The sequence below is a fragment of the Bombina bombina genome, chromosome 2, assembly GCF_027579735.1.
Source record: "Bombina bombina isolate aBomBom1 chromosome 2, aBomBom1.pri, whole genome shotgun sequence".
In the NCBI taxonomy this organism is placed as follows: Eukaryota; Metazoa; Chordata; class Amphibia; order Anura; family Bombinatoridae; genus Bombina; species Bombina bombina.
The window spans coordinates 764,932,813-765,076,991 of NC_069500.1; the positions used below are offsets into that span (position 1 = coordinate 764,932,813).

The window sequence follows — 144,179 nt, forward strand, 5'->3', positions numbered from 1 at the left end:
TTTTTCTTATCACCCCACTTCTTGGCTATGCGTTAAACTGATTTGTGGGTGTGGTGAGGGGTGTATTTATAGGCATTTTGAGGTTTGAGAAACTTTGCCCCTCCTGGTAGGAATGTATATCCCATACGTCACTAGCTCATGGACTCTTGCTAATATGAAAGAAATGAATTTATCAGGTAAGTTCTTACATAAATTATGTTTTTTTGGTGGTTGTAGATGTGTAATAGATTTTGGGGGTCAAAGTTAGTAAAAGTGTGTTTTTCTCAATTTTTTCATAATATTTTATATTTTTTTTATAGTAAATTATAAGATATGATGAAAATAATGGTATCTTTAGAAAGTCCATTTAATGGCGAGAAAACTGTATATAATATGTGTGGGTATAGTAAATGAGTAAGAGGAAAATGACAGCTAAATACAAACACTGCAGAAATGTAAAAATAGCCCTTGTCCTTAAGGGTAAGAAAATTGAAAAATGGTCTGGTCATTAAAGGGACAGTCAACACCAGAATTTTTGTTGTTTAAAAAGATAGATAATCCCTTTATTACCCATTCCCCAGTTTTGCAAAACCAACACTGTTATATTAATACACTTTTTACTTCTGTAACTAACTTGTATCTAAGCATCTTCTGACCGCCCCTAATCACATGACTTTTAGTTATTATCTATTGACTTGCATTTTAGCCAATTAGTGCAGTGTCTGCCATTAGCCACAGGTGTGATCACAATGCTATCTATATGGCCTACAAGAGCTAGCTCTCCCCTGCTGTGAAAAGTAAATAAAATAGAGGCGGCCTTCAAGGGCTTATAAATTATCATATGTGTCTTCCTAGGTTTGCTTTTAACTAGAATACCAAGAGAACAAAGCAAAATTGTTGATAAAAGTAAATTGGAAAGTTGTTTAAAATTACATGCCCTATTTGAAAAATGAAAGTTTTTTTTTTGGACTTGACTGTCCCTTTAAGGGGTTAAGACAGCTTTTTGTCATTTTTCTAAACCTCAGGCACCTCTATACCCTTTGTGTCTTCTTCTCTTTCCATAATTCCTCGGCTGAATGACTGAGGATTGTGGGTAATGGGAGGATACTTGAAGCTTTGCTGGGGTGTTCTTTGCCTCCATCTGGCGGCCAGGAGTTGAATTCCCACTAGTAATCAAATGGATTTGTGGACTCTCAATACCAGGAAAGAAAATAATTTATCAGGTAAGTATAAATTATGTTTTGTGCAGGGTTCATTACTTCCTGTCACAGCCCCACATGGGGGCTGTGCTCTCTACATGAAGGCAAAGTAGCAGCTTTTCCTTTAAAGTGGTTGCTAGGAGACACCTAATACCTTCCGTCCGTTTCTTGCACATTCTAAGTTGGGGACTTTTCCAGCAAAAATCATGTGACAGTAGAATGTACAGTAAGTAGAAGTATAAGCAGGAATTCCCAAGGCAGAAATTGCCACTTTTAGGAAACTCCATTTGAGACTTCTAATACCAAACCAGCAAAAATTAACCTTGTCACTAGGAAACACAACTAAAAAGTCTCCCATCTTTCACAGCAGCAGTTACAAAAGCCCAATAAACAATGTCTCATGATCCTATAAAGAAGTAGCAAACAACATCAAACTAACAAGACAGGACATACAAACAAAACTGATTAGAATTCAACCTCCCTACCAAGTCCTAAAGACAACAATTCTGCAATACCACCATAAAAGAATGCACCCCAAAAACTCCAACTTTAACAATTTACACCTCAGAATTTCCCTTAATAAAAATTGAGACAAGGTCTGAACACTCTCTATGAACACTTTTGGACAAATCTCAAAACAAAGCTTAAACATCCCTATATAGACAAACTTCAAGTCCCATATAGAAATATGTAATTGATCAACGTCTACACAGAAGAGTTTCAGAATTATACATACTTGCCTTCCAGGATAATATACACACCCCAAACCCAAACTACCCTAAGACACCCTGCTCAGATATCCTAAAAGCCCACAAAAAAACAAAACAAAAGGCCATTCTGTACAAAATAATCTTGATCTGGGAAACATATACCTCCAGCAATAGACCCACAACCACTTTAACAAAAAAAATCGTGAAAAGGAATGTCACTAATCTCTCATCCTTTTTTTAGACACTTCCAAATTTGCCTAACATAAAACAAGACATATCCCAAATTCTTAGCAATCTAAAATGTAAAGCTAACCATGACAACTGACCCTCGATCATAGGAGACACACCTTTTACTTTCTATAACCAAACCAGGCAAATAACTTTCAACATGCAAATTCTCTGTACCTAGCTGCCACAGAAATTTCAAGCAATTCTGCCCCAACTTGTCCACCTGAGAATTCAGCTTTCAAAACAGATGATACTGCAAATAAAGGGAATGTGTTCAATAATTATCTACACCAGAAATATTCCTTACCCTATAAAACACAGAGACCTCTTCTTCAGTCACCTAAAACAAACAGTACCACCGCTATAGGGAAGAACTCTAAAATGATTCTTAACCAGCTCTTCACTGAAGACTCTTAAGGTCCATAATAAAAAGAACCATTAATCCCTCAAAAATGCCAACCACACCCTCAAATCTTTTACTTTCTTGTTCAGCTAAATCAAGTAAGACATGTTCTACCCCAGCCATAGCCAAACAATTACACCTAAGGACAGTGTCAGCCTGCAGTCTCCAATGGAAAGCCTACACTCCATAGCCTCATAATCATCTAAAATATTTAAAAGGCTCACACAGAAACACACACTCCAACTTCTCATGAACTATAGGAACCCAAAAAATAGAAGACAATGCACAAAACTTTTTCCAAAGAGGCAAGGAAATATCTGATCCGGTCAGTTCCACAAATAAGAAATCTTGCAAATAATGGTCTATAGAGAAAAAAACTTTTCTTATAAAATTGGCACCCCATTTGTAGACAAAGGTCAACATAGTACCTACCTTCAAAATGGCATCCAAACAAAAAATGTGAGTTAGGATGTACTGGCGGCAGTAACATTAACCTTTGCAATTAATGCATGCTGAACTGCCTGTTGATTCAAAAAGACCTTATCAAAACTTACGTACCAAATTGAAATGAAATCCTCATTGCTATTGTTATTAACAGATTGCCAGTGATATAGATCTTCATTGACCATTCACAACATGCAGCAACTGTCTTTCCGGTTTTAGAATACCACGAAAAACAATGCTGCCACCCTAAAACACTTTTTTCTTTCATGTAATTAGCAAGAGTCCATGAGCTAGTGACGTATGGGATATACATTCCTACCAGGAGGGGCAAAGTTTCCCTAAACCTCAAAATGCCTATAAATACACCCCTCACCACACCCACAATTCAGTTTTACAAACTTTGCCTCCGATGGAGGTGGTGAAGTAAGTTTGTGCTAGATTCTACGTTGATATGCGCTCCGCAGCAAGTTGGAGCCCGGTTTTCCTCTCAGCGTGCAGTGAATGTCAGAGTGATGTGAGGAGAGTATTGCCTATTTAAATGCAGTGATCTCCTTCTACGGGGTCTATTTCATAGGTTCTCTGTTATCGGTCGTAGAGATTCATCTCTTACCTCCCTTTTCAGATCGACGATATACTCTTATATATACCATTACCTCTGCTGATTCTCGTTTCAGTACTGGTTTGGCTTTCTACAAACATGTAGATGAGTGTCCTGGGGTAAGTAAATCTTATTTTCTGTGACACTCTAAGCTATGGTTGGGCACTTTGTTTATAAAGTTCTAAATATATGTATTCAAACATTTATTTGCCTTGACTCAGAATGTTCAACTTTCCTTATTTTTCAGACAGTCAGTTTCATATTTGGGATAATGCATTTGATTTAATCATTTTTTCTTACCTTCAAAAAATTTGACTCTTTTTCCCTGTGGGCTGTTAGGCTCGCGGGGGCTGAAAATGCTTCATTTTATTGCGTCATTCTTGGCGCGGACTTTTTTGGCGCAAAAATTCTTTTCCGTTTCCGGCGTCATACGTGTCGCCGGAAGTTGCGTCATTTTTTGACGTTATTTTGCGCCAAAAATGTCGGCGTTCCGGATGTGGCGTCATTTTTGGCGCCAAAAGCATTTAGGCGCCAAATAATGTGGGCGTCTTATTTGGCGCTAAAAAATATGGGCGTCGCTTTTGTCTCCACATTATTTAAGTCTCATTTTTCATTGCTTCTGGTTGCTAGAAGCTTGTTCTTTGGCATTTTTTCCCATTCCTGAAACTGTCATTTAAGGAATTTGATCAATTTTGCTTTATATGTTGTTTTTTCTCTTACATATTGCAAGATGTCTCACGTTGCATCTGAGTCAGAAGATACTACAGGAAAATCGCTGTCTAGTGCTGGATCTACCAAAGCTAAGTGTATCTGCTGTAAACTTTTGGTAGCTATTCCTCCAGCTGTTGTTTGTATTGATTGTCATGACAAACTTGTTAATGCAGATAATATTTCCTTTAGTAAAGTACCATTGCCTGTTGCAGTTCCTTCAACATCTAAGGTGCAGAATGTTCCTGATAACATAAGAGATTTTGTTTCTGAATCCATAAAGAAGGCTATGTCTGTTATTTCTCCTTCTAGTAAACGTAAAAAATCTTTTAAAACTTCTCTCCCTACAGATGAATTTTTAAATGAACATCATCATTCTGATTCTGATGACTCTTCTGGTTCAGAGGATTCTGTCTCAGAGGTTGATGCTGATAAATCTTCATATTTATTTAAAATGGAATTTATTCGTTCTTTACTTAAAGAAGTTCTAATTGCTTTAGAAATAGAGGATTCTGGTCCTCTTGATACTAATTCTAAACGTTTGGATAAGGTATTTAAATCTCCTGTGGTTATTCCAGAAGTTTTTCCTGTTCCTAATGCTATTTCTGCAGTAATTTCCAAAGAATGGGATAAATTGGGTAATTCATTTACTCCTTCTAAACGTTTTAAGCAATTATATCCTGTGCCATCTGACAGATTAGAATTTTGGGACAAAATCCCTAAAGTTGATGGGGCTATTTCTACCCTTGCTAAACGTACTACTATTCCTACGTCAGATGGTACTTCGTTTAAGGATCCTTTAGATAGGAAAATTGAATCCTTTCTAAGAAAAGCTTATCTGTGTTCAGGTAATCTTCTTAGACCTGCTATATCTTTGGCTGATGTTGCTGCAGCTTCAACTTTTTGGTTGGAAACTTTAGCGCAACAAGTAACACATCATGATTCTCATGATATTATTATTCTTCTTCAGCATGCTAATAATTTTATCTGTGATGCCATCTTTGATATTATCAGAGTTGATGTCAGGTTTATGTCTCTAGCTATTTTAGCTAGAAGAGCTTTATGGCTTAAGACTTGGAATGCTGATATGGCTTCTAAATCAACTCTACTTTCCATTTCTTTCCAGGGTAACAAATTATTTGGTTCTCAGTTGGATTCTATTATTTCAACTGTTACTGGTGGGAAAGGAACTTTTTTACCACAGGATAAAAAATCTAAGGGTAAAAACAGGGCTAATAATCGTTTTCGTTCCTTTCGTTTCAACAAAGAACAAAAGTCTGATCCTTCATCCTCAGGAGCAGTTTCAGTTTGGAAACCATCTCCAATCTGGAATAAATCCAAGCCAGCCAGAAAGGCAAAGCCTGCTTCTAAGTCCACATGAAGATGCGGCCCTCATTCCAGCTCAGCTGGTAGGGGGCAGGTTACGTTTTTTCAAAGAAATTTGGATCAATTCTGTTCACAATCTTTGGATTCAGAACATTGTTTCAGAAGGGTACAGAATTGGTTTCAAGATGAGACCTCCTGCAAAGAGATTTTTTCTTTCCCGTGTCCCAGTAAATCCAGTAAAAGCTCAAGCATTTCTGAATTGTGTTTCAGATCTAGAGTTGACTGGAGTAATTATGCCAGTTCCAGTTCAGGAACAGGGGATGGGGTTTTATTCAAATCTCTTCATTGTACCAAAGAAGGAGAATTCCTTCAGACCAGTTCTGGATCTAAAAATATTGAATCGTTATGTAAGGATACCAACGTTCAAGATGGTAACTGTAAGGACTATCTTGCCTTTTGTTCAGCAAGGGAATTATATGTCCACAATAGATTTACAGGATGCATATCTGCATATTCCGATTCATCCAGATCATTATCGGTTCCTGAGATTCTCTTTTCTGGACAAGCATTACCAGTTTGTGGCTCTGCCGTTTGGCCTAGCTACAGCTCCAAGAATTTTTACAAAGGTTCTCGGTGCCCTTCTGTCTGTAATCAGAGAACAGGGTATTGTGGTATTTCCTTATTTGGACGATATCTTGGTACTTGCTCAGTCTTTACATTTAGCAGAATTTCATACGAATCGACTTGTGTTGTTTCTTCAAGATCATGGTTGGAGGATCAATTTACCAAAAAGTTCATTGATTCCTCAGACAAGGGTAACCTTTCTGGGTTTCCAGATAGATTCAGTGTCCATGACCCTGTCTTTAACAGACAAGAGACGTCTAAAACTGATTGCAGCTTGTCGAAACCTTCAGTCACAATCATTCCCTTCGGTAGCCTTTTGCATGGAAATTCTAGGTCTTATGACTGCTGCATCAGACGCAATCCCCTTTGCTCGTTTTCACATGCGACCTCTTCAGCTTTGTATGCTGAATCAATGGTGCAAGGATTACACAAAGATATCTCAATTAATATCTTTAAAACCGATTGTTCGACACTCTCTAACGTGGTGGACAGATCACCATCGTTTAGTTCAGGGGGCTTCTTTTGTTCTTCCGACCTGGACTGTAATTTCAACAGATGCAAGTCTGACAGGTTGGGGAGCTGTTTGGGGGTCTCTGACAGCACAAGGGGTTTGGGAATCTCAGGAGGTGAGATTACCAATCAATATTTTGGAACTCCGTGCAATTTTCAGAGCTCTTCAGTCATGGCCTCTTCTAAAGAGAGAATCGTTCATTTGTTTTCAGACAGACAATGTCACAACTGTGGCATACATCAATCATCAAGGAGGGACTCACAGTCCTCTGGCTATGAAAGAAGTATCTCAAATACTGGTATGGGCGGAATCCAGCTCCTGTCTAGTTTCTGCGGTTCATATCCCAGGTATAGACAATTGGGAAGCGGATTATCTCAGTCGCCAAACGTTGCATCCGGGCGAATGGTCTCTTCACCCAGAGGTATTTCTTCAGATCGTTCAAATGTGGGAACTTCCAGAAATAGATTTGATGGCGTCCCATCTAAACAAGAAACTTCCCAGGTATCTGTCCAGATCCCGGGATCCTCAGGCGGAGGCAGTGGATGCATTATCACTTCCTTGGAAGTATCATCCTGCCTATATCTTTCCGCCTCTAGTTCTTCTTCCAAGAGTAATCTCCAAGATTCTGAAGGAATGCTCGTTTGTTCTGCTGGTAGCTCCGGCATGGCCTCACAGGTTTTGGTATGCGGATCTTGTCCGGATGGCCTCTTGCCAACCGTGGACTCTTCCGTTAAGATCAGACCTTCTGTCACAAGGTCCTTTTTTCCATCAGGATCTGAAATCCTTAAATTTAAAGGTATGGAGATTGAACGCTTGATTCTTCGTCAAAGAGGTTTCTCTGACTCTGTGATTAATACTATGTTACAGGCTCGTAAATCTGTATCTAGAGAGATATATTATAGAGTCTGGAAGACTTATATTTCTTGGTGTATTTCTCATCATTTTTCTTGGCATTCTTTTAGAATTCCGAGAATTTTACAGTTTCTTCAGGATGGTTTAGATAAAGGTTTGTCCGCAAGTTCCTTGAAAGGACAAATCTCTGCTCTTTCTGTTCTTTTTCACAGAAAGATTGCTATTCTTCCTGATATTCATTGTTTTGTACAAGCTTTGGTTCGTATAAAACCTGTCATTAAGTCAATTTCTCCTCCTTGGAGTTTGAATTTGGTTCTGGGGGCTCTTCAAGCTCCTCCGTTTGAACCTATGCATTCATTGGACATTAAATTACTTTCTTGGAAAGTTTTGTTCCTTTTGGCCATCTCTTCTGCCAGAAGAGTTTCTGAATTATCTGCTCTTTCTTGTGAGTCTCCTTTTCTGATTTTTCCTCAGGATAAGGCGGTGTTGCGAACTTCTTTTGAATTTTTACCTAAAGTTGTGAATTCCAACAACATTAGTAGAGAAATTGTGGTTCCTTCATTATGTCCTAATCCTAAGAATTCTAAGGAGAAATCATTGCATTCTTTGGATGTTGTTAGAGCTTTGAAATATTATGTTGAAGCTACTAAGTCTTTCCGAAAGACTTCTAGTCTATTTGTTATCTTTTCCGGTTCTAGAAAAGGCCAGAAAGCTTCTGCCATTTCTTTGGCATCTTGGTTGAAATCTTTAATTCATCTTGCCTATGTTGAGTCGGGTAAAACTCCGCCTCAGAGGATTACAGCTCATTCTACCAGGTCAGTTTCTACTTCCTGGGCGTTTAGGAATGAAGCTTCGGTTGATCAGATTTGCAAAGCAGCAACTTGGTCCTCTTTGCATACTTTTACTAAATTCTACCATTTTGATGTATTTTCTTCTTCTGAAGCAGTTTTTGGTAGAAAAGTACTTCAGGCAGCGGTTTCAGTCTGAATCTTCTGCTTATGTTTTTCATTAAACTTTATTTTGGGTGTGGATTATTTTCAGCAGGAATTGGCTGTCTTTATTTTATCCCTCCCTCTCTAGTGACTCTTGTGTGGAAAGATCCACATCTTGGGTAATCATTATCCCATACGTCACTAGCTCATGGACTCTTGCTAATTACATGAAAGAAAACATAATTTATGTAAGAACTTACCTGATAAATTCATTTCTTTCATATTAGCAAGAGTCCATGAGGCCCGCCCTTTTTTTGTGGTGGTTATGATTTTTTGTATAAAGCACAATTATTCCAATTCCTTATTTTATATGCTTTCGCACTTTTTTATCACCCCACTTCTTGGCTATTCGTTAAACTGAATTGTGGGTGTGGTGAGGGGTGTATTTATAGGCATTTTGAGGTTTGGGAAACTTTGCCCCTCCTGGTAGGAATGTATATCCCATACGTCACTAGCTCATGGACTCTTGCTAATATGAAAGAAATGAATTTATCAGGTAAGTTCTTACATAAATTATGTTTTTTTGCATATGTAATCACCATAGTATATCATCCTATCCGTGGGACCATCTTTTCAACTCTCAACAGCATTCTCCCCCATGGCAACCGCTTTTTTCCCCTACATAACCACTTAGAATAGGCATAAGCTCCTTTGCACCCCAAAAACCTGTTTCCCAGTTGAAATGGCCTTCATTAAAGATAAAGCAAAACAAAAATATGTTTTTTTACATGTAAACAATAAACCTGAAGCTGTTGATCTACCGGCCATAGACCAAATGACATGGAGTGGGATCACTGACTTCAGCCACAACCCTATGTCTCTGTCATCCTCCTTTCCTACAACTTCTAGCTTCACTGGCAGCTTCTGATAAAACCCTGTCATAATACAACCAAGCTAGAACACACTGAGTGGCTGCTATATCATCTAGGCAGCAAAGAAGTGCTGTCCCTTGCCCATGGAACTTCTGCTTTAGTACACAAATCATAAATGCCTGAAACCACTTGTTTTTGGAAGCTTATGCTATAGCTTCTTGTGCTCCTCTTCCTCTTTATTTTCTTAATTCTTGTTTGAACACCTGGCAAATTTAAGCAAACCATGCCCAAAACTCATGAAGAGCTGACCTTGTAGGCCACCTACTATGTTATTGCGACACCCCTCCCCATCCATTTGATAGAAACTGCCCCCACCAGCTGCTCATCCCTCTGAGTCAATAGGTCATGACATGAGAGGCGTGGGATAAGTAGGAGGCCCCTGCCCCTATGGGCAAGGGGCGCCGCCGGTGAAATATCACAACTCATCGTTTTTTCTCTTAACCAGTGAGGCGGGAGAGAGTCTCAAGCAGATCCCACTTCTGTACCCAAGTGAGGACAGTGGCAGGTAGGGAGTTTGACTGGGCAGTACACCTGTCAAACCATAATAATGCAGGTGTCCTAAGACGAGCTCAGGAAGGAAAGAACGCTCTTGTGGAGCAGAAAGGCAAAAGCTTGCTTGATCTTGGTTTTCAGTATGAATACAGAGCGTGAAAGCAGGGCCTCATGCTCCTTGTGACTTTTTAAGTTTTAAGCAGGTGTCATAAAAGTTGCCACAGGGATGACTGGCTTCTGGTGGCCAAGTGTTCATAGCAATGTTGCTTTTTGATCCTTCAATGTCTGCTTTTCTTATCATTGTGAAGCAGAATTTACCAAGCATTGGATTGTTCATCCACTAATAGGGAACGTGATTTGGGGTTAGACCGTCTTGAGAAAAGTTAGTTTTGCCATACTGATGATGTGTTGTCGGGATAGTGATCCTGCTAAGTATAAGAGGTACCAAAGGTTCTGACATTTGGTGTATGTGCTTGGCTGAAGAGCCAATGGGGCAAAGCTACCATCTATGGGATTATGACTGAATGACTCAAAATTCCCCTAAATATTACAATACAGTGGTGCCTCGGGTAGCTGACCCCTCCCCAGGTGGGTAGAGTCGCTCACCTCAGGATGAAGGGGGCCGCCTCTCTCCCAGTACGCACCCCAAGTTAATGGGGAACCCAGTGCTAAATCATTCATAGACTACCTGATTCGATGTATCCAATTCTCCTCAAAAATAAACACTTTTTTTTTTTAAAACAATAATTCTTATTATTTTAAAGACATTGTACAAAGCCAACTTAAAGGGTTAAAAAATAGTGCTTTAAATGATACCTGTAGTCAGATATGTGGTTGTTTAGAACAGGATTAGAATAGTTACACAGATATAGTACAGGAGACAGTGATATGAGCACAATGTGTAAGACTCAACAAGTGACAAATAAAGAGTACAGTAGAACCGAAAAGCATTCAATAAAAAATAATAGTAGTGGTTGTGCGGCAACTGGGTCACTGTAGTAATGTACACTTCTTCCTTTTGAAGTTGGTAACCAAGTGGAAAGATATGTACTCTTGTGTCGTTAATGTCCAAGTAGGGGTAGACATACCAGCAACCAGTATAGTTGGATTTGTTACTGCTATACTTAAGAGTTACTATACATTATTAACAGTGCAATGAAACCAGGGTTAAGACTCAAGTGAGTTGAAACCCATAAGGGAACAGTGGGGAGAGAAAAGAAATGCGGAGGAGGGAGAGGAGAAGCAGAAGTTTGTCTGTTTTTGCAAACCACTACTATAATGTTGGTAACTGCGGAGACTTCCAGTGTAAGGCTATAAGGGATTTCATGCCGTTAAGGCCTATTCTCAAAAGTGTTGCTCTAATTTTACATCTAAGTTGTGTGCTCATTTAGGAAGGCAACTGTGGGAGTTAACATGAAATCCAGTCCTTAAAGAACTTGGAATGTGTGTTCGATATCTCGCCAAAAAAGGGCAAGTTTGCAACAGTGCCACAACATGTGTAGCATATTGCCGGTAATCTCGGAGTTCCAGCATGTTGCTGTATTACAGCCTCTACAGCATATTGCCGATGAAGCAGGGTAACTTTTTTAATCTCACTGGGGTCAGGTACCAACGTAGAAGGATCTTGTCGTTTAGTTCAATGATCTTAGATGATGTGGAGGACTTGCACTTGCCAAGCAGGATTTGTTAGTCTTCTCTTGGTTTCAATTTGCCTTGGTCGAGGTGATTGGCAATGGGTACCGAGTCTAACACTTCTTGGACATGATGGCCTTTCTTTTGTAGTTCGAACCCTCCCATGAATTCTATATTTGAGAAGACTGGGGTCGTGGTTGTGGATAGGGTCGAGTTTGATTTGAGTAGATAGTCCCAGGTATAAAAGATGTGTCTATAGAGGGGGGGGGGGGAATGAACAGAGTGGAGTTCGCTTAGTTTTAGGGAGCCAACCAAAGGGTCCCTGTGTAGGGAGCTTTAAGTAAATGAGAGTCCAAAGACACCCAGGCCTTGAAATCTCCTCTACAGAGCGAGTCTAGGAGTCACTGTAGGACTACAATGTGGTAGTAGAGGTGAATATTGGGAAGTCCTAAACCACCATTTAGTTGGGACATATAAATTGTGTTTTTATTTATTCTGGGTAGGTCCGGCCCCATATGAAGGTATCAATAGAGCAATGTAACTGCTGGAGATAAAGCCTAGGGAGAGCTATAGGCATTGCTTGGAGTATGTATAACATTTTGGGTAAGATGGTCATTTTAATTGACTGAATTCTACCCCACCATGATAAAGTCTTTCCAGGTTAGAATGTTGGATATGTTGAAGTAGTGGTTTATAGTTGAGAGAGAACAGATGTGAGAAGTGTGGAGACAACACCATTCCCAAGTATTTTAGGTGGGAAGATGGAAGCCTAAAGGGGCAGATGTGTTTAAATTTGAAAAGTCAACAGAGTTCATAGAGACATTGAGAATTTCTGATTTAATAAACACATTTTTTTTATGTATGAAAATGTATCTGAAGTGCAGGATGATATTTTTATTAGTTCGGTAATACTCTGTGCCAGTCAGTTAATTTTTTGACGTTGGAAAAACAGAGACAGGGGTTTTTCTGAGTTTCTTAAAAGAGTTCAAACTCGGCCAATATATCTGATCCCTCTGAATGTTTTTTTTTTTTTTTAAAGTACTGAGATATAGAAGAAAGGGATCTTAAAATATAAATCTTAAAAAAGGGATCTTAAAATATAAATCTTAAAAATGGTTAAACTCGCTTTAGAATTGGAGTTTAACCTCTTAAGGACACAGCTTCAGTTTGCTCAATTGTTTCATGACAGAATAATTCCGTCATTGGTCCATAAGGGGTTATTATGGTAAATGTATGTAATGTAATATGAATATATATATATACCATTATAGAAGAGGACTGCACTCACTGGATTTGGTATATAAAATAAAAAAAATTATTTTATATACCAAATCCAGTGAGTGCAGTCCTCTTCTATAATGGATTATTGATATACCTGACTTGGCACCCTGGTTGATGTCCCTATTGCATTGTGAGTGCAGACACACATGGAAGTTATATATATATATATATATATATATATATATATTGTATGAAGATGTTGTCAAATGTAAATTACGTTTTACTTGAAACCTAACACTGGTTATATTTCATCATATTGTTTCAACTTTGATTGTAAAGAGTATCTTTTTTTTTTCTTTTCGTGAATTTTATTTAATTTGTCATTATAGTTTATGTAGGGAAAAGAGCAAATACTGTATTCTGACTCACACTATACCTTTAATATGGGTAGATCTCCCAAAAACCCTTTACTCCCTATGGGTAAATACAACACACAATCTACAAAAGAAGGGAGCAGCGCTTATACAGCCATCAAAATACCCACTATAGGATATAAACAATAGGACTCCTAGACTCAGGTCTCTGAAAGTAGGATCCAATGGATACTATACAAAAAATGCCACTATTAATGCAAACATAGTACATAGTACAGAAAATAATTTATTGAAGAATAACCAGATAAATAATAAAATGCAATAAAAAGATACAACTATATCCGGATATGTAACAAACCTAAATATCACAATACGATAATCTGTTCTGGAACCAAGTGGTAAAAAACTAAAAATCTATAAAAAAAAAAACTCCTGAAGGAGGATTAATAAAATAAGATTGAAAAGTTGGATGATCCACATTCCGGTCTCAAATGTTAGTGCCCCAGAGGTAAGTCTTTCAGTGATCCAAATGTAATATAAGGCCTCTGGATGGCATTCAGTGCTGCCCAATATTTATATGGGGTGGTGAAAACTAAGGAGCGTTGTTATCTTTCCACCACTATTTTGTGCGGTGTGTAGATTCTACTGTGCCCTGTGCGTCAGCCTTTTCAACTGCGTGATCACACGGAAGTGTGTATACCCACTTAGAAGTGAGTCTTTAAACAGAAATACTTGCTGCAGCCTGGAGTTCCAGTCGCCGTTAGCCCAAATCCTTTTACTTTATGGATCCAGCCGTTACCGGCATCCACCAAGTTTGCCTGTCCAGCTGTGCTTTGAGATTCGAAAAATGCCAATCAGGGTACGCCTCTACGCGTGTGTCAGCTCAGAGAGCCTTTATCAAGAGTACCTGATTGGCTGTTAGGTCTCTTCTTATATATGGCGATTCTTTAACCCTTTTCTGGCATGTTCAATATGTGTAATCCATTGGGGTGTCCACTCTTTATTCTTATTCATAGGCGAAAATAGATTTACTTGGTCATTTCTTGCTTGCAGATTTATCCTCACATGGTTCCACATTGTTATTTCCATAACTTGTACATGCAAATTATTGTGCCTCCTTGGAGTCGAACCTCAGTGCTATCAAGTATCCCATGTTAAAAAAAATATATATATGTACCTCCTAACCTGCTCAGCCATTGTGCTGTGGGCATTATCAGTTGCATTTTTTTAGTCCTTTGTATGGTAGAAAATTATGTATTTTCAATCCATATAAATCAGGTGTGGGATAAAATATATAAGTGAAGCACTCTAGGGGATTAAACTCCTGAATCCTAGGTGTTACACTTCCTGAAAATCTTGTCTCTAACCACTTGGCCACCATTCCACTTCCTGATACACTTGGTCCCATGATTCTTTAAAATAATTAAAATCTATTTTCTAATTAACAGTTATCTTATAGCAATATACAGGTAATCCAAAAATGTATATATGGCAATTCTAGGAATTTTTTAAAGAGAGTATGTATATATTTATTGATGATCAAACTATAAAAAAAAATATATTGAATCAAATGTACTGTTACCCTCTAGAAATGTGTTTTGTATATTATTATAAGGGTACATCCTACTCTATCTATATACAGATTATATTCTGATCTGTCTCTCAAGTGTGGATACTTTGTACATCATTGTATGTGGTCTTTAGCTTGGGAAGAATATATGTTTATATACACATCCTTAATAATTTCTGCAATGCGTCTCCTTTCTATACATAGCACAACACATGTAGATCCAATTCTGCATTTAGGCCTGAAGGGGGGTACAGGGTGTCAAATTCGTATATAAATCTTGCTTCATTTAGCAGAAGGGTTTGTTCAAAATCCCCTTTTCAGCCATCTGATTTGACTTTCTTTATCCCCCAAAAAAGCATATCTTTAGTGTTTCTACCATGAACTTTTTAAAAATGTCTTTATAATACTGTCTCGGCTTTCACGTTTTCTATTTGCCAGATGTGTTGTCTCATCCGGTCCTTCAATTGTCTGCTCGTTTGGCCTAAATATTGCAGGTAACATGAACACTGTAATAAATATATGACAGTCTTGTCTACACACCTAATCATGTCTTTTATTGTAAAGTTTTTTTTTATTTTTTGACATTTTCACTGTTTTGGTCTTATGGCTAAATTGGCAAGCCTTGCAGTCTGTACATGGAAAAAAAAACATGAAGCTTTTCACCCTCCAGATTTCTTTGTTCTACTTGATTTGTTTTTCTTTTGAATTCACTGGGTGCTAAGATGTTTTTAAGATTCCTGGCTTTTTTGTAGATAAACTTGAGCTTATACGCTGTCCGTATTTATCATTGCGCAAGCAGTTCTGGTGAACTGCTTGTGCAATACCGCCCCCTTCAGATTCGCGACCAATCGGACGCTAGCAGGAGGTGTCAATCAACCCGATCGTATTAGATTGGGCGGATTAATGTCCGCGGCCTCAGAGGAGGTGTACAAGTTAAGAAGCAGCGGTCTTAAGACTGCTGCTTCTTAACTCCTATTTCCGGCGACCCTTTAGGGTATACAGCCCCATTCAGGCCATTATAAATCAGCCCCATAATGTTAGTGATTGCTTTGTGATCAGTGCTATAACCTTTGATGAATGGGACATCCCATTCATTCGTAGTGTAGTCAATTCCTCTCTTCCTCACATCACCCTTTTCTGTTTGTTTATATACAACTTCTCCCTATTCATGGATCATACTGTTTGAATTGTATTGTCTATTTTTAGTTAGCTAAAATTGCCATCACTGAATCCGATATGACAAAGTTTACTCAATGTGAGATTTATACTAAGTTTGATCATATTTTTAAATAAACTTTAGAGGAGTCTAAGAAACTAGTAATTCAAACTAAAACTGGTTTAACCAGAAAAATTCAGATAAACCTCGCAATAAGAGAAATAAGAACAGGAGATACCCCAATAGGAGACAGAACCAGTCCCAACAAGAGAATATAATAGGTTCCAGCAAGAAAGTAACTTTTACTGATTCTGAAAATGAGTATACTAATGAAGATAGATTTGCATCAAGTTTTGAGGGGGTCTATGGGGAGGAAGGTACATCAGAAGGGGAGGAACAACACAATAGTATAGGAACTAGCAGCACAGGGGGGGTAGTTCCCAAAAGGGCATTTGAAAGGGCCATCAGGAACAAGGGGCTAAACCTAAAACCAATGGATTAAATACCTATAAGGAAAATAAAGTTACTACAGGTCCAAATGCTAAAAAGTCCCATAACCAGAAAAATAATATGCCAATACCCAGGTTTTTCACGGGGCCCCCAAACAATTCCAGGGAGGGGGGTCAGGTAACCGGAGGACCAGACAACAAGGGGAATGTAGAGCATCCGAGATATATACTGAGGGGGAAAAATGCCAAAATAAAGAAGTACCAATGAATATGGCTATAAACATTTCGACACATAACTTGACAGATATGAAGTTTAGACTTTTAAATCTTGGTTTGGGATTTATCCCTTCCAGGAAATTTGACCTTTTTCAAACTATACTCGATGTAAACAAATTGATAAGGGATTTTACTCTTAGAAAATTATTTTCTGATAGTGCCCCACCTAACAATAAAGAGGTAGAATCTTCCAATATAGGGGCTGAAGCCAGCAGTCATTTAAGTTGAGGACACGTGTGCCCTAGTTACCCCTAGAGGAACTTCAAAGTGAAAATAGGCATCAAGAGTCCCCTCCGGGGTTTGAATATTAAACCTAGGTTTCAAGCTAAGTCCAATTTCTATCCTATTCAGGCCAGGGGAAAATCCTTGGAGGTATTTCACTAAAGGGTAGTTGAGGATCTTACAAACCTCTCTAAGTCAAAAGATTTGAGTCCCCATATTCTCACTATAAAAGGAACGAGAGGCTTTATTGAATCTCCAAAAGAACGAGGGGATTGTGATTAGACAATCTGACAAAGGTGGAAGCGTAGTAGTGATAAATAGAGTTGACTATATTAATGAGGCCTTGAGGCAGCTTGAAGATGTTGACACATATTTGGTTTTGCCTAGGAACCCTACGGAAATTTTCACCAGAGAATTGTCCCACCTATTGGACGAGGTTGTAGAGGGGGGATTGATGGATCACAATATGGCTCACCAGCTTTTGGTTAATGACCCAGTGACACCTATCTTCCACCACCTCCCAAAGATGCACAAGAGTCTGTCTGACATAAAGGGGAGGCCCATAGTAGCGTGTATTGGATCACTACTAGAACCGCTATCTAAGTGGGTTGACAATTATTTAAAACCCTTAGTCCAATTACTTTCTAGCTACATTAGGGATACCTCACATGCTTTGCAGTTAATGGAAACTGTGGTGTGGAAAGAGGGGTACAGTTGGTTAACAGTGGATGTGGTCTTGCTGTACTCCTCTATTCCACATGCTCGTGGTTTGACTGCTATAAGGCATTTTTTGGATGTAATTACAGACCTGTCAGAGGAGTGGAAGGTTTTGATTGTTAGAATTGCCCCCTCCTATGCCAAACTGTTTTTGGGTTGGTGGGAGCGGTCCCATGTCTATGGAGGTAGTGCCACCCCTTCTGGCCACATCGTTAGATATGTGATATTTATACACAATCTACTTATGATATGGTCCTCCAACTCACAGTCTGCCAGTGATTTTGTTGCCACACTTAATTGCAATAATGTGAGATTGCAATTTACTTTTGAATGGCAAAAAAACAAGATTATTTTTTTTGGACATTTCACTCTCAGGAGCTGTAAAAGGAGGTAAAATGATCTCTGCTCTCTACAGAAAACCCATCTCGGGCAATAGTCTTTTACATGCCCGTAGTTGCCAACTGAAACATGTCTTTAAGGGAATAGCAAAGAGTCAATTTTTGAGAGCTAAACGGAATTGTGCTATGGAGGGAACTTTTCAGATAGAGAGCAGAGATTTAAAATATAGAATGATGAAGAGAGGCTATCCTAAGAAGGTTGTTGACAAAGCCTTCTTTGAAAGTAAAGACACAAAAAGAGAAACCCTGTTGAATGGGAACTATGTGTTAAAGAAGCAATTAGAGTTCCCTAATCAACAAAAACCTAAGTTCATTACTTCATATTCTAGTCAATATGACCAAGTCTGTCAAGTGGTCAAGAGAAATTTGCTGATCTTGATGGGTGATAAAAGTTTGAGAAAGACTATAGAAAAAGGTTGCATGTTTGTTCCCAAAAGAAATGTTACACTTGGTAACATTCTTGCTCCAAGCATGCTAAGAACTGAAAAGAATACTGCCAGTTCTTGGATGCAATTTAATGGCTCATATAAATGTGGGAGGAGGATAAGCACATTGTGCAACCATATAAATGTAACAACCCCATTTAACTCCCATGTTACAGGAGAGGAGTTTCCAATCAAAGGCTGCATAAATTGTAAGAGTACTTTTGTAGTATACATAATTGAGTGCACCAAATGTCAAAAACAGTATACAGGCAGAACCACAAGGGATGTTGGTAAATGCATTATAGAACATTTGTCATATATTTCTAGTGAACTTTATTGAAATCCACCATAAGAATGTGAATACTTTTAGATGGCAAGCCAAAGAACAGGTTAAGAGACCACCAAGAGGTGGTGACAAGCTTCCTATACTCTGCAGACAGGAGACCTATTGGATCTTCAGAACTCAGAGTTAATTCCCGCAGGGCTTTAACTCTGAGTTTGACATAATAAACGTTTGGCAGAAGTGAGGCTTGCCATCACCCCTGTGCTCTTTTTGCTGGTTCAATCATGATCTATTAGTATAGGTACTACCTATGGATTTTAAGAACTTAAGGTGGTCTATGGTGATCGAGTGAAATTATCCTGCATATTAATTTAATGTATGTTTCGAGTATGCCCTAGGATTGTTTTCTTTTGATCATAAAAGTACTGCTTTGTAAGATAAGACAGACAGATTTTATAATCTTCATTACTGCTCTTTGCTCACCATGTATGTACATATGGATATGCAATTAGTCAATTTTTACTAATTACTAATATGTTAAGTGATAAATGACATCTAATTGAAGGATAATTGTTCATGTTCTGATTGCAACCTTCTATTAATACTATTACATACGTTAACATTCATAAACGCATATGCAAGTATGCACAATTTATATAAATACTATTAGTAAAAGAGCATATGCTGCTCTCTATAGTTATCTATTTGTTATGACGATGTTTCAAATTATGCCTAATAGTATTGTAAGATCTTTGTTGGTACTCACTACTTCTGTTCTTTTAAATAAGTAAAATACGCTTGTAATATTGAACATTATGAATATTAATTAACTGATAGTATTTGTTATGATACTAAATGAACATTAATACAATTATAATTAGAATATAAGTCCAACCCCTCTCTATGTATTTTATTATATTTTCTCTGAGTATGTATTATTTGTATATAGGGTTATGTTGTTGGTATCCTTGCTTTTAGCCAATCAGGAAGTAGAGTATCCTGTTTAAATAGGTGCTCTTCATAACAGGTGTTAGTCTATGATTTCGGTCAATACGACCGAAACCGGTCAGACTTTGTTCTGCCATGAACCTAACCTACATGTTTCCTGTGTGTTTTTAAAACTGGAATAAAGTGGAAGAATTTTTTGTTTAATCCGCTTAGTTTGGAACTTCTTTTTTCATATCCGGATATAGTGTATCTTTTTATTGCATTTTATTATATATCTGTTTATTCTTATCAATAAATTATTTTCTGTACTATATTTGTATTAATTGTGGCATTTTTTATATGGTATCTATTGGATCCTACTTTCAGAGATCTGAGTCTAGGAGTCCTGTTGTTTATATCATATAGTAGGTCCTTTGATTGCATTATAGTTCATGTACTCTTACTTCTGTCTGTATATCTGTGAGCGCTTAATAAAAAAAAAAATACGTCATGAGGAACTGCTGGTTCCTTCCCACATGAGAAGTCCTTCTCCTCGTCTAGAATGTCTCCAGTGCAAGCATGTGGAAGCTATCCTCCTCTGTTCCGTTACCATCATCTGATTTTGCCACCATGCCATCTTTTTGAGGTGACTCCCATTGCTTATCCCAGTCCCTGGATCCAGCTGTATGTGCCTTAGTAAAAACAACTCAAAAATTAATTTTCAAAAATCTGGAAAAGGAACACAAACAAAAGTGTATCTTGTGCTTGCCTCTGAATGGTTACTCCTAGAGGCATCCACTTGTATCAACTCACCACTCCTCCACATTTAGATTTACCAAGAGTAGGGGAGCCACAAATTAATTCTTAGTTGAAACCTATAACTAAACTGCCTCAACCTACCACTCTAGATGCCACCACCCCTAACTCCAATAAACTGTGAGAACTGAGACCACATTATAAAAAAATGAAACACCTTCTGCCCTGCAGACAAAACTCTTATCAGCCTCCCCACTAATCTACACATGGCCTTCCTGATCACTACCTCTATTTCATCTACCTTCAAGCACCTGAGACAAACTAGGAAAAAGCAGCTACAAATCATAATGTAGGCCTACTCAAACCTTGTTCCCTACTTGCCCCAGCTGGGTATACTGCACACTTCAGGCTCTACCGATCTGTAGGACTGCTCCTGCTCACCAACAGCCTCTGCAAAGGCCAGTGGGGCATCTAATTAACACCCAGACTCTTGACCCACTTCCGGCTCCCAGATGTATCAGTGTCACAAGTTCTAGCCAAAGACTTATCTCCCAATGTTCCCTGAGGGGGAACCACAACTGCTGTATGTTGCCCCAGCATTTTCTTTGCACCACCTGATCTCTTCTTTTTTCCCCTTAAAGCTTTACGTGCAGGAGGCCATGATATTCTGGTGGTATGGCTTATTAAGTAAACGCAGAGCTGGAGCCTTGATCCAGAACAAGAAGCTGGCCAACCACCTGGGTAGGGGCCCCAGAAGGTCCTCTGGCTCCCAAGACAGAAGAAGATGCTGTTAAAACTACTATCAAACTGAACAACTCCCTTACACTGTGCAACTAAATATCCTTGCTTGTGTCCCACACAACTAACCCCAAAATCTCTACATTCCAACTATATGTCCAAGCGCTTCCTATATTTTGTTCTCCATATCCCTAAACCTGAAAACATCATCAAAACTTTGTAAAAAAAACAATTTAATTTTAATTTAGACGTTTAATATGACTGCACTCACGTGTAAGCGTAACGTGACCATTGTGGTCGTCTTGTGCTATAAAAATAATAATCTTAATTTTTTTTCTTTATCATCAGGGGAAGCTAAAACAGATTCCTACAACCATTTAGATTCTCTGTTGCGGTCTTGTTTTTCAGTTCTTTTGTTTAATCAAAAAGAATCCAAACGTCCATAGAACACCCGGAAGTTCTACACTAACACTTATCACGAACCATGCGAGTTAAACATCCGGTGTAACATCTGCTTAGGAAACTCTTGAGCGTTTTCGTTACGATTTTAAACAATTAGTAGGATAAGAACTGCATGAAAATTTTCTTAAAGCGCACCTCAAACGCGTTTAAATAGCAAAGTGTAATTTCTAATATGCATTGCATGTATGACGTACACATTTAAAGAGCTCAACCCAGGGGAAGTGACGCGATCATGAAAATGCCCTATCACCTCTCAGTCTCTTGACGTCTCCCCTTCCACGTCTGTGCTCTGTGTGTCCTGGTCTGACGCTCAGCTTGCCCGGGTGGGAGGCTGAGGGACTGGCTGGTGATGGCTGCAGTGGCCGGTGCAGGAGGCGGGGGAACGGAACCGGTGGTTGGGGTCCGCGAGGGGGCTCGGGTGGCGGTGCTGTGTCTTCTCTGGTACTCGGTGAGTTCCGGTGGTAACGTGGTGAACAAGATTATCCTAAACGGCTTTCCTTACCCGGTCACGGTATCCCTATTCCACATACTAGCTATATGCTGCTTCCTGCCTCCGCTGCTCCGGGCATGGGGAGTACCGCACACTCAGCTCCCAGCGCGGTATTACCGCTGGTACATCATCCCACTGGCCTTCGGAAAGTACTTTGCATCTGTCTCAGCTCATTTCAGCATTTGGAAGGTGCCCGTGTCGTACGCACACACTGGTAAGACCCTGAGGGGCGGGGACCTGTTCTAGCGGGGTGTGTGAGATCAGGTGGGCTTAGCAGGTGCTGGATCATTATTTATATTTCAAGAAGTCAAGATGCAAGTGCGCAGGTAGTAATGAAATAGATGGGGATACGAGATATGTTGAATTTCGTTACTACTTGTTTGTTTTTAGTACTCATTGCCCCTTTAGCCGGGCCGCCTTAAACGGGACGCGAGATTTTAAATGTGTATTGTGACAGGTGAATAATCATTGGCGCTTATAAATTGAAAGCCTCATATACCCTAGTATATTTTGTATGTCTTAGAATAATATATTTGAGTAGAACACATGCCTATTTAATAGTTCTTTTACACCACAAAGAACTGAAGTCATGAAAGCGTTAACTTCACATGGCACAATAATTCAACTGAAGGCAGGAAGGGAGGTTTTCATGCTGCATGATTACTTGCAACATTGAATAAACGTTGTCTTAACAGTTGCTGCACTTAGAATAAAAACAAACAAACCTAAACTACTAAAATTGTCAGACTCCTAATAAAATATGCTAAAATAAGAAATTACCAATGTAAAGCAAACACCTAGAAGTGAGACTAATTTAGGGGTATATCTTAATTCAAACTAAATGTCTCTCCAAACATAATACAATTTGTGCACTGAAATATTGTATAAGCAGGATATAAGTAGTTTATAGCTTTTCTTTGAAAATAACATTTTGGGACATCTATATTGGTGTGAACTTCATTGCTGCATACTCATAAGCTATTCACTCCTAATTTTTAATACCACAAATATTTCCACTACTCTGATCACTGCTAGGGAACTAATTCATTGTATTCGTTGTCATCCAGCATGTCCATGGAATCTTTTAATTGTTAAAGTTAAATTTTACCTTTCATCTTGAGTGCTCTGGATTTACTTTCTGCTCAACCTTATTCATTATAATCTGACACATGTTCAGACATGGCAAAATATTATGGGCTTTTAGAACTTTGAGCTATCATTGCTCAGCATGTCAAAGATGCATTAGCTGTAGTGCGTTCTGGATGTGGCATGGGGTGTGTACATGCTGCTTGCTTCTGTTCTATGTAGAAAGGTTTTCTTAGGCAAGTATGGGAGGCCATAAGCACCGCCGGTGCTAGGATTTTTGGATACACAGGCGAAGACACATTTTGCCAATAGCAGGGCCTGTCAATCACCCAAGGAAGCGAGTTTGAGGTGATTTATCTCTGCCACCCAAGATAAGAAGCAAACTCATTCTTCAACTTCTCAGAAGCTGTAAATATATCATTTTCCTATAAGTATACATTTTTCAAGCACTACAATAGATCACATTACCTTGTAGAGGAGTATTGTCAAATGTTGACCAGGGGACCAGCACAATTCATACTTATTTTGGACAAGTGTCATTGTATGGTGATGTTAATGACATTTATACAATAATGAAAACACTCTGTACTATATGATAAGCTATACACTAATAAACATGCTGCACTATATAATGATGTAGAGATTTCATACACTAAAAACACAGAACAGGCTGCCCTGTATACGGATTAGAGGTGCCCATACATCCTGCAGTATATGAAAAGTTGGAGGAGTGTCAGTGCTTCTATTACTGGGTGGAGGCGAGTTCCTCTGCAGTCACTGGCTCCACTAACTGTTGCAAAGGCTACTAAAGTTTTGCAGAGAGCACAGGGACTGTGCAGTGAGATTTCAGCCTGATACTTCCAGCTGTTCTGGCTGACCTGCAGTGTCTGGGACCCCCTTCCATTCTAGCCTACTAAAAAGCCTAAATTAGGCAGCAAAGATATATATATATATATATATATATATATATATATATATATATATATATACACACACACATTTTTGGCTATTTATTTGATGCTAGCCTAGAGCTGCTGTTTAAGTTTATTACTTGACTTACTGTTCTGCATATGAGTTTTCTAGGACTATACTTTATTTGGATAATTGGTAAAAAAAAAAAAACCTGTTTAATATGATTCTGTTACATAGAACTAAATGAAGAATAATACAGTATATTGATATGTATAATTGTTTTAAGTAGGGATGCACCAAAATTTTGGTCACAGAAACATTTTTGCCTGTTTTTTTTTTTTTTCTTGGTAAAATTATTGTGTAGCATATTATTGTTTTAAGATATTTTTGTCCAATTTTAGTGTGTTACTTTCAATAAAAGTGTGGGCTTTTTTATTGGCTCTAATTATGCAAAAAAAAACTAAAAAATAATAATTTGAAAATAATTTGAAAAAATACATTTTCCGTATCAGTCTCGGTTTTCGGCCAAGTGCATCCCGGATTTTCGGATTCGGTTTCGGTCCAGAATTTCCATTTCGGTGCATCACTAATTAAAAAAAAAAAAAATATATATATATATATATATATATATATATATATATATATATATATATATATATATATATATATATATATATATATATATATATATATATATATATATATATATATATATATATATATCATGCACAACATTTGCGTCCCTCCTGCAGGGACGCACTTAGGCAGTTGCTAAGCCTGCCTCTATTGTAGAACTTGCCTCAAGTGTTACTTTTTTTTCTGTTTACAGTTAGATGCATGGAAAGAAGAGATTCTGCAATGTACATAAAGACCAGCATTGCAGAAAATAGTACATTTTACATGAAGGGGAGAAAAACTTTTTAAACATGGGTAGAAATCTTCTTTTGCAAGAACACCCAAATTGGTACACAGAAATATTCTTCCCAAGCTTTGAAAGAAAATAATCGATTTTTTTTAATGGATACATTTTTGTATTTCAGCCTCTCTAGTCTAAGGAATATTTTCTTTCCATGTTGCTGAGACAAGAGTAGGGATATAGTGTAAATCTATAATATTCTGTATACAATGAAACTATTATTTTTCTATTTAAAAAAAAAAAAAAAAACACACACACAATATTGTCTGTTATTTATGTGCTTAAATGGTGAACTATTGATATTATATTTTTTAGGAATATAAATTCTGTATGATTTTATCTGTATGCATTCACAAAGTTCCCATGCTTGTGTATTTAACCTACGTCAGAGCTGCTTTTACACTACTTTATACTGCAGCATTGTCAGTGAAATGATTGATTAACTGACATTTACAAATTGCACATGCAAGCATTTTTCCTATTCTCATGTGCTTTTAAAAACATTGTAGAAAACTTTAGGCTTACCAGACCTTTTATGGATTTGTATTTAAAGGGAATACTAAACCAAAGTCATGATTCAGATAGAGCATATAATTTTAAGCAACTTTCTAATTTTACTCCTATTAATTTTTTTTCCGTTCTCTTGCTATCTTTATTTAAAAAGCAGGAATGTAAAGCTTAGAAGCCGACCCATTGGTTATGCTTGCTCGTTGGTTGCTAAATGTAGCCCCCAATAATCAAGCACTATCCAGGGTGCTGAACCTAAAATGGGCTGGCTCCTAATCTTTACATTCCTGCTTTTTAAATAAAAAGCTAGCAAGACAACAAAGAAAAATTCATAATAGGAGTAAATTAGAGCATCCATTTTTTTAGCAACTTTCTATCTGAATCATTAAAGAAAAAAATTGGGTTTAGTATCCCTTGAAGAGGAGTAGGCTGAAACAGATCAAGATGCACATTTTATAATAAAAGTCTATTATTAAGGTGGGAGAATTCCCCTTTTTTTTTCTCTTTAAATTCCGCTGATATTTGCTGTGGAAAGTAGCTTAACAGCAAAGTCAAAATTACATTTTATGATTTAGACAGAGCAATGTTTAACCCCTTAAAGGGATAGTCTATTTAAAATTAAACTTTCCTGATTCAGATAGAGCATGCAATTTTATGCAACTTTCTAATTTACTCGTATTATACATTTTTCTTTGTTCTCTTGGTATCTTTATTTGAAAAAAAGCTTGAATGTAAGCTTAGGTGCCGGACCATTTTTTTGGTTTAGCACCCTGGGTAGCACTTGCTGATTGGTTGCTACATTTAGACACCAATCAGCAAGCGCTACCCAGGGTTCTGGAACAAAAATGGGCGGCTCCTAAGCTTACATTTCAGTTTTGTTTGTTTTTTAAATAAAGATATCAAGAGAACGAAAAAAATTGATAATAGGAGTAAATTAGAAAGTTGCTTCAAATTGCATGAAAGTTTCATTTTGATTAGACTATTCCTTTTAACGACCAGTAATGTACCCTGTATGTCACTGGTCTTTCAATGGTGATTTCTTTTTTGTTAGCATGCTTTCACCACCAGCAGTGAGGCCACACTATTCTCGGGTGCCTGAGGGAGGGAGGTCATAATAGTGCGATCCTGTCACTTGCTTTGAGACCTGCATTATTATGGCCTGTAGCTACGTACAGGGTGTGTTGTGGTCGTTAGGGGGTTAAACATTTTCTCAATTTACGTCTTTATTAAAATTGCTTTGTTGAAAAACCTACCTCGGTAGGGTCAGGAGCTAGCTGCTGATTGGTTCTGCACATATTTATGGCACTTGTCATTGGCTCAAAAGATGTGTTCAGCTAACTCCCAGTGGTACATTGTTGCTCCTGCGCTTACCTAGGTTTGCTCAGATTGTTAATTAATAAAATTGACATAATTAGAAAAGAAATCTCTCCCTCACACCACTCAGACAGCCTTCCTACCCACCCCATCTACTAAAACTCTCTGCTATTGTCCTCCATACTCCTATCTTCTGCTTATCTGACAACCTGCGTCCTTCACAACTTCTTCTCTAACGCCTGCCCTAACTCATCTCTTTAACCAGTCCCTCACCACTGGCACATTTCCTGATACATTCAAGCATGCGTGAAGTATACCAATCCTCGCTTGACCCATCCACCCCTTCTATTGGCCAGTCTCCTTCCCTTTGCCTCCAATTATTGGAACTGCTCGTCTATAGTTGCCTAACTCAAATTGTCTTAACTAACTCCTCACTTGATCCACTACAATCTGGTTTCCACCCTAAACACTCAACAGAAACAAAGCAACAAATGATCTGCTATTGGCTAAAGCAAATAGACACTACTACTAACTCTTCTAGACCTATCTGCTGATTTCAACACAGTTGACAATCCTTTTCTCTTACAAATCCTACATTAATTTAGCATCTGACACACAGCCCTCTCCTGGTTTGCATCCTATCTCTCAAATCGCTCATTTACTGTTTCCTTTAACCGCATATCCTCTGATCCTTTGCCTCTCACTTTGGCTCTGTCTTGGGTCCCTTGCTTTTTCTCTCTATATATCCTCCCTTGGAAAAAGTTGGCTTCTAATACCACTTATATGCTGATGGTACCCAAATCTCTCTCTTCCCCCAGAGGCAGAACTTTTCTTCACTTTCTGCAATGAGATTATGTTTAATCAATCAGTTGTAATGAAGATACGCTATAAATTACTTTTTAAATACAGATATGAAATTCTTATACCCCGCACTCCAACACCAACTTCAAAAGTATTTTTTTCTGTGAGTTAACGGTTTGAATTGTTCTCCAATCAGCACTTTCCTCTTTGGGTGCCTTTTTTGTTGTAGCTCAAACATTGATTGGAGAACAATTCAAACCGTTAGCTCACAGAAAAATATGCTTTTGAAATGGGCAGCGGAGCGTGGGGTACTTGAATTATATATCTATATTAAGTATTTGTTTTTTTATAGCGCTTTTTTTTTGTTTGTTTTTTAAATACATTTTTATTAAAGTGAATGTAAATTTTGATGCTAAAGTGCCCGGTTTTTAAAACTTTGATTAAAAACAGGGGCACTTTAATTCATAAAAATTTACATTTCACTCCTGTTGTGACAAAAAACTTACCTTTTAAACTTCACAGCAGCTCCAGCTTTCTCCGGTCTCACAAGCCATTTCTGATGTCAGAAATGATTGATAGGTCATTCTCCAATCACAGCTTCCCCCCCGGGGGATTCAGTGTCTGATTCACTGCTGTGATTGGAGGAAGCCGATGCCTCATTTTAGACCCAGGAAGAGGCTTTGAAACAGGTGGAGGAAGCTGGAGCTGCTGTGAAGATTAAAAGGTAAGTTTTTTTTCACAACAGGAGTGAAATGAAAATTTTTATGAATTAAAGTGCCCCTGTTTTGAATCAAAGTTTTAAAAACCGGGCACTTTAGCATCAAAATTTACATTCACTTTAAGGTATAAAAACATAATATAATAGTTACTGTAAGACATATTTAGGTTCATCTATTCACTTTACAGAGTATGTCAGGGTCCAGTATATAGTGTGTCTCTCTCCCCACACTTTGAAGTGAGGGGGGAATAAGTGATACCTTTTTTATTTTTCTCATTCTATGTGTATTAATAAAGGTATGGTGATCTCCTTCTGTATTGGTGTTCCAAATGCATAATATCCTTTTTGCAGTCACTGCATTTATAATTATAGTGCAATTTTATTACAACTGATTAATTAAACTTCATCTAAAATATCACTAACATTCCAGATATGATTTTAAAAAGGGGAGAGTTTACCATCATTTTAAGAGAATGTCTTACATTCAGGAGTCACAGCTTTGCACACAGTGAAAGGCTTGTGGGTGGGGTTTAAACCCTAAGAGCCCGTCATTAATCAATGCGCTGCTGCTTTGCAGCGCTGTTCTCTTCAAACAGTGTTTCATTCTGGCTGTAGTGTTAAGGAAAACGTACACAGTGCAGCCAGAGCCCAGCTGTGTTTGTAGCGCCGCTCCACATCAGGATGCTCTCTTCAAAGTATTTCAGACTACATGTGCAGACAAACAGAAACCCTGAGGCACACATACACTGCCACCAACAATCTCTTAACCCCTTTGCACCATTATGCCGTTCTATGCCGTCCTAACCGCACTAGTCACCAATCACTATCCAGGGTGCTGAACCAAAAATGGGCCAGCTCGTAAGCATACATTACTGCTTCTTCAAATAAAGATACCAAGGGAATGAAGAAAATTGATAATAGGAGTAAATTAGAAAGTTGCTTAAAACTGCATGCTCTATCTGAATCGTGAAAGAAAAAATTTGGGTTCGGTATCCCTTTAACTCTGAATTCACGTTGTATCATTAAACTCCTCATTTGAAAGCGTGAAGTGTCTCCATTCAAATAAGGGATTTAATGTCAGTATAACTGGTTCTCATAGTAATGATCACATAGCAGCAACCACTAGCTTCTTACTAGCATTTTGTTGGGTTATTGATGTAAGGCCTCATAGAGCCATGTTTTTCTGACCAAGTGTTGTTGATGATTATTATTATTGGGGTTTGTTTTTTTATAATAATCAAAATACAGTAGAATTTGGGTGATATTTTGTGAAATCCTATGCAAGGTAATGTTTAATCATTTTTGCTTCACTAAGCGAGTTTAAACAAGGGCTGCAACATGCATTGGTTGTCAAATTGGGTTGTTACCCCTCAATAAAATTAGAATTTTGTGTAATTTCAAAAAGCATCTTATATTTTTATGGTTAGATATTTTCTCCAGAATGTGAGACCTTTTAAAATGTGTGCTTTTTGTAGGCTCAATTACTCCCATTTATCACATATGCCCTGGAAAGTGGTTGCATTTTCACATATTCTGGTATTTATGCAAACTAAAGTTGTTAACTTAAAATGCTTCAGGTGTGTGTACCTCTGAGGAAAAAAGGTGAAATTCAGGTGTTAATACTAGCTGTGCTAAACAGTACCAAAACTGTTCTAGCACAGAGGTGGCTCTACCAATAGGCCAAATAGCATAGGGCATAGGAAAATGTTTTTTTTTTTTTCTCGGATCAAAAAGGTGTTGGTGGCATAGTAGCCCAGCCCACTGGCTTCCTCCAAGCAGTCATATAGTCTAATATTGATAGGCTTGAGCAGGGGTTGGAACAGTGTCCAGGAGCATTCTAATGTAGGGATTCCTGCGGCAATAATCCCTAGACTGTTTAGTGTTGTGCATCTGTTAAGCTTAAGTGTGTGGTGAAGGAACAGCAGCAGAGCAATATGGACTCCCACTTCATCTGCATGCACAATCACTCACTTACTTGGCTTTATCTGTTTGGTAGTAAAGCTCAGTACTTTTTTTGCCATATTTCACTCCTCTGCAGCAAGAGAGCACTGAACTAGAGGGGTGTGTGACAGCTGCTCCCTCCTCAGTCACTAACTTTAGCTGAGCGCCCAGCGTGAGGTGTTAGGCCCTTCCCCTGCTTAGGCAGCTTGTTATTGACAAATGCTGCATAATTAATACATATCTGTATGATGTTTCTTATTTACAGCTGAACTTTGCGTGCCGTTCTATAACAGAGGTTTTCCAGCAGTTTGTTACCAAAATAGCTGATCAGATGTATTCAGTTAGTTGCAGTGGTGGATAGACATCACTGTAGCTTAGACCGAGAGCCTCCCATACTAACAGAAAAAATAATGAATAGGAGCAGCATTCTTACTTGCAGGTTAGGTGATCCACTGATTTGCCAGCTTGTGTACGTACCCCTTGACTTGGCCTGAGTGTTAGACTGCGTATCTGACTGCGTAAAGCAGTGTTAACTAATCCTGTCAGCAGTTCCCATCTATAGACACATAATTTGCCACCTTTTCAGGCGCTGGACTAAACATATGAAGTAGGGTGATTAATGATGATCCCTACAGCTACACTTTTGCATACATTTTTAAGAACAGAATTGTCACATAACAGAAGGCACTGATTTGTGGTTGTATGTTTTTTTTTTTTTTTTTTAGCAAGCTTGGAGATTTCCTAGCATTGTTTTCCCATATAAACTGCGAAGCCTGCTGCAGTGGCCTCCAATGCTTGGCACTCACTTTATAGTAATATTCCGATGAGAGTTACATACATAATTATACTGTACTTACTTGTATTAGCTACAGCCAGGGCAGCATTATTGCCCAACATTGTCAATTTAAAAATCCTTTAGATTTTACCTTCTGCCAAACTGTAGCAAGTATGCAAAAAATTAACAGAAATCATATTTTTTCATTAATATTGTAAACGTCAAGATAAGTTAAAATAATTTAATATATTTCTGTTTTATCATAGACAACAATTTTGAGAAACAGTCAGGCTTAGCTATAAATTCTGCCCTATCATATTAGATACTTTGTTTACACCAATCTATTATAAATTCTATATATGAAAAAAAGTTAGTTGGGAAAAAAAACCCATTGCCAACATCGAATGGCTAACTAGCATAAGTAATATCTACTAGGAAGATCATTTTAATTTTACATTTCCAATATAATAATATTGTATTTTAATACTACTGCATTTAGAATATCTGTGTGCCAGCTATAGGTTCCCCTGTACACTAGGCTAGTGTGTCCCAGCTATATTCAGGTGTTTCTGCATACTTTACCCTGAGATATGTATTTATGTTATCTCTATCGCGCCAGAAGTACAATTCCAGGCTTGGATTTGTCGACCCCTGCATTTAAAAATATTCAGTTTATACAAATATATTGGGTTACATTTTTTTTTTTTTTTTTTTTTTTTTGCATGTTTTTTTTTCTTTTGTGCGTTAGAGATATGAAACTTAAAATTTGTTGCAGTTTTAAACGACTTTCTAATGTACAGTATGTCTATCTAGTTTGCTTTGTTCTGTTAGTATACTTAAAGTGAAAGTAAATTTTTCACCTGTGCCACACATCTATGTAATATGACCGTTTCGCTAGTTTTTTTTTTTTTTTTTCCAATCAGACTTTATATTTTTATACTTTAGTTCCCTACCGTTATCGTCGTCGCTCCTCCCACCTTCCTCTTCCTGTATTTTCTAGCCATTACGTATAGAGCGGTCACACCCGCTCTATACTTGGTCTAAATGCGTGTTCACGATACATGCAACGATTGCGAATGCGCAAATCGCCGATACTACATTAATTGTTATAATTGCATAAACAAACTTTAGCGTTTTCAGAACTATCAATTTTTGATATGATTAAATAGCAAAAATCAATTTATAATGTAGTACGAATAGATATTATGTTCTTTGTAAATATTGGAAATAGAGTGAAATTAAGTAATACAGAGTTTGAAATACTTACGATACTGACGATTGCTAATAATTGGCTCTTAAATATTGTGTCGGAGCAGCCGTGTCATGCAAACTTTCTTGGCTGAAAACTACAAGTAGCTGTGTGCATGCGCGATTGATAGAATCGTGTTTTGATTATATTAGGCGCATGCGCAATGGGTTATAGATGAGTATGACGTAGCTTCACGGCCGCCGATCGGCCAGAAAGTCAATTGGAGGATCTGAAAAATGTGACCAGGAAGTCGATTGATTATGTTATCAACAACGGGTTGAATGTAAAATAACCAAATTATGAGTTTATATGCGGCGAAAAGTATGTATGTGTGTTTATTTTTAGATTTACTATGTAAATGTGCATAGCTGAACAACAAAGTTTACTTTCACTTTAAAAGCATACAGAGGAAGGCTCAGTAGCAGCAATGCACTACTGGGAGGTAGCTGCTGATTAGTGGTTGTACATATACGTTATTGCCTTATCAGCTAGCTCCCAGTAGTGCATCAATGCTCCTTCAACTTAATATTCCAAGCGAATGAAGCAAATGTAATAATTGAAGTTAATTTTAAAGTTAAAATTGTATGCTGTATCTAAATAATGGCAGAAAAATTTGAAGCTGCATGTTCCATTTTAAGAGGGGCCTCGTAATTTTAGTTTTGCCTAAGCTCTCCCCTTACTCTAGAGACACCTCCTGAAAACACTTGGTACCAAATGGGTTAAACTAATATCCTACCTGGTAAAATAAAATCAGATGTGGTATCTCAGGCCACTTGTACTTTTAAAATCAGATGTGGTATCTCAGGCTACTTGTACTTTTAAAATCAGATGTGGTATCTCAGGCTACTTGTACTTTTAAAATCAGATGTGGTATCTCAGGCTACTTGTACTTTTAAAATCAGATGTGGTATCTCAGGCTACTTGTACTTTTAAAATCAGATGTGGTATATCAGGCTACTTGTACTTTTAAAATCAGATGCGGTATCTCAGGCCACTTGTACTTTTAAAATCAGATGCGGTATCTCAGGCCACTTGTACTTTTAAAATCCGTTATAAAAATAACATTGAAATTTGTTCTGTTCATTGTTTCTATTGACTACCAGTCTGATGTAAGCTGCTGAATTTTAGTCAAAATCACATTTGGATAAAATTCCCCAAAAAAATGTACATTATGGCTGCAGCGTGCACAGTAGCCTTTACATCATGATGACAAATGTAAACTGACATGCTAAATATAAATCTCTCACGGCTTTACAAATCATGGTGCTTTGTCTCCATGGCACCATGCATATGCTCTTCTGTTGCATCCAGGAAAGTAGATCAACTGGTCACTATGGGCTAGATTTATCAATCAAGAGCTGACGGGGGGGATGCATATTCACCCTTATCTTCCCGATCTCTCCTCTGGCGGGCAGCAATCCGCTGCTGGAATTTAACATTGCGCACACAAGGGCTATCTTGCCATTGCGTGCAATTCCCCCCCCCCCACCTGTCCACGCACCTGTCCACGCACAGCCAATCATGCGTGGGCAGGAGCTGTCAATCTACTGGTCAAAGAGAGGGGTAGGTCTAATGACCGCTGCTTGATCGTGACTGCATGTTCTCTTGTGAGAACCTGCAGTCATAGGGAGGAGAAGGGCTTGATGAATGCAGCTCTTGTTCAGTGATTATACCTGGAAGCTGCCTAGGTTTCACTTCTAGCTTTGAACAGGAACTATTTCCCAGCATGCTGCACAGCCATAGGAGCAACATCTTGTCCTTCCCTATCTATCTAAAATCATCAATTTGAGGGGGTGGTAAAATTCCCCACATCCAAACTTAAACGGTTCACATTCATTTGAGCGTTGGGGAAATCATTGATGGTCAAGTTCCAGCAACGTTGTATGCTTTTTGTCTCTGAAAGTAAGATAATAATCTCTTCACCCTGTATATAAGTGCACTTGCTATAAGCAAATTCTATAGTAATTGTGTGTGTGCGTTTATGTATCATTTTTTTTATTTGTTTTTGGCTTTCACTGCATTGCTCATTTCCTATAACATTCTCCGCAGATGTCATTTCCTATTTCAAACCTTGTATTCTTGTCTTTTTAATAGCTCGTATAGTAGCTAAAGCTGTAATTTCCCCTTCTCGTAGTTATTAGCCAAAATACAAATTCTCAGAAAACCAGTTGTATCAGGATGACATTCTTTACGGATTCAGGAGCCACTGTAGAGCATGAATGAGTGTGAATAGAGCAGTTAAGATTTCAGGTTTAAGTTGTTGACCTTGTGATATTTGTGTTTTTTTACATTTTAGTTAAAGCCACAATGCCTATATGGGTGGTACTGTTGTCCAGGATAATAATGAAGGAGAAGCAGACTACGAAGGTAAGGAGTATCTGATTATTCATTCAAAAATAACATTTTGTTTGTTAATAGGGTTGTCAGTGAGAGAAGTAGTGAACTGGACAGTACAGTATGTCAGCCAGCTGTCCTATATAAAATCTTTTTGCTAAACCATCTTAGTAAACACCTTGTTAGTGTTTATTTTTTTCTGCCTGCAATGCTGCAGTAAATTTAATATAGTGGATGAGTTGTGAAAGCATTATCACCTTGCCTGCTGCAATTGTTTTCCAATAGCCAAATCCCACATGTCTCCTGCCTTATTTGGAGGAGCCAATCAGGAATTATTATTGGAGTAGACATTGTTTTGCAAATTCTTAACAGATAATCTCTGCTGAAGCCAGTTATGAACAGATATGTGGTAAGGTTAGCTTACAGTTGTGAGAATTGGGAAAACTCTTAATTTCAGACTTAAATGACAGAAGAAGTGGTTAAAAATAATGTATATTGTAAAATTGTTTTACTACACGTAACAAAAGATTTTAAAAACTCAAAAGTGTTTACTTGGAAAACTAAATAGAAAGTTCCCCTTTCTTCTATTTAACATGCGTGGAAACAAGCAGGGAAGGGGTTTGCTGTATAAAGACTTTTTATCATTCCCCTACTGCAGTGTGCACCACAAGACAAATTTATACCAGATCTATAGGGACAGTGTTGACATTGGAAAGCAAGAGTTGGTTTGTTAAAGTGATGGTAAATCCTACAAATTAAGGAGACATTCAGTCATGAAGTCTAAAAAAAACTTCATATGCTGAAAGTACCTTTTATTTGCAGATTATGCCAAGCTGAGTGCCTCAAGCTGCCCACGGCAAAACACTTTTTTTTTCCCTTTCAATGAGGTGACTTTTCCACCTCTTAGCCAATAGCCATGCAGGCCAGTTGGCATTATGTCGAATGGTTAGCACGCTATTGGCTAAGAAATGGAAACACTACCTAATTGAGGAAATATAATTTTGCCGTGGGCGGCTGGAGGTGCTCCGCTCGGCATAAACTCACTGCAAATTACGGTACTTTTAGCATGAAGTTTTCTCCTACATTGGTGTGTCCGGTCCACGGCTTCATCCTTACTTGTGGGAAATATTCTCTTCCCCTACAGGAAATGGCAAAGGGAGCATACAGCAAAAGCTGTCCATATAGCCCCCCCTCTGGCTCCGCCCCCCAGTCATTCTCTTTGCCTGCTCTGAACAAGTAGCATCTCCACGGGGATGGTAAAGAGTATGTGGTGTTAGTTGTAGTTTTATTTCTTCTATCAAGAGTTTATTTTAAAATAGTGCCGGTTTGTACTATTTACTCTACAACAGAAAGTGATGAAGAGTTCTGTTAAGAGGAGTATGATTTTAGCACCAGTAACTAAAATCCATTGCTGTTACCACGCAGGACTGTTGAAACCAGAGAACTTCAGTTGGGGGTAACAGTTTGCAGACTTATCTGCTTCAGGTATGACCAGTCTCTTTTCTAACAACACATAGTAATGCTAGAAGACTTTCAGTTTTCCCTTATGGGACCAGTAAGCCATTTTCTTAGACTCAGTAACAGATTAAAGGCTTATAAATTGGGCTCTATGCTGGTTGACACTATTGTGGGCTAAATCGATTTGCTTATATCATATTCTTATGACATTTGGAGTGTTTTATGAGCTTAGAAACACTTTTGGGAACGTTTTAATTATGCCTGGCATTGGTTTAGACGCCTAATCTAGTCAGAAAGGCCCCTTCACTCTGGTATGCAGAGGGAGGCGGCCTCAGTTGCGCAGTTACTTCCAAAGGCAGTGCATGCAGCTTCATGTGAGAGGGTCCTGTGGCTGAGAAACAGACTCCAGAAGGCTTATTTCTGTGGTGAATAACCCCTAAGGAAGGTAAAAGCCGCAGCAAAGTCTGTGGCAGGGACTGTAGTGTGTTTAAACCGGTTAATTGAACAATTGGCTCCGGTTTGCTTATTTAAGCGTCTAGAAACTTCATATTTGGTGTGCAATACTTTCAAAGCATTAAGACACTGGGGTGTTAATTTTATAAAGATCGGATATTTCCTTCATAGTTTTTTGAACATTCAGAAATAAAGTGTGTTCCTTTTATTATTTAAAGAGACAGTAACGGTTTTGTGTAAAATCGTTTTTATTGCATTAATAGCCTGCCTAAATCTGCCTAACATGTCTGTACCTTCAGATAGCATATGTTCTGTGTGTATGGAGGCCAAGGTGGTTCCCCCTTTAAATGTATGTGCAAAGGTTGCCCAAGATGATTCTTCAAATGAAGGTAGTGGGGATAGTTCATCATCCTCTCCTTCTGTGTCAACACCAGTTTTGCCCGCGCAGGCGATACCTAGTACATCTAGCGCGCCAATGCTTGTTACTATGCAGCAATTAACAGCAGTAATGGATAATTCTATAGCAAATATTTTATCCAAACTGCCAGCATTTCCCAGATAGCGTGATTGCTCAGTTTTAAATACAGAGGATGAGCAAGTTGGCGCTGACGATAATTTATCTGTTGTACCCTCACATCAATCTGAGTTGGCAGTGAGGGAGGGTCTGTCTGAGGGAGAAATTTCTGATTCAGGTAAAATTTCTCAGCAGGCAGAACCTGATATCGTGGCATTTAAATTTAAGCTAGAACATCTCCGCGCTCTGCTTAGAGGTGCTAGCTACTCTTGATGATTGTGATACTTTGGTGATTCCAGAGAAGTTGTGCAAAATGGACAAATTCTTAGAGGTCCCAGTGCACGCCGATGCTTTTCCGATACCCAAGAGGGTGGCGGACATAGTGACTAAGGAGTGGGAGAAGCCAGGGGTACCTTTTGTTCCCCCTCCTATATTTAAGAAAATGTTCCCAATTGTCGACCCCAGAAGGGACGCATGGCAAACGGTCCCTAAGGTAGAGGGGGCAGTTTCAACGTTAGCCAAGCGCACAACTATCCCTATTGAGGACAGTTGTGCTTTCAAAGATCCTATGGATAAAAAATTGCAAGGATTGCTTAAAAAGATATTTGTTCAGCAAGGTTTCCTTCTTCAACCGATTTCGTGCATTATTCCTGTCACCACGGCGGCGTCTTTTTGGTTCGAACAGCCTCTAGACAAGAGGGTAACGCTTCCCAGCCTAAACCAGCATGGAAACCATTGCAAGGCTGGAACAAGGGTAAACGGGCCAAGAAGCCTGCTGCTGCTACCAAGACAGCATGAAGGGGTAGCCCCCGATCCGGGACCGGATCTAGTAGGGGGCAGACTTTCTCTCTTTGCTCAGGCTTGGGCAAGAGATGTTCCGGATCCCTGGGCACTAGAAATAGTCTCTCAGGGGTATCTTCTAGAGTTCAAGGAACTCCCTCCAAGGGGAAGGTTCCACATGTCTCGCTTATCTTCAGACCAAATAAAGAGACAGGCATTCTTACATTGCGTAGGAGACCTATTAAAGATGGGAGTGATACACCCAGTTCCAACAGCAGAACAAGGTCTGGGTTTTTACTCAAACCTGTTTGTAGTTCCCAAAAAAGAGGGAACTTTCAGGCCAATTCTGGATTTAAAAATCCTAAACAAATTCCTCAGAGTTCCATCATTCAAAATGGAAACCATTTGGACGATCTTACCAACTATCCAGGAGGGTCAATATATGACTACCGTGGACTTAAAGGATGCGTACCTGCATATTCCGATCCACAAAGATCACCATCAGTTCCTAAGGTTCGCCTTTCTGGACAAACATTACCAGTTCGTGGCTCTTCCATTCGGTTTAGCCACTGCTCCCAGAATTTTCACAAAGGTATTAGGGTCCCTTCTAGCGGTTCTAAGGCCGAGGGGCATTTCTGTAGCACCTTACCTAGACGACATTCTAATCCAAGCGTCGTCCCTTTCCAAAGCAAAGGCTCATACAGACATTGTTTTAGCCTTTCTCAGATCCCACGGGTGGAAGGTGAACATAGAAGAGTTCCCTGTCCCCGTCCACAAGGGTTCCTTTTCTAGGAACAATAATAGATTCTGTAGAAATGAAGATTTTTCTGACAGAGGTCAGAAAGTTAAAGCTTCTAAACGCTTGTCAAGTTTTTCAATCTATTCCTCAGCCTTCCGTAGCTCAGTGCATGGAGGTAATAGGATTAATGGTTGCAGCAATGGACGTGGTTCCTTTTGCTCGAATTCATCTAAGACCATTACAACTGTGCATGCTCAAACAATGGAATGGGGATTATGCAGACTTGTCTCCCCAGATTCAAGTAGACTAGTTAACCAGAGACTCACTCCGCTGGTGGTTGACTCAAGATCACCTGTCTCAGGGAATGAGTTTCCGCAGGCCAGAGTGGGTCATTGTCACGACCGACGCCAGTCTCTTAGGCTGGGGCGCGGTATGGGACTCCCTGAAAGCTCAGGGTCTATGGTCTCGGGAAGAGTCTCTTCTCCCGATAAACATTTTGGAACTGAGAGCAATATTCAATGCACTCCTGGCTTGGACTCAATTAGCGAAGGCCAGATTCATAAGATTTCAGTCGGACAACATGACGACTGTAGCGTACATCAATCATCAGGGGGGAACAAAGAGTTCCTTGGCGATGAGAGAGGTATCCAAGATCATCAAATGGGCGGAGGATCACTCCTGCCACCTATCTGCAATTCACATCCCAGGAGTAGACAACTGGGAGGCGGATTATTTGAGTCGTCAGACTTTCCATCCGGGGGAGTGGGAACTCCACCCGGAGGTCTTTGCCCAGTTAACTCGACTATGGGGCATTCCAGACATGGATCTGATGGCGTCCCGTCAGAACTCCCAAGGTTCCTCGCTACGGGTCCAGATCCAGGGATCCCAAGGCGACACTAGTGGATGCATTGGTGGCGCCTTGGTCGTTCAACCTAGCTTATGTGTTTCCACCGTTCCCTCTCCTTCCCAGGCTTGTAGCCAGGATCAAACAGGAGAAGGCCTTGGTGATTCTGATAGCTCCTGCGTGGCCATGCAGGACTTGGTATGCAGACCTGGTGAATATGTCATCGGCTCCACCATGGAAGCTACCTTTGAGACAGGATCTTCTAGTACAAGGTCCATTCGAACATCCAAATCTAGTCTCTCTGCAACTGACTGCTTGGAAATTGAACGCTTGACTTTATCTAAGCATGGGTTTTCAGATTCAGTTATAGATACTCTGGTCCAAGCCAGAAAACCTGTGACTAGGAAAATTTACCATAAGATATGGAAAAAATATATCTGTTGGTGCGAATCCAAGGGATTCTCTTGGAGTAAAATTAAAATTCCTAGGATACTTTCCTTTCTCCAAGAGGGTTTGGATAAAGGGTTGTCAGCGAGTTCTCTTAAAGGACAGATATCTGCTCTGTCTGTTTTGTTGCACAAACGTCTGGCAGCAGTGCCAGATGTACAGGCGTTTGTACAGGCCTTAGTCAGAATCAAGCCTGTCTACAGACCCATGACTCCTCCATGGAGTCTAAACTTGGTTCTTTCAGTTCTTCAAGGGGTTCCGTTTGAACCTTTTACATTCCATAGATATTAAGTTACTATCTTGGAAAGTTCTGTTTTTGGTTGCTATTTCTTCTGCTAGAAGAGTTTCTGAATTGTCTGCTTTGCAGTGTACTTCACCCTATCTGGTATTCCATACAGATAAGGTTGTTTTGCGTACCTAACCTGGTTTTCTTCCAAAAGTGGTTTCCAACAGGAATATTAACCAGGAAATAGTTGTTCCTTCTCTGTGTCCAAATCCAGTTTCGAAGAAGGAACGTTTGTTACACAACTTAGATGTGGTCCGTGCTTTAAAATTCTATTTAGAAGCAACAAAGGATTTCAGACAGACCTTATCCTTGTTTGTCGTTTATTCTGGTAAAAGGAGAGGGCAGAAAGCTACTGCTACCTCTCTTTCTTTCCTTTTGGCTGAAAAGCATCATCCGATTGGCTTATGAGACTGCCGGACGGCAGCCTCCTGAACGAATTACAGCTCACTCTACTAGAGCTGTGGCTTCCACATGGGCCTTCAAGAACGAGGCTTCTGTTGACCAGATCTGTAAGGCAGCGACTTGGTCTTCTCTGCATACTTTTGCCAAATTTTACAAATTCGATACTTATGCTTCTTCGAAGGCTGTTTTTGGGAGAAAGGTTTTGCAAGCTGTGGTGCCTTCCGTTTAGGTTACCTGACTTGTTCCCTCCCTTCATCCGTGTCCTAAAGCTTTGGTATTGGTTCCCACAAGTAAGGATGAAGCCGTGGACCGGACACACCAATGTAGGAGAAAACAGAATTTATGTTTACCTGATAAATTTCTTTCTCCTACGGTGTGTCTGGTCCACGGCCCGCCCTGGCTTTTTAGTCAGGTTTAAAAAAAATTATTTCTGTACACTAGTCACCACAGCACCCTATAGTTTCTCCTTTTTCTCCTAACCGTCGGTCGAATGACTGGGGGGCGGAGCCAGAGGGGGGGCTATATGGACAGCTTTTGCTGCGTGCTCCCTTTGCCATTTCCTGTAGGGGAAGAGAATATTTCCCACAAGTAAGGATGAAGCCGTGGACCCGACACACCGTAGGAGAAAGAAATTTATCAGGTTAACATAAATTCTGTTTTTTTACATCACTTTAAGGGGGTGGAAAAAAACTCCATAAAAATATAATCTCATTTCACAACACAAGGCTTCATTTTTTAACCCCTTAATGACCGCAGCACTTTTCCATTTTCTGTCCGTTTGGGACCAGGGCTATTTTTACATTTTTGCGGTGTTTGTGTTTAGCTGTAATTTTCCTCTTACTCATTTACTGTACCCACACATTATATACAGTTTTTCTCACCATTAAATGGACTTTCTAAAGATACCATTATTTTCATCATATCTTATAATTTACTATAAAAAACATTATAAAATATGAGGAAAAAATGGAAAAAACACACTTTTTCTAACTTTGACCCCCAAAATCTGTTACACATCTGCAACCACCAAAAAACACCCATGCTAAATAGTTTCTAAATTTTGTCCTGAGTTTAGAAATACCCAATGTTTACATGTTCTTTGCTTTTTTTGCAAGTTATAGGGCAATAAGTACAAGTAGCACTTTGCTATTTCAAAACCACTTTTTTTCAAAATTAGCGCTAGTTACATTGGGACACTGATATCTGTCAGGAATACCTGAATATCCTTTAACATGTATATATATTTTTTTAGAAGACATCCCAAAGTATTGATCTAGGCCCATTTTGGTATATTTCATGCCACCATTTCACCGCCAAATGCGATCAAATAAAAAAAAATTGTTCACTTTTTCACAAATTTTTTCACAAACTTTAGGTTTCTCACTGAAATTATTTACAAACAACTTATGCAATTATAGCATAAATGGTTGTAAATGCTTCTCTGGGATCCCCTTTGTTCAGAAATAGCAGACATATATGGCTTTGGCTTTGCTTTTTGGTAATTAGAAGGCTGCTAAATGCCACTGCGCACAATACGTGTATTATGCCCAGCAGTGAAGGGGTTAATTAGGGAGCTTCTAGGGTTAATTTTAGCTGTAGTGTAGTAGACAACCCCAAGTATTGATCTAGGCCCATTTCTCCAACATAGGTGTGTCCGGTCCACGGCGTCATCCTTACTTGTGGGATATTCTCTTCCCCAACAGGAAATGGCAAAGAGCCCAGCAAAGCTGGTCACATGATCCCTCCTAGGCTCCGCCTTCCCCAGTCATTCTCTTTGCCGTTGTACAGGCAACATCTCCACGGAGATGGCTTAGAGTTTTTTGGTGTTTAAAGCTTTCAAATTTGGTGTGCAATACTTTTAAGGCTTTAAGACACTGTGGTGAATTTTGAACAATTCCTTCATACTTTTTCACATTTGCAGTAATAAAGTGTGTTCAGTTTAAAATTTAAAGTGACAGTAACTGTTTTATTTTAAAACGTTTTTTGTACTTTGTTATCAAGTTTATGCCTGTTTAACATGTCTGAACTACCAGATAGACTGTGTTCTGAATGTGGGGAAGCCAAGGTTCCTTCTCATTTAAATAGATGTGATTTATGTGACACAAAATTTAGAGAAAATGATGCCCAAGATGATTCCTCAAGTGAGGGGAGTAAGCATGGTACTGCATCATCCCCTCCTTCGTCTACACCAGTCTTGCCCACACAGGAGGCCCCTAGTACATCTAGTGCGCCAATACTCCTTACTATGCAACAATTAACGGCTGTAATGGATAATTCTATCAAAAACATTTTAGCCAAAATGCCCACTTATCAGCGTAAGCGCGACTGCTCTGTTTTAGACAATACTGAAGAGCATGAGGACGCTGATGAAATTGGTTCTGAAGTGCCCCTACACCAGTCTGAGGGGGCCAGGGAGGTTTTGTCTGAGGGAGAAATTTCAGATTCAGGGAAAATTTCTCAACAAGCTGAACCTGATGTGATTACATTCAAATTTAAATTGGAACATCTCCGCGCCCTGCTTAAGGAGGTGTTATCTACTCTGGATGATTGTGAGAATTTGGTCATTCCAGAGAAATTATGTAAAATGGACAAGTTCCTAGAGGTCCCGGGGCCCCCCGAAGCTTTTCCTATACCCAAGCGGGTGGCGGACATTGTAAACAAAGAATGGGAAAGGCCCGGCATACCTTTCGTCCCTCCCCCTATATTTAAGAAATTGTTTCCTATGGTCGACCCCAGAAAGGACTTATGGCAGACAGTCCCCAAGGTCGAGGGGGCGGTTTCTACTCTAAACAAACGCACCACTATACCCATAGAAGATAGTTGTGCTTTCAAAGATCCTATGGATAAAAAATTAGAGGGTTTGCTTAAAAAGATGTTTGTTCAGCAAGGTTACCTTCTACAACCAATTTCATGCATTGTTCCTGTCACTACAGCAGCGTGTTTCTGGTTCGATGAACTAGAAAAGGCGCTCAATAAAGATTCTTCTTATGAGGAGATTTTGGACAGAATTCATGCTCTCAAATTGGCTAACTCTTTCACCCTAGACGCCACTTTGCAATTGGCTAGATTAGCGGCGAAAAATTCTGGGTTTGCTATTGTGGCGCGCAGAGCGCTTTGGCTAAAATCTTGGTCAGCGGATGCGTCTTCCAAGAACAAATTGCTTAACATTCCTTTCAAGGGGAAAACGCTGTTTGGCCCTGACTTGAAAGAGATTATTTCTGATATCACTGGGGGCAAGGGCCACGCCCTTCCTCAGGATAGGTCTTTCAAGGCCAAAAATAAACCTAATTTTCGTCCCTTTCGCAGAAACGGACCAGCCCCAAGTGCTACGTCCTCTAAGCAAGAGGGTAATACTTCTCAAGCCAAGCCAGCCTGGAGGCCAATGCAAGGCTGGAACAAAGGTAAGCAGGCCAAGAAACCTGCCACTGCTACCAAGATAGCATGAGATGTTGGCCCCCGATCCGGGACCGGATCTGGTGGGGGGCAGACTCTCTCTCTTCGCTCAGGCTTGGGCAAGAGATGTTCTGGATCCTTGGGCGCTAGAAATAGTCTCCCAAGGTTATCTTCTAGAATTCAAGGGGCTTCCCCCAAGGGGGAGGTTCCACAGGTCTCAATTGTCTTCAGACCACATAAAAAAACAGGCATTCTTACATTGTGTAGAAGACCTGTTAAAAATGGGAGTGATTCATCCTGTTCCATTAGGAGAACAAGGGATGGGGTTCTACTCCAATCTGTTCGTAGTTCCCAAAAAAGAGGGAACATTCAGACCAATCTTAGATCTCAAGATCCTAAACAAGTTTCTCAAGGTTCCATCGTTCAAAATGGAAACCATTCGAACAATTCTTCCTTCCATCCAGGAAGGTCAATTCATGACCACGGTGGATTTAAAGGATGCGTATCTACATATTCCTATCCACAAGGAACATCATCGGTTCCTAAGGTTCGCATTCCTGGACAAACATTACCAGTTTGTGGCACTTCCGTTCGGATTAGCCACTGCTCCAAGAATTTTCACAAAGGTACTAGGGTCCCTTCTAGCGGTGCTAAGACCAAGGGGCATTGCAGTAGTACCTTACTTGGACGACATACTGATTCAAGCGTCGTCCCTTCCACAAGCAAAGGCTCACACGGACATTGTCCTGGCCTTTCTCAGATCTCACGGGTGGAAAGTGAACGTAGAAAAATGTTCTCTATCTCCGTCAACAAGGGTTCCCTTCTTGGGAACAATAATAGACTCCTTAGAAATGAGGATTTTTCTGACAGAGGCCAGAAAATCAAAACTTCTAAACTCTTGTCAAATACTTCATTCTGTTCCTCTTCCTTCCATAGCGCAGTGCATGGAAGTAATAGGTTTCATGGTAGCGGCAATGGACATAGTTCCTTTTGCGCGAATTCATCTAAGACCATTACAACTGTGCATGCTCAGTCAGTGGAATGGGGATTATACAGACTTGTCTCCGATGATACAAGTAGATCAGAGGACCAGAGATTCACTCCGTTGGTGGCTGTCCCTGGACAACCTGTCACAGGGGATGAGCTTCCGCAGACCAGAGTGGGTCATTGTCACGACCGACGCCAGTCTGGTGGGCTGGGGCGCGGTCTGGGGACCCCTGAAAGCTCAGGGTCTTTGGTCTCGGGAAGAATCTCTTCTCCCGATAAATATTCTGGAACTGAGAGCGATATTCAATGCTCTCAAGGCTTGGCCTCAGCTAGCAAGGGCCAAATTCATACGGTTTCAATCAGACAACATGACGACTGTTGCGTACATCAACCATCAGGGGGGAACAAGGAGTTCCCTGGCGATGGAAGAAGTGACCAAAATCATTCAATGGGCGGAGACTCACTCCTGCCACTTGTCTGCAATCCACATCCCAGGAGTGGAAAATTGGGAAGCGGATTTTCTGAGTCGTCAGACATTTCATCCGGGGGAGTGGGAACTCCATCCGGAAATCTTTGCCCAAATCACTCAACTGTGGGGCATTCCAGACATGGATCTGATGGCCTCTCGTCAGAACTTCAAGGTTCCTTGCTACGGGTCCAGATCCAGGGATCCCAAGGCGACTCTAGTAGATGCACTAGTAGCACCTTGGACCTTCAAACTAGCTTATGTATTCCCGCCGTTTCCTCTCATCCCCAGGCTGGTAGCCAGGATCAATCAGGAGAGGGCATCGGTGATCTTGATAGCTCCTGCGTGGCCACGCAGGACTTGGTATGCAGACCTGGTGAATATGTCATCGGCTCCACCATGGAAGCTACCTTTGAGACGAGACCTTCTTGTTCAAGGTCCGTTCGAACATCCGAATCTGGTCTCACTCCAACTGACTGCTTGGAGATTGAACGCTTGATCTTATCAAAGCGAGGGTTCTCAGATTCTGTCATTGATACTCTTGTTCAGGCCAGAAAGCCTGTAACTAGAAAAATCTACCACAAAATATGGAAAAAATATATCTGTTGGTGTGAATCTAAAGGATTCCCTTGGGACAAGATAAAAATTCCTAAGATTCTATCCTTTCTTCAAGAAGGTTTGGAGAAAGGATTATCTGCAAGTTCTTTGAAGGGACAGATTTCTGCCTTGTCTGTGTTACTTCACAAAAAGCTGGCAGCTGTGCCAGATGTTCAAGCCTTTGTTCAGGCTCTGGTTAGAATCAAGCCTGTTTACAAACCTTTGACTCCTCCTTGGAGTCTCAATTTAGTTCTTTCAGTTCTTCAGGGGGTTCCGTTTGAACCCTTACATTCCGTTGATATTAAGTTATTATCTTGGAAAGTTTTGTTTTTGGTTGCAATTTCTTCTGCTAGAAGAGTTTCAGAATTATCTGCTCTGCAGTGTTCTCCTCCTTATCTGGTGTTCCATGCAGATAAGGTGGTTTTGCGTACTAAACCTGGTTTTCTTCCGAAAGTTGTTTCTAACAAAAACATTAACCAGGAGATAGTCGTGCCTTCTTTGTGTCCGAATCCAGTTTCAAAGAAGGAACGTTTGTTGCACAATTTGGATGTAGTTCGTGCTCTAAAATTCTATTTAGATGCTACAAAGGATTTTAGACAAACATCTTCCTTGTTTGTTGTTTATTCTGGTAAAAGGAGAGGTTAAAAAAGCAACTTCTACCTCTCTCTCTTTTTGGCTTAAAAGCATCATCAGATTGGCTTACGAGACTGCCGGACGGCAGCTTCCTGAAAGAATCACAGCTCATTCCACTAGGGCTGTGGCTTCCACATGGGCCTTCAAGAACGAGGCTTCTGTTGATCAGATATGTAAGGCAGCGACTTGGTCTTCACTGCACACTTTTACTAAATTTTACAAATTTGATACTTTTGCTTCTTCTGAGGCTATTTTTGGGAGAAAGGTTTTGCAAGCCGTGGTGCCTTCCATCTAGGTGACCTGATTTGCTCCCTCCCTTCATCCGTGTCCTAAAGCTTTGGTATTGGTTCCCACAAGTAAGGATGACGCCGTGGACCGGACACACCTATGTTGGAGAAAACAGAATTTATGTTTACCTGATAAATTACTTTCTCCAACGGTGTGTCCGGTCCACGGCCCGCCCTGGTTTTTTTAATCAGGTTTGATGATTTATTTTCTCTAACTACAGTCACCACGGTATCATATGATTTCTCCTATGCAAATATTCCTCCTTTACGTCGGTCGAATGACTGGGGAAGGCGGAGCCTAGGAGGGATCATGTGACCAGCTTTGCTGGGCTCTTTGCCATTTCCTGTTGGGGAAGAGAATATCCCACAAGTAAGGATGACGCCGTGGACCGGACACACCGTTGGAGAAAGTAATTTATCAGGTAAACATAAATTCTGTTTTTGGTATATTTCATGCCACCATTTCACCGCCAAATGCGATCAAATAAAAAAAATTGTTCACTTTTTCACAAATTTTTTCACAAACTTTAGGTTTCTCACTGAAATTATTTACAAACAACTTATGCAATTATAGCATAAATGGTTGTAAATGCTTCTCTGGGATCCCCTTTGTTCAGAAATAGCAGACATATATGGCTTTGGCTTTGCTTTTTGGTAATTAGAAGGCTGCTAAATGCCACTGCGCACAATACGTGTATTATGCCCAGCAGTGAAGGGGTTAATTAGGGAGCATGTAGGGAGCTTCTAGGGTTAATTTTAGCTGTAGTGTAGTAGACAACCCCAAGTATTGATCTAGGCCCATTTTGGTATATTTCATGCCACCATTTCACCGCCAAATGCGATCAAATTAAAAAAAAACCGTTAATTTTTTCACAATTTTAGGTTTCTCACTGAAATTATTTACAAACAGCTTGTGCAATTATGGCACAAATGGTTGTAAATGCTTCTCTGGGATGTCCTTTGTTCAGAAATAGCAGACATATATGACTTTGGCGTTGCTTTTTGGTAATTAGAAAGTCGCTAAATGCTGCTGCGCATCACACGTGTATTATGGCTAGCAGTGAAGGGGTTAATTAGGTAGTTTGTAGGGAGCTTGCAGGGTTAATTTTAGCTTTAGTGTAGATATCGGCCTCCCACCTGACACATCCCACCCCTGATCCCTCCCAAACAGCTCCCTTCCCTCCCCCCACCCCACAATTGTCCCCGCCATCTTAAGTACTGGCAGAAAGTCTGCCAGTACTAAAATAAGTTTTTTTTTTTTTTGTTTTTTTTTGTTTTTTTTTAAAGGAAAAAAAAAAAGCATATTTACATATGCTGTGTTTAGGATCCCCCCCCAAAACAGCTCTCTAAGCCTCCCCCTCTGCCTTATTGGGGGCCATCTTGGGTACTGGCAGCTGTCTGCCAGTACCCAGTTTGCACACAAACAAATGTTTATTTTTTTTTTATCTTTTTCTGTAGTGTAGCTTGCCCCCCACCCCCCCACGGACCAACCCCCACCACAAATGACACCTAAAGTTTTTTTTTTTTTACATTGTAGGTCCCACTTTTATTTTGTTTTGGGACACATTTTTCTGTAGTGTAGCGGTTCCCACCCGCTCCCTCCCCGTGCACGCGCCCGCCCCCTCGTGCGCGCGCCCCCGGACTCCCCCGCCCACGATCCCGCCCCCCTCCACATGACCAGGGCCATCGATGGCCGCCGGCCACCTCCCACACCGGCTCCCACCCACCCACCAACGATACCGGCCATCGATATCCGGTGCAGAGAGGGCCACAGAGTGGCTCTCTCTGCATCGGATGGCCGTAGAAGGTTATTGCAGGATGCCTCCATATCGAGGCATCACTGCAATAACCGGAAAGCAGCTGGAAGCGAGCAGGATCGCTTCCAGCTGCTTTCCACACCGAGGACGTGCAGGGTACGTTCTCAGGCGTTAACTGCCTTTTTTCTGAGGACGTACCCTGCACGTCCTCGGTCATTAAGGGGTTAATTGCAAAATGCATTGATACATGAAGGTTTAGATTTATACAGCTTTCATTAGTATCTTATGTCCCTTTTCAGCTAAGAATGTGGTATAATAGATGGTGCTAAACTACTAAAAAGCTTCTGACTCCTATAGTGATAGACATGCACTATTGTTAGACTGGTTTATCTATTTGATATATTTGTCAACCCCTAATGTTGCTTTGTGGTATTTCAGTAAATGTTAAAGGGGACGGGTCACAATTGAAATGTACAGGATTTTTGCAATGTGCTTCAATTGGCAAAAATGTTTCTAGTCGGTTATTTATTTTTTTTAGCAGAATATGCAAAAATGCTATGATGGCCTGTGCACCAGAATTCTAACACTACACCTTCTCTGAAAGTTTGCAGTGGCTTGTATGACAAATTAAGTCTTCACTGACACAGTACATAACACCAATGGAAATAAGTCACTCCAGCCTTGGATACATTTGTTTAAAAAGGGACATTTATTTTCTTACATGGTCCAAAATACAGAAAAATAAGTTTCAGGCCTATACCAGGTCCTTAGTACACACCACAGGTAGCTCTCAGAGCAGGCATGGTGTTTGAGCCCTTATGCTCTAGTCACATGTAGCATATGTGTGTATGCAGCTGTAACATTAATAATTTGTACTAGAAGCATTTTTTGATAATAGAAATATATTGCAAAAATGCTTCTATTTAAAATGGAAATCCATTCATGCACATTTCAATTTATGCCATTTCTATCAAGTAGTGCCCAGTTTTTAAAAATACTATTAAAAACAGGGGCACTTTCATTGATGAAACTTTACATTGCATCATATTTGTAGAAATACTTACCTCTTCGTCTTGAAAGCCGCTCCAGTGATTCCCCCGCCCGTCTCAAGCCTCTTCCTACATAAAAAATGACTATTCTGGCCTTGGAGGATGCCGGCATCGTCATTGCTGACGTAGGAAGAGGCTTGCGACGGGCTGGCGAAGCGCTGGAGCGGCTTTCAAGACTAAGAGGTAAGTGTTTTTTTTTGTTTGTTTTTTTCCTACAAATATGGTGCAATGTAAAGTTTTAATAGTATTTTTAAAAACCGGGCACTGCTTGATGAAACTTTACATTCACTTTAAATACTAAATATATTCCATGTACATTCCTCTAATTATGGGTGCTGCCATTTTGGAACCATGTTTCACTGTATCTGAAGGAGAGTTGCTGCACATGTGCAAACACGTCAGCACTGGAATGCAGTGAAAGCCAGATTTCAATTTAGCTGCAACCATGACTTAAAGGTAGGTGGGGATTAAAGTGAATGTGAAGTTTAATGAATCAGTGCCCAGTTTTTAAAAATACTCTTAAAAACAGGGGGCACTTTTCATTAATTAAACTTTAAAACTTTTTTTTTTTTTTAAATACCTTTCTTTATGAAAGGCAGACCGGTGATCCTCTACCCGCAGCTCCTGCTGTACTTCGCACAGCGATGACGAAGCCGGATTCGTCATCGCTGTGCGAAGTACAGCAGGAGCTGCGGGCGGAGGATCGCTGGTCTGCTGTCATAAAGAAAGGTAAGTATTTTAAAAAAAATCAGCTTTATTGTCAAGTTTAATTAATGAAAAGTGCCCCCTGTTTTTAAGAGTATTTTTTAAAAACTGGGCACTGATTCATTAAACTTTACATTCACTTTAACTTCAATACTAAACTTGTAAAATGTGTCTAGTTTAATGTCCTTTTTAAAAAAACAAAAACAAATTTGTAGCCTTTGCCATTGCGAAAAACACTAGCTTATGTGTCAAAGGTCAAAACATCTAATAGTAAAGAAATGTGCTGTCATCTTATGCCAACCATAATGTTATCTGGGAATTCATAGCCAGTGCTTGACAGGTTTGATGTGAAATGCAGTTTATTGCAGTAACATTAAATCCAAATTCTATTTAATCTGTCACTGTATTTTACAGTCATAAGCCATTATCTGGTCTCAGAAATAAGCTTTTGGACTAATATTGTTAAAGGCCTGTTTGGATGGGTTCCTGCAGTTAGGTACACAGAAATTGTAGGGTGAATAATGCTTAGTGTTTAATTATTATAGGAATGCAAAATCTGATAACATCCCCAGAAGGGACATGAAAGCAAACAAAAAACTATGAAATAAGAGCATGCGATTTTAAACAACTTTCCAATTTACTTCTGTTATCTGATTTACCTCATTCTCTTAGTGTCTTTTGTTGAAAAGCATACATTTTGAATGCTCAGGCCTTGGGAACTTGCTGCTAATTGGTGGCTGCACATGTCCGCCTCTCTTCATTGGCTTATTAATGCATTCAGCTGGCTCCTAGTAGTACATCACTGCTCTTTCATTAAAGGATACCAAAATAATGAAGCAATATTGATAAAATTAAATTAGAAAGTAGTACTTTGTTTTTGTTTAAAAAAAAAAAAAATGTTGTATCTGAATCATGAAAGACCATTTTGGAGTATGATGTCCTTTTTTTTAAAAGGGCCATTAAAAAGTAAGAACTTACATGCTCTGAGTTAAACGCATTGTAAAAGTTCCACTGGATGGATTAATTGTGGTGGTTGGGGGCACCAGAGTGTGTGCAGGTCCTCTCCATAGAGTTACAAGTTTAAAAGAGGCAGCAACTAAGCTGGGTAAATTTTTAAACTATTTTAGTGACAAGAGGTTATAAGTTAGTTTTCCTATAATAGCTAAAAGCATCATTCCTCCAACTGAAAACGTTTATTAAAGTGTTTTTTTATTTATTTTTTTCCCCCACAAAAAAATGTATGCACAGCTTTCATTCTAGTAATATCCTATATTTGTTTGATATACTGATGATATCTTCTCTTCCTTCAGGTATATTTATCTCTAATCCCGATTATTGGAGGTGTCCTCCTTGCCACTGCGACAGAGCTCTCCTTTGATATGTGGGGATTGATCAGTGCCTTGGCTGCCACCCTCTGCTTTTCTTTACAGAACATCTTCTCCAAAAAGGTCAGAAATGGACATGGAACGTAAAAGGGATGCTGAAAATCTATTAACATCCATCCTTGTAGTGTCTGCTCACAACTCCTTAACCACTTGACACCGTTAGGAGACTCCATGCAGTCCTAAAAAAAAAAAAAAAAAAAAAAAAAAAAGTGCTTTAACGCCTACCTTATATGGCATCCTGCACCACCCTACTTTAAGGGACTGGAGAATCAGATTGGGGGGCATGCCTAGCATCGTAGGCAGTCCTCCATGATCCACTCTCGGCTTTGACATCACGTTATGGCATTGACAATCGCGTGATTTCGTTTTTTCCAGAAAGTGTTTACATCAGAACTTAGTTCTGATGTTAAACACTTGCCCCCGCATAAAGGGGTTAAAGGACCACTAAACACAGTAGAATAGCATAATCGGCAAACGCATAATAAAAAGACAATGCAAAAACAATTGGTTTTGAATTTCAAATGAATAGATTTATTTCTGACAATTTTTTTAAGTTCTATTTCTTTCATGTAATTGGCAAGAGTCCATGAGCTAGTGACGTATGGGTTATACAATCCTACCAGGAGGGGCAGTTTCCCAAACCTCAAAATGCCTATAAATACACCCCTCACCACACCCACAATTCAGTTTTACAAACTTTGCCTTCTATGGAGGTGGTGAAGTAAGTTTGTGCTAAGATTTCTACGTTGACATGCGCTTCTCAGCATTTTGAAGCCTGATTCCTCTCAGAGTACAGCGAATGTCAGAGGGACGTGGAGAGTATTACCTATTGAATGCAGTGATTTCCCTAACGGGGGACTATTTCATAGGTTCTCTGTTATCGGTCGTAGAGATTCATCTCCTACCTCCCTTTTCAGATCGATATACTCTCATATACCATTACCTCTACTGATAACTGTTTCAGTACTGGTTTGGCTATCTGCTATATGTGGATGGGTATCTTTGGTAAGTATGTTTTTATTTCTTAAGACACCTCAGCTATGGTTTGGCACTTTATTCATTTATATAAAGTTCTAAATATATGTATTGTACTTATATTTGCCATGAGTTAGGTTCATGTATTTCCTTTTGCAGATTGTCAGTTTCATATTTGGGAAAGTTTATATTGATTAAATATTTTTCTTACCTGGGGTTTAGTCTTTTTTTCAATTGACTACTTGTTTTAAATTGCGGGCTGTCTTAGGCTTGCGGGTGCGCTAAATGCCACACTTTGTGTCATTCTTGGCGTGAGAATTTTTTGGCGCGAAAAGGGCACGTCTGTTGACGCAAGTTCGTCATTTCCGGCGTCGTAGTTGACGCAGGGGTTCACACAAGGTTGCGTCGTTAGTGACATGAGTGTGTCACTTCCGGACATGGTTGGCACCAAAAAATGTTCTAGTTACGTTGTGCATCATACTTGGCGCCAAACTTTTTTCATTATTTCTTGCCCCTTTGCTTTTGCCTCTTGCCTTTTTTCTATAGATATAGATATGTAAAAAGATATGTAAAAAGTATTATAAGACTATGGCTGATGTTAGATATAAGAAGAGATAGAACTTGTCACCTTCTAAGTATATGTTAATGTGATTCTTGAAAAATTCATAAATGCTAACAACCTATAATATCCAAACTTGAATTAATGTTTTTGGAGATTGAACAATAACAGTGGTAACCAACTAGACCAATAAATATGGAGAAGTAACTTAATAAGGCTTATTTTAATAATATCTCAATAAAATTGCAATAACAGATAAAATACAAATTGGATTCAATAAATTTCTTTCTAAAGTGGTTGTCAGAGGGCTATGCTATTTGCATTTTTCCCATTCCTGAAACTGTCATATAAGGAAATTGATAATTTTGCTTTATATGTTGTTTTTTTCTTTTACATTCTGCAAGATGTCTCAATCTGATCCTGCCTCAGAAGTATCTGCTGGAACTTTGCTGCTTGACATCGGTTCTACCAAAGCTAAGTGCATATTTTGTTAAATTGTGGAGATTATATCTCCTAATGTCATTTGTATTAGTTGTCATGATAAACTTTTACATGCAGATAGTGTTTCCATCAGTAATAGTACATTGCCAATTGCAGTTCCTTCAACTTCTAATGTACATGATATACCTGCGAATTTTAAAGAATTCGTTACTGATTCTATTCAGAAGGCTTTGTCTGCATTTCCACCTTCTAATAAGCGTAAGAGGTCTTTTAAAACTTCTCATAAAGTTGATATAATTTCAAATGACGACAAAATAATGAATTATCCACTTCTGATAAGGATCTATCTGATTCAGAAGATCTTTCCTCAGACATTGACACTGACAAATCTACTTAGTTATTTAAAATAGAGTATATGCGTTCTTTGTTAAAAGAAGTGTTAATTACTTTGGATATTTTGGAAGCTAGTTCTCTTGATATTAAAGCCAGTAAACGTTTAAATGCTGTTTTTAAACCTACTGTGGTTACTCCAGAGGTTTTTCCTATTCCTGATGATATTTCTGACATGATTTCTAAGGAATGGAATAAGCCAGGTACTCCTTTTAATCCTTCTGCAAGGTTTAAAAAATTGTATCCTTTACCAGCGGTTGCAAATGGTACACACAAAGAGGAACTCCAGCACTCCAGTAGTAGAAAAAGGCAATTTATTAAGCAACGTTATGGGGTTACAGCCCCTTCCTCATGCTATCATAGCATGAGGAAGGGGCTGTGACCCCATAACGTTGCTTAATAAATTGCCTTTTTCTACTACTGGAGTGCTGGAGTTCCTCTTTGTGTGTACCATTTGCAGATTATTGGGGGGCTGTGGCAGTGCCTCTGGTCTCCTGTGCACCCAGACCTCTGTGCTGTGCTCACTTTTGGACTGTTTACCAGCGGTTGCAATAGAGTTTTGGGAAAAAATCCCCAAAGTTGATGGGGCTATTTCTACTCTTGCTAAACGAACCACTATTCCTATGGATAGTACTTCCTTTAAAGATCCTTTAGATAGGAAGCTTTAATCATATCTAAGGAAAGCTTATTTATATTCAGGTCACCTTCTTAGGCCTGCAATTACTTTGGCCGATGTTGCAGCTGCTTCAACTTTTTGGTTGGAGAATTTAGAGCAACAAGAATTGGATTCTGACATATCTAGCATTGTTCGCTTACTGCAACATGCTAATCATTTTATTTGTGATGCCATTTTTGATATTATCAAAATTGATGTTAGATCCATGTCTTTAGCTATTTTAGCTAGAAGAGCTTTGTGGCTTAAATCTTGGAATGCTGATATGACATCTAAGTCTCGATTACTATCTCTTTCTTTCCAAGGTAATAATTTATTTGGTTCTCAGTTGGATTCTATTATTTCAACTGTTACTGGGGGAAAGGAGTTTTTTTTTTTTTTTTTTTTGCCTCAGGATAAAAAAAACCTAAGGGTAGATCTAAGGCTTCTAATGTTTTCGTTCCTTTCGACAAAATAAGGAATCTGTTTCCAATTGGAAGCCTTCCTCAAATTGAAATAAATCCAAGCCTTTCAAGAAACCAAAGTCAGCCCCTAAGTCTGCATTAAGGTGCAGCCCTCATTCCAGCACAGCTGGTAAGGGGGAGATTAAGGTTTTTCAAGGATGTTTGGATAAATTCTGTCCAAAATCAATGGATTCAGAGCATTGTGTCTCAGGGGTATTGAATTGGATTCAGAGTAAGACCTCCTTTGAGGAGATTTTTTCTCTCACGCATCCCAGTGAATCCAGTAAAAGCTCAGGCTTTCCTGAAGTGTGTTTCAGATCTGGAGGTTTCAGGGGTAATCATGCCGGTTCCTTTTAGGGAACAAGGCCTGGGGTTTTATTCAAATCTATTCATTGTCCCAAAGAAAGAAAATTCATTCAGACCAGTTCTGGATCTGAAAATTTTTAATCGTTATGTAAGAATACCAACTTTCAAGATGGTGACTATAAGGACTATTCTGCATTTTGTTCAGCAAGGACATTATATGTCTACAATAGACTTGCAGGATGCATACCTTCATATTCCGATTCATCCAGAACATTATCAGTTCCTGAGATTCTCTTTTCTAGACAAGCATTACCAATATGTTGCTCTTCCATTTGGCCTAGCAACAGCTCCAAGAATCTTTTCAAAGGTTCTGGGTGCCCTACTCTCTGTAATGGGAGAACAGGGTATTGCGGTGTTTCCTTATTTGGACGATTTCTTGGTACTAGCTCAGTCTTTATGTTCTGCAGAATCTCACACAAATAAACTAGTGTTGTTTCTTCGAAAACATGGTTGGAGGATCAATTTACCAAAAAGTTTTTTGATTCCTCAGACACGGGTCACCTTTTTTTGGTTTCCAGATAGAGACAGAGCCATGGACACTGAATCTAACAGACAAGAGACGTTTGAAATTGGTTGCAGCATGTCGGCACCTAAAGTCTCAGTCATTCCCTTCAGTGGCTATGTGCATGGAAGTTTTAGGACTCATGACTGCAGCATCGGACACAATTCCTTTTGCTCGTTTTCATGAGACCTCTCCAGCTTTGCATGTTGAGTCAATTGTGCCGGGATTATACAAAGATGTCACAATTAATATCCTTAAATCCCAATGTTTGACACTCTCTGACGTGGTGGTTAAATCACCAGTGTTTAGTTCAAGGGGCCTCTTTTGTTCGGCCAACCTGGACTGTGATCACAACAGATGCGAGTCTTTCAGGTTGGGGAGCTGTCTGGGGATCTCTGACAGCACAGGGAGTTTGGAAATCTCAAGAGGCGAGATTACCAATCAATATTTCGTACAATTCTCAGAGCTCTTCAGTTTTGGCCTCTGTTGAAGAGAGAACCGTTAATTTGTTTTCAGACAGACAATATCAGGGTGGGGCTCACAGTCCCCTAGCTATGAAAGAAGTATCTCGGATACTTGTTTGGGCGGAATCCAGCTCTTGTCTAATTTCTGCGGTTCATATCTCAGGTGTAGACAATTGGGAGGCAGATTATCTCAGCCGTAAGACTTTACATCCAGGGGAGTGGTCTCTCCATCCAGATGTGTTTTCTCAGATTGTTCAGATGTGGGGTCTTCCAGAAATGGATCTGATGGCCTCTCATCTAAACAAGAAACTTCCCAGAACCTGTCCAGGGATTCTCAAGCGGAAGCAGTGGATACGCTGACACTTTCTTGGTGTTATCAACCTGCTTATATCTTCCCGCCTCTAGTTCTTCTTCCAAGAGTGATCTCCAAGATCATCATGGAACAATCGTTTGTGTTGCTGGTGGCTCCAGCATGGCCTCACAGGTTATGGTATGCGGATCTTGTTCGGTTGCCAACCTTGGCCACTTCCGTTAAGGCCAGACCTTGAAGGGACAAATCTCTGCTCTTTCTGTTTTTTATTTCACAGAAAGATTGCTAAACTTCTTGATGTTCACTGTTTTGTACAGGCTTTAGTTCGTATTAAGCCTGTCATTAAATCAATTTCTCCTCCTTGGAGTCTTGATTTGGTTTTGAAGGCATTGCAGGCTCCTCCGTTTGAGCCTATGCATTCTTTGGACATTAAACTACTTTCCTGGAAAGTGTTGTTCCTTTTGGCCATCTCTTCTGCTACAAGAGTGTCTGAGCTATCTGCTCTTTCTTGTGAATCTCCTTATCTGATTTTTCATCAGGATAAGGCGGTTTTGCGGACTTCATTTTCATTTTTACCTAAGGTTGTGAATTCTAACAACATTAGTAGAGAAATTGTTGTCCCTTCCTTGTGTCCTAATCCTAAGAATCCTTTAGAAAGATCCTTACATTCTTTGGATGTGGTAAGAGCTTTGAAATATTATGTTGAAGCTACTAAAGATTTCAGGAAGACTTCTAGTCTATTTGTTATCTTTTCTGGTCCTAGGAAAGGTCAGAAGGCCTCTACTATTTCCTTGGCCTCTTGGTTAAAGCTTTTGATTAATGAAGCTTATTTGGAGTTGGGTCAAGACCCGCCTCAGAGAATTACAGCTCATTTAACTAGATCATTCTTAAAAGCCCACGAAGTGGAGACTGAAGCTTCAGTTAATCAGATTTGGAAAGCAGCGACTTGGTCCTCTTTGCATACATTTACTAAATTCTACCGTTTTGATGTATTTGCTTCTTCTGAAGCAGTTTTTGGTAGAAAAGTTCTTCAGGCAGCTGTTTCAGTTTGATTCTTCTGCTGCTATTTTCAGTTTTTCTTTTCTTCATAAGAATAACTTATTTGGGTGGTGGATTATTTTTTCAGCATTTGGCTGTTTATTTTTTATCCCTCCCTCTCTAGTGACTCTTGCTTGGAGTTCCACATCTTGGGTATTTGATATACCATACGTCACTAGCTCATGGACTCTTGCCAATAAGATGAAATAAAACATAATTTATGTAACAGCTTACCTGATAAATTCATTTATTTCATATTGGCAAGAGTCCATGAGGCCCACCCTTTTTATGGTGGTTATGATTTTTTTGTATAAAGCACTATTATTCCAAATTTCTTTGATGCTTTTTACTCCTTTCTTTATCACCCTACTTCTTGGCTATTCGTTAAACTGAATTGTGGGTGTGGTGAGGGGTGTATTTATAGGCTTTTTGAGGTTTGGGAAACTTTGCCCCTCCTGGTAGCATTGTATATCCCATATGTCACTAGCTCATGGACTCTTGCCAATATGAAAGAAATTAATTTATCAGGTAAGTTCTTGCATAAATTGTTTTTCCTTCCCACTGCATCATGTGACAGCCATCAGCCAATCACAAAATGCATATACATATAGTGTGTGACTTGTTGCCCATGCTCAGTGGGAGCTAGTGCCTCAGAATGTGTACAAATTATAAAGATTATTTACGTTTAGATAAAGGAAGTCAATTGGAAAGTTGTTTTAAAATTGTGTGCTCTATCTGAATCAAGAAAATTTAATTTTTGTTTTAAAGTTTGTCTTATGATGTTTAGAATTTCTTTTAATTAATGTATTTTTTTTATGTTCTTGAAAACTTTTTTTTTTTTATATTTTATTTTATTTTTTTTAAAAATAATTGTTATTGAAATTTTGAGAAAATGTTACATACAAAACTCATCATTAGACATTGATGACATGATGGCAGGATAACCGCAAAATCTATTAAAAAGGTAACGGCTCTGGGTATAGAGTCAGAGCCCTTCCATAGAAATGTATGCATTATAACCACAATGTACTAAGAGAAGATTCAGTTAAGCAATTGCTTTAAAAGAAAATCCTGTTTGCTAAGTAAGGGATAAGTCCAAATAGACTATATTCTTCAGGATGTGAGCGGTCAGACAGTTAATATGTAACCAAACAATTAAACAGTGAGATCCTAGAACATAGAAATGACTTGTCTATTGAGTTATGAAATAATCTATGGACCAGTGTACCAGCCGTTGAAAAAAAGGGGGGTTACCTTGATATGATTAGATGCACTCGTTTTGAGGATCAGCTAGGCTAAAAGGTAGAAGGACCATCTGTACCCTGAAACTCAGTTCTTGAAAACTTTTTGAATAAATGCTGGTGATCTAAGAAATAGAAACCTTTTTTTTGTGAGCAAAAGAAACTTTGCAAAATTTGTAATATTATCCTTTTAAGATGTTATCAAATATTGCACCTACCAAGTCACTTGGCTGGGAAGAAGCAAATAACTAAATCAATATGTCCTTTTTAATCACAGTCCTATTAATTTATTTTTTATTTTTTTAAATCACCAGACTTTGTGGCAGTGTTCTCATCCTGTGAGTTTACTGTTTATCATGAAATAAAGGAGTTTGATAAAGCAGACTAAAGTGGTGTCAAGTTTTTCCTTATTGACTGGTCAATAGTCACATTTACTTATATCCTGTGTTTTGCATTGAATAGCACTTATCCCTTTTTTTTCTTTTTTTTTTTTTCTTTTTTTTTTAATGTAAATTTTTATTTTTTTATTTTTTTTATATATACTGCTCCAGGTCCTGAAAGATTCACGGATACACCACCTGCGACTTCTGAACCTTTTGGGCTGCCATGCCATCTTCTTCATGATCCCCACATGGGTATTGCTGGACCTCTCTTCGTTCCTTGTAGAGAGTGACCTGGTAAGGGAAACGAATAGTTTGTAAGACCTATCTTTATGACTGTAAACTATCTTGCATCAGCAATGTGTACTTATATTTATTGTACATGCATCTTAAAGGTAAATGGCATTTGGGTGTGTAGCAGGTGCTAGTCGCAGAGTTTACTGGGAGGTGGTAGGTACATGTTTCATGCTCTTCCCTGGTAAAGTCAGAGCATGGCACCTGTTACATGCGCCAATTATACGTATGACTTGCCACATTAAATGCAATCTTCATATTTTTACCATGTATAAATGGAGCTACAAAATTGGAATAAAAAAAAATTAGTATGAAGAGAAATGTAATTTTTAGATACATAAAGCTACAGATAACGACCAAAATACCGGAGAATTTGTAGAATTTTTTTCACTCCATTTACTAAAAAAAATATATAATATAGTTTTGACAGGTAAATTAAAAAAGGCTCTATTTCTGTTTAAACAACTCATGGTATTGATCTAGGCCTTTTTTTTTTTTTTTTTTTTTTTTTTATATTTGATTCCACCATTTCACTGCCAAATGTGATAATAAAAAATAAAAAAAAAAGTAAAAAAATATATAAACTTTTTCACAAACTTTGGGTTTCTCACTGAACCTATTTACCTACTGCTTGTGCAATCATGGCACAAATGGTTGTAAAAGCTTCTCTGTGTTCCCCCTTTGTTCGGAAATAGCAGACATGCATAGCTTTGCCATTGTTTTTTGGTAATTTAGAATGCTGCTAAATGCAGCTGTGCACCACGCTTCTATTGTTCCTGGCAGTGAAGGGGTTAACCAGGTATCTTGTATGGTTAATTTTAGCTGTAGTGTAGCGATTATTCTCCCACCACCTGATCCCTCCCAAACAGCTCTTCCAAACACCCCCCCCCCCCCCACACACACACACAAACTCGTACTGGCAGACAGTCTGCCTGTGTGCAGTTTTTTATTTTTGTATTTTAAAAAGAGACAGAAAAAAAAATAATAAAAAAACACCTTCCTGATCCCTCTAACTCTCCCACTAATTGTGGACATCTTTAGTATTGGCAGCTGTATGCCAATACCTAAATAAATAAAAAAATCTCTCTCTCTCTCTCTCTCTCTCTCTCTCTCTCTCTCTCTCTCTCTCTCTCTCTCTCTCTCTCTCTCTCTCTCTCTCTCTCTCTCTCTCTCTCTCTCTCTCTCTCTCTCTCTCTCTCTCTCTCTCTCTCTCTCTCTCTCTCTCTCTCTCTCTCTCTCTCTCTCTCTCTCTCTCTCTCTCTCTCTCTCTCTCTCTCTCTCTCTCTATATATATATATATATCTATATCTATATATCTATATCTATATATATATATATATCTATATCTATATCTATATATCTATATATATATATCTATATCTCTATCTATCTATATCTCTATCTATCTATATCTCTATCTATCTATATCTCTATCTATCTATATCTCTATCTATCTATATCTCTATCTATCTATATCTCTATCTATCTATATCTCTATCTATCTATATCTCTATCTATCTATATCTCTATCTATCTATATCTCTATCTATCTATATCTCTATCTATCTATATCTCTATCTATCTATATCTCTATCTATATCTCTATCTATCTATATCTCTATCTATCTCTATCTCTATCTATCTCTATCTCTATCTATCTCTATCTCTATCTATCTCTATCTCTATCTATCTCTATCTCTATCTATCTCTATCTATCTCTATCTCTATCTCTATCTATCTCTATCTCTATCTATCTCTATCTCTATCTATCTCTATCTCTATCTATCTCTATATATCTCTATATATATCTATATATATATATCTATATCCACCCTCCGGATATCATAAGCTAGAGATCGCACCTTTTCTTTCATGTAATTGGCAAGAGTCCATGAGCTAGTGACGTATGGGATATACAATCCTACCAGGAGGGGCAAAGTTTCCCAAACCTCAAAATGCCTACAAATACACCCCTCACCACACCCACAATTCAGTTTTACAAACTTTGCCTCCTATAGAGGTGGTGAAGTAAGTTTGTGCTAAGATTTCTACGTTGACATGCGCTTCTCAGCATTTTGAAGCCCGATTCCTCTGAGTACAGTGAATGTCAGAGGGATGTGAAGGGAGTATCACCTATTGAATACAATGGTCATCCTAACTGGGATCTATTTCATAGGTTCTCTATCGGTCATAGAGATTCATCTCCTACCTCCCTTTTCAGATCGACGATATACTCATATACCATTACCTCTACTGATTCTCGTTTCAGTACTGGTTTGGCTATCTGCTATATGTGGATCTGTGTCTTTTGGTAAGTATGTTTAATTTATTTAAGACACTCTCAGCTATGGTTTGGCACTTTATATGTAAAGTTCTAAATATATGTTTATACTTATATTTGCCATGATTCAGGTTTATCAGTGTATTTCCTTTTTTGCAGACTGTCAGTTTCATATTTGGGAAATGCATAAAAAAAAAAAATTGCCTTAGGTTTTCAAATTGATTCTTTTCTCTTGCAAGATGTATCGAGTCCACGGATTCATCCATACTTGTGGGATATTCTCCTTCCTAACAGGAAGTGGCAGAGAGCACCCACAGCAGAGCTGTCTATATAGCTCCTCCCTTAGCTCCACCCCCCAGTCATTCTCTTTGCCTACTCTAAGTGCTAGGAAGGGTAAAGTGAGTGTGGTGACAAAAATGTTAGTTTTTATTTTCTCAAGCAAAAGTTTATTTTAAATGGTACCGGTGTGTACTATTCACTCTTTGGCAGAAAAGGGATGAAGATTTCTGCAAGGAGGATGATGATCTTAGCACTTTGTAACTAAGATCCACTGAGGCCGAGGAGTACAGGAAAACTTCAGTTGGCGGAACGGTTTGCATGCTAAGCTGCATTGAGGTATGTTCAATCAATTTTTTTCTAGACAGACTGTGATAATTCTAGAAAAGGCTGGGAGTATCCCCATGAGGGAAGGGTAAGCTGTATTCAGACACTTAGTATGGAATCCCAGCTTGCATAAAGGGCTCAGTTGTTACTGGTGACACTTATAAGAAAAACGCTTTTTTATTGAAAACGTAACGTTTTTTTAAGGGACTTTAAGGGGTCATTGTGGCTTATTTAAGGGTTTTTTAACCCACATGGCTAGTTTAGAAACATTTTGGTGTGTTTCTTTTAGGCCCCACTAACATTGAGTGAGGTGGGAGGGGCCTATTTTCACGCCTCAGTTGCGCAGTTTCTTTTATACAGAAGACATCCAGCTGCTTCTCCTGAGGGTCCTGCTGTGTTTGAGGGCCTAAAAGAGTTTTTTCCCCCACAAATCTATCCTTAAGGACAGGTAGGCGCCACAGCAGAGCTGTGGCAAGGTGCTGAACGGTTTTAGACCGATTTTTGACGTTTTGTCAATCCGGTTTTTACATTAAGGGGTTAATCGTTTTTTGTCTGGCTGTGCAATCTTGCTAAGGCTTTATGATTCTACTGTCAACATTTCGTAAAGTTTACTGCTTTTTTACACTGTTTTGCAGAGTTTGCATCTTTTTTTTTTCTCTTAAAGGCACAGTAACATTTTTTCTAAGTATTATTTACTTTGAATAAAGTGTTTTCCAAGCTTGCTAGTTTCATTACTAGCATGTTTAACATGTCTGACATCAAGGAAAATCCTTGTTCAATGTGTTTAGAAGCCATTGTGGAACCCCCTCTTAGAATGTGTACCACTTGCACTGATATGTCTATAAATTATTAAGAGCATATTATAGCACTTAAAAATATAGAAATAGATGATTCTCAGACTGAAGGAAATTGAGGGTATGCCATCTAGCTGTCCCCAAGTGTCACAACCAGTAACGCCCACACAAGTGACTCCAAGTACCTCTAGTGCGTCGAATTTATTTACTTTACAAGACATGGCCACAGTTATGAATACAACCCTCACAGAGGTTTTATCTAAACTGCCTGGGTTACAAGGAAAGCGTGACAGCTCTGGGTTAAGAACAAATGCTGAGCCCTCTGACGCTTTAGTAGCCGTATCCGATATACCCTCACAATGTTCTGAAGTAGGGGTAAGGGATTTGCTATCTGAGGGAGAGATTTCTGATTCAGGAAAGACGCTCCCTCAGTAGGATTCTGATATGACGGCCTTTAAATTTAAGCTTGAACACCTCCGCTTGTTGCTCAGGGAGGTATTGGCGACTCTGGATGATTGTGACCCTATAGTGGTCCCAGAGAAATTGTATAAAATGGACAAATACTTACACTGATGTTTTTCCAGTCCCTAAGAGGATTGCGAATATTGTTACTAAGGAATGGGATAGACCAGGTATACCGTTCGCTCCCCCTCCTGTTTTTAAGAAAATGTTTCCCATATCTGACACCATGCGGGACTCGTGGCAGACGGTTCCTAAGGTGGAGGGAGCTATTCCTACTCTCGCTAAGCGTACAACTATACCGATCGAAGACAGTTGTGCTTTCAAAGATCCTATGGATAAAAAATTAGAGGGTCTCCTAAAGAAATTTTTTGTTCATCAAGGTTCTCTTCTCCAACCTATTGCGTGCATTGTTCCTGTAACTACTGCAGCTGCTTTCTGGTTCGAGGCTCTAGAAGAGGCTCTTCAGATGGAGACTCCATTAGAGGATTTTATGGATAGAATTAAAGCCCTTAAGTTGGCTAATTCTTTCATTACAGATTCTGCTTTTCAACTGGCTAAATTAGTGGCAAATAATTCAGGTTTTGCCATTTTAGCACGCAACGCGTTATGGCTTAAGTCCTGGTCTGCTGATGTGTCATCAAAATCTAAACTTTTGAACATCCCTTTCAAAGGAAATACCCTATTCGGGCCTGAACTGAAAGAGATTATTTCAGACATCACTGGAGAGAAAGGCCATGCCCTCCCTCAGGATAAAACAAACAAAATGAGGACCAAACAAAATAATTTTTGTTCCTTTAGGAACTTAAAGTGTGGTCCCGCTTCAGCTTCCCCTGCTGCAAAGCAAGAGGAGAATTTTGCCCAATCCAAGTCAGTCTGGAGACCTAATCAGGCTTGGAACAAGGGTAAACAGGTCAAGAAGCGTGCAGCTACCTGCAAGACAGCATGAAGGGGTAGCCCCCGATCCGGGACCGGATCTAGTAGGGGGCAGACTCTCTCTCTCTCTCTTCGCTCAGGCTTGGGCCAGAGATGTTCACGATTCCTGGGCTTTAGAAATTGTGTCCCAAGGATATCTTCTGGACTTCAAGAACTCTTCCCCCCCCCCCCCCCCCCCCAAGGGGGAGATTTCACATTTCTCAATTGTCTGCAAACCAGACAAAGAGAGAGGCGTTCTTACGATGTGTAGAAGACCTACATTCCATGGGAGTGATCCGCCCAGTTCCAAAAGCGGAACAAGGGCTAGGGTTTTACTCCAACCTGTTTGTGGTCCCAAAAATGGGGGAACTTTCAGACCAATCTTGGATCTCAAAATTCTAAACAAGTTTCTCAAAGTTCCATCATTCAAGATGGAGACTATTCGGACTATTCTACCTCTGATCCAGGAGGGTCAATATATGACTACCGTGGACTTAAAGGATGCGTATCTACACATCCCTATTCACAGAGATCATCATCAATTCCTCAGATTCGCCTTTCTGGACAGGCATTACCAGTTTGTGGCCCTTCCCTTCGGGTTGGCCACGGCTCCCAGAATTTTCACAAAGGTGCTAGGGTCCCTTTTGGCGGTTCTAAGACTGCGGGGCATAGCAGTGGCGCCTTATCTAGACGACTTAATTCAGGCGTCGACTTTCCAGCTAACCAAGTCTCGCACGGACATCGTGTTGGCTTTTCTGAGATCTCACGGGTGGAAGGTGAACATAAAGAGTTCTTTCTTCCCTCTCACAAGAGTTTCCTTTCTAGGGACTCTAATAGACTCGGTAGAAATGAAAATATCTCTGACGGAGGTAAGAAAATCAAAACTCTTAACCACTTGCCGAGCTCTTCATTCCATTCCTCGGCCATCAGTGGCTCAGTGTATGGAGGTAATCGGACTCATGGTAGCGGCAATGGACATAGTTCCTTTTGCCCTCCTACACCTCAGACCACTGCAACTATGCATGCTCAAACAGTGGAATGGAGATTATGCAGATTGAGCTCCTCAAATACATCTGGATCAGGAGACTTCTCTGGTGGTTGTCTCAGGACCACCTGTCTCAGGGAATGTGTTTCCGCAGGCCAGAGTGGCTCATAGTAATGACAGATGCCAGCCTGCTTGGCTGGGGTGCAGTCTAGAACTCCCTGAAAGCACAGGGCTCATGGCCTTAGCAAGAAACACTCCTCCGATAAACATTTTAGAACTGAGAGCGATATTCAATTACCGCTTCAGGCGTGGCCTCAGCTTGCTGCGGCCAAATTAATCAGGTTTCAGTCGGACAACATCACGACTATTGCTTATATCAATCATCAAGGAGGAACACTGAGTTCTCTAGCGATGATGGAGGTAACCAAAATAATCCGATGGGTGGAGACTCCCACTTGCCATCTTTTAACAATCCATATCCCAGGGGTAGAGAACTGGGAGGCGGATTTCCTAAGTTGCCAGACTTTTCATCCGGGGGAGTGGGAGCTCCATCCGGAAGTATTTGCCCAGCTGACTCGGCTATGGGGCACACCAGAATTGGATCTGATGGCGTCCCGTCAGAACGCCAAACATCCTTGTTACGGGTCCAGGTCCCAGGATCCCCAGGCAGTACTGATAGATGCTCTAGCTGAACCCTGGTCCTTCAACCTGGCCTATGTATTTCCACCGTTTCCTCTCCTTCCACGTCTGGTTGCCAGAATCAAGCAAGAGAGCGCTTCAGGGATTTTGATAGCACCTGTGTGGCCATGCAGGACTTGGTATGCAGACCTGGTGGACATGTCATCTGTTCCACCAGGGACTCTGCCGATGAGGCAGGACCTTCTAATCCAAGGTCCATTCAAGCATCCAAATCTAATTTGTCTGCGTCTGACTGCTTGGAGATTGAACGCCTGATTTTATCAAAGCGTGGTTTCTCTGAGTCGGTCATTGATACCCTGATTCAGGCTAGAAAGCCTGTCACCAGGAAAATTTATCATAAGATATGGCGAAAATATCTTTCTTGGTGTGAATCCAAGGGTTACTCATGGAGTAAGATTAGGATTCCTAGGATATTGTCTTTTCTCCAAGAAGGATTGGAGAAGGGATTATCAGCTAGCTCCTTAAAAGGACAGATATCTGCTTTGTCTATTCTTTTACACAAACGTCTGACAGATGTCCCAGACGTTCAGGCGTTTAGTCAGAATCAAGCCTGTATTTAAACCCGTTGCTCCGCCATGGAGCCTAAACTTAGTTCTTAAAGTTCAAGGGGTTCCGTTTGGACCTATGCATTCCATAGATATTAAGCTTCTATCTTGGAAAGTTCTGTTTTTAGTAGCTATCTCTTCGGCTCGAAGAGTTTCTAAGTTATCTGCTTTACAGTGTGACTCACCTTATCTTGTTTTCCATGCAGATCAGGTGGTTTTGCGTACCAAACCTGGTTTCCTTCCTAAGGTTGTTTTTAATAGGAATATCAATCAGGAAATTGTTGTTCCTTCACTGTGTCCTAATCCTCCTTCAAAGAAGGAACGTCTGTTGCACAATCTTGATGTGGTTCGTGCTTTAAAGTTCCACTTACAAGCAACTAAATATTTCCGTCAAACATCTTCATTGTTTGTGGTTTATCCTGGTAAGCGGAGAGGTCAAAAGGCTACGGCTACCTCTTTCTTTTTGGCTGAAAAGCATCATCCGTTTGGCTTATGAGACTGCTGGCCAGCAGCCTCCTGAAAGGATTACTGCTCATTCTACTAGAGCAGTGGCTTCCACATGGGCTTTTAAAAATGAGGCTTCTGTTGAACAGATTTGTAAGGTGGCGACTTGGTCTTCGCTTCATACTTTTTCCAAATTTTACAAATTCGATACTTTTGCTTCTTCGGAGGCTATTTTTGGGAGAAAGGTTCTACAAGCAGTGGTGCCTTCCGTTTAAGGTACCTGTCTTGTTCCCTCCCTTCATCCGTGTCCTAAAGCTTTGGTATTGGTATCCCACAAGTAAAGGATGAATCCGTGGACTGGATACATCTTGCAAGAGTAAACAGAATTTATGCTTACCTGATAAATTTCTTTCTCTTGCGATGTATCGAGTCCACGGCCCGTCCTGTCTGTTTAAGACAGGTAGTATATTTTTATTTAAAAACTTCTTCAGTCACCTCTGCACCCTATAGTTTCTCCTTTTTCTTCCTAGCCTTCGGTCGAATGACTGGGGGGGGGCGGAGCTAAGGGAGGTGCTATATAGACAGCTCTGCTGTGGGTGCTCTCTTTGCCACTTCCTGTTAGGAAGGAGAATATCCCACAAGTATGGATGAATCCGTGGACTCGATCACAAGAGACAGAAATTTATCAGGTAAGCATAAATTCTGTTTTTTCTAAATTGCGAGCTGTATTAGGCTCACGTGAGCGCAAAATGCTATAATTTATTGCGTCATTCTTGGCGCAAGACTTTTTTGGCGCGAGAATTACGTTTGTTTACGCAAATTCGTCATTTCCGGCGTCTTAGTTGACGCTGAGTCTTTTCACGAGGTTGCGTCATCTATGATGCTCATGTTTGCAGACGTTTTTGGCGCCAAAAAATATTTTCAGTTGTGGGCGTCATACTTGGCACTAAACTGTTTTTATTTAAGACTTCATTTCCTTTTGCCTCTGGTCCTTTTTTTCTTTGTCAGAGGCCTATTCTGTTTGCATTTTTTCACATTCCTGAAACTGTCATATAAGGAAATAGATAATTTTGCTTTATATGTTGTTTTTTCTTACATATTGCAAGATATCTCAATCTGATCCTGTTTCAGAATCTACTACTGGAATCCTGCTGCCTGATATCGGTTCTACCAAAGCTAAGTGCATTTGTTGTAAACTTGTAGTAACTGTTCCTCCGGCTGTAGTTTGTAATAGTTGTCATGATAAACTTTTACATGCAGAGAATATTTCCATCAGTAGTGTTGCATTACCTGTTGCTGGTCCTTCAACATCTAATGTTCAGGATATTCCTGTCAATTTAAGAGAATTTATTTCTGATTCCATTCAGAAGGCTTTGTCTGCCATTCCGCCTTCTAATAAACGTAAAAGGTCTTTTAAAACTTCATACATTGATGAATTTTCAAATGACCGACAACATACTGATTTATCTATCTCTGATGAGGATCTGTCTGATTCAGAGGATCCTGCCTCAGATATTGACGCTGACAAATCTTCTTATTTATTGAAAATGGAGTATATTCGTTCTTTATTGACGGAAGTGTTGATTGCATTAGCTATAGAGGAGTCTAGTCCTCTTGATAAGAAAACTAGTAAACGTTGAAATTTGGTTTATAAATCTCATGTTGTTCCAGAGGTTTTTCCAGTTCCTGATGCTATTTCAGATATGATTTCAAAGGAATGGAATAGACTGGTTACTTCTTTTACTCCTTCAAGGTTTAAAAAATTGTACCCTTTGCCTACTGATAGATTGGAGTTTTGGTAAAGGATCCCCAAAGTTGATGGGACCATCTCTACTCTTGCTAAGCGTACTACTATTCCTACGGAAGACAGTACTTCTTTTAAAGATCCTTTAGATTGGAAACTTGAATCCTATCTAATGAGGGCTTATTTATGTTCAGGTCATCTTCTTAGACCTGCTATTTCTTTGGCTGATGATCAGATCATTGTGTCTCAGGGGTACAGAATAGGTTTCAGAGTAAGACTGCCTGTGAGAAGTTTCTTTCTCTCACGCATTCCAGTGAACCCCGAGAAAGCACAGGCTTTCCTGAAGTATGTTTCAGACCTGGAGTCTTCAGGGGTAATCGTGCCGGTTCCTTTTCAGGAACAGGGTCTGGGGTTTTATTCAAATCTGTTCATTGTCCCAAAGAAAGAAAAATCATTCAGACCAGTTGTGGATCTAAAAATCTTGAATCGTTATGTAAGAATACCAACATTTAAAATGGTGACTATACATACTATTCTGCCTTTTGTTCAGCAAGGGCATTATATGTCCACAATAGACTTACAGGATGCATATCTTCATATTCCGATTCATCCAGATCACTATCAGTTCCTGAGATTCTCTTTTCTAGACGAGCATTACCAATTTGTTGCTCTTCCTTTTGGCCTAGCAACAGCTCCAAGGATCTTTTCAAAGGTTCTCGGTGCCCTTCTCTCTGTAATCAGAGAGCGGGGTATTGCGGTGTTTCCTTATTTGGACAATATCTTGGTACTTGCTCAGTCTTTACGTTCTGCAGAATCTCACACGAATCAACTAGTGTTGTTTCTTCAAAGAGAAATAAAAAACAGAGGGGCGCCTCATGTGTGGTATAGTCTGATTGAAGACATAAGAAAAAGCAACAGAATAGCCAAATGAGTACTCACATACTCCACGAGCACACTCATGTGCTGGTAGGGGCAGGCTGTAGATTTAGATGGGTGTGACAGCTCACCCTTTCAAGGATACTTCCAATACTGTAGTTCTGCAACAGGTGTAAAACAGAGAGCACTATATGTGCAGACCATTAAGGATGATACATAGAAATGTGCTTTATAGTATAAAGTGGGTACTCACATACTCCCAAAGCACACCAATGTGCTGGTAGATACAGGCTGCAGATTCAGGCAGGTGTAGCAGCTCACCCAAACAAACTATCTTTTGGTATTGATGCAGTGAAAACAAAGGCAGGTTTAATGCTTCTCAGTAGCTGTGCACTTAATAGTGATTGCAGGCAGATGGTAGGAAATGAGATCCACTCCAAAAGTAAAAATTTGCAAATATTTATTAAAAACAAAAATTTAAAAACAACACCAGGGTTGTTATACAAAGTGGATTACAGGGTCACCCAGTTGCCTGGATCATCCGGTTGAGAGGAAGCAGCCGCCGCTCAGCTATCAACTTATTTGTAAAAAGAGACATTTTCTTTCCTGTATACTCCAAAAGGGATTTATATAACCTTATATTGATATATTTTTCACCTCATAAGATAACATTAGTTTGTTTAAGTTTTAAATTGTCTTTAAGGGTTATCAATAACTACCATCTGAATTGTATACCATTCTGCGCCCCCTCCACTGTGATTTTATCACGTATTAGATTGTTTCTTCAAAGACATGGTTGGAGGATCAATTTACCAAAAAGTTCTTTGATTCCTCAGACAAGGGTAACCTTTTTAGGTTTCCAGATAGATTCAGTATCCATGACTTTGTCTCTAACAGACAAGAGACGTTTGAAGTTTTTTGCAGCCTGTTGGAACCTTCAGTCTCAGTCATTCCCTTCAGTAGCTGTGTGTATGGAGGTTTTAGGTCTCATGACTGCAGCATTGGACGCGATCCCCTTTGCTCGTTTTCACATGAGACCTCTTCATCTTTGTATGCTGAACCAATGGTGCAGGGATTATACAAGGATATTACAATTAATATCCTTAAATCCCCATGTTCGACTATGTCTGACTTGGAGGTTAGATCACCATCGTATAGTTCAAGGGGCCTCTTTTGTTCGTCCAACCTGGACCGTGATCACAACAGATGCGAGTCAGGTTGGGGAGCTGACTGGGGATCTCTGACAGCACAAGGGGTTTGGAAATCTCAAGCGGCGAGATTGCCAATCAATATTTTGGAACATGCGATTTTCAGGGCTCTTCAGATTTGGCCTCTCTTAAAGAGAGAACCGTTCATTTGTTTTCAGACAGACGATATCACAACAGTGGCATATGTCAATCATCAGGGTGGGACTCACAGTCCCCAAGCTATGAAAGAAGTATCTCCGGATACTTGCTTGGGCGGAATCCAGCTCCTGTCTAATTTCTGCTGTCCATATCCCAGGTGTAGACAATTGGGAAGCGGATTATCTCAGTCGGGAGAGTGGTCTCTTCACCCAGATGTGTTTTCTCCAACATAGGTGTGTCCGGTCCACAGCGTCATCCTTACTTGTGGGATATTCTCTTCCCCAACAGGAAATGGCAAAGAGCCCAGCAAAGCTGGTCACATGATCCCTCCTAGGCTCCGCCTACCCCAGTCATTCTCTTTGCCGTTGTACAGGCAACATCTCCACGGAGATGGCTTAGAGTTTTTTAGTGTTTAACTGTAGTTTTTATTATTCAATCAAGAGTTTATTTTAAAATAGTGCTGGTATGTACTATTTACTCAGAAACAGAAAAGAGATGAAGATTTCTGTTTGTATGAGGAAAATGATTTTAGCAACCGTTACTAAAATCCATGGCTGTTCCACACAGGACTGTTGAGAGGAATTAACTTCAGTTGGGGGAACAGTGAGCAGTCTCTTGCTGCTTGAGGTATGACACATTCTAACAAGACGATGTAATGCTGGAAGCTGTCATTTTCCCTATGGGATCCGGTAAGCCATGTTTATTAAGATAGTAAATAAGGGCTTCACAAGGGCTTATTAAGACTGTAGACTTTTTCTGGGCTAAATCGATTCATTATTAACACATATTTAGCCTTGAGGAATCATTTAATCTGGGTATTTTGATAAGATATATCGGCAGGCACTGTTTTAGACACCTTATTCTTAGGGGCTTTCCCAAATCATAGGCAGAGCCTCATTTTCGCGCCGGTGTTGCGCACTTGTTTTTGAGAGGCATGACATGCAGTCGCATGTGTGAGGAGCTCTGATACATAGAAAAGACTTTCTGAAGGCGTCATTTGGTATCGTATTCCCCTTTGGGCTTGGTTGGGTCTCAGCAAAGCAGATACCAGGGACTGTAAAGGGGTTAAAGTTAAAAACGGCTCCGGTTCCGTTATTTTAAGGGTTAAAGCTTCCAAATTTGGTGTGCAATACTTTTAAGGCTTTAAGACACTGTGGTGAAATTTTGGTGAATTTTGAACAATTCCTTCATATTTTTTCGCAATTGCAGTAATAAAGTGTGTTCAGTTTAAAATTTAAAGTGACAGTAACGGTTTTATTTTAAAACGTTTTTTGTACTTTGTTATCAAGTTTATGCCTGTTTAACATGTCTGAGATAGACTGTGTTCTGAATGTGGGGAAGCCAGAGTTCCTTCTCATTTAAATAAATGTGATTTATGTGACAATGACAATGATGCCCAAGATGATTCCTCAAGTGAGGGGAGTAAGCATGGTACTGCATCATTCCCTCCTTCGTCTACACGAGTCTTGCCCACTCAGGAGGCCCCTAGTACATCTAGCGCGCCAATACTCCTTACTATGCAACAATTAACGGCTGTAATGGATAATTCTGTCAAAAACATTTTAGCCAAAATGCACACTTATCAGCGTAAGCGCGACTGCTCTGTTTTAGATACTGAAGAGCATGACGACGCTGATAATAATGGTTCTGAAGGGCCCCTAAACCAGTCTGATGGGGCCAGGGAGGTTTTGTCTGAGGGAGAAATTACTGATTCAGGGAACATTTCTCAACAAGCTGAACCTGATGTGATTACGTTTAAATTTAAGTTGGAACATCTCCGCATTCTGCTTAAGGAGGTATTATCCACTCTGGATGATTGTGACAAGTTGGTCATCCCAGAGAAACTATGTAAAATGGACAAGTTCCTAGAGGTCCCGGGGCTCCCAGAAGCTTTTCCTATACCCAAGCGGGTGGCGGACATTGTAAATAAAGAATGGGAAAGGCCCGGTATTCCTTTCGTCCCTCCCCCCATATTTAAAAAATTGTTTCCTATGGTCGACCCCAGAAAGGACTTATGGCAGACAGTCCCCAAGGTCGAGGGAGCGGTTTCCACTTTAAACAAACGCACCACTATACCCATAGAAGATAGTTGTGCTTTCAAAGATCCTATGGATAAAAAATTAGAAGGTTTACTTAAAAAGATGTTTGTTCAGCAGGGTTACCTTCTACAACCAATTTCATGCATTGTCCCTGTCGCTACAGCCGCGTGTTTCTGGTTCGATGAGCTGGTAAAGGCGGGTCGATAGTGATTCTCCTCCTTATGAGGAGATTATGGACAGAATCAATGCTCTCAAATTGGCTAATTCTTTCACCCTAGACGCCACCTTGCAATTGGCTAGGTTAGCGGCTAAGAATTCTGGGTTTGCTATTGTGGCGCGCAGAGCGCTTTGGTTGAAATCTTGGTCAGCTGATGCGTCTTCCAAGAACAAGCTACTTAACATTCCTTTCAAGGGGAAAACGCTGTTTGGCCCTGACTTGAAAGAGATTATCTCTGATATCACTGGGGGTAAGGGCCACGCCCTTCCTCAGGATCGGCCTTTCAAGGCCAAAAATAAACCTAATTTTCGTCCCTTTCGTAGAAACGGACCAGCCCAAAGTGCTACGTCCTCTAAGCAAGAGGGTAATACTTCTCAAGCCAAGCCAGCTTGGAGACCAATGCAAGGCTGGAACAAGGGAAAGCAGGCCAAGAAACCTGCCACTGCTACCAAGACAGCATGAAATGTTGGCCCCCGATCCGGGACCGGATCTGGTGGGGGGCAGACTCTCTCTCTTCGCTCAGGCTTGGGCAAGAGATGTTCTGGATCCTTGGGCGCTAGAAATAGTCTCCCAAGGTTATCTTCTGGAATTCAAGGGGCTTCCCCCAAGGGGGAGGTTCCACAGGTCTCAGTTGTCTTCAGACCACATAAAAAGACAGGCATTCTTACGTTGTGTAGAAGACCTGTTAAACATGGGAGTGATTCATCCTGTTCCATTAGGAGAACAAGGGATGGGGTTCTACTCCAATCTGTTCATAGTTCCCAAAAAAGAGGGAACGTTCAGACCAATCTTGGATCTCAAGATCTTAAACAAGTTTCTCAAGGTTCCATCGTTCAAAATGGAAACCATTCGAACAATTCTTCCTTCCATCCAGGAAGGTCAATTCATGACCACGGTGGATTTAAAGGATGCGTATCTACATATTCCTATCCACAAGGAACATCATCGGTTCCTAAGGTTCGCATTCCTGGACAAGCATTACCAGTTCGTGGCGCTTCCTTTCGGATTAGCCACTGCTCCAAGGATTTTCACAAAGGTACTAGGGTCCCTTCTAGCTGTGCTAAGACCAAGGGGCATTGCTGTAGTACCTTACTTGGACGACATTCTGATTCAAGCGTCGTCCCTTCCTCAAGCAAAGGCTCACACGGACATCGTCCTGGCCTTTCTCAGATCTCATGGATGGAAAGTGAACGTGGAAAAGAGTTCTCTATCTCCGTCAACAAGGGTTCCCTTCTTGGGGACAATAATAGACTCCTTAGAAATGAGGATTTTTCTGACAGAGGCCAGAAAAACAAAACTTCTAGACTCTTGTCGGATACTTCATTCCGTTCCTCTTCCTTCCATAGCGCAGTGCATGGAAGTGATAGGTTTGATGGTAGCGGCAATGGACATAGTTCCTTTTGCGCGCATTCATCTAAGACCATTACAACTGTGCATGCTCAGTCAGTGGAATGGGGACTATACAAACTTGTCTCCGAGGATACAAGTAAATCAGAGGACCAGAGACTCACTCCGTTGGTGGCTGTCCCTGGACAACCTGTCACAAGGGATGACCTTCCGCAGACCAGAGTGGGTCATTGTCACGACCGACGCCAGTCTGATGGGCTTGGGCGCGGTCTGGGGATCCCTGAAAGCTCAGGGTCTTTGGTCTCGGGAAGAATCTCTTCTACCGATAAATATTCTGGAACTGAGAGCGATATTCAATGCTCTCAAGGCTTGGCCTCAGCTAGCGAGGGCCAAGTTCATACGGTTTCAATCAGACAACATGACAACTGTTGCGTACATCAACCATCAGGGGGGAACAAGGAGTTCCCTGGCGATGGAAGAAGTGACCAAAATCATTCTATGGGCGGAGTCTCACTCCTGCCACCTGTCTGCTATCCACATCCCAGGAGTGGAAAATTGGGAAGCGGATTTTCTGAGTCGTCAGACATTGCATCCGGGGGAGTGGGAACTCCATCCGGAAATCTTTGCCCAAGTCACTCAACTGTGGGGCATTCCAGACATGGATCTGATGGCCTCTCGTCAGAACTTCAAAGTTCCTTGCTACGGGTCCAGATCCAGGGATCCCAAGGCGGCTCTAGTGGATGCACTAGTAGCACCTTGGACCTTCAAACTAGCTTATGTATTCCCGCCGTTTCCTCTCATCCCCAGGCTGGTAGCCAGGATCAATCAGGAAAGGGCGTCGGTGATCTTGATAGCTCCTGCGTGGCCACGCAGGACTTGGTATGCAGATCTGGTGAATATGTCATCGGCTCCACCATGGAAGCTACCTTTGAGACGAGACCTTCTTGTTCAAGGTCCGTTCGAACATCCGAATCTGGTCTCACTCCAGCTGACTGCTTGGAGATTGAACGCTTGATCTTATCGAAGCGAGGGTTCTCAGATTCTGTTATCGATACTCTTGTTCAGGCCAGAAAGCCTGTAACTAGAAAGATTTACCACAAAATTTGGAAAAAATATATCTGTTGGTGTGAATCTAAAGGATTCCCTTGGGACAAGGTTAAGATTCCTAAGATTCTATCCTTCCTTCAAGAAGGATTGGAAAAAGGATTATCTGCAAGTTCCCTGAAGGGACAGATTTCTGCCTTGTCTGTGTTACTTCACAAAAAGCTGGCAGCTGTGCCAGATGTTCAAGCCTTTGTTCAGGCTCTGGTTAGAATCAAGCCTGTTTACAAACCTTTGACTCCTCCTTGGAGTCTCAACTTAGTTCTTTCAGTTCTTCAGGGGGTTCCGTTTGAACCCTTACATTCCGTTGATATTAAGTTATTATCTTGGAAAGTTTTGTTTTTGGTTGCAATTTCTTCTGCTAGAAGAGTTTCAGAATTATCTGCTCTGCAGTGTTCTCCTCCTTATCTGGTGTTCCATGCAGATAAGGTGGTTTTACGTACTAAACCTGGTTTTCTTCCAAAAGTTGTTTCTAACAAAAACATTAACCAGGAGATTATCGTACCTTCTCTGTGTCCGAAACCAGTTTCGAAGAAGGAACGTTTGTTGCACAATTTGGATGTTGTTCGCGCTCTAAAATTCTATTTAGATGCTACAAAGGATTTTAGACAAACATCTTCCTTGTTTGTTGTTTATTCCGGTAAAAGGAGAGGTCAAAAAGCAACTTCTACCTCTCTCTCTTTTTGGATTAAAAGCATCATCAGATTGGCTTACGAGACTGCCGGACGGCAGCCTCCCGAAGGAATCACAGCTCATTCCACTAGGGCTGTGGCTTCCACATGGGCCTTCAAGAACGAGGCTTCTGTTGATCAGATATGTAGGGCAGCGACTTGGTCTTCACTGCACACTTTTACCAAATTTTACAAGTTTGATACTTTTGCTTCTTCTGAGGCTATTTTTGGGAGAAAGGTTTTGCAAGCCGTGGTGCCTTCCATCTAGGTGACCTGATTTGCTCCCTCCCATCATCCGTGTCCTAAAGCTTTGGTATTGGTTCCCACAAGTAAGGATGACGCCGTGGACCGGACACACCTATGTTGGAGAAAACAGAATTTATGTTTACCTGATAAATTACTTTCTCCAACGGTGTGTCCGGTCCACGGCCCGCCCTGGTTTTTTAATCAGGTCTGATAATTTATTTTCTTTAACTACAGTCACCACGGTATCATATGGTTTCTCCTATGCAAATATTCCTCCTTAACGTCGGTCGAATGACTGGGGTAGGCGGAGCCTAGGAGGGATCATGTGACCAGCTTTGCTGGGCTCTTTGCCATTTCCTGTTGGGGAAGAGAATATCCCACAAGTAAGGATGACGCCGTGGACCGGACACACCGTTGGAGAAAGTAATTTATCAGGTAAACATAAATTCTGTTTTTTCAGATGTGGGGGCTTCCAGAAATAGATCTGATGGCATCTCATCTAAACAAGAAACTTCCCAGGTACCTGTCCAGGTCCAGGGATCCTCAGGCGGAGGCAGTGGATGCATTGACACTTCCTTGGAGTTATCAACCTGCCTATATTTTTCCGCGTCTAGTTCTTCTTCCAAGAGTGATTTCCAAAATAGTTTGTGCTGCTGGTGGCTCCAGCATGGCCACACAGGTTTTGATATGCGGCTCTTGTTCGGATGTCCAGTTGCCAACCTTGGCCACTTCCGTTAAGACCAGACCTATCTCAAGGTCCATTTTTTTCCATCAGGATCTCAAATCATTAAATTTGAAGGTATGGAAATTGAACGCTTAGTGCTTAGTCATAGAGGTTTCTCTGACTGTAATTAAAACTGTGTTGCAGGCTCATAAATCTGTTTCTAGAAAGATTTATTATCGAGTTTGGAAGACCTACATTTCATGGTGTTCTTCTCATAAATTCTCTTGGCATTCTTTTAGAATTCCTAGAATTTTACAGTTTCTTCAGGATGGTTTGGATAAGGGTTTGCTGCAAGTTCTTTGAAAGGACAAATTTTTGCTCTTTGTCTTATTCCACAGAAAAATTGCTAAACTTCCTGATATTCATTATTTTGTACAGGCGTTGGTCCGTATCAAGCTGTCATTAAATCAAACTCTCCTCCCTGGAGTCTTAATTTGGTTTTAAATGCTTTACAGGCGCCTCAGTTTGAGCCTATGCATTCTTTGGACATTGAATTGCTTTCTTGGAAAGTGTTTCTTTTGGCCATCTCTTCTGCTAGAAGAGTTTCTGAATTATCTGCTCTTTCTTGTGAGTCTCCTTTTCTGATTTTTCATCAGGATAAGGCGGTTTTGCGGACTTCATTTAAATTCCTACCTAAAGTTGTGAATTCCAACAATATTAGTAGAGAAATTGTTGTCCCTTCCTTGTGTCCTAATCCTAAGAATTCTTTGGAAAGATCCTTACATTCTTTGGATGTGGTGAGAGCTTTGAAATATGTTGAAGCTACTAAAGATTTCAGGAAGACTTCTAGTCTATTTGTTATCTTTTCTGGTTCTGGGAAAGGTCAGAAGGCTTCTGCTGTTTCCTTGGTTTCGTGGTTAAAGCTTTTGATCACGCTTATTTGGAGTCTGGTAAATCCCCGCCTCAGAGGATTACGGCTCATTCTACTAGGTCTGTTTCCACTTCCTGGGCTTTTAAGAATGAAGCTTCAGTTGATCAGATTTGCAAAGCAGCAACTTGGTCTTCTTTGCATACTTTTACTAAATTCTACCATTTTTATGTTTTTTCTTCAGAAGCAGTTTTTGGTAGAAAAGTTCTTCAGGCAGCTGTTTCAGTTTGATTCTTCTGCTTATAATTTCAGTTTTTTTTCTTTTTAAGATTAAAACTTATGATTTGGGTTGTGGATTATTTTTTTTTCAGCGGAATTGGCTGTCTTTATTTTTATCCCTCTCTAGCGACTCTTGAGTCGAGTTCCACATCTTGGGTATTTGCTATCCCATATGTCACTAGCTCATGGACTCTTGCCAATTAAATGAAAGAACCTAATTTTATGTAAGAATTTACCTGCTAAATTAATTTCTTTCATATTGGCATGAGGCCCACCCCTTTTTATGGTGGTTATGATTTTTTTTTATCACCCCACTGCTTGGCTAGTCGTTAAACTGAATTGTGGTGAGGGGTGTACTTGTAGGCATTTTGAGGTTTGGGAAACTTTGCCCCTCCTGGTAGGATTGTATATCCCATACATCACTAGCTCATGGACTGAAATGAATTTATCAGGTAAATTCTTACATAAATTATGTGGTTTTTTTTCTGCAGTGTAGGGCCCATCCCCTCCCTCTGCCGCTTTCCCTCACCACACGTCCCGCCAGCAGTTGACTGTCTGTAACGATCTGGCATCTGCCTTTATATGGAACTGGAGCATCTAATGTGCTCTAGTTTCATATGCAGGCAGAGCTTAGGAACTCAAGCCCTCGGCTGTAACTTTACAGCCAAGACTTTTTTGCTTCCTGCATGACTTGCGAATATATACGTCCAATTGGTTAAAGAGGTTAAAGTACCGCTTGAGATCATTAAAGGGCCATTGTAGTTGAATTATTACATGTTCTAATGTATTCGAGCATGTCCTTTTAAGACTATGGACCCTACTCTGTGTTTTTAATCCCAGCAAAGGAGTTAAAACACACAGACGTGCTGATCCTGAAAGGAACCCACTACTGATCCAATCAGCAGCTCTAGTCGCAATAACCCAGATGTGCTGCAGAATGGATCCCTTTTGTGGTAGTTAAACGCACATTAGAGCCAGGGTGATAGTTGTAAAATGACATGCGCTAATAAATTAGAGCATGTCATTTTTCTACTATTGTGGCCATTTAAAATATAGCTAACCTTTTTATTTCCTTTTTATAAATGATCAGTTGGCAAAAAAACTAAAACTAATTTTATTCTTCCAGTTTTTGTACATGGAGTCTATACTTTTATATGCAAATTAATTTTTGTGCCCTAAAGACGGGTTTCTCAACAGCTGGGCTGTGGCTTAATACCGGGCCGTGACTGGTGGGCCATGACCAAATATGCCCCTACTGCACACTCTGACAGGCCCACTGGACATGTTCCGCTGAAATTTACCAGATTTTGAGGTCACTTGGGTTGAGAACCACTGTCCTAAAGTAAACTAGCAATATTTTTCTTATCTGCTCTAGTATTTCAAAATAGAATGGGAGGGGGGATGACTGATTATTTAAAATAATTGTTTGGGGAAAAAATAAAATGTACTTTTTTTTTCTATTTTTTTTTTTTTCTGGCTGTTAGAGCTCTATATCCCAAGGGCCATGGACTCTTCTTTTACTGGTGATCAGTGGTACTTGTAACTTTGCCCAGAACCTCATAGCTTTCAGCATCCTTAATCTGATCAGCCCCCTGAGTTACTCTGTAGCCAACGCCACCAAGAGGATTATGGTCATCACCGTCTCTCTCATAATGCTTCGCAATCCTGTCACTGGGACCAATCTCCTGGGAATGTTGACTGCGATCTTTGGAGTCTTTCTATATAATAAGGTAAGTAGCTGTTCTATCAACCACTATGTTAAGCAAGGTATGCATAACCTTTTTATTGCCTGAAATGTCTTCTACGCTGTCCTGTTGTAGCCCCATCCAGAAGTCTTAAGTTTTATGTTCATAGTGTCTGATTTGCTTCAGATTATAAATATAGTATTTACATTGACCCTTGTGTAGAGCTAAATCTCACATGCCAAATGCAAATCTAAAACTCTGTGATTCATATATTTGCAAAATAAAGTATATTGGGGTATTTATATAATGCAGGTTCTATAGCTATCATTAAATTTGTGTTCTTTCCACAGGCAAAGTATGACGCAAATCAAGAAGCCAAGAAACAGATGCTCCCTCTAGTGTCTGGAGAACAAGGCATGGACCATCATGTACCACAAGAGAAGCTACAGAATGGTTTGACTGCCTTTTCCCCAGGAAGGGACTACCAATATGGCCGCACAAATGTGCTGACTGACCACTTTCAGTATAGCCGGCAAGGCCACCCAACTGCACACAATCGTTATGACGTTTGAAGCCTCAAAGCTCTTCTATCTATGTACTAATACTTGCTCCACATAACCCATCAATGCCAACTGCTCTTCTATTCCAGGCTGCATTCCCTGTATATTCTGGTCACGGCAGAGCATTGGCTACTGGAAGTGTGGGTCAGCAGTGAGACTAGAACTTAGTGAGGAGACTGTTTCTGTGGAGGATAAATTATTGTAAAAACTGTAGATCCACAGACCTATTCCTCCTACCATTTTAAAGGACATTTAGACTGGAACACAGGATGTTTAGTGATTAACCTTCTGGACAGACCTCACTTATGTCAGATTTTCAAATGGCTGCTGTTATTTTTTTATTCTTCACCAGCTTTATTCCTGCTCCCAGGCATCTTTTGAGCACTGCAGCATGTCCCTTAAAGTAATGACTGAGGATATGTATCATGTTTATTTCCGATTATGTACAAAGTGATTATTCCTGCAGCTCATCAAAGAAAACAATTATTTATCCTGTATCTTGTATAAAGTAGCACAGAAAATTGTTTTCCATTACTTCCTGGAGCCCAAGTTAAAATGATTGTTAATATCATCTTTTGGGAAGCTGCAATATTATTCGGTGGGGTTAATTTAAAGAAACAAAGTCAAAATTAAACGTTCATGGTTTAGATAGAGCATGCAATTTTAAACAATATTACAATTAACTTCAAATTTGCTTTGTCCTTGGTATCCTTTATTAAAGAGCAGGCTCAGGAGCAGCAATGCACTACTGGGAGCTAGCTGAATAAGTCCGGTGAGTCAATGACAAGAGATGTTGCCACTAATCACCAGCTTGCTCCCTAGCTATGCTCTTTTTAAGAAGGATACTAAGAGAATGAAGCTAATTTGATAATAGAAGCAAAGTAAAAAGTTGTTTAAAATTGTATGTTTTATCCAAATCATGAGTTTAATTCTGAGTTAGTCACATTAAGCTAGATTGGGTGATGAGTATATTTGTTGGTCAATTCAATCGATTCTAGGCTTCCTCATGAAGCAAACTACAGGCTGTATGTTGTAGATGAGATCAAAACCCCTATGCTGAGTTTTAGGGAAAAATATATGTATTGAAAAAATATTAATGTAGTTTGAGCAGTGAGGAATTCAAGCTAAGAGTCCACAAAATGTCAGATAGGAACAATTCTCATTTCTTACTTGTCGCCTACAGTTTCTTCCCATTCCTGGACAAGTGGCCATCAGCCACAGCTAGCAGCATTTGTCTCTTTTGAGCCCAGTTTATCTGTGTAATAGTGCAACATATAAATATCTGTTCAAATCCAGATCTTTTTGTTTTGCACTATTACACAAATTTAAATCGGACTCCGACAAGAGCTGAATGCAGATATGCAGCCATATTTGGCATTTGTTCATATAAACAAATGCCGATTGCACATGTCTTAATAGATCATTTGATCTGTCCTAGAACATAAGGGAAGTCTTTAAAACTAAAATGAAGTGTGGTCCGTTTAAATGCAGAGCAAGAATGTAGTGATATTGCTTGTTACCATGGTAGCTGAACACACCTGTACAGAGATACTTTGCACCTTTATACAGAGCTGCACTTTCTTTTATTTTGCATAAAAGCAGGCATTGTTTACATAACTCCTGTAGCAAATCTAGCTGTTCTGTAGAAGCTGAGCCAGGACCTTATGTAATTTGCTGCATGAGTTGACTGGGATGAGTAAGTGTTTGAATTTTCTATTTACTGAATTATACTGTATTTCTTTATTACTCTGTGTCATATTTAAGTACTAGGGGATATAAATACTATGTCTGCTCGGTATAGGTAGAAGTGTTCAGAGAGCTGCATATAAGCCTACAGATCCTGACCGCATCAGCTCTGCTTATGGATTTTTTTTGTGGAACTAAAATTCAGGCTAGCATGCTACAGACAAGTAGCGATGTGTGTGTTTTTTTTTAAAGATAATTTGCTTCTGTCAGTAGAGTGTGTTACTACTGCTAGGGTCTATCTGCTGTCTGTGGCCCTGACATACAGGTTCCTGATATCACCTTATTAAACTCTAATATACTCTGCTAATCACCCCCTGGATCTTGCTAGAACAAACACAAAACTTGTTGGCAATGTTCCAGTGGCTTATGTCAAAGCATTTTGACATGCACATGTGCTGTTGTGCACCCTGCTTCAGCAGTTTAGTACTGCTTAATATGCAGGCCTTGTGTTCCTCACGTGGTATGTTCTATATTTTGGGGCACTATGTTGCTAAAGGAAAATAAAAATTAAAAAAAAAAAAAGTTCTGTCTAATGTGTTACAACATTTAATAACTATGTTCAAATTGGTTCAATACATTAAAGTGCTGGTAAACTCTCACCTTTTTTTAAAATCAGATCCGGAATGTTGTTGATATTTTAGAATGAATTTCATTCATCCGTTTTAACAAAGATGTGCTATAATTAGATTTTTAATATAGATATGAAATTCAAATTCCCCACGTTCCACCACCCACTTCAAAAGTGAGGTAACAGTTTGAATTGTTCTCCAATCAGAGCTATAGCTATGACAAAAGTGCCATATGGGGAGAGAGCTGATTGGACAACAATTCAAACTGTTGGCTCACAGAAAGCTTGACTTTTGAAGTGGGCTGCGGAGGGCAGGGATTTTGAACTGATGAAAAAAAGCCATCTAAAATATCACTAACATTCTGGATCTGATTTTAAAAAGGGTAGAGTTTACCATCACTTTAAGTCAATGACAGAGCAGCAGTGCACTAATGGGTAACTGCATCTTATAATCCAAGTACAAATATGTGTAGCCACCATTCACCAGCAAGCTCTCATTTGTGCATTACTGCTATTAAGCCTACTTAAATATGCTTTCCAGCAAAGGATAGCAACAGAACAGTCATTTTAATAATAGAAGAAAATTTAAAGGTCTTTTAAAATTGCCTGCTCTATCTGAATATGAAAGCTTAAAGGGACACTGAACCCTATTTTTTTTTATTTCATGATTCAGATAAAGCATGCAATTTTAAGCAACTTTCTAATTTAATTTTTATAAATTTTTCTTCATTCTCTTGCTATCTTTATTTGAAATGCAAGAATGTAAGTTTAGAAGCGGCCCATTTTTGGTTCACAACCTGGGTTGTCCTTGCTGATTAGACAGAACCCAATAAACAAGTGCTGTCCAGAGTACTAAACCAAAAATTGCATGGCTCCTTAGCTTAGATGCCTTCTTTTTCAAATAAAGAAAGCAAGAGAACGAAGAAAAATGGATAGGAGTAAATTAGAAAGTTGCTTAAAATTGCATGCTGTATCTAAATCACAAAAGAAAAAATTTGGGTTTAGTGTCCCTTTTTAATTTAATTTTCAGCTCCTTTTAACCCTTTGAGTGCTAATGACGTCATGAGCACTCTCCCACCTTGAGGGAGATCTGGGGACTCCTTACTGCTCCTACCCCGGCGATCGTGCCTGTAGAGTGCCAGGCATCGCCGGGGCTTCACGTGGTGCGCGGTGACGTCACGCGCAATTACGTGATGACGTCACCGTGCAACTTTATACTTAACAATGTTAAGTATAGGAGGAGGGGGCATGCTGCTTAGAAGCCTGTATCTCAGGCATCTAAGCAGCTACAGACCCCCAAGACCCATTGTTGGAAAGGTAATTTCTTAAAGGGACAGTCTACACCAGAATAATTGTTTTAAAAGATAGATAATCCCTTTATTACCCATTTCCCAGTTTTGCATAACCAACACAGTTTTAATAATATACTTTTAACCTCTGTGATTATCTTGCATCTAAGCCTCTGCAAACTGCCCCTTTTTCAGTTCTTTTGACAGACTTGCAGTCTAGCCAATCAGTGCCTGCTCCCAGATAACTTCTCGTGCACGAGCACAGTGTTATCTATATGAAATACGTGAACTAACACCCTCTAGTGGTGAAAAACTGTTAAAATGCAATTTGAAAGAGGTGGGCTTCAAGGTCTAAGAAATTAGCATATGAGCCTCCTAGGTTAAGCTTTCAACTAAGAATACCAAGAGAACAAAGCAAAATTGGTGATACAAGTAAATTGGAAAATTGTTTAAAATGACATGCTCTATCTGAATCATGAAAGTTTATTTTGGCCTAGACTGTCCCTTTAACCTTTCTTTCCAACAGTGTAAGTCTTGGGGGTCTGTAAAAAAAAAAATAGTTAAAAAATGTTTAAAAAAAAATATTAGAACCCAGGTGGGAAATGGCTTAGCAGCCAAAGGGTTAATGGGTCAGAGTCCTGCCTTTTGAAATGTGAATATTTTATGTAAAAACAAAATGTACTGCCTTAATTTTCTGTTTATTCCTGTAGGACTTACAGCAAGTATTCTCATGTATGAGTGTGTTAGTTTTTATTTTTGAGTTTGCCGTTTTGCAAACCACAGTTTGCTGTAAGTAGGGATGGGTGAATCTTTTGCAGCATTCGAAAAATATATATATATATATTTTTTATTTTTTTTTAACGCGTTTGTCTTCAATTTCTAGTTTGTACAACATTCTAACATTTGTTTAATGTAATAGTATTTCTAATGCTTTCTTTAAATGTAATATTCAAATTATGCAATATTCAAATTAGAAACATTCCAACTGATATATTTGTATCTATTATGTATCAATTCACTAAATTCCCTACAACATGAACTATTCAACTTTTGAATAGTATTTGTTAAATCGAATGCTACATTCGAAATTTCAAATGTGGATATTTGATATGATGAACATTCGAACACGAAAGTAACATTTGATTGTCGTATGTTAATGGATTTTCATTACGAACTAATTACACTTTCATCACATTAGCCCATGGAGCTGTGGTTTTGAACCTGTGGAAGTTAATTGGCTAAGACTAATGGAAGGGGGTATCCCAGGTCTGGAAAGGTCTTTCTCTTCTGATTTATCTTAAACTAGGGTGAAAGGGTCTTTCAAACCTCTTGTTTTTCCAAAGGTTTTGTTATCGTAACAGCAGTATATTTGAGGCTTTTCCAACTCAAGATTGAGATTCCATATTCTGTCAATTTTGCTTGTCATGACCCTGTGGGCATATCCTGGTTAGACTGTCAGCAGAGGCGTTAACATTTGATTACTAGAGTAATCTGTACAGAGTTCTCTGCTCCTCTGTAGCATGGATGTCAAAGTAAGGCGTTTTCTGTAGCCCTATTCAACAGTAAGGGACAGGAAACCCAATATTTTTCTTTCATGATTCAGATAGAGCACGTGATTTTTAAGCAACTTTCAAATGTTCTTTTATCTAATATGCTTAGTTCTCTTGGTATCCTTAGTTGAAAAGCATACCTAGGTAGACTCGGGAGTAGCAATGCATTACTGGGAGCTAGCTGCTGATTGGTGGCTACACATAAATGCCTCTCCATTTGTTCCCTAAATATTTTCAGTTAGTTCCCAGAAGTGCATTGCTGCTCCTTCAACTAAGTATAACAATAGAGTGAATCAAATTTAATAATAGAAGTAAATTCAGTCTGTACCAAAGCACACAGAAGGTATATACCCCACTAGTTCTTCAATATGATGCCATTTATGTGAAGAAATTTTATCAACTATAAAACATACTTTTTTGTTCTTAAAAAAAACAAGGATCAAAAGTTTTAGTCTGCTCCTCCCCTAAACATCAAGCTAACCTCCACATTGGTTAAACGGACAGTTTTGTTTGACTATGGCCTAGTTTCCATTGATTTTGTAACACTGTAAACTGGTGGTAACAAAAAGAAGTATCTCCATTAAAGTATATGGAGATATTTTATGTTACCACTAGTTTACAACAGCAATGGAAACTAGGCCTATGCTCTTGTGTAAGAGTGAACATACAGGTTCAGAATTGAACGTCCGTTATGTGTATTTTTAATAATTATGGCTATAAGAGCAGGTTGATTTAATGTGAGTGACAGAAGAGAACTAAAGACAATTTATATATTAACCCCTTCTGTGAAAGTCAGGGCCACAACAAGTTCCTCCAATTAATTTTAAAAAAGAAGCCATTTTAAGTTTGTTTTTGGTGCTCTCTTATGGTATTCCTAGACCGTTTTTTTTTTTAGTATGCTTCATAGCACTTTTGTACATCTGTGCGTCTATCCTGGCAGTGTGTGTATAAGTAAAACTGTATGTTAACAACAAGGAAATACTTGGATATATTCACTTATACAAAAAGTCAGAATTTTGGAGACCTAGATAAGATGTGGTAGTCTGGCCAGTAGGCACGCACAGTATTAGCACAACCACATTTCATGTAGGCCTTTAGTTTTTAAATTTACAATACTTTACCCTATTGAATAGAGATGGATGTTTCGGATAGATAGGTTTTTTTTTTTGGTTTTTTTATCCACTATTGTGAATGTGAAAATTATTTTTACATTATGTAGTGTCAATTTTTTTTTTATTTGTGCTGCAACCTTTTGATAAAAGTGCACGCACAGTAGTAGGCAGAATAACAGGGTAAATAGTTTATCTATTAATAGTGTAAAGAACACAAACTACAAGGAATTAGGTTTACCGGTTTCCAAAGGAAACATAATTTTAATGATAAATGGGTTTAGACAATGTAATAAAAAAAGAATGATTTTAGTAGGGGACTCCTTTCATTTTAGTAGTACAACATGCACTTGAATGATCTTTAGTATATTGTTTATTGAATACATGTGAACAAATTAAGGATTTATATTGTAGCAATTATTTCAATGTTGAACATTAACCTATATTTCATGCCCTTATCTAAGTGTGATTTGTTGAAGGTCATACAGAATGGATTGTACCATTTTGTTATACGGTTTACACTTCACAAACCAATAGTGTATTTCCTCATTTTTGTGGCCTTTATTAGAATTCATACGATGAATATTGCATTTTATTCTGTATTTAAATTAAAGGCCAGTAACTTGCATACAATAAACTGTGTGAATTACCAAAGCAGCCAAACGTTAATGTATGTTTTCATTAAAAACAGACTGTAAGCGAATGAGGATGAGGGTAACTATTATGTTAATCAGCATGGAACCATAAGCATGCTAAGTTATTTTTATTTTTTTAAAGCAACATCGAGGGCCATTTTTTAAAATTCTAATTCATATGAAAGACTATAAATTGGATGTTTTAGATTCATGGTACACGGGCGCAACTCCTTAAAGGGACAGTAATGCGAAAATTAAGCATTCATGATTCTGATAGAACATGTAATTTTAAACCACTTTTTCAAATGTAATTTGATCAAATTTGCTTTGTTCTTTTATCATCCTTTATTGAAGAGTAAACCTAGATAGGCTGATAGGTGCGTGCACATTTCTTTAGCAATCTGACCTCAGTATTTGCAAAGTTGTTTTATTGTAGTGTTTTACAAACACAGCTGCCATATGTTAGACAGGTGCACACTCCTATGCTCACCTAGGATTACCCTTTAACAAAGGATACCAAGAGAACTAAGCAAGATTGATAGAAGTGCAAGAATTCACAGAATATATGCATTTGTGAATGGCTGATGGCTGTCACATGATACAGTAGGAGTGGAAATAGACATAACTTGAAAATTTGTCGGAAAAAAAAATCTACTACTCATTTGAAGTTCATACAAAGTGCTATTGCATTGTCTTATCATGCATTTGTTGTTTATACAAATCTTCTGTACTTACTGGTCCTTTAGTTTAATTTTGACTCTACTGTCCCTTTTTAAAGCTAGAATAAAAAAGGTGAGCATATTATGCATTAGTATTTATTTTCAGATGCCGTCTGTGTAGCAAAAGCAAATCCGATTTTCACTGTGTTAGTGTATCATGTTCTGTGAGTTAATAGTGTGTATTTATTCATTGTTTACCACACTCATTAAAACTAGGTCATAAGTACTGATGTACTGTAGAAACGTAAAGCAGCAGCACTAAATTTCAAATAACCTTATTATTACTCACCAATGCAACTCATTATACATATTGTAAGTTGCTTCTGCTTGAATATAATTTTGCTTTGTTTCCAACTACAAGACCAATAATTAAGAATGTGTACAAGTTTCTTGGATCAATAGCCATGATTTATAATTATAATATGCAGAATATCAATAAAGTTACAAATCCTAATGCATACTAGAGTGTAAAAAAACAACTAATAGAACAACAATATAGAGATACTGCCCCAAAGACACATTTCTTTGAGCATTATAAATGAATATAACTTTAGCAGCAATTTTTTTTTGGTGAGAATTTTATTTTTATAGTGTGTTTTGTTTTTTTTCATAAAAAAAAAATATTTTCTAATGTTCTCCTTAAGCTGCACATAATACAAGTTTGATCTTGAAAATGCAATTCTTGTGCCATCTAGTGTTAGTAAAAGGCATTATAATAAACCACAGGTTCATCAGACGATAACTTTTTTTTTTTAAATGGTCTGACCATGGGCTCTAGTAGCAAAATCCTAGTGGGGGACAAGCACCAATACATTTAAGTACTCTAAATAAATCTTGATGGTGATGACAAAAGGCTAAGCCCAAATCTAAACTTGTTTGAATATAATAATTTGTATGATTTTATTTCAATTTTAGTTTTTTTAATTACATTTAAAAATTCTTGATAAAATAATGAAAAACAATCAATGTCGTGCTCTTTGGCTAGTTTACGGCAGCAGGCTTATCATGTAGGTATCTTATGCATGCTGTCCCACAATATCCCACCCTTGTCAGATCTTCCAGTTTGTCCAATGAAAACACTGGCTTTATATGTAGGATGATCCTATTTATTGGCAATGTATATATGCAAAAGCACTAGTGTGTGTATATATGATCATTAAGTGTGTCATGCAATAGAAATTTAACATTTAAAGTGTTTGCATACAAAATTTCAATCTGGTACTGTGTAAAATAAATCACTTTTTTTATGTGTTTTCATTGAGGGAAAGTTTTTTTTGTTTTTTTTTTGTACTGTGAAATTTGTTTATTTGCTTGTATTTTGGGTCATGTCCTTTAAATAATGGGGGTAAAATAAAAAAAAAAAGGAATACTGTATTTTGTGTGTTCACATTTTCTGTAACTTTCTCAAGGTTTTAAAAATAATCTACCTTCATCTGGGAGTCAAAGCTTTTTTAAAGATTGTATCATGCATTTAAATATTTGGTAAGCCGTATGGCATTATAAAGTAGCTGGGTCACATGATAAAGTCGTAGGGGAAGGACTGGCAGCTTTTGGCCTAGTTGCTAAGTACTACCCAGTCTATCAGGGATATCAACCCACTCATTTTAAAATGCAATATTTGATATTATAAAAATGGTAGTGGATCTATGGTTATCATGTGGCCCCTTCTACAACATGCATTTAGAGGCCTTGAATAAAGCCTTCTAGCAAAACATGTCAGGCAAAGTGGAATTTATTGGGTCCTTATTAGCATAGTCTACACGCCATTGTAGCACTATAATCATTTTTTTAGCTGCGACGGCAGCAATCCCTTGTTAATTTAACAGAACTTGTATTAATCAACCACCACTTTTACCTTGACAATTTCAGTACTGTTTTTATAGCACAGGCAGTCATTATCTTTAAACAATAGAATGGCTTTACTGCAGTTTTTTGCACGGTGTATAGGTTAACAGTCACTCCCAGAATGAGCTTATACAGCATTTTGTTCATTTTTTTAATTTTTGTTAACTTTAAGATTGTTGTACAATGCATGTATATTTTCGCTGATTTAGAGTTAAGTGAGTGAGCATAGCTCCAAAAGCAAGCGGCTGAATCTCTTTACTCAGGGCATTTTGCTTAAGTATACTCATAGTAAACCTTGTGTTGCTTTATTATTGCTTTTTGCTCTATTTATTATAAAATCATTGAGCTGTGATGAATCAGGATTTAACAAAATTAATAATTATGTACTCCTCTTAGTATATTATCCTCTACGGGTAATTCTCCTGGACACTCAGTAACTGCCACATGTTGATTTAAAGTGAATGTAAACTTGAACTTATTGGCTCAAGTCATACAATAGAGGTTAAAAAATGAATGATCCCCCTCCCACCATATTCAGCAATTGATTGATAGATGACTAATCTGCCATCAACTAATCGTCGTTCAGCCCCTTTGCACAAACATCACATCGGGGGAAACAACGATTAGTTGATTGAATTTGTCATATGTCAATTGCTGAATATGGCGACCAGAGGATCAGCTCCTATCCGTATAGCATTTAATGTGAAATATCTCTTAAGATAAGTATATACTAAACATTTCATGAATGAAAGTCTCATTCATTTTTTAACTTCTATCGTATGCCTTGAGCTAACAAGCTCAACTTTACATTCACTTTATGCGGATGGATTGTAACCTTTAATGAACATTCAACCTATTGCACTGGTTTTCACACCTGCCCTCAGGCCTCCCTAACAGGCCAGATTTTGAGGATATCTGAACTGGAGCACAGGTGAAATAATCAGCTGATTAGAAAACATGGTTATTTTACCTACGCTCTCCCAAGGTAATCATGAAAACCTGGCCTGTTAGGGAGGCCTATGGGCAGGTTTGGAAACCAGTGACCTATTGTCTACTTAGTGGTTGGTACTTTGATTATTCACTTTAGGTGCTGACATTATATAGTGTTGCTTGATACTTACAACACTTTCTCTTGTTAAGTGTATTCAGTCCACGGATCATCCATTACTTATGGGATATATTCCCTTCCCAACAGGAAGTTGCAAGAGGATCACCCAAAGCAGAGCTGCTATATAGCTCCTCCCCTCCACGTCATATCCAGTCATTCTCTTGCAACTCTCAACATAGTAGGAAGGTGTGAGAGGAGTGTGGAGTTTTTATACTTAATTATTTCTTCAATCAAAAGTTTGTTATTTTAAATGGCACCGGAGTGTGCTGTTTGTTCTCAGGCAGTATTAGAAGAAGAATCTGCCTGTGTTTTCTATGATCTTAGCAGAAGTAACTAAGATCCACTGGCTATTCTCGCACATTCTGAGGAGTGGGGTAACTTCAGAAAGGGAATAGCATGCGGGGTTCCCTGCAGATGAGGTATGTGCAGTAAAATATTTTCTAAGGAATGGAATTGACTAAGAAAATACTGCTGATACCGATGTAATGTAAGTACAGCCTTAAATGCAGTAGTAGTGACTGGTATCAGGCTGATGAATGTATGTGCAGTAAAGTAATTTTCTAAGGAATGGAATTTGACTAAGAAAATGCTGTTAATACTGAAGTAATATATGAGCCTTAACTGCAGTAGAAGCGACTGGCAGCAGGCTTATTGATAACACTACATAACTTTTAAAATGTATGTTTAAAACGTTTACTGGCATGTTATTCGTTTTTGTGAGGTACTTTGGTGATAAATCTTTTGGGGCATGATTTTCTCCACATGGCTGACGTATATTTCTGCATAGAAAAGGTTAACTGAGTTTTCCCACTGTTGTAATATGAGTAGGAGGGGCCTATTTTAGCGTTTTTTTGCGCAGTAAAAATTCAGTCAGTCTTCCTGCTTCTTCCTCCTTGATCCAGGACGTCTCTAGAGAGCTCAGGGGTCTTCAAAATTCATTTTGAGGGAGGTAATCAGTCACAGCAGACCTGTGACAGTGTATTTGACTGTGATAAAAACGTTAATTGTTAAATTGATTATCCGTTTTGGGTATTAAGGGGTTAATCATCCATTTGCTAGTGGGTGCAATACCTTGCTAACTTAATACATTTACTGTGAAAATTTGGTTGCTATAACTGATTTGGTTCATTGTTATTTCAACTGTGACAGTTTTTTTTGTGCTTCTTAAAGGAGCAGTAGCGTCTTTTATATTGCTTGTAAACTTATTTGAAAGGATTTTCCAAGCTTGCTAGTCTCATTGTTTACTATGTTTGAACAGACTAGCAAACAGATTCATCTGTGTCAGACATGTTTAAAGGCCAATGTGGAGCCCCATAGAAATATGTGTACTAAATGTATTGATGTCACTTTAAATAAAAGTCAGTCTTTATCTGTAAAGAAATTATCACCAGACAACGAGGGGGAAGTTATGCCGACTAACTCTCCTCACGTGTCAGTACCTTCGCCTCCCGCTCAGGAGGCGCGTGATATTGTGGCGCCAAGTACATCAGAGAGGCCCATACAAATCACTTTGCAAGACATGGCTGCTGTTATGACAGAGGTATTATCTAAATTGCCAGAATTAAGAGGCAAGCGCGATAGCTCTGGGTTAAGGACAGAGCGCGCTGATGATGTGAGAGCCATGTCCGATACTGCATCACAATTTGCAGAACATGAGGACGGAGAGCTTCATTCTGTGGGTGACGGATCTGATCCAGGGAGACCGGATTCAGAGATTTCTAATTTTAAATTTAAGCTTGAGAACCTCCGTATATTGTTAGGGGAGGTATTAGCGGCTCTGAATGATTGTAACACAGTTGCAATTCCAGAGAAATTATGTAGGCTGGATAGATACTATGCATGCCGGTGTGTACTGACGTTTTTTTCTATACCTAAAAGGCTTACAGAGATTATTAGCAAGGAGTGGGATAGACCCGGTGTGCCCTTTTCCCCTCCTCCGATATTTAGGAAAATGTTTCCAATAGACGCCACCACACGAGACTTATGGCAGGCGGTCCCTAAGGTGAAGGGAGCAGTTTCTACTTTAGCTAAACGTACCACTATCCCGGTGGAGGATAGTTGTGCTTTTTCGGATCCAATGGATAAAAAAATTAGGTTACCTTAAGAAAATGTTTGTTCAACAAGGTTTTATCTTACAGCCCCTTGCATGCATTGCGCCTGTCACTGCTGCTGCGGCATTCTGGTTTGAGTCTCTGGAAGAGGCCATTCGCTCAGCTCCATTGGATGAGATTATGGACAAGCTTAAAGCACTTAAGCTAGCTAACGCATTTGTTTCTGATGCCGTTGTACATTTAACCAAACTTACGGCTAAGAACTCCGGATTCGCTATCCAGGCGCGCAGAGCGCTATGGCTTAAATCCTGGTCAGCTGACGTGACTTCTAAATCTAAATTGCTTAATATTCCTTTCAAAGGGCAGACCTTATTCGGGCCCGGCTTGAAAGAAATTATTGCTGACATTACTGGAGGTAAGGGTCATACTCTTCCTCGGGACAGGGCCAAATCAAAGGCCAAACAGTCTAATTTTCGTGCCTTTCGTAGCTTCAAGGCAGGAGCAGCATCAACTTCCTCCGCTCCAAAACAGGAAGGAACTGTTGCTTGTTACAGACAGGGCTGGAAAGCTAACCAGTCCTGGAACAAGGGCAAGCAGGCCAGAAAACCTGCTTCTGCTCCTAAGACAGCATGAAGAGAGGGCCCCCTATCCGGAAACGGATCTAGTGGGGGGCAGACTTTCTCTCTTCGCCCAGGCTTGGGCAAGAGACGTCCAGGATCCCTGGGCATTGGAGATCATATCTCAGGGATATCTTCTGGACTTCAAAGCTTCTCCTCCACAAGGGAGATTTCATCTTTCAAGGTTATCAGCAAACCAAATAAAGAAAGAGGCATTTCTACGCTGTGTACAAGACCTCTTAGTAATGGGGGTGATCCACCCAGTTCCGCGGACGGAACAAGGGCAAGGTTTTTACTCAAATCTGTTTGTGGTTCCCAAGAAAGAGGGAACCTTCAGACCAATCTTGGACCTAAAAATCTTAAACAAATTCCTAAGAGTTCAATCATTCAAAATGGAAACTATTCAAACCATCCTACCCATGATCCAAGAGGGTCAATACATGACCACAGTGGACTTAAAGGATGCCTACCTTCACATACCGATTCACAAAGATCATTATCGGTACCTAAGTTTTGCCTTTCTAGACAGGCATTACCAGTTTGTAGCTCTTCCCTTCGGGTTCTGGGCTCACTTCTGGCGGTGCTAAAACCGCGAGGCATAGCGGTGGCTCCGTACCTAGACGACATTCTGATACAAGCGTCAAGTTTTCAAATTGCCAAGTCTCATACAGAGATAGTTCTGGCATTTCTGAGGTCGCATGGGTGGAAGGTGAACGTGGAACAGAGTTCTCTATTACCACTCACAAGAGTTCCCTTCCTGGCGACTCTTATAGATTCTATAGAGATGAAGATTTACCTGACGGAGTCCAGGTTATCAAAGCTTCTGAATGCTTGCCGTGTCCTTCATTCCATTCCACGCCCGTCAGTAGCTCAGTGCATGGAAGTAATCGGCTTAATGGTAGCGGCAATGGACATAGTACCATTTGCGCGCCTGCATCTCAGACCACTGCAATTATGCATGCTAAGTCAGTGGAATGGGGATTACTCAGATTTGTCCACTCTATTAAATCTGGATCAAGAGACCAGAGATTCTCTTCTCTGGTGGATTTCTCGGGTCCATCTGTCCAAGGGGATGACCTTTCGCAGGCCAGATTGGACGATTGTAACAACAGATGCCAGCTTTCTAGGTTGGGGCGCAGTCTGGAACTCCCTGAAGGCTCAGGGATTATGGACTCAGGAGGAGAAACTCCTCCCAATAAATATTCTGGAGTTGAGAGCAATATTCAATGCTCTTCTAGCTTGGCCTCAGTTAGCAACACTGAGGTTCATCAGATTTCAGTCGGACAACATCACGACTGTGGCTTACATCAACCATCAAGGGGGAACCAGGAGTTCCCTAGCGATGTTAGAAGTCTCAAAGATAATTCGCTGGGCAGAGTCTCACTCTTGCCACCTGTCAGCGATCTACATCCCAGGCGTGGAGAGGCGGACTTTCTAAGTCGCCAGACTTTTCATCCGGGGGAGTGGGAACGTCATCCGGAGGTCTTCGCTCAACTGATTCATCGTTGGGGCAAACCAGAACTGGATCTCATGGCGTCTCGCCAGAACGCCAAGCTTCCTTGTTACGGATCCAGGTCCAGGGACCCGGGAGCGGCGCTGATAGATGCTCTGGCAGCCCCTTGGGTTTTCAACATGGCTTATGTGTTTCCACCATTTCCGCTGCTACCTCGACTGATTGCCAAGATCAAACAGGAGAGCATCAGTGATTCTGATAGCGCCTGCGTGGCCACGCAGGACCTGGTATGCAGACCTAGTGGACATGTCGTCCTGTCCACCATGGTCTCTGCCTCTGAGGCAGAACCTTCTAATACAAGGTCCTTTCAACCATCCAAATCTAATTTCTCTGAGGCTGACTGCATGGAGATTGAACGCTTGATCCTATCAAAGTGTGGCTTCTCGGAGTTGGTTATTGATACCTTAATACAGGCACGGAAGCCTGTTACCAGAAAAATTTACCATAAGATATGGCGTAAATATTTATATTGGTGCGAATCCAAGAGTTACTCATGGAGTAAGGTTAGGATTCCTAGGATATTGTCCTTTCTACAAGAGGGTTTAGAAAAGGGCTTATCTGCTAGTTCGTTAAAGGGACAGATTTCTGCTCTGTCTATTCTCTTACACAAAAGTCTGGCAGAAGTTCCAGACGTCCAGGCTTTTTGTCAGGCTTTGGCTAGGATTAAGCCTGTGTTTAAAACTGTTGCTCCTCCGTGGAGCTTAAACTTGGTTCTTAAAGTTCTTCAAGGGGTTCCGTTTGAACCCCTTCATTCCATTGATATTAAGCTTTTATCTTGGAAAGTTCTGTTTTTGATGGCTATTTCCTCTGCTCCAAGAGTCTCTGAGTTATCTGCCTTACATTGTGATTCCCCTTATCTGATTTTCCATTCAGACAAGGTAGTTCTGCGTACTAAACCTGGGTTTTTACCTAAGGTAGTTTCTAACAGGAATATCAATCAGGAGATTGTTGTTCCATCATTATGTCCTAATCCTTCTTCAAAGAAGGAACAACATTTGCATAATCTGGACGTAGTCCGTGCCCTGAAGTTCTATTTACAGGCAACTAAAGATTTTCGTCAAACTTCTTCCCTGTTTGTCGTGTACTCTGGACAGAGGAGAGGTCAAAAAGCTTCGGCAACCTCTCTCTCCTTTTGGCTTCGTAGCATAATATGTTTAGCCTATGAGACTGCTGGACAGCAGCCCCCTGAAAGAATTACAGCTCATTCCACTAGAGCTGTGGCTTCCACCTGAGCCTTTAAGAATGAGGCCTCTGTTGAACAGATTTGCAAGGCTGCAACTTGGTCTTCGCTTCACACTTTTTCAAAATTTTACAAATTTGACATTTTTGCTTCTTCGGAGGCTGTTTTTGGGAGAAAGGTTCTACAGGCAGTGGTTCCTTCCGTTTTAAGTTACTGCCTTGTTCCTCCCATCATCCGTGTACTTTAGCTTTGGTATTGGTATCCCATAAGTAATGGATGATCCGTGGACTGAATACACTTAACAAGAGAAAACATAATTTATGCTTACCTGATAAATTTATTTCTCTTGTAGTGTATTCAGTCCACGGCCCGCCCTGTCTTTTTTAAGGCAGATCTAAATTTTAATTAAAACTCCAGTCACCACTGCTCCCTATGGTTTCTCCTTTCTTGTCTTGTTTCGGTCGAATGACTGGATATGACGTGGAGGGGAGGAGCTATATAGCAGCTCTGCTTTGGGTGATCCTCTTGCAACTTCCTGTTGGGAATGGAATATATCCCATAAGTAATGGATGATCCGTGGACTGAATACACTACAAGAGAAATAAATTTATCAGGTAAGCATAAATTATGTTTTTATTCCAATTTTTGGATCACATTGTATTACAAGTGTAACAAATAAAGTAACATTGGACACTCCTCCTCTTTTCATTTTTAAATAAAAGTTGTGTTTTAATGCACATTTCTTCACAATTAAGGATTATTAGAGATTTGTTCATTGTAATTGATGCATTTGTATGGTGATAATTGTTGACGTTGATTGCTATTTATTATACCCTGTTTCCAAAGTGTCTTGTACAATTTCTTGCCACATAAATGTAGAGCAGCCTACAGCTAAAGTAACCAGGATTTCTAGGGAGTACAGACTGTGAACCACAGATAAGATGCATAGTAAATTGGGCACTAGACTGGGCAGGCACAGCTCTGTCAACAAGTGGGGCAGTTTAGGGAAAGACATTATGGTGTGAATATACAGCTAAAAAAAAAAACTGAATGTTTAGCCTGGTGGTGCGCCAATTAAATAGATCCTGGAGAGAAAACTGTATTATGCAAAACAAATAAATATATATATTAGATATATAGTATAAAGTGCATTGCTTTGCAGTTATCGGTTAAAGCCAATTAGGGAAATATATCTATCAATGCTAGCCTTGAGTCTGCAATATGCATTTTTAGCTCTGAGCATTAGAAAATCCACACTTTTCATGGAACATTATGCCAAGAACTGGCTCAAATCTCACACTTTATTACCCTAAGCTCTCACAAACATAATTTATGTAAGAACTTACCTGATAAATTAATTTTTCATATTGGCAAGAGTCCATGAGCTAGTGACGTATGGGATATACATTCCTACCAGGAGGGGCAAAGTTTCCCAAACCTCAAAATGCCTATAAATACACCCCTCACCACACCCACAATTCAGTTTAACGAATAGCCAAGTAGTGGGGTGATTAGAAAAAGAAGTAAAAAAAAAAGCATACAAAAAAAGAGGAACTGGAAATATAATTGTGCTTTTATACAAAAAATTATAACCACCAGAAAAAGGGTGGGTCTCGTGGACTCTTGCCAATATGAAATAAATTAATTTATCAGGTAAGTTGTTACATAAATTGTTTTCTTTCTTGTAATTGGCAAGAGTCCATGAGCTAGTGACGTATGGCATAGAAATACCCAAGATGTGGAAGTCCACAGAAGAGTCACTAGAAAGGGAGGGATAAAATAAAAACAGCCATTTTCCACTGAAAAAAATTAAATCCACAAAAATACGTTTTTCTGATAAATTGAAAGAAAAAAACTTAAAACATTAGCAGAAAAATTAAACTGAATCAGCTGCCTGAAGAACTTTTCTACCAAAGACTGCTTCAGAAGAAAATACATAAAAATGGTAAAATTTAGTAAATGTATGCAAAGAAGACGAAGTTGCTGCTTTACAAATCTGATCAACTGAAGCTCCATTCTTAAAAGCCCAAGAAGTGGAGACTGATCTAGTACAAAGAGCTAAGATCCTCTGAGGAGGGGACTGTCCTGCCTCCAAATAAGCTTTATGAATCAAAAGCTTTAACCGAAATGGCAGAAGCTTTCTGACCTTTCCTTAGAACCAGAGAAGACAACAAATAGTCTAGAAGTCTACCTGAAATCTTTAGTAGTTTCAACATAATATTTGAAAACTCTTACAACATCCAAAGAATGCAAATATCTTTCAAAAGCATTCTTGGGATTAGGACACAAGGAAGGAGCAACAATTTCCCTACTAATGTTGTTAGAATTCACAACCTTAGGAAGAAATTTCAACAACGTCCGCAAAACAGCCTTATCCTGATAGAAAATCAGAAAAGGAGACTCACAAGAGAGAGCAGACAATTCGGAAACTCTTCTAGCTGAAGAGAGCCAAAAGAAACACTTTCCAAAAAAGTAGTTTAATATCCAAAGAATGCATAGGCTCAAAAGGAGTAGCCTGCAAAGTCTTCAAAACCAAATTAAAACTCCAAGGAGGAGAGATTGATTTATTAACAGGCTTGATACGAACCAAAGCCTGAACAAAACAGTGAATATCAGGAAGCTTAGCAATCTTTCTATGAAATAAAACAGAGCAGAGAGTTGTCCCTTCAAAGTACTTGCAGACAAACCTTTATCCAAACCATCCTGAATAAACTGTAAAATTCTAGGAATTCTAAAAGAATGCAAGGACAATTTATGAGAAGAACACCATGAACTATAAGTCTTCCAAACTCGATAAAAAATCTTCCTTGAAACAGACACGAGCCTGTAGCATAGTATTAATCACTGAGTCAGAGAAACCTCTATGACTAAGCGTTCAATTTCCATACCTTCAAATTTAAGGATTTGAGATCCTGATGTAAAAACGGCCCTTGAGACAGTAGGTCTGGTCTTAGAGGAAGTGGCCAAGGCTGGCAAGTGGACATCCGAACAAGGTCCGCATACCAAAACCTGTGAGGCCATACTTGTGCTATCAGAAACACATACGATTGTTCTTTTTAATATTTTTAGAAATGACTTGGAGCAAGGATTTAATAGCGACATCTCTATTTTTGCAGATGATACTAAGTTAAGTAAGGTCATTGGGTCAGAGCAGGATGAACTTTTGTTACAAAGGGATCTGCAAAAATTAGAAGTATGGGCAAGTAAATGGAAAATGAGATTTAATACGCGAAAATGCAAAATTTTACATTTTGGAAGTAAAAATAAGCAGGCGATGTATTTTTTAAATGGGACAACACTTATCCGAACAGAGGAGGAAAGGGACTTGGGAGTAGTAATAGATAACAAGCTAAAGATGGGTGCACAATGCAGGGCAGCGGCTTCAAAGGCTAATAAGATACTAGCATATATTAAAAGAGGCATTGATTCAAGGGAGGAAAATGTAATTCTGTCACTATATAAAGCCCTGGTAAGACCTCACCTTGAGTATGGAGTGCAGTTCTGGGGATCGATCACAATGAAAGATATTGTAGAACTAGAAAAAGTTCAAAGAATGGCCACAAAGCTAATAAGGGGATTGGAGAATTTAACCTATGAGGAAAGGCTAGCCAAACTGGGTCTGTTTTCCTTAGAAAAAAGGTGCTTGAGAGGTGACATGATTACTTTATATAAATATATACAAGGCCCATATACAGAGATGGCAGAAGCTCTGTTTATTCCAAGAAAATTGTTTCTGACAGGAGGTCACAATTTAAGGTTGGAGGAAAGGAGATTTAATCTCCTTCAAAGGAAATGTTTTTTCACTGTAAGAGCAATAAAATTGTGAAACTCATTACCAAAGGAGGTAGTGAATGCCAATACCCTAGATACATTTAAAAATAGTCTGAAAACATTTCTGTATATAAACAAAATTCATGGATATGATTGCTAATATTAAATGGGTCACCTTTTAGTGGGGTTATTTAAGCTTATAACTGGAGCTTTTGTAAACATTTTACATTTGCATAGGTTGAACTCGATGGACTTCGGTCTTTTTTCAACCTTATCTACTATGTTACTCTTGGAAGAACTAGAGGCGGAAAGATATAAGCAGGGTGATAAAACCAAGGAACTGCTAAAGCATCCACCATCTCTGCCTGAGGATCCCTAGACCGGTACCTGGGAAGTTTCTTGTTTGGATGAGAAGCCATCAGATCTATTTCTGGAAGACCCCACATCTGTACAATCTGACAAAATACATCTGGATGGAGAGACCACTCCCCCGGATGTAAGGTCTGACGGCTGAGATAATTCGCTTCCCAATTGTCTACACCTGGGATATGCACCGCAGAAATTAGACAAGAGCTGGATTCTGCCCAAGAAAGTATCTGAGATACTTCTTTCATAGCTAGGGGACTGTGAGTCCCACCCTGATGATTGACATATGCCACAGTTGTGATATTGTCTGTCTGAAAACAAATGAATGGTTCTCTCTTTAACAGAGTCCAAATCTGAAGAGCCCTGAAAATAGCATGGAATTCTAAAATAATGATTGGTAACCTCACCTCTTGAAGTTTCCAAACCCCTTGTGCTGTCAGAGATCCCCAGACCTCAAATACTTGCATCTGTTGTGATCACAGTCCAGGTAGGACAAACAAAAGAGCCCCCCTGAATTAAACGATGATGGTCTAACCACCAAGTCAGAGAGAGTTGAGTGTTGGCATTTAACAAAATATACAGCTATCTAATCTATACACTAGAAATAATCTAACTAGTTAATACCATTAACATAGTATACTATAGTATATGCATGCTGTGTTAAAATTATATATATATATTAGGGTTGCACCGATACCATTTTTTTTTATGACCGAGTACAAGTACCGATACTTGTTTTCAAATACTCGCCGATACCAATTTACTCGCCGATACCAATTTACAGACTTTTTTTTAATGTCATGTGACAGTTTACCAAGCACAATACAGACTAATTATTTAAGATTCTTTCTTTATAATTATAAAGGACTGTAATTCAAAAGACATGAAATAATAAAACAGTTTTATTTGTCAAAAGTTTACTGAACATGTTTGTAAATAAAAAATATTACAATAAAATATTAAATTTAAAGGGGTTGTGGGGCTGTTATATAACATCAATCTGACATTTGTATGGAGGTTCGACTCTAAATTGAACAGTCTTTCACTTTCCACCATACTGCATGGGGCAGAAAGATATTTTTGAGCCATTTTAGCAAGAGCTGGAAATTTGTTTATTAACTGCCCAGTACTTCAGGGGTTTGTCTGAACGAGGTACAGTGATCTCTACTACAATAATACAAATAACAGCAATTTGTATTGGCAGAACAGTAGTAAACAATTTTTAGTTTAGTCTCCACTCCAGTTTAAAATGAAATGAGAAAATGCAGTTTGAAAAAACGCCACAAGGTAGCATATGGGTAGGATGGGTAGGAAGTGGAGGTATCGGTTTAAGTATCGGTGCATTTGCACGAGTACAAGTACTCATGCAAATACTTGGTATCGGTGCAACCCTAATATATATATATATATATATATACACACAACCAGATCTATTGCTGGACATAACATGCTCTAATGTACGATGGTTACTATATAATTGATAAGTGGAATGGGTATATGGCCTAATTGGTATACTTTGGCCTAAACTTGGAGAACATTTCTATCAAATTACAAGTTAACTATGGGAAAGAAGCATAATGGACAGTTGTTAATATCAAAAAGGGTATCAAATGACTTATTCCCAATGATTCATAATGTCATATTTGGAGTTCAATCCATTGGGCACCGTGTGCCCAATGTGAAAATCCAATAAGCTTTTTTTGCCAATAGTTGGTCAATGTCACCGCCCCTTCTAGGTCTATTTATTTTTTTCAATGGCACACCAGTTGAAACTTATTAGGTTGCCTTTATGAAAAACACCAAAATGATTTACTAAAGGTGTCGTTGACCTTTTGATATTAAAGGAAGAGAGATGTTCTCTTATCCTTGTGTTGCTGTCTCTAGAGGTGAGTCCTACATATTGAACCTTACATTGGGTGCACTCTATGAGGTAGATAACATATTCGGAAGTACAATTCATGCAGGCCCCTATAGGATAACTCCTATTGGTAACAGTACTTGTAAAACTTTTGGCAACTTTCAAATATTCACACGGTTTGCAATTACGATGCCCACATTTGTACATCCCAGTATGTTTCAACCAAGCACCACTAGGGTTTTTTTCAGATTTTAGCAAGGTAGGGGCTAAAATGGAGCCCAAAGTGGGACTTTTTCTATAAGAGCATCTCAGCCCTTTTTTGACTGTGTCAACCAACTTATCCTCAGCTGTCAATATAGGAAAATGTTTCGTATAATGTTACAAATCTGGGAGTACTGGGCACTGTGTGTAGTAACAAAAGTCACACCTTCAAAGGGTTTAACATCGCCAGTATTGGTAAACAACAAATTTTCCCTTGTAAGTTTATCCACTTGTGCTGTGGCTTTGTTCACTGGCTTAGAGGGATATTTCCTGGCCTTTAGTCTCTTTATGAGACCTATCGATTCAGTAGAAAACTCAGAGGGGTCAGTACAGTTTCTTTTGAGTCTAATAAATTCACCTTTCACAACCGCAAAAGGCACATGTCTAGGGTGGCAACTAGTACCTAGTAACAATGAATTTCCAGAAATAGGCTTTCTGTAAATGATAGACTCAATAGTGCCCTTGTCTGTACCTATCAGTGTTAAATCCAAAAAATTGATGCACTTAGGGTTCCATTCATAGGTGAACCTTAAGCCAATCTCATTGTTATTAAGATAATCCACGAACAAAGGGATACTGTTCTCGTCCCCGGTGGGGAACTCACCACCTTCAGAACAAAGCACTCCAAAACATCTGTGTAGTCAGAAAAATTATCAAGGAAAAATTGAATGGCTTCAACCCCCTTGGTATGAGGTATACTTAAGTATAAGGACACAACGTCCACTGTGAGCCATTTTGCTTTATCTGTCCACACAAATGTATCAATTACATTCAGTATATGCTTGGTATCTCTCAAGTACGAGAGAAGTGACATAACGAAGGGCTGTAGAAGGTCATCAAGCCATTCAGGTAGGTTACCCAATAGGGAATCCACAGCACTAACAATTGGGCATCCCTGTACATTTATCAGGGATTTGTGTGTCTTAGGAAGGTGATGGAACAAGGGGGTTTTAGGATATTCAACCTGTAAAATCTCCATTGTTGCCAAATCATGTACATCCTGTTCAAAACCTTCATCCAAAATATGCTTAAGCTCTATCCTAAAGTGTTGAGTGGGATCCCCTTCAATAAAGAATAGTCATGTGGGTTTTGAAGTTGTCGCAAACCCTCAGCTATCTAGTAGGCTCTGACCATGACCACCACCATGCCCCCTTTGTCAGATTTTCTGATCACCAATGCTACATTATCCCTAATTTCATTTAGGACTTTCTTATCAGAACTCGTGAAATTTCGCTTAACTGGCGGTTTTCTATCTTTCAAAGCAATGAGATCCCTCTCCACCTTATTATAAAAGGTCTCAATTACCTGGCCTCTATTCTGGATGGGATAAAACTTAGATTTTTTTCTTAAAAGTAGGACCTCTATTAGTATGGCCCTCATTGTTTGAGGCTTCTATATGAAGATGTTGTAGAGATATAATGTCACAATTCTCCTCAAAATCACAAGTGTTGGCCATTAAAATGCGGTTAGTAGGGGGACCAGAGACCTGAACATTCCCAGAAAAGTATTTCTTTAGAATAATGTTGCGGACCAATTTATTTAAATCTAACAATGTATAAAAAAACATCAAAATTATTAGAGGGAGCAAAATTAAGTCCTTGATTAAGAACTTTATATTGATCTTTACTCAAATCTTGAGAAGGTTGACAACATTACCAACCACTCTCACTTGTATTTGGTTGGTGGTCTTGGCTCCCTCAACTGGTACCTGTCTTGGCTGGTATATATTACCCCATTGCTGGATTGTGCTATCATCTGTCCCCCTCCCCCCCGCTGCTGCCTCCAAATCTTGGGGAAAAACCTGATTTAGGACCGAAATATCATTTCTATACTTGGGATGGACAGAAATATTAAATTTGACATAAGGGGATTGTTTAGGTCTTACAACCGGGGCATATTAGTTAGATGGTCACTGACTATAGGGGGAGCTCTAGTATTATGGATATTAGTAGCAATGGTATTCCCACCAGGAATGGATATAGTGTTAATTGGTTTATTGCCTGATGACTTTTCATCACTGGAGTAATCTGTGTCACTCTCAGTGAAAGTGACATTCTTAGCATTACTGCTATTACCCTTATACTTGTTATTATTACCCCTATTTCTGTTACCCCTCCTCCTTCTACCAAATTTGGGCTGATTATGGCTAAGGCCTGCTCTGTTTTTTTTTTTATTCTAAATGTAGACACAGTTGTTAGTATAATCATACTTATCCCTTAAAAACTTAGTGTGCTTTGTTTCCATAATTGCAGATTTGCCCTTGGCAACTAGCTCACTTAGGGTTTTATCAAATCTTATGAAATCAGGATTAGTACATCTCCTATTCATCTCAACCTGTAATTCATTGATGTCCCCCCTGATACTGTCCAATAAATTGTTTTTATATTGTATTAGTAATAACATCAGTCTTAGCGAACATTCGGTAAGGATATTGTTCCAGGAGTCTACAAAGTCTCTCTCATTCACATCAACATCAAATGTGGGGAATTTAAATATTCTAAGTCCTCTAGGGATCATATTAAGACTCCGGTATTTCTCCAATGCCCAAATATCCCACTGTGTTTTAGACTCTTTCAATAAAAGATTCGCCATACGTTCAAAAAGTGTACTCAAGGTTAATACACCTTTGACCTCTGAGAAGATAAGTTCGCAGTCTGATGTATTAGTGTTGCGTGCATTTGCTGACAAAAGGGAATACAATGACTGCTGATTTACTTCCATAATGACACTATAGCTGGTGCTGGAGACTTCTTATCCCCACTCGGTGTTAGTATATACCCAATATAAAACAATAATAAAATGAAGAAAACCCAGTAATGAGGATAACAATAATAAACAATTAGCATCATTTTCTGTGTGCCGTAGCACAAGGTGTGTGCAAGGTAAAATGTGTAATGGCCGCAATATGAGGGGAACAGAGGTAACTCACTATCGCCACTGGAGTGGATTCACATCAAGGGACCACTGGAACTCGCCAAACGTAAGAGGTAGCCGAAGACACGCCGGAGACAACCTGTGAGCTGTACAGTTATGAAGTGAGAGAGACGCTGTTCCAACTTCACACAGCACAAGGCTTCCCGGTTGGGGAGTTCCAGTGGTCCCTTGATGGGATTCCACTCCAGCGGCGATAGTGATTAACCTCTGTTCCCCTTATATTGCGGACATTACACATTTTACCCTGCACACACCTTGTGCTACGGCACACAGAAAATTATGCTAATTGTTTATTAGCGTTATCCTCATTACTGGGTTTTCTTCATTTTATTATTCTGCCTAAATTAGGCATGGATCCGGTTGTTTTTCTGTAAAAAAAAAAGTGCTGGTTCTGAAAAGACCCAAATGTTTTTGAGTAAAATGATGTTGGATCCAGAAGTGTTTGGATGTGTTTGTGTGGAAACACATTTGTGTGTATCTGTCTAAATTAGGCATGGATCCAGCTTTTACCCACACCCTATTTGCTATTTGTCTGTCCAGCAGTCTGACTGGTAAACCCAGATTTGACTACTGGAATGGCTACTAGCAGAAAAGTACGATATTTGATACTGTAATATAGTTTAAAGCTAAAAATCATCTATGATGCAGGTCACAAGGTAAATGTTTAATAAAAACTTACTTCTCGGCCTAAAAAAACAAAACCGCATGCTCTATTCGAATCATGAACATTTAATTTTGCAATTAACTATAAGCACAAACTATTAGATTGAATGCAACAAAGAGCTATCTTAAAAAAATAAACCTAACAATAATACAGATTTAACAATTACGGCCTGCCCAAGAAGCGAACCTCATTCTTTTGTATACATATTACACAAGTGCAAGAATGAAGTAATGTACTCTCTCATCTACATCCGCGTGTGACGTTTGCATTAGTCGAAAAACGTTTTCTGAACAATATACCTAAAATATTATTTAAAACCTAATGTTTCTAATCTTGTGCGCTGTGCGGACCTGGAGATCCATCTGATGCGGTGCCAGCAGCGCCACTGGCTTTGTTGCTCTGGATACAGATTTTGTGCAGCAGCTGCCGTAATGCAGACATCCGTTTTGTGACACTTCCGGTTTCTCGCTGAACCTGTGCTGCACTTCGGTGTGATTGTATTGGCGGTTCTACTCGGTGCAGGCCGAAGACTGATAAAATGGAGGTTCCTCTACCCCCGGATGGTAATTCTAGGGATACTGCGCCGGCCGAGCTAGCTTATGGCCCTGGGTTATATAACTGCAGTTTTCTGTGCTTATGATTGTCATATAAGTAATACAACAATGTAGCTCTTCACACGGGTGTTCATTCATTTATATTAACAGTGTAAATTTAAACTATTTGTATATCACAAATGTAGGTGGAAGATAATTACGGTATAAATGTTATTATAAGGTATTGAGTGAGGGAGCTTTTCGTCAGGATGCTCAGAGTATACGATTGATAGAATATTACTCAATGCAGTATCATCAGCTATATATTGAAGGGACAGTCTACATCAGAATTTTTATTGTTTAACCCCTTAATGACCACAGCACTTTTCCATTTTCTGTCCGTTTGGGACCAAGGCTATTTTTACATTTTTGCGGTGTTTGTGTTTAGCTGTAATTTTCCTCTTGCTCATTTACTGTACCCACACATATTATATACCGTTTTTCTCGCCATTAAATGGACTTTCCAAAGATACCATTATTTTCATCATATCTTATAATTTATTGTAAAAAAAATTATAAAATATGAGAAAAAAATGGAAAAAACACACTTTTTCTAACTTTGACCCCCAAAATCTGTTACACATCTATAACCACCAAAAAACACCCATGCTAAATATTTTCTAAATTTTGTCCTGAGTTTAGAAATAACCAATGTTTACATGTTCTTTGCTTTTTTTGCAAGCTATAGGGCCATAAATACAAGTAGCACTTTGCTATTTCCAAACCATTTTATTCAAGATTAGCGCTAGTTACATTGGGACACTGATATCTTTCAGGAATACCTGAATATCCATTGACATGTATATATTTTTTTTTAGAAGACATCCCAAAGTATTGATCTAGGCCAATTTTGGTATATTTCATGCCACCATTTCACCGCCAAATGCGATCAAATACAAAAAATCGTTCACTTTTTCACAAACTTTCGGTTTCTCACTGAAATTATTTACAAACAGCTTGTGCAATTATGGCATAAATGGTTGTAAATTTTTCTCTGGGATCCCCTTTGTTCAGAAATAGCAGACATATATGGCTTTGGCATTGCTTTTTGGTAATTAGAAGGCCGCTAAATGCCGCTGCGCACCACACGTGTATTATGCCCAGCAGTGCAGGGGTTAATTAGGGAGCTTGTAGGGAGCTTGTAGGGTTAATTTTAGCTTTATTCTAGTGTAGCAGACAACCCAAAGTATTGATCTAGGCCCATTTTGGTATATTTCATGCCACCATTTCACCGCCAAATGCGATCAAATAAAAAAAAAAGTTCCCTTTTTCACAAACTTTTTGTTTCTCACTGAAATTATTTACAAACAGCTTGTGCAATTATGACATAAATGGTTGTAAATTTTTCTCTGTGATCCCCTTTGTTCAGAAATAGCAGACACATATGGCTTTGGCGTTGCTTTTTGGTACTTAGGCCGCTAAATGCGCATCACACGTATTATGGCTAGCAGTGAAGGGGTTAATTAGGTAGCTTGTAGGGAGCTTGCAGGGTTAATTTTAGCTTTAGTGTAGAGCTTAGCCTCCCACCTGAAACATCAGACCCCCTGATCCCTCCCAAACAGCTCTCTTCCCTCCCCCACCCCACAATTGTCCCCGCCATCTTAAGTACTGGCAGAAACTGCCAGTACTAAAATAAAAGCTATATTTGGGCTTTTTTTTAAAAAAAAGAAAAGGCATATTTACATATGCTGCTCTGTAGGACCCCCCTTTAGCCCCCAAACTGACTGATCCCCCACCAAACAGCTCTCTAACTCTCCCCCTGTCTTAATGGCCGCCATCTTGGGTACTGGCAGCTGTCTGCCAGTACCCAGTTTAGAATAAAATTGGTGATTTTTAAATTTTTCCCCTTTTCTGTAGTGTAGCACCCTGCCCCACCAAAAACCAACCCCCCACCCCCTCCTAGATACCATCGATTTATATATTTTTTGCCATAAATATACCCCTTTCTCAAACTTTTAAACAGTTATATTTTCTGTAGTGTAGCGTTCCCACCCGCTCCCGCCCCGTGCACGCGCCCGCCCGCCGCCCCCGTGCACGCGCGCGCGCCCGTGCGCGCCCCCATCGGCTCTGCCCCCGATCCCGCCCCCGATCCCGCCCCCCTCTACATTACCCGGCCCATCGATGGCCGCCCACCCGCCTCCCAAGTCGGCTCCCACCCACCAACGATACCGGCCATCGATGTCCGGTGCAGAGAGGGCCACAGAGTGGCTCTCTCTGCATCGGATGGCCATCTAGCGTTATTGCAGGATGCCTCCATATCGAGGCATCACTGCAATAACCGGAAAGCAGCTGGAAGCGAGCAGGATCGCTTCCAGCTGCTTTCCACACCGAGGACGTGCAGGGTACGTCCTCAGGCATTAACTGCCTTTTTTTTGAGGACGTGCCCTGCACGTCCTCGGTCATTAAGGGGTTAAAAAGATAGATAATCCCTTTATTACCCATTCCCCAATTTGACTTAACCAACACAGTTATATTAATATACTTTTGACCTCTGTGATTACCTTGTATCTAAGCCTCTGCAGACTGCCCTCTAATCTCAGTGGTTTGACCGACATGCAGTTTAGACAATCAGTACAGACTCCTAAATAACTCCACGGGAGTGAGCACAATGTTATCTTTATGACACACATGAACTAGTACTGTCTAACTGTAAAAAAAACTTTCAAAATGCTCTGAGCTAAGAGGTGGTTTTCAATGGTTTAGAAATCAGTTTGAGCCTACCTAGGTTTAGCTTTTCAAAAATACTACCAAGGGAACTAATTTAATGATAAAAGTCAGTTGGTAAGTTGTTTAAAATTGCATGCCCTATCTGAATCATGAAAGTTTAATTTTGACTAGACTGTCCCTTTAAAGGGACATGAAACCCCAAGCATTTGTTTCATAGTTCAAATGAAGGATACATTTTTAAAGAACTTCCAATTTATTTATATTAGCAATTTTGCTTCGGTAAGCCAGTGATGAGACATTTATGTGCAACCACTAATCAGCAGCTAACTCCCAGCTCTTGAGCCTACCTAGGTATGCTTTTCAACAAAGGAGACCATGAGAACTAAGAAATTGGAAAGTTGTTTAACATTTTATGATCGATTTGAATCATGAAGGAAAAAAATGTATGTTTCATATTTATTGAAATGTGTGCCTGGAGGTTTAATATATAAACAATCTACTGTAATAATAAAATGCTTTAATTTTTAATGTTGCACTGAATCAGGAGCGATATACACATAACTGACAATCGCAGCCCATGTACTGTTTAGGAACTGATCCGGAATACTGGTATGTGAGTTTAACTATTAGTTTAACCCTATTTGCAGGGGGTTAAATACATAAGCCACCATTTGAATCCATTAGAATTCCTTTGGAAAGTGTTAAGAAAAACCCATTGAAAAGCATTCAAATTTGAATTCAATAAAATTGTCCTGCAGTATCTCACTTTATAATATTTTTTTTAGATATTAATATATAATTTATTTATTTTTTACTGGCTATATAACATGCGCTATACACTATGTAATCAAAATGGGCTAAAGTATGTGGACACCCCCTACTAATTATTAAGTTTAGGTGTTTTTAGCCGCACCCATTGCTAACAGGTGTACAGATTCCAGCACATAGCCATAAAATCTCCATAGACAAACATTGGGTCATACTGAAGAGCTAAGTAACTTTAAATGTGGCACAGTCATAGGATGCCACCTTTGCCACAAGTTAGTTTGTGAAACTTGTGCCCCACTAGATCAGCCAGTAAACGTAATCATTTTTATTTGCATTGTTTGTAATCCTAAAGTAAAACATTGGCACTTTCATTCATGAAAGGCTTTGTGAACTCTTATTTAAAAAAAAAAGAATAATAATTACCCTTTCATGTTTTCAGGTATATTCCACCGTTCATCCGCCCTTAACGGATACTCTATATTTGACTACAGTGACGATTTTGGCTGTAGCTAATCGTATCGTGCCCCCTTTGGCATCCAAAACCAGTGGCGTCATTTACTTACTGGACGAGCAAAGGGGGAGCGGAATGAATGGCTACAGCATGAATCGTCAGTGAAGTAAGAAAAAGAGTATCAGTTAAGAGGGGAAAAACGACTGAATATCTTAAAACATGAGTGGGATCCTTTATTTTAAAAAATAAAATAAACGTTGTTAAAGCCTTTCATGAATGAAAGTGCCGATGTTTTACTTTATGATTACAAATATTGTACATAAAAAAAGATAAAGTTTACCATCACTTTAACTGCAGTGTTCTCGTCAGAAAATTTTGCCAGCCGGGTGGCATTATGAAATATCCAGGTGGGGGCAGTGTACTATGTTGCAATATTATAAAAATGTTTGTCATTTCTAAATGTTACTTAAGCTACACAATGCACAAATTAATTGCATAATTTAACATAAATTGAATAAATGATAATTTGAGCAACGAGCATTAAAAGCAATGAATATAATTAATTATAGCTTTAATATTGGCTTAAATTTTAGCCGGGTGTTAAGTAAAATCAATCAGGTGGTGCACCCACTTAAAAGACCCTGGGGAGAACATTGAACTGTAAGTGCTATTGTGAAGGTGAGCAACCACAGCCTAGCCACAGAGTAGTAGATAATTCAAACTCACAGAGTGGGATTGCAGAGTACTGAAGCACGTATCAAATAAAAATTGCCTATCAGCTGTTGCATCACTCTCTACAGCGTTTCATATTGCCTCCGGAAGCAATATCAGCACAAGAGCTGTGCGACAGGAGCTTTATGAAATGTGTTTCCATGGCTGTACACAAGCATCACATCAACTGTGCAATGCAAAGTGTTGGCTGGAGGTCTGTAAAGCATGCCACCACTGGACTCTGGAGCAGTAAAAACATGTTTTCTGGAGAGAAGAATCATGCTTTACTGTGTGGCAGATGCCAGGAGAATGCTACCTACCAGAATACATAGTGCCGACTGTAAAGTTTGGTGGAGGAGGGATAATGGTCTGGGGTTGTTTTCTATGCTTTGGGCTTGGTCCCTTGGTTCCAGTGAAGGGTTATTTTAATGCTAAAGGATTTATAAAGACATTTTATACAATTTAGGGAAGGCACATTCCTTTTCCTGCATGACTGTGTACAAAGTGGGGTCCATAAAGACATGGTTTGATGAGTTTGGTTTGGAGGAGCTTGAGTGGCCTGCATGGAGCTTTGGCCTCAACCCCATTGAACACCTTTGGGATGAATTGGAACACTGATTGCAAGCCAGACCTTGTCCAGCAACAGTATTTGACCTTGCAAATACAAATGCTATTTTGGCTGCATGGGCAAAAATTCCCACAGACACTCCAGAATCTTGTGGAAAGCCTTCCAGAGGAGTTCTGGCTGTTATAGCTGTAAAAGAAAGGGGGTGGGGTAACTCCATATAAATGTAAATGGTTTTGGAATGAGATGTCTAACAAGTTCTCATAGGTATAATGGTCTGGTGTCAACATACTTTCGGCCATATAGTGTACATTGCATAGGTACAATTTAGCCTCTGTATTACAGTCAATTTTGGACTATTTGCAGTAGCATATTCTGGCTTTTTCCCCCCAATAATAACTGCATGCCCAATTCACTTTTTAATGAGCACAACCATTTTGTGATTTAATAAAACAGTTTGATAAACTTATATGGACGATAAGAACCAGAAAGACAAGTTCCCCAAGGCAGAACATACAGTGATCTGAGATGTCATCGCAGAAAATGCAGCATGTCTGCAGAAAGAACAGGACACATGCAGGAACTGTTACTGCTTTAACTTTTGCAGTGCTGCTGCACAGCAAGCTGTTCTTTTCAAACAGTGCTTTGCTCTGGCTGCACTGTGTAAGTTTTAGTTAACACAGTACATCCACAGCAAATATGCAGTTTTGACTGGCTCTCAGATTTTTTTCAAACCCGCCCCTAGTCTTTCCCAGTCTGCAAAGCTGTATTTTTCTGAATGTAAAACATTCTTATGATCAATTCACCTTTTTTATTACTACATTTCTATGTTAGACCAAGAGAAAATTAATTAATTAATTTTTTTTTGTCTGCAGCTAATCTGCAATCTGATTTTCAACTGCTGCACTATATTATAAAACTTTTAAAATTGCTTTATTCTCCAATTAATCAACACTTTGCAACTGTGCTGGTGTTTTTAGTGCAACCACCTAATTTAAAATTATTTTATTTAAAAATAACCTGCAGACAATTTTTCACTAAAAAAAATCTCATCGCAGAAAATGAAAAAAACTTCTGCCTCTGGGGACAAGTTTATATGTGCATACAAACCCTCTAAAAACTTTAAGAGCCCTGGCTCAAATGGTTTTTCATGTCCTGTAATCAAAAGTTAAAACATTTTTCTCAGCTCACACTAGTTACAAGATGTCCCTGAGCTCAACATATAAAGTTCCATTTATCAAGCTGTGGAGGCAGCCTTGTGTAGCTGGTGGTGCAGGCTATCTCAAACACTAGTTAAAAAGCAGTAGTCAGATTAGCTAGTTTTTGGTGACAAAGTTAAAATACCCCAAACGTGTTTGTTCTGTGTGATTTACAGACCTTGCACTTGCCTGAGAGCAGGGGACAACACTATATAAAAAATGTTTCTTGTAAATGAATAACTGTGGGCAGACAGGCTTGCCACAAATGTGGGAAGATAGGTTCCTTAGTTGAGAACCTTGTACACCCATCATGGTAAATGGAGTACATAATATCAGTAGCAGAAATGCAGACAACTGGTAGTATTTTAGCTCAGAGAAACAAGGATCTATAAACCCTGATGCCAAAATAAAGCTAACGATTGCTACAGGTTGAGCATTGTTACTATGAAGTCAATTGACATCTATAAGGGCATGGGACCCTGTATTGAGTAATTCTATCTATAAGGTTTCTTTTAGAGCCCTGAGCACCTTAAAAGAGTGCTGCCATATTTTATTTAACACTTAGGAGCCAGTCTGACAATGTAGAGTCAGACAGTGTTATATATCATATTGAAGATTAATACGATTTGGATGCATGACTTGCTTATTCCTCCTAGATTTGTTGATTCCTGTCTTTTAAAAAGTTGCATTGTAGACAAATGTGTGTAAGCTCATGTGCACACTGCCTTTGGAGCCTCTATCACCCGTACGTTAGGTAGGTGACTGCCATAAACATTTTAAGGTTGTGAACGAAGGGGCTAACCTTTTTTTTTTTTTATTATCATTTAATGCAGCTGTTTGAGGTCCTTTAATGGTATTCAGTGTTCAAGTGCTGGAATGTAATTCCTTTTTTACATAGAGATGTTCAGGTATTTATTTTCTAGTCAGCTTTATACAGTTATGCTGCATCACTTGCATGTGCTGCAACATTTAGGTATCATGCCCCTTTAACATACTGCCCAGTAGTTATTCTGTTATGTTTATGTATGAGTATTATTTTCTGACAGAAATCTACATCTGTAATGAGTATAATTTATGTTGAGGCATAATTGATCTATAGGTCCATTTCTATAAAATAGATAAATCTCAGAGAAATGAATCAGTGTAATGGATTTTGACAGAGGTCATTTTTATTAGGTAGATGTTGTAAAATGCATTTCTTATTTTCATTATCAAAACCTTTTTCATATTTGTCCTATAAAGGCACATTTTCTCTGTTTCTTATCAGACCAGGAACTACGGAATGTCATCGACAAGTTAGCGCAGTTTGTTGCCAGAAATGGACCAGAATTTGAGAAAATGACCATGGAGAAACAGAAGGACAACCCCAAATTCTCTTTCCTGTTCGGAGGAGAATTCTACAACTATTACCAATGTAAACTAGCAATGGAACAACAGCAATGTATGTTTTCATAGCTTTAACCCTGTGTTTCATATTTCTAGTTATAACCTTGTGTAGCACAAAAATTATGTTTGCACAAATATAACTCCTATAATAACATGTGGGAATGTTTTATCTGTATAATTTTCAGCAATTATACAAGGGCTATGTTAATACTGGTTTATTTCCAGCCAATCGAGGTATTACAGAAGGGAATGATGGACTTAACTAGCTATATATTGTTGGACTTGCAAAATCTTATAGTAATATAGGTACCCAAGTCAGATTAAATGAAAAAAGAAAAAAAGCCAAATATAACAAGTCATGAAATTATTTGAAGGGCACATTTGCAGGAGTGAAGTAGTCTACCAACACTTGTGCACCACTGAGGCTTTTATCAAATTGACATAGTAACAGGGGACTCAGGGTGTCTGAAGGTGACTGCCTCAGGGTGACTGAAGGTACCACAAGAAGGGTACCTTGCAGCTGGGACTGTGTATGCATGATCCACCACCCATTAAATGGACAGTTCACTTTAAAATAGTTTTCCCTGTTCCCCATGACTTATACCAGCTGCAGCGTATAAAATGTATGAAAAATTACTGATTTATGCTTATTGCCAAAAAAATAGCTGGATTTGTTCTTTGAAACCACAGCCCATCAAAATAGTTTTGGCTTGCTGACATATCAGATCTTGTTATCTTATCACTCATATGCTTAGCTCTGTCTCTGTACAATACTTAGCATATTTAAAAATGAAAATGTTAGAGCTTTATCTCTTCCACCTCCTAGTGTGAGTGTAATTTCGTCTGCTGACTGTGTTTACATAGTTTCTCAATAGCCTATACCTAGGTATAGAATCTTTCATAATAGGTAGGGATACTACATGCTTAATCAGCTATTTCAAATGCCAATATAAAGGTAATGTAAACAATTTAATACACTCCAGCAGGTAAAATGGATAATTGGAAACAAATTAAAGTAGAGAGAGTTTTTGGGTAAACTGTCCCTTTAAAGTTAGTTCCCCGTGCGGCACACATTTCAATTGGCTTAATAGATGACTCAAAAAGATGAGATATAATTTAATATAATTATAATATTATGGCAGCAAAGGTACAGTGAGTCATTTGTTTGTGGCCAGCTCATTAAATGGTAGCTTCCATTGCAAGATTAATTTAGACTTTCCTATCTCGTTAACCCATTACCTGGCTTTTTTTTTTTTCTTATACATTCCCCTCCTAAAATACCTACTTTAAGGCATATAAGAAGGATTTAATATTTAGGCTTGCAATTGTTCTAAAAAGCAGCTTAGTATTCTATAGTTGTGCATAGCACACTTAAGCAGTTCGCCTAAAAAAGTAAAAAAAGAAAAAAGATTAAATGTTTAGGACTGTGATGTTCTCAACCTCCGTGCCAGAATACACAGAAATCCATTTGGTTAACCCACTCCAACACTCCATAAAATCAAATTATAATATGTAGTGACAGCATAAGCTTAGAGATACTTTAAAGTCATGATGAATGTCAAAGCCAAGTCTCTGAACAAAATTTTAATAAGGAGTACTCTTGTAAGAAACTTAAGTGACTGTAGGGAAGGTCAGGTGCATCTCACCATATCACTGTCCTTGATAATCATCAGCGGCAAGAAGATCATAGCAGAGCTTTATAATGTCGCAATCTTAACACTTCCCTGACTTCTAGATTCTGTCAGCAGATCCCTCAAGTAGATATTATCCACCATCAACATCAAAGAGCTCTTTCAGAATAATTGGCACGTCATCCTGCCTGATCACCTCACTGGTGTACAGTCTGGCAGACTCAAAGCTCTTTCATCTGTATCCCTTATAGCTGCTTTAATAGCTTCCCCCTCACATGAGTCTTGCATCTGCTTTTGTTGTGTCTTGGGTGGATTTAGGGAGGCTAAGCTCTTGAAGACCACAATCAGTTTTCTCTCAATTTTTAGGAAGTGTTCCTCTATTAACTCCTATTTAAGTCCTCCTCCCACGCGGTCAGCTTCATCATGTCCCCCTCCAGAGCTAATAGTGGTAATTTTTAATCTGTTGGTGCCTGCATAAAAACAGTATCTCAGTTATATAGAGTAGTGCAGTTTGGTTCAATGCATATAGAAGAGTATAAAGAGTAACAGTCTCAAGCTGTGTTACTGGGGGTCCCTGGCAGGGGGGGGGGGGGGTCGAGGCTGTATGAAAGGCCGCAGCCTCAGGCCTTCATGATCTGGTCCATGGCACTAGGGTCATCAATAAAGGAAATGCAATATCGATTGTCTACTCCATGTAGGCTAGCTGTAGGTAAAGGTTGCAGACAGGGATGCCGTAGATATGAGCTAGTAATCGGATTGTTATATTCGCCTCAGCAACTCCTGGAATTGCGACCTGCTCAATTCGCTGCCCAGACTTGCTCCTGAAATCCTCTGATTTTAATGCAATTATATGCTACATTCCATTCTTTTTTGTAGATTTGTGCACATCCAAGTGGAAATATTAGCAACAGTTTCATCTTGGTTTGTCCCATGTTTTCTGCATTCTGAGCTGTTTTGACTAAATGTTCTTGGTGCTACATAGGGGTCAAGTCGGGTGGGAACGCATGTGAACAGAGTTCCTGCATTATTTCTTTCATGTAATTAGCAAGAGTCCATGAGCTAGTGACGTATGGGATATACATTCCTACCAGGAGGGGCAAAGTTTCCCAAACCTTAAAATGCCTATAAATACACCCCTCACCACACCCACAATTCAGTTTCAGATGCAAGTCTTACAGGTTGGGGAGCTGTGTGGGGGTATCTGACGGCACAAGGGGTTTGGGAATCTCAGGAGGTGAGATTTCCGATCAATATTTTGGAACTCCGTGCAATTTTCAGAGCTCTTCAGTCTTGGCCTCTTCTGAAGAGAGAGTTGTTCATTTGTTTTCAGATAGACAATGTCACAACTGTGGCATACATCAATCATCAAGGAGGGACTCACAGTCCTCTGGCTATGAAAGAAGTATCTCGAATTTTGGTTTGGGCGGAATCCAGCTCCTGTCTAATCTCTGCGGTTCATATCCCAGGTATGGACAATTGGAAAGCGGATTATCTCAGTCGCCAAACGTTGCATCCGGGCGAATGGTCTCTTCACCCAGAGGTATTTCTTCAGATTGTTCAAATGTGGGAACTTCCAGAAATAGATCTGATGGCTTCTCATCTAAACAAGAAACTTCCCAGGTATCTGTCCAGATCCAGGGATCCTCAGGCGGAGGCAGTGGATGCATTATCACTTCCTTGGAAGTATCATCCTGCCTATATCTTTCCGCCTCTAGTTCTTCTTCCAAGAGTAATCTCCAAGATTCTGAAGGAATGCTCGTTTATTCTGCTGGTAGCTCCGGCATGGCCTCACAGGTTTTGGTATGCGGATCTTGTCCGGATGGCCTCTTGCCAACCGTGGACTCTTCCGTTAAGACCAGACCTTCTGTCTCAAGGTCCTTTTTTTCATCAGATTCTGAAATCCTTAAATTTAAAGGTATGGAGATTGAACGCTTGATTCTTGGTCAAAGAGGTTTCTCTGACTCTGTGATTAATACTATGTTACAGGCTCGTAAATCTGTATCCAGAGAGATATATTATAGAGTCTGGAAGACTTATATTTCTTGGTGTCTTTCTCATCATTTTTCTTGGCATTCTTTTAGAATACCGAGAATATTACAGTTTCTTCAGGATGGTTTAGATAAGGGTTTGTCCGCAAGTTCCTTGAAAGGTCAAATCTCTGCTCTTTCTGTTCTTTTTCACAGAAAGATTGCTATTCTTCCTGATATTCATTGTTTTGTACAAGCTTTGGTTCGTATAAAACCTGTCATTAAGTCAATTTCTCCTCCTTGGAGTTTGAATTTGGTTCTGGGGGCTCTTCAAGCTCCTCCATTTGAACCTATGCATTCATTGGATATTAAATTACTTTCTTGGAAAGTTTTGTTCCTTTTGGCCATCTCTTCTGCCAGAAGAGTTTCTGAATTATCTGCTCTTTCTTGTGAGTCTCCTTTTCTGATTTTTCATCAGGATAAGGCGGTGTTGCGAACTTCTTTTGAATTTTTACCTAAGTTGTGAATTCCAACAACATTAGTAGAGACATTGTGTTTCCTTCATTATGTCTTAATCCTAAGAATTCTAAGGAGAAATCGTTGCATTCTTTGGATGTTATTAGAGCTTTGAAATATTTGTTATCTTTTCCGGTTTTAGAAAGGTCAGAAAACTTCTGCCATTTCTTTGGCATCTTGGTTGAAATCTTTAATTCATCTTGCCTATGTTGAGTCGGGTAAGACTCCGCCTCATAGGATTACAGCTCATTCTACTAGGTCAGTTTCTACTTCCTGGGCGTTTAGGAATGAAGCTTCGGTTGATCAGATTTGCAAAGCGGCAACTTGGTCCTCTTTGCATACTTTTACCAAATTCTACCATTTTGTTGTATTTTCTTCTTCTGAAGCAGTTTTTGGTAGAAAAGTACTTCAGGCAGCGGTTTCAGTTTGAATCTTCTGCTTATGTTTTTCATTAAACTTTATTTTGGGTGTGGATTATTTTCAGCAGGAATTGGCTGTCTTTATTTTATCCCTCCCTCTCTAGTGACTCTTGTGTGGAAAGATCCACATCTTGGGTAGTCATTATCCCATACGTCACTAGCTCATGGACTCTTGCTAATTACATGAAAGAAAACATAATTTATGTAAGAACTTACCTGATAAATTCATTTCTTTCATATTAGCAAGAGTCCATGAGGCCCGCCCTTTTTTTGTGGTGGTTATGATTTTTTTTGTATAAAGCACAATTATTCCAATTCCTTATTTTATATGCTTTCGCACTTTTTTCTTATCACCCCACTTCTTGGCTATTCGTTAAACTGAATTGTGGGTGTGGTGAGGGGTGTATTTATAGGCATTTTAAGGTTTGGGAAACTTTGCCCCTCCTGGTAGGAATGTATATCCCATACGTCACTAGCTCATGGACTCTTGCTAATATGAAAGAAATGAATTTATCAGGTAAGTTCTTACATAAATTATGTTTTTTGCAGGAGGAACTAAGTTCCCTCTGGACAGAAAACAGAAATGCTTCAGTAAACACTGCTGCTGGTGGAAGGAGCTAGAGCACAGTCTGGTTAGAAGGATAGTGAGATCCTCTAGTAATGGGCAGTAACACTTCCTACAATACACTAAATGCAAGCCTGTCAGCGGTCCTGCTGTGTGATCACCCAGCAATGGGGTCAATTTAACAAGCTCCGTATCCGTCAAACTCGCCGGAAACAGAAGTTATGAAGCAGCGGTCCAAAGACCGCTGCTCCATAACCTGTCTGCCTGCTCTGAGGCGGGGGACAGAAATTCGTATTCGATCGGGTTGATTGACACCCCTTGCACGAATCTGCAGGGGCCGGCATTGCACCAGCAGTTCACAAGAACTGCTGGTGGAATGATAAATGCCGACAGCGTATGCTGTCGGCATTTATCGATGTGCAGCAGACATGATCCGCTATATCGGATCATGTCCGCTAGCACATACATAAATTGACCCCAATGTGTTTAACACATGGTGCTTACATTTTTGTGTGGCTTGCTCTGGGGTTATTTAGCTCCCCTCAGGAGAAATAGGACTATTGCAACTTAAGTGGGTGAGACTCTGTGACAGAGGAGGATTCTCAGGCAACCATTCAACCCTTCATTGGATTTAATTTGCTTCCATGAAACAAATTGTATAGAACTACAGATTATATACATATAAATACAGTGTGTGTGTGTGTGTATATATATATATATATATATATATATATAAAAATAAGTGAGCTACTTCATCAGATCATTACAAAATAAGGCTGACAAAGAGATTGTGATATAGATTATATAGCATGATGTTTGCTTATTGCTATAGACTAATGAATGCAGAAACAGTTGCTTGCTTTTGTCAACCTAGAGTAGTTGGGAAGAAACATTGTACATAAAAGGGGTTGTCATACTTTATGATATTGATTAATAATGTTTTTTCTCTGGTTATTTGGTGTTCCTTTTCTGTGTCTTATGTTTTCTCTGTTAATCAGTTATGTGCAAGCAAGTTGTGGAGATGGAACCAAGCGTGCAGATGACCACAATTCCAACAATCCCACCTCCAACTTTGACTCTTGCCCCAACGCTTGTGCCTCCACCACCACAAGGTGCGCCTCCTTTTGAGGATCTCATTCAACAAAGCCAGTGGAATCTGCAGCAACAAGAACAACAACTTATCAATCTGAGACAGGTACTGTAAAATGGTAAAACCCTGGAATAACCACAATGTTTGGGAGTACAAACTATTTAATAGAATGTTTGTTTTGTTTTCTTTAGCTTCTTGAATGTGTATGATTATCATCAACCTCACTAGGTATAAGGGTGCTTTTATTTTTTTAAATTATTTTTGCATAAACAATACAACAAACACACAGAAAAGACAAAAGGAAAAAAGAGATACAAGCAATATACATTCTTACATTTAACGTAAAGGTTAAGTTTATGGACATGGGGAAAAAAATAGCATTTGATCAAAAATATACTTTTTTTTTTTTTTTTTTGTCAATTTTTTTTGAGGCTTAAGAAAAAAATGCAATCGCTTAAACACAAGGTAATCCAAACATGTCAGTGCAATTTGAGCATACATAAATGATCATCAGAGTAAACAAAAGAATATTAAAACAATTTCTGATGGTCATCTTTAGGAAGTCCAATAAACAAATGTAAAGTAATATGGTTAGATTACCAATCGTGCCCCTATTTCAAAATGTCCTAATGCACGGTGAAAAAAAAAAAAAAAAAACAGTTCAGAAAACAAGAACTATACGTTCACAGTATTTATAAAGTAACTAATATACAAAATTTGTCAAATAGTTAATTGGATAAAGGACTTAAAAAATAAAAAAGTTTTCCATCATGAGCAGTGTCTTGAAAGAGAAACACAAACACATAGTTTCCTCTTTGGGTAGAGGCAAGAGAAGGAAAGAAGAGAGAGAGAGGAAAAAAAAGGGGTCGTATTCTCAGGCCAAATATTGGCGTTTTACTGAGTTATTCTCTTGTGAGACATAAGATTTCATAGGTTTCAGGTAACGTAGAATGTCTAGAACTTGTAACAAGCCAAAAGAACAACAGCAATCAGGTCCGGTGCAAACTTGAATATTTTATTGGTGTATAGCTTTACACAGAAAGATAGGAGCTCCCCATCCAGTGCAACAAAAAGCCTCTTATGCGTTTCGTGTGAGGGATCACACTTCGTCAGAGAGGTCAACAACTTGTACCCAGGTTGGTGGTGTTTGTTTTAACCATGCCAGGGCTGGTTTCCCAGCCAGGAATATGTAAACACATAAGTTTCTGTGGTATGAAGAGAAATATGGAATAGTCCTGCGCTAGGAGAAAATGGGATAAGAATATTTTTTTGTAGTACACTAATGGAATGTCTGGTGCCGTATCTGATGGAGTTCCGAGTTCATTACAACCTCTCCAACACTTTGGTTAATTGGTGTGGGGAATTTTAAACAGCCTGACAGGCGTAAGACGCAGTTGTAAAAATTACATTTCAAAAAAATTAGACTATCTTCTTTATTTTCACATTAATGCAAACCATATGTTTTTAGGTGTGGGAAGAATCGACAGAGCAGACAAAGAAAGAGAGAGAAAAAAACTAAAATAATAATTTAAAAAAAATATATATCTCCGACCATCAAAATACTTTAAGAAAAATAAAATGTTAAAATCATCAAGAAATAAAAAAAAAAGGTCCTTTAAATTGTAGGAAAAGCAGACACTATTAATAAAGTATATTGAAACCTTTTTTTTTTAACTACATGTAATTACACTTTTATTTATAATACAATACACAAGTGTTACGTACCTTTTAAAAACAAAACAGTTCTGTCATGCATGTGAAAGAGCTCAATTTAATTTATTTTTTTTTTACCCTGAAGCTGACAGGAAATGCATGTTTAGGCACAAGTAGTCCATGAAATAGATTACTCATTAGATCATAAGAACAATAACACACCCTACTAGCAATTATTATTATTATTATTATCTGGTATTTGTAGAGCGCCAACAGATTCTGCAGCGCTATAAACCAGAAGTTGTTTTTCAGCGCAAGCGCATCCATTTTTCATAACACAATAACTGCACCACCTCTTTAAAAAAAAAAATAGCTCCTTGGTACACAAAAAAGTCCATTTAAAACTAAATGTTTAGGGTAAAAGAAGGCGTTTCTTACTTTGGATATGTAGGAAAAGACAGATTCTGATGAATGTTTTTGCTCTATTTACTCCTATTAGGAACAAGTCGCGGCGGCAATATCTCATGCAGTAGAACAACAGATGTTGAAGCTGCGAGATGAAACTCAGCTGGACATGAATGAATTTGATAATTTGCTGCAGCCTATTATTGATACTTGCACAAAAGATGCAATTTCCGTAAGTAACTTCTTTTATTCAATAACTGAAGTAGAAGAAGGGTGTAAATAATATGTAGTAGAGCGGTAGTAGTTAAAGGGCATTTACAGTGAAAAGATACCATGCTGTAATTTGTTAAAGCATGTCATTTTAGCAGTAGCGACCCATAGGGGTTAAAAACAGAGTTTTTTTTCTGGGGACTCGCCTATTAACTTACACATTTTGTATTATTGGCCAGTCATTTCTACCCAAACGACTTGCAGTCGTGTTTGTACTATTTGTAAATCTGTATAAATTGTATTTGTCTCTCTGACTATTAGACGTATTTAAGTCGGTTTTAATTAATTAAATATTCTTTCTTCACTTGCATATTTGCTTCCTGTTTTTCACACAGGTAAACATTTAAACATTTACACTTTGTCATTATAAGTTTAGTCACTCCTAGTTTAGATGTTAAATTTCACAGTTTCTTAAGATAATCCCTTCCCCCTGTTTTCACCTCACTCTCTTAACGCCCACCGAGGTTGTGTATCACATAGGGAATTCCATTAATTAATGCACATAGCTAATATTAGCGATATTTACCTCATGTTTTAATCTGTGAATCGTAGCCACATTTGTTTCAATATTTGTTGCATCACTGCCTTATAAGCTACATCATAAGCTATATTAATTTATGAATCATAGCCACATTTATTGCAATAGTTGTAGCAATACTGCTTTATAAGCTACATTATATACTATTCCATTTGCACCACACTTATTCTTATTATAACAGATCCACTGTCTCTATATCTCTATATATTTTTTCCCTCCTCTTTCTACTTACACTACACCATTCTTAAAAAAGCAAATGCCCTAAAAAATAGCTAAAGCTACCTCAAATAAAGTGATATCCCGATCACTTTAAAAATACCAAGTATAAATTAAAAATATAGAGGAGCGCTTAACACAAGCAGCTATAGAGATCAATATAACAAATAATTTTGCTTCAATAAAAAGAATTGTATTTCTAATATAAAACAATATTTTAATAAAAATAGTTATAAATAACAAAACCAACGGTGGTTAAAAATTACACAATGAACAATTCATAATTGCTAAAATGTCCTTCTAAAAATGTTACAAAGACTGATACAATGTTGCAAAGACTGATACAAAATAACCAAAAGCGGATTGATCAAAATGGAATCAATTTCTGATCAAATGTTTGTTAATGTCCAGCAAATGTTCCAACTGATAGTTAGGGAATAGGGTGGAAGTTCAGCTGTAATGGAAGATTACTCTTTGTTATTCGGTACACTTTAACTGTAGAGTCCGTGACTCCTTCCCAGAATACGAAACCTTCAATGATTTCTCTGCATATAATCTACAATGATAAAGCTTACCCTGGGCTCCGGTGTGTGTATATTGTTACCTTCCAAGGCTCCACCGTTCTCTTTCAGAACTCGGCGTCTGGTTGTAATGCCCTCCGAGGCTCCACCGCTCTCCACTCAGGGTAGCTTGTTCCGGGTCACGTGTCCAGATCACGGGACCTTGAATAACCAATGACTATAGCGGATTACCGGGTGTTGAGAAAACAATTCTTTTTGGTACAATAAAGTTTGTGTACAGAATACTTGATGAGATTTTTGTATCCAATGAGGATATATAGTAATCTTCGTTAAAAAGAGTGTTTATCAGAGCGCTCTGATTTCAGCACAGCTTATCATCCTTTCATCTATGCGTTTCAGCTTAAGAGCCTTTTTCAAGATGAGAACTCCTTACCCATATTCCTCTATTTATCCAAACGATCCTCAATTAATGATACTCCTTTCTGTGTTTATTTAGAGGTACAGCTTTTTTGTGTGTAATAGCCTTGTGGGACTCTTCAGGATTCCAAATTGTTTTAAAACTTTAAGTACATAAAAAAAACTATCTTTAAATACATACAAAAAATAATTTTCAGACTTTGCTCCATTTTAAAAATGCAATTTAAGTGATATATAATTTATCTACAATATATTTGAATTAATAGTTCTGCATAAATAAAGTGAATATTATTCCTTATATTATTCAATCTGGTTTTTAGTTTTTTTATAATTGTGCTTCAAAAATGTGGATAACATTGTGTTACATTCTAAAATATATTTTAAATGATATAAAGTGAAAAAAGATGAAAGTGCTAACTTAAATTACTAATATATATATATATCTTATTCCATAATAGAATTGAGATCTAGCTCTACATTAAGTCCCCTTGGTTCTAAACTCTTAAATTCATTTTTTTTTATTTAGAATGTAACACAATGTTATCCACATTTTTGAAGCACAATTATAAAAAAAACTAAAAACCAGATGGAATAATATGCTCACCGGCACTCATAGGAAGCTGTGCTGTCCCCAGAGTCACAGGCAGTATTATATAATATATATTATTATATAATATATGTGTGTGTATATATTTATATAGCACAGTACAAAGTTTTAGGCACGTGGGAAAAATGCTGTGAAGTAAGAATGCTTTTAAAAATAGAAGTGTGAATAATATTAATGCAGAGAGAATGAAAATAATACAAATCTAAATCATGTGACCATGCTTTGCCTTCAAACAACATCAATTCTTCTAGGTACACTTGCACACATTTAAAAAAGAAAAAAACTTGGCAGGTAGGTTGTTCCAAACTTATTTGAGCACTAACCACAGTATACTTTTGTGGATTTCGGCAGCCTTAGTTGTCTCTTCATGTAATATCAGACAGACTTGATGATGTTCCGATCAGGGCTCTGTGGGGGCCATAACATAACTTCTTGCTCTTTACGGTGAAGATAGTTCTTAAAGGCACAGTCTAGTCTAACTTTCATGATTCAGATAGGGAATGCAATTTTAAACAACTTTCTAATTTACTTTTATCATCAAATTTTCTTTGTTCTCTTGGTATTCTTTGTTGAAAGCTAAACCTAAGTAGGCTCATATGCTAATTTCAAACCATTGAAGACCACCTCTTATCTGACAGTTTTTCACAGCTAGACAGTGCTAGTTCATATAGATAACGTGCTCACTCCCATGGAGTTTTATATGAGACAGCACTGATTGGTTAAAATGCAAATTTGTCAAAAAATCTAAAATAAGGGGGCATTCTGCAGAGGAAAGTGTATTAATATAACTCTGTTAGTTATGCAAAACTGGGTAATAAAGGGATTCTTTATCTTTTTAAACAATACAAATTCTGTAGTAGACCTTTGTAATTATTGTGTTTCAACCTACATATTAACCCCTTAATGACAAGTGACGTACCAGGTACGTCCTGCAAAAACTTGCAGTTAGTGACAATGGACGTACCTGGTACGTCACTTGTCTAAGAGAGTGCTGGAAGCGATCGCAATCGCTTCCAGCAGCTCTCAGGGTATTGCAGTGATGCCTCGATATTGAGGCATCCTGCAATACCCTTAGAAAGCATCCGATGCAGAGAGAGCCACTCTGTGGCCCTCTCTGCACCGGTAGCGATGCGGCCGGTTCGTTGGTGGGTGGGAGCGCAACTGGGAGGCGGGTGGGCGGCCCATCGCTACCCGGCATCCGGCTCCTGTTAGTGCAATGTGCACGCCGGGTGCCGGGAGCGCGCGGGTGCGCGCGTGCGCGTGCGCGCGCGGGTGCGCGCGCACGCCCGCGATCACCTACCCACACTGACACCAATGAGTGGGAAGAGGGGGGGAAATATATATATATGAGGATCTGGGAGGGGGAGGGGGTTGGGGTATTGTGGGGGGCTGCTACACTACAGAAAAAAATAAATTAGTAATAAAAAATAATTAAAAACACTTTTTTGGGGGGCAAATTGGGTACTGGCAGACAGCTGCCAGTACCCAAGATGGCGGCAATTAGGTAGGGGAGAGGGTTAGATTGCTGGGGGGGGGGGATCATGGAGGTTGGGGCTAAGGCAGGAGTCCATCACAGCTAAAACATTTTTTTTTTTTTTATTAAAAAAAATAAAAACTCCTTTTATTTAGTACTGGCAGACTTTCTGCCAGTACTTAAGATGGCGGGGACAATTGTGGGGTGGGGGAGGGAAGAGAACTGTTTGGGAGGGATCAGGGGGTGGGATGTGTCAGGTGGGAGGCTGATCTCTACCCTAAAGCTAAAATTAACCCTGCAAGCTCCCTACAAGCTACCTAATTTAACCCCTTAACTGCTGGGCATAATTTACGTGTGGTGCGCAGCAGCATTTAGCGGCCTTCTACTTACCAAAAAGCAACCACAAAGCCATATAAGTCTGCTATTTCTGAACAAAGGGGATCCCAAAGAAGCATTTACAACCATTTGTGCCTTAATTGCAGAAGCTGTTTGTAAATAATTTCAGTGGGAAACCTAAAGTTTGTGACAAAATTTGTGAAAAAGTGAACTTTTTTTTTATTTGATGACATTTGGCGGTGAAATGGTGGCATGAAATATACCAAAATGGGCCTAGATCAATACTTTGGGTTGTCTTCTAAAAAAAAATATATACATGTCAAGGGATATTCAGGTATTCCTGACAGATATCAGGGTTCCAATGTAACTAGCGCTAATTTTGAAAAAAAGTTGTTTGGAAATAGCAAAGTGCTACTTGTATTTATGGCCCTATAACTTGCAAAAAAAGTAAAGAACATGTAAACATTGGGTATTTCTAAACTCAGGACAAAATTTAGAAACTATTTAGCATAGGTGTTTTTTGGTGATTGTAGATGTGTAACAGATTTTGGGGGTCAAAGTTAGAAAAAGTGTGTTTTTTTAAATTTTTTCCTCATATTTTATATTTTTTTTTATAGGAAATTATAAGATATGATGAAAATAATGGTATCCTTAGAAAGTCCATTTAATGGCGAAAAAAACGGTATATAATATGTATGGGTACAGTAAATGAGTAAGAGGAAAATTACAGCTAAACACAAACACTGCAGAAATGTAAAAATAGCCATTGTCATTAAGGGTAAGAAAATTGAAAAATGGTCCGGTCATTAAGGGGTTAAACTGATGCTCATTAGCATCCATTTGGTATAATTGTTTAATCATGCACCTGTGTCACTATGCCTACAAAATCCCTGACTTTGTACAAGTGTACCTAGAAGAATAGATGCTGTTTTGAAGGCAAAGGGTAGCACACCAAATATTTATTTGATTTAGATTTTTGTTCTGTTCACTAGCTTTGCATTTTGTTGATTCTTAACATTTCTATTTTTGAATGCATGCTTACTTTACAACATTTTTCACAACTGCCTAGAACTTTTGCACAGTACTGTATCTGCTTTTAACCCCTTAATGACAACTGACGTACCAGGTACGTCCTGCAAAAACTAGCAGTTAGTGACAATGGACGTACCTGGTACGTCAGTTGTCTAAGAGAGTGCTGGAAGCGATCGCAATCGCTTCCAGCAGCTCTCAGGGTATTGCAGTGATGCCTCGATATTGAGGCATCCTGCAATACCCTTTAAAAAGCATCCGATGCAGAGAGAGCCACTCTGTGGCCCTCTCTGCACCGGTAGCGATGGGGCCGTTCGTTGGTGGGTGGGAGCTTACAAGGGAGGAGGGTGGGCGGCCCATCGCTACCCGGCATCCGGTTCCTACAAGTGCATTGTGCACGCCGGATGCCGGGAGCGAGCAGAGGGGGGCCTGCGTGCGCGCGCGCGTGTGTGTGCGCGCGCGCGCACGCAGCAAACACTGCCACCAATGAATTTTGTTAAGAGGGAGGGGGGGGCAGCAAACTGTAAAAAAAATTAATAATAATAGGATCTGGTAGGGTTAGGGGGGTGGGGGTACTGGGGGGGCAGCTACACTACAGAAAAAATGAAAAAAAAAAAAATTAAAAATAAAAAAAAACACACTTTATTTTTTGGGGAAAACTGGGTACTGGCAGACAGCTGCCAGTACCCAAGATGGTGGCAAATAGGTAGGTGGGGAGGATTAGAGAGGTGTTTGGGGGGGATCAGGGAGGTTGGGGGTTAAGGCAGGGGTCCATCACAGCTGAATAATTAAAAAAAAAAAAAAAAAACACCTTTTATTTTAGTACTGGCAGACTTTCTGCCAGTACTTAAGATGGCGGGGACAATTGTGGGGTGGGGGAGGGAAGAGAGCTGTCTGGGAGGGATCAGGGGGTGGGATGTGTCAGGTGGGAGGCTAATCTCTACACTAAAGCTAAAATTAACCCTGCAAGCTCTCTACAAGCTACCTAATTAACCCCTTCACTGCTGGGCTTAATACAAGTGTGGTGCGCAGCAGCATTTAGCGGCCTCCTAATTGCCAAAAAGCAACGCCAAAGCCATATATGTCTGCTATTTCTGAACAAAGGAGATCCCAGAGAAGCATTTACAACCATTTGTGCCATAATTGCACAAGCTGTTTGTAAATAATTTAAGTGAGAAACCTAAAATTGTGAAAAATTTCACTTTTTTTTTTTATTTGCTCGCATTTGGCGGTGAAATGGTGGCATGAAATATACCAAAATGGGCCTAGATCAATACTTTGGGTTGTCTACTACACTACACTAAAGCTAAAATTAACCCTTCAAGGTCCCTACAAGATCCCTAATTAACCCCTTCACTGCTGGGCATAATACACGTGTGGTGCGCAGCTGCATTTAGCGGCCTTCTAATTACCAAAAAGCAACGCCAAAGCCATATATGTCTGCTATTTCTGAACAAAGGGGATCCCAGAGAAGCATTTACAACCATTTGTGCCATAATTGCACAAACTGTTTGTAAATAATTTCAGTGAGAAACCTAACGTTTGTGACAAAATTTGTGAAAAAGTGAACAATTTTTTTTATTTGCTCGCATTTGGCAGTGAAATGGTGGCATGAAATATACCAAAATGGGCATAAATCAATACTTTGGGTTGTCTTCTAAAAAAAAATATATACATTTCAAGGGATATTCAGGGATTCCGGGCAGATATCAGTGTTCCAATGTAACTAGCGCTAATTTTGAAAAAAAGTGGTTTGGAAATAGCAAAGTTCTACTTGTACTTATTGCCCTATAACTTGCAAAAAAAGCAAACATGTAACCATTGGGTATTTCTAAACTCAGGACAAAATTTAGAAACTATTTAGCATGGGTGTTTTTTGGTGGTTGTAGATGTGTAACAGATTTTGGAGGTCAAAGTTAGAAAAAGTGTGTTTTTTTCCATTTTTTCCTCATATTTTATATATTTTTTATATTAAATTATAAGATATGATGAAAAAAATGGTATCTTTTAGAAAGTCCATTTAATGGCGAGAAAAACGGTATATAATATGTGTGGGTACAGTAAATGAGTAAGAGGAAAGTTACAGCTAAACCCAAACACTGCAGAAATTTAAAAATAGCCATTGTCATTAAGGGTAAGAAAACTGAAAAATGGTCCAGTCATTAAGGGGTTAAAAAGACTGCCCATCCCAAAGTTCTCTTTCAAATAAATCTTTAGAAAATGTAACATCTTGTGGAACTTTTTATTTTATTTTAAAAATGTTCTTTCCACACTTTTAATGACAATAACGTGTGAGTATTGTTTTAAGGCTGGCAAGAATTGGATGTTTAGCAATGCTAAGACTCCCCAACACTGTGAGCTGATGTCTGGACATCTCCGTAACCGTATCACAGCAGAAGGAGCGCACTTTGAGCTTCGCCTACACCTGATATACCTGACCAATGACGTGCTACACCACTGGTAAGAAGGGGAGAAGGGTGTCTCCTGCAATGAATGGGAATTCCCTGTAGATAACAGGCTAACATCTGATGTACCTGACCAATGACGTGCTACACCACTGGGGAGAAGGGTGTCTCTTGCAATGAATGGGAATTCCCTGTAGATAACAGGCTAACATCTGATCTACCTGACCAAATGACGTGCTACACCACTGGGGAGAAGGGTGTCTCATACAATGAATGGGAATTCCCTGTAGATAACAGGCTAACATCTGATCTACCTGACCAAATGACGTGCTACACCACTGGGGAGAAGGGTGTCTCATACAATGAATGGGAATTCCCTGTAGATAACAGGCTAACATCTGATCTACCTGACCAAATGACGTGCTACACCACTGGGGAGAAGGGTGTCTCATACAATGAATGGGAATTCCCTGTAGATAACAGGCTAACATCTGATCTACCTGACCAATGACGTGCTACACCACTGGGGAGAAGGGTGTCTCATACAATGAATGGGAATTCCCTGTAGATAACAGGCTAACATCTGATGTAGATCTGCTCCCCAAGCAGAGCCAGATTATAGTTTAGTTTTCATGCCCCATGCCCTGCAATCCATTTGATTAGTACTTCAGTAATTGTTTTTTTATTAAAGCTTTTGCACCTTTTTTTTTATTTTTGTTTTTTTATCTACTAGTGGACTATAATATTTTTCCATATCCTGCATGACATATCTAGTGCTGACTGGCAACATGCTACCGATACTGTGTTATTGATTCTAAAATACATCCTATAAATCCGTTATCGCCTCTTTACCCTGGTATCCTTTGTTGAAGAACATATCTCTAAGTAGGCTTAGTAGTGTGCTTGTGTGCTAGGCACTATATGGCATCAGTGCTTGTAATACATTTTTTTAAATTATCTTCTACATATTTGAGCACTAGAGGGCAGCAGTGTTTGCAAATGAAGAGTTTTGCCATATAGTGCTTGACACATCTATGCTCTTGAGCCTACTAAGATATGCCCTGTAACAAAGAATACAAAGAGACTGAGGTAAATTTTATAATTTAGTAGTAAATTGGAAAGGTGTTTAAAATTTGCACGCTCTACCTGAGTCATGAAAACATCATTTTGTTTCATATCTCTTTGCTAATGGTTATTGTAAATGGCAGCCATAGTGATTCCCAATAATGAATTCTATATGTATCTTAAACGGAATTTAAGATTAGAAGAATAAGATATCATCCCCTTTACAGCCAGAGAAAGCAGGCTCGGGAACTGCTCGCTGCCATTCAAAAAGTAGTGGTTCCCATTTATTGCACCAGCTTCCTAGCAGTTGAAGAGGATAAGCAACAGAAGATTGCACGGGTGAGTAGCAGAAAGGTGTTTTTAAGTTTATGGATCTTCACTTTTTTTTGTTCATGTGTTACAACTGCCTCTGGACACGTGATGAGAGGCGGAAACACAGTATAGACGCTTTATGTTCCATTATTACAACTGTATTCTTTTCCTCAGTTGCTTCAGCTGTGGGAGAAGAATGGCTATTTTGATGAGGCCACAATTCAGCAGTTGCAGAGTCCTGCACTTGGTCTTGGACAACACCAGGTAATGCACTTCCTGTTTTAAGCAGATATACAGAATTTCAGCGTTTGGCAAATATAGTGCATGCACAGATCTTCCAAAAACAATTATTGATTACCACTAACTAACTAAAGATTTCTGTAATATTCCTCACTATGTATTATTAAATTGTCCTCTGCTGGTAAAAAAGTTTAATTTGTAATGTTTTTACTGTCTGCAAAGACATATATTTGGCAAATTACAGTAATTAAGAGACAGGGAAAAAAAAAAAGGAATTATGCTTGTTAAAAAGAATATTTTGCATTTTAAATGAGTTTCATGTTTTTTTTATGTATTAAGGACAGCATTCACAATATACAGCAACATTTCTGTTTAAATAAATACTAAAAATGTTTTATTTCCTCAAGAGCATGGGTTTATAAGTTTGTTTAAAATTGTTGTAGTTCCCTAAATCCTAGAATTTGGCACACCATTTCCATTGGTATTTAAATGTAACAATGTTTTTATAAGAATCATGTACACAAAAAATAATAATTTTTGTTCATGTAAAATGTGTGTTATGTGTAAACTACTGGATAACTGTGTTTTAAGAACACACAGAATATCTGATTTTTTTTTCGTTTTTATAAAAAAAAATTTCACTACAAATATATATATATATATATATATATATATATATATATATATATATATATATATATATATATATATATAATTTTTTTTTTTTTTTTCGATTACTGTTGAGTAAAACACACCTTAATTTCCACAGTTTTATATTTTCTTTGTGCAGCTTTAATTCCCTGTGGTCAGTCATGCTTGTTTTTGTCTTATTCCTTTTACAGGCTGCATTGCTAGCTGAGTATGCTACTGTTGTGCAGCCCGTACTAATGGCTTTCCAGCAGCAGATCCAGACCCTGAAAACTCAACATGAAGAATTTGTGGCCAGTATAAAGCAACAACAACAACAGCAACAACAACAGCAACAACAACAACAGCAGCAGCAGCAGCAACAACAGCAGCAGCAACAAATTCAGATCCCAGTAATGGAGCCCATCCCAGAAGTAGTAGCTCCAGCACCAGCTCCTGCCCCTCCACCTGTCCAAGTGCCTCCACCAGGTTAGAGTGAGCTTTTCATTCTATCCCTTTTTTTCCTTTCCAAAATCCATTCCATTCTTTTTGTTCCCCTTGTTTTCTCTTTTCTTCCCTTTCTTTTTCTTTCTGCCCCATAGATGATGTGAAGCCACCAATGGGAATGCCTACATCAGCAGAATATGAGCCTCCGCCCACTAATGTGCAAGACACCGCTAACGAAGTACCCCGGGGCAATGTCCCTCTTGAACAGATTCCACCAAACAAGCCTCCTTGGTTTGATCAGCCACAGCCTATGGCACCTTGGGGACAACAACAGGTATGAAAATAGAGTTGGTTGATTATCACAAGTGTTTCAGTCTATCAAAACAGTATCACCTGATGTTTTCATTATTGAGATTTATTTTATTGGAATATTAGTCTACACTTGTTCTCTAATGGATATATATTTTATGTTTATAGTGGTTGACTAGTGGATATATATCTTATTAAAGATGTGTAACTTTCTACTTATTTGCTATGTTTCTGGCTGAAGCATTTAATAAAGGATTAGGGAAGTGTTTTATTGGGAACTTGTGTGCTGTATGTATTATTAGAGAGGGATCATAGTAATAATACTGGTGCCACGGTTGTATTCTGTCCATGCCAGGTCTTTTGACATGCAGCAGCATATGGACACTTTCAGGAGCTTGCTTATATATTTTCAATGGATTATTAGTGTCTTCAATACAACAAATGGCAAAAACGGAATTAAGTTCTTTGTTGTTTTTTTAAACGGTTGCCTTGTCTGAAATGTGGATTTCGTACAAAGATTCATGTAGTTGCTCAGCCTTTAATTTAGGAGGGACTAGTTATTTGACATGAGAGTTGGAAGTCTTACTTATAAGTTGGTTACCTGGAGCAGAACTTGACAAATTTATGTCCTGCTTAGGAGCAGGAGCTGCCCAAAAAATGAGGAACACGAGGGGTTTTCTGTATAGATATATGTAGATTAAACCCAGATCATTTTTTTTAATATAGTTTATTTGTGGCATGGCATATTGTAGTATCATTTTATTTTTAGGATTTTGTTAGAAATTATATTCATGTGCTTCAAGTTTTAAAATCCATTAATAATTCTACAAAAAATTTTGAATTAGTTACTTTTAATTTTAAATGCTGTTTGCCTGACATAAAGAGGTACAATTTCATGCTCTTATGTATTGGATCTCTTCTTTAGCCTTGCGAGCAACCACCTTTTCCTCATCACCCAGGCCCACCTCCCTGTCCACCGTGGAACAATAGCCATGAGGGCATATGGAATGAGCAGAGGGACCCCAACTGGAATAACCCACCTGATCCTGCCTGGAACAACCAAAGGGAGCCCCCTTGGAATAACCAATTTGAAGCCCCCTGGGGTGAACAGCCACCCTGGGGAGGTGGGGGTCCAAGAGATCCTCATTTTCGCATGCAGCGTCCCCCCCACTTCAGAGGACCTTTTCCCCCTCATCAGCAGCACCCTCCCCAGTTCAACCAACCTCCTCACCCACACAATTTCAACAGATTCCCTCCTCGTTTCATGCAAGAAGAATTTCCCCCACACCACCCTTTTGAGAGGCCACCATTCCCCCATCGTTTTGATTATCCACAAGGAGAATTTCCTGCAGGTAATGAAACACCTGTTAAATATCAATACTGTTTTTGTTGATTTATTGGATCAAGAATGAAAATACCTAGATAATTAGATCTGCTTCAGATAGGTTATAGCGACTTGGTTTGGTCATGCTTGTGGTGTACTGATGTGCCAGATCTTGGAAGGCAACATATTGGGCTCTATTTATCATTCCAATTCTCCTATATTTTCTCCTAAAAGTTCTCATGAGAAATAATTCTCCTATTTATCATTCAAAAATACTCCTAAAATTGGGCAAGTTTGACTGTAAAATTCTCCTACTCTGTTCTAACTCTCCTTGGAGAACATGTTCTCCAAAAAAAGGGTTAACTTAGATCTTTTTAGTCGTATTTCATATAGTTCTCCTCATAATTCTCCTAGTTACAAATTTATCATTTATATTCTCCTGTGGAGGACTGAAAGTTCTCCTGCAAGTTCCTACCTTAAAGTTCTCCATAGTTAATGTGGAGAACAGCATTAGAAATCTATTCTCTACCAGTTGTAGAAGCAGTTACACACAAAAAAAGGGCTCTACAAGGTGCAAAACTTATCTATACCAAAGCACAATAATAATGGTTATTGGAGTGCAATAATAATTTATGATGGAGTAAAAAAAAATATATATAATGGAGCACCAAAATAATATATAACATAGCACAAAAATGATATCTATTGGGGCATAAAAATAAGATATAAAAAAGCACTAAAATTGAAGCACAAAAACAATGAAAATGTAGATCTATTTTCTTATATGAAAGTTTGCTGAAGAGGGGCGTTAACAAAGCTACTAGGAAGGCTGTATAAAGATTTCTATTGGTTTATATATGATTGACATGGAGAATAGTTGCTTATTTTTAGTGATAAATAAGGAGAAGATACTAATCCGACTGGAGAAATTTATCATTAGTTCTCCCCAGCTCTCCTCAGCATTCCCATGGAGAAAAAACAACTTTTTTATGATAAATATGGGCGCACATGTGCTCCTCTCCTAAGGAGAGCTGCGGAGAACTGATAGGAGAACAGAAAGGAGAATTCCCCAAATGATTGATAAATGGAGCCCATTGTGGTTGGTAAGGGCATGAACAATTTTCTGGAAAGTTGCAGCTCAAAGCCTGTAGCCTATTGTGAATTGTGGTTTTAAAGCTTAGTGAAGCCACGGCAGCGTTCTCCACAAAATATTTTGCCGGTGAGGGCAGTGTAATAATTTGAAATATTATAATATTTTTTGTTATTTATGAATGTTGCTTAAGCTAGCTAAACCACAAATTAATTGCATAATTTAACATAAATTTATTTAATTATGTGAGGTCCAAGGAGCACCTAATATACAAGGCTAAGGATTTGTGCTTAAAATAATGTCATTTAATTACCAACATAATTATACATAAATACATATAGTTAAAAACAGATTCAGTTAAAAACAAAAACATGGATCCATGTGATTAAATAAATGGGGACAGTGCAATATAGTCCTGTAATTACAATTGGTTACAATTGTGGTTAATAATGTCCAATTCTGATTATCTCCTTGATCCAAAAAATAGGGATAAATATCAGCAGATCCTTGAGGGATAGTGAGTTCCTTATCAAAATTAGTGAAAATATGAACAATATGTAAAAAGTGCTAAAAAAAATTCCAAAAAAAAATCTAAAAAATTGTGATAAATACTGAAAAAATTAAAAATAAAATGAAATTGGGTGAAAAAAATATATATCCAAACAGTTGTGTAGTATTGAATTCCAAAAGAATGTTTATATATATATATATATATATATATATATATATATATATATATATATATATATATATATATATATATATATATATATATATATATATATATATCTATATCGTGGTAATAGTCAGTATTGGTGATTGTTATAATCCTTCCTGGTAGTGTATCCTCAGAGTGGGATTAATAAAATTGGGAAATGTAGATGGAAAGGAGATCCGGTCTCTGTCCAAGACTCAGTCCCCTAGAGTACCTTTTATTGATCCTGTGAACAAAACAAATATAACATGGTGCAATATTGTTGAAAAAATCAGAATGAAGCTCACCAAGCCCTTCCTTAGGCCTTTATCAAGACTATATCTGATATAGTCTTAATAAAGGCCTAAGGGCCAAAACGCATTGACATCATATGATTTTATCTACAATTTTTTCAGCAATATTGCACCATGTTATATTTGTTTTGTTCACAGGATCAATAAAAGGTACTCTAGGGGACTGAGTCTTGGACACTGACTATTACCACACTATATATAAACATTCTTTTGGAATTCAATACTACACAACTGTTTGGATATATATTTTTTTCCCCCAATTTCATTTTATTTTTGATTTTTTTTACATTTTTCACTATCACAATTTTTTAGAATTTTTTTCCAGATTTTTTTAGCACTTTTTGCATATTATTCATATTTTCACTCATTTTGATAAGGAACTCACTATCCCTCAAGGATCTGCTGATATTTATCCCTATTTGTTGGATCAAGGAGATAATCAGAATTGGACATTATTAACCACAATTGTAACCAATTGTACATACAGGACTACATTGCACTGTCCCCATTTATTTAATCACATGGATCCATGTTTTTGTTTTTAACTATATGCATTTATGTATAATTATGTTGGTAATTTAATGACATTATTTTAAGCACAAATCCTTAGCCTTGTATATTAGGCGCTCCTTGGACCTTGAATAATTTTAACTGTATTTGCTTAGGGATAGCTAGGTACCCCTATTCCTATGAGCTAGAAGGAATTTTATTGGTTGAAGCGCTGTGAGATATATGGTTATCATGATTTAATTATGTGTGCAACAAACGTTGGAAACATTTTTTTAACTAATTTTCGCTTAAAGGGACATTATACATTAGATTTTTCTTTGCATAAATGTTTAGTAGAAGATCCATTTATATAGCTCATCTGGGTGTGTTTTTGTAACAATGTATAGTTTTGCTTATTTTTAAATAACATTGCTCTGATTCTTAGACTCCTAAACAAGCCCCAAAGTTTTATGTGAATACAGTCAGCTACCTACTCCAGCTTGCTCCTGTTTGTGTAAAGGGTCTTTTCATATGCAGAGGAAAGGGAAGAGGGGGAGTGTCTATTTTTTGCTATACAACCACTCTCAGTGGGTGTTACAGCTAACCTTTTCAACAGTGCTAAACTGTGAGCTTCTAAATTTTTAAAATGATTTATACTGGATTATTATAGCAGTATCTGTGCATATTATTCTTTATAGTTGTGCCTCCTGTTCGCGCAGTAAGTGGCAAAGAGCACCACAGCAGAGCTATATATATATATATATATATATATAATCTCCTCCCTTCCCTCCCACCTCCAGTCATTCTCTTTGCCTGTGTTAGTGATAGGAAGAGGTGAAGTGAGGTGCTCGTTTAGATCCTTCAATCAAGAAGTTTTAAAATGGTGCCAGTGAGTACTATTTTTCTCAGGGAGAAATCATCAGTCACTTAATCCCTAGGAGGAGTGGAGACATCTTATTTTTCTGCCCTGATGCTAATGATCTTGGCAAACATTATCTAAGATCCGGTTGGTTTTCCACTGAGCAGTTGAAGGTAGTGTAAAGAGATATCTTCAGTGTGGAGAACCATGTCATGCTACAAGCAGCATTGAGGTATGTTCAGTCATTTGTTTCTGGGGAGACTTGTTACATCAGAACAGGCTGACATTTTTCCCTAACTGGGGAGGGATACTCTGTAAGCACTATAGATATGAACATGGTGTTCCTGTATCCCCTTTTTTTATAATGATATTATCAGTGTGTTTGATTTTCACTTATTCATATGTGGGCTGACGCTGGGAGATGCGGTTTGCTGTCCATGGGCTGGTGTTTTTGGGTCATCAAAATAACAGGTCTGAGAGAGGGCTTTATTATGGGGTTTTTTTGGCACTTTTATTGTTAAAGAGTGTATGATGAGGGGCACATGGCGTTTTTATCATTTAGGTTGATATAGCTGACAATTTTTGGTTTTCGGCCCATGCGGGCATCAGTGAGGCTCGAGTACACCCACGGTGGGCGGGGCCTATTTCATCCGGAACAAGCAGCACGGTCCTGAGCTCTGGTGGGGCCCAAGTTAATTTGTACTCCAAGGGTACAGAGGGACTTAGGATCGCTATCTAAAACGAAGCAGTGTGATCTGGGGGCAGGTAGGCGCCACAGCAGAGCTATGGCGAGGTGCAGAGGCCTTAAGTGTTGATAAAATTAATAAACTTCATAAAAGTTGATAAATATCTTGCCAAACAAGCGGTGCAATATTGTAAAGTCTATTTGAACACATAAGGGCATTTTTTATTACCGCAAACGCTATTTTGCTAATCACAGAAAAATTGTTGCGCTTTTATTATTTTAAAGGCGCAGTACTCGTTTTAGTTAGATACATTTTTTTTTTTTTTTTTTATTTTTTTTTTTATGTAATTTGGCTTCAGAGCTAGATATATTGAGTTAGACCAACTATTACTGCTATTGCTAGTCTGTTTGTTTAACATGTCTGAACTTGAGGAAACTACTTGTTCTATGTGTTTAGATGCCATTGTGGAACCCCCTCTTACTTTTTGTCCCTCATGTACTGAAAGGGCCTTACAATGTAAAGGGCAGATTTTCTTTAAGGAAAGTGTGTCTAAGGATGCTTCTCAGTCTGATGAGAATCATGGTATGCCGCTACTTTCTCCCCATGCGTCACAAGCTTTAACGCCCATTCAAGCGACGCCGGGTTCTTCAACCGCGTCTACTTCATTTACTCTGCAGGATATGGCTGCAGTTATGTCATCTACCCTTACAGAGGTGTTATCTAAGTTGCCAGTGTTACAGGGCAAACGCAGCAGTACAGAAGTCAATTTGAATACTGCGACCTCTGATGCTTTGTTGGCTATTTCCGATGTACCCTCAGTAGTACAAACAGTCTTGTCCACAGCACTATTTTCTCAAATTCCTTTATTTTCTGTTAGGTTACAGACATAAAACAGCGACGTTTCGAGTGTTGCCACTCTTACTCATGCTCGCTGTATCCCGTTCTCACCTTCTCCTAATTTTAAGAAAATGTATCCCATATATGACACTATTCGGGACTCTTGGCAAATAGTCCCTAAGGTGGAGGGATCTATATCTACCCTGGCTAAGCGTACAACTATTCCTATTGAGGACAGTTGTGCTTTCAAAGACCCTATGGATAAGAAATTGGAGGTTCTTCTAAAAAAGTTATTTATTCATCAGGGTTTCCTTTTACAACCGACAGCCTGCATTGTACCAGTTACCACTGCGGCGGCTTTCTGGTTTGACGCCTTAGAAGAGTCCCTTAAGACTGAGACTCATTTAGAGGAAATTCTGGATAGAATTAAGGCGCTTAGGCTGGCTAATTCTTTTATTACGGACGCCGCCTTTCAGATTGCCAAGTTGGCGGCTAAGAATGCAGCCATTTTAGCGCGTAGAGCGTTATGGTTAAAGTCTTGGTCTGCTGATGTGTCATCGAAGTCAAAGCTTTTGGCTATTCCTTTCAAAGGGAAAACCCTATTCGGGCCTGACTTGAAAGAAATTATTTCTGACATTACGGGAGGTAAGGGTCATCTCCTACCTCAGGATAAAGCAGCTAAACTGAGGGGAACTTCAAAGGAGTCCCCGCTTCTTCCGCTAAAGGGAATTTTGCGCAAGCCAAGACTGTCTGGAGACCCAACCTGGCTTGGAACAAAGGTAAACAACCCAAGAAGCCCACTGCTGCTCCCAAGACAGCATGAAGGGGCGGCCCCCGATCCGGGACTGGATCTAGTAGGGGGCAGACTTTCTCTTTTTGCCCAGGCTTGGGTAAGAGATGTTAAGGACCCCTGGACACTGGAGATCGTGTCTCAAGGGTATCAACTGGAATTCAAAAATTCTCTCCCAAGGGGGAGGTTTCTTCTATCACGATTGTCTGTAGACCAGATAAAAAGAGAGGCGTTCTTACGCTGTGTAAGAGACCTCTCTTTCTTACGCTGTGTAAGAGACCTCTCTACTATGGGAGTAATTTGTCCCGTTCCAATACTGGAACAGGGGCAGGGGTTTTACTCGAATCTTTTCGTGGTTCCCAAAAAAGAGGGAACGTTCAGACCCATTTTAGGTCTCAAGAGTCTAAACAAGTTTTCTCAGAGTCCCATCCTTCAAGATTGAGACTATTCGAACAATTTTACCAATGATCCAGGAGGGTCAATATATGACTACCGTGGACTTGAAGGATGCATACCTTCATATTCCTATCCACAAGGATCATCATCAGTTCCTAAGGTTTGCCTTCCTGGACAAACATTTTCAGTTTGTGGCTCTTCCCTTCGGGTTGGCCATAGCACCCAGGATCTTCACAAAGGTTCTAGGGTCCCTTCTGGCGGTTCTCAGGCCGCGGGGTATTGCAGTGGCGCCTTATCTAGACAATATTCTGATTCAGGCGTTGTCTTTCCATCTGACAAAGTCTCTTACAGACATGGTTCTGTCCTTTCTGAGGACTCACGGGTGGAAGGTGAATCTAGAAAAGAGTTCACTAATTCCGCAGACAAGGGTTCCCTTCTTGGGAACACTGATAGATTCCATATCCATGAAAATTTTCTTGACGGAGGTCAGAAAGTTAAAGATTCTGAATACATGCCGAGCCCTTTAGTCCAATCCTCGGCCATCAGTGGCTCAGTGCATGGAGGTAATTGGATTGATGGTGGCGGCAATGGACATCATTCCGTTTGCTCGTTTTCATCTCAGACTGCTACAACTTAACATGCTCAGACAGTGGAATGGAGATTATGCAAATCTGTCTCCTCAGATAGATCTGGATCAGGAGACAAGAGACTCTCTTCTTTGGTGGTTGTCGCCGGATCATCTGTCTCAAGGGACGTGCTTCTGCAGACCCTCATGGGTGATAGTGACAACGGACGCCAGCCTGCTAGGTTGGGGTGCAGTCTGGAAAGCCCTGAAGGCTCAGGGTGTGTGGACTCAGCCGGAGTCGTCTCTTCCAATCAATATTCTGGAATTGAAAGCAATATTCAATGCGCTTCAGGCTTGGCCTCAGTTGGCTTCGGCCAAATTCATTTATTTTCAGTCGGACAACATCTTGACTGTGGTTTACATCAATCATCAGGGAGGAACAAGAAGTTCCTTAGCGATGACAGAAGTATCCAGGATAATTCGGTGGGCGGAGGCTCACTCTTGTTATCTATCAGCAATCTACATCCCAGGAGTGGACAACTGGGAAGCTGACTTTTTAAGCAGACAGACGTTTCATCCGGGGGAGTGGGAACTCCATCCGGAGGTCTTTGCCACTCTGATTCTCAGATAGGGCAGACTGGAATTGGATCTGATGGCGTCTCGCCAGAATGCCAAGCTCCCAAGATACGGATCCAGGTCAAGGGATCCTCAGGCCGAACTGATAGATGCCTTGGCGGTGCCTTGGTCGTTCAATCTAGCTTATGTGTTTCCACCTCGCAGGACTTGGTATGCCGATCTAGTAGACATGTCCTCTCTGCCACCGTGGAAGCTTCCATTGAGGCAGGACCTTTTCATTCAGGGACCCTTCCAACATCCAAATCTAGTTTCTCTGCAACTGACTGGAGATTGAACGCTTGATTTTATCTAAGCAGTGGTTCTCTGATTTGGTCATTGATACTTTGATTCAAGCACGTAAGCCTGTTACTAGAAAGATCTACCATAAGATATGGCGTAAATATCTTTATTGGTGCGAATCCAAGGGCTACTCATGGAGTAGGGTTAGGATTCCCAGGATTCTGTCTTTTCTCCAAGAAGGATTGGAGAAAGGGTTATCAGCAAGTTCCTTAAAGGGACAAATCTTTGCTTTGTCAATTTTACTACACAAACGTTTGGCAGATGTTCCAGACGTTCAGTCTTTTTGTCAGGCTCTAACCAGAATCAAGCCTGTGTTTAGACCACTTGCTCCACCCTGGAGTTTGAATTTAGTTCTTAATGTTCTTCAAGGGGTTCCGTTTGAACCCATGCATTTCATAGATATTAAGTTGTTATCTTGGAAGGTGTTATTTTTGGTGCTATTTCTTCTGCTCGTAGAGTTTCTGAGCTTTCAGCGTTACAATCTGACTCGCCTTAACTTATCTTCCATTCTGATAAGGTTGTTTTACGTACCAAACCTGGTTTCCTTCCTAAGGTTGTTTCTAATAAGAATATTAATCAGGAAATTGTTGTTCCTTCATTATGTTCTAATCCTTCTTCTAAGAAGGAGCGTCTGTTGCATAACTTGGACGTGGTCTGTGCCCTAAAGTTTTACTTGCAGGCGACTAAAGAATTTTGTCAATCATCTTCATTATCTGTTGTTTTTTTTGGAAAGTGTAGGGGCCAGAAAGCTATGGCTACCTCTTTCTTTTTGGTCGAGGAGTATCATCCGTCTGGCATATGAGACTGCTGGACAGCAGCCTCCT

At 39.1% G+C, this 144,179-nt stretch overlaps 2 protein-coding genes across 3 annotated transcripts in view; both read left to right on the forward strand.

Annotated features, from left to right (window-relative positions):
* Positions 1 to 21,814: 21,814 nt before the first annotated feature.
* On the forward strand, positions 21,815 to 90,203 carry SLC35E1 (solute carrier family 35 member E1). Its single transcript, XM_053702899.1, has 6 exons — positions 21,815 to 22,248; positions 34,550 to 34,620; positions 51,695 to 51,832; positions 59,723 to 59,848; positions 80,453 to 80,698; positions 81,004 to 90,203. The coding sequence occupies exons 1-6, from the start codon at positions 21,894 to 21,896 to the stop codon at positions 81,223 to 81,225; spliced, it is 1,158 nt and encodes a 385-aa protein (XP_053558874.1). The 5' UTR covers positions 21,815 to 21,893; the 3' UTR covers positions 81,226 to 90,203.
* Positions 90,204 to 107,454: 17,251 nt separating this feature from the next.
* Positions 107,455 to 144,179, forward strand: part of CHERP (calcium homeostasis endoplasmic reticulum protein) — a 102,356-nt gene continuing 65,631 nt past the window's right edge. For both annotated transcript variants that reach the window (XM_053702900.1, XM_053702902.1), the window contains exons 1-10: positions 107,455 to 107,560; positions 115,219 to 115,392; positions 121,434 to 121,630; positions 123,678 to 123,815; positions 131,300 to 131,451; positions 132,689 to 132,800; positions 132,948 to 133,037; positions 133,856 to 134,129; positions 134,243 to 134,421; positions 135,322 to 135,748. In XM_053702900.1, coding sequence (XP_053558875.1) covers positions 107,536 to 107,560; positions 115,219 to 115,392; positions 121,434 to 121,630; positions 123,678 to 123,815; positions 131,300 to 131,451; positions 132,689 to 132,800; positions 132,948 to 133,037; positions 133,856 to 134,129; positions 134,243 to 134,421; positions 135,322 to 135,748 — 1,768 coding nt within the window. In that variant the 5' untranslated portion in view covers positions 107,455 to 107,535. The remainder of the gene's footprint in view (positions 107,561 to 115,218; positions 115,393 to 121,433; positions 121,631 to 123,677; positions 123,816 to 131,299; positions 131,452 to 132,688; positions 132,801 to 132,947; positions 133,038 to 133,855; positions 134,130 to 134,242; positions 134,422 to 135,321; positions 135,749 to 144,179) is intronic.

Bases quoted from the DNA above. Each gene is read 5' to 3' on its own strand.
- SLC35E1 (XM_053702899.1), top strand. From the start codon at position 21,894: ATGGCTGCAGTGGCCGGTGCAGGAGGCGGGGGAACGGAACCGGTGGTT. The intron at 34,621-51,694 runs GTAAGGAGTATC...CTCTTCCTTCAG, and splicing joins AGGAGAAGCAGACTACGAAG to GTATATTTATCTCTAATCCC. The intron at 80,699-81,003 runs GTAAGTAGCTGT...TTCTTTCCACAG, and splicing joins GAGTCTTTCTATATAATAAG to GCAAAGTATGACGCAAATCA.